The sequence below is a fragment of the Meles meles genome, chromosome 10, assembly GCF_922984935.1.
Source record: "Meles meles chromosome 10, mMelMel3.1 paternal haplotype, whole genome shotgun sequence".
Taxonomy (NCBI): Eukaryota; Metazoa; Chordata; class Mammalia; order Carnivora; family Mustelidae; genus Meles; species Meles meles.
Window position 1 is genome coordinate 92,599,410 of NC_060075.1, and position 144,179 is coordinate 92,743,588.

Below are 144,179 nucleotides of genomic sequence, written 5' to 3' on the forward strand. Positions count from 1 at the left end.
GTGGTAGGGAAAGGGAATTATCAGTTACAGCTTCAAGTAACTTCAGTGGTTGAGTAATTAGCACAGTCTATAGTCAATTTCATCAGTCTTCCTTTTGTGAATTCCCTCAGAAAAGAGGACAAGCAGAATCCTGAAAGGACTCAGCTGTAATGGATGTTGTAGTATACTACCTAGAACCATGAAGGCACTCATTCTCCATGCTGCTGAAGTATAGGCCAGTGACAGTTTATAATTGGCTCTCTCTGTATGAATTGCTTTTGGCTGAAGGGAGCTGCCTTACCCAATGTTCTATTCCCTTTGCATAAGTAGTCTACACACATTTTGTAGACGTGGGCATTAAAAGGCCTGGTTTCTTTACTTCAGTTTGGGACATGTCTGAAGGATACCCCCAGCTCCAGGGCTCCCCATGATATCCACTGAGGTCTCTAACAAGCTGGACCACTTCCTCTGTCTTGTCTTGCTCTTTCTCAGGTATAGACTACAAGGTATAAGCTCCTGCACATGAATCCCCATCTCAGAGTCTATTTCCCAAGAAAATCCAGGAAGGCCAAGACAAGATTTACTATGAAGGAAAGATATTCCATGCTCAGAGATTGGGAGAACAAATATTGTTAAAATGGCCATACTACCCAAAGCAATCTATAGATTTAATGCAATCCCTATCAAAATACCAACAGCATTTTCACAGAACTAGAAAACATAATCCTAAAATTTGTATGGAACCACAGAAGACCCTGAATAGCCAAAATAATTTTAGAACAAAACTGGAGGTATCACAATCTCAGATTTCAAGATATATTACAAAGCTGTAGTAATCAAAACAGTATAGTACTGACACAAAAACAGACACATTGAACAACAGAACAGAATAGAGAGTGTAGAAATAAACCTACAATTATATGGTCAATCTATGACAATGGAGGCAAGAATAAACACCAAGAAAAAGACAGTCTCTTCAATCAATGGTGCTGGGAAAACTGGACAGCTACATGTAAAAGAATGAAACTGGACCACTTTCTTATACCACATACAAAAATTAATTCAAATTGGATTAAGGACCTCAACATGAGACCTAAAACCATAAAAATTCTAGAAGAGAGAACAGGTGGTAATAATCTCTGACAGTTGCCATAACCACATTCTTCTAGACATATATTTAGAGGCAAGGGAAACAAAAGAAAAAACAAAGAAACAAACAAAACCTATTGGAACTACATCAAAATAAAAAGTTTCTAAATAGCAAAGGAAGCAATCAGCAAACAAAAAGACAACCTACTGAATGGGAGAAGATACTTGCAAATGATATATCCTTTAAGGGGTTATTATCCAAAATATATAACAAACTGATACAACTCAACACCAAAAGAACCCAAACAGTCCACTTAAATATGGACAGAAGACATGAACAGATATTTCTCCAAAGAAGACATACAGATCACACAATAGACACATAAACATAAAACATAAATAGATGTTCAACATCACTAATCATCAGGAAAATGAAAATCAAAACCACAGTGAGGTATCATCCACACCTATAAGAATGGCTAAAATAAAAAACATAAGAAACAAATGTTGGTGAGTATGAAGAGAAAAAAGAACCCTTGTGACTGTTGGTGGGGATGCAAACAGATACAGTCCCTGTGGAGGACAGTATGGGGGTTCCAAAAAAGTTAAAAATAAAATTACCATATGATCTAGTAATTCCACTAGTGGATATTAAGAATATGAAAACACTAATTTAAAAAGATATATACACCCCTATGTTTATTGTAGCATTATTTTCAATAGCCAAATTATAAAAGGAACCCAAATATCCATTGATAGATGGATACAGAAGATTATGCATGTGTATATTTATATGTGTGTATATATATATATGTATATATATACACATATATATTGAGTTGTATATATTTACACACACACACACACACACACACCAGAATATTACTCTGCCATAAAAAGAATGAAATCTTGCCATTTGTAACAACATGGATGAAGCTAAAGGGTATATTGCTAAGGGAAATAAGTCATTCAGGGAAAGACAAATACCATGCGATCTCACTTATGTGTGGAATTTAAAAAACAAAACGGACAAAGAAAAAAGAGAAACAAAAAGGGGACTTTTAATATAGAGGACAAACTGGTTAACAGAGGGGGAATGGTTGGATGCATAGGTGAAAGAGGTAATGGGGATTAAAGCGTACTCTTATTTTGGTGAGCACTGAGTAATGTACAGAATTGTTGAATGATTACATCGTACACCTGAAACTAATATGACACTGTACATTATTGGAATTAAAAAATAAAAAAGAAGAAAATATGGGACAATACATATGAATAAAAAGATCTACTGTGGAACTTGAGAAACATCCTAAAATTTATATTAATGTGCAGAATCCAAGAATAATCAAGAAATTCTTAAACAGAAACAAAGCTGGGAAATGGGTGGTGGTGTTGAGGGGGACTGCACTATCAGATGTCAAAGCTTACTATAAAAATGTTGGAAATAAAACAGATAATTTTGCTACAAATAAAATCCAAGTGGTTTAATGATTTAAATGTAGAAGACAAAGCTATAAAACTTTCAGATGACAACATGGAGAATATCTTTGTGAATCAGGGTAGGGAAGAATTTCCTAAATAAGATACAGAGAAGCATAAACCACAAGGAAAAGATTAATAAGTTTGACTATATTAAAAATAAGAACTTCTGGTCCATAAAAGTGACATAAACAAAATGAAAAAGTAATTCACAAACTAGAAAAATATAGTTGAATTCAAAGAACCTCAAAAAATTAGTATCCAGGATATGCATATATGTATATATACATATATATACATAATGTATAAATATATAATATTATATATAATATAGAGATATATCTCTATATATAATATATAAGTATGTCATTATATTTGTATAAATATACCTGTCCATATAACTATATCTATACATATTATATATAATATGTATTTATAAATTCATATATAAACTACATATAAATAGATGTGTATGCATATATAAACTCTACATATGCATATACGTATATATGTGTACATATATAAAAGTTCTACATATATACATATATATGTATGTGTAGACTCTATAAATATATATTGCATAACATTTATACATTTAGATATATATACTCTACATATTTATGTATACATCTTCATTAAAATATCATCTTAAAAATATTTGTAATATATTATTTAACTATTAAGCAAAATGTGGCTCCATTTCAACAAGATTTTAAGAACCATTCTTAAAAAATTAAAATTAATTGGGGCACCTGGGTGGCTCAGCGAGTTAAAGCCTCTCCCTTCGGCTCAGGTCATGATCCCAGGGTCCTGGGATCAAGCCCTGCATCAGGCTCTCTGCTCAGAGGGGAGCCTGCTTCCCTTCCTCTTTCTCTGCCTGCCTCCCTGCCTGCCTCTCTCTACTTGTGATCTCTGTCAAATAAATAAAAAAAAAATTTTAAAAAATTAAAATTAATCAAAATTATTTCAATTAAAAGTTTTGAAGTCCTTAAAATTAATTGAAAATTAAAATTCTTTCACTGTGCTTAAGGATCACACACACATATGTGTGTACATGTAATGTGTGTATAATAGCTGTGAAAATCTATTTTACATGTTTATACATACATTATAAATATTAGAATATGTTTTTAAAATTCAGCCCACAAAAAATTCCTGGTTCAGTGGATTTCATGTATGGTATAAATGACCCAGGAAACAGCAACTAGATATGAAATATTTGGCCATACCCCCTCTCACTTCCCATGTCATGTATGTCCTGCCTCTCCTCTCACACTCAGTACTGGAAAGTTGTCACTAATATTTAGCATCTTTTCTAGCAAGGTACCAACTCTCTATCCCAATTCTTTTCTACAGAGTGTTCCAGGAAGCCACTATCAATTAATTCTTCAGATTTGGCAAGATGAATGAAACTAGATTGTCATCTCTACTCTAGAGCAAGCAACATGAAAAAACAGACATTTTTCATTTTGTCTTTCAGAAAAAATAATAGAGACAAAGCATTTTTCTCTCATCCTTGTGCACCATTATTTTCAATCTTAAGCACCAAACCAGGAATTGGAAGGACTCTGGATGAATACTGGAATGCACTGGCATCTTCGAATGCTAGAAGGTTTGTTTTTATAAAAGCTAGTCTTATTTTAGTCCTAGTCACTTTAGTCACTGTAACCAAAATTATGTAAACTTTCTAAATAGACTAAATATTCTAAAAATACAGTGAAATACCAGCCTCCACACCAACCAAGTCACAATATGGGTGTCTGACCTAAACCCACAAAATGAGGATGATGGGAAGGTCATTTATCAAACTGCAGTGACCATCACATGCTTCCACCACTATGTTAAAAACAAAGACAAACAAATGGCTGTTACTCAAAATTATCCCATTATCTTTGGAAAGCATTTCATCCCTGCATACACTCAAGGGTTATCATATTAGACCTACAACTTAAGTTCCATAGTTAAATCAACATGTCTTTTGAACATCTCCACATACTTTGAAAAAATGGGGGAATTATTTCTAACTTTGTTACTATGTTTTCAGAATCTCCCTTGAAGAAAATGTGTTCCATGGAAAAAGAATTTGTCCAATATATTCGTTACTGCTTATAGTGCAGTCTTGCATATTCTGAAGCCTTAATGAACTGATTTGACCATTAGGAGGAGTTGTGAAGATAAGTATGTCAAACATGATGATGCAGGCACAGGTTGTCCACAATTGCTTCCCATCTGCAAATACAAGTTTCTCAAGGCCTCTTTCTCTAAGCATTAATGCCACACCCATGAGTTTATAAACATATCCACTCAGCTGCCGCATTCTGGCTGCTGTCTTTATTTCTCCTATCCTCCTGTAGTCTTGGCTACTGGAGGCCCCATGACTGATGCCTTGAAATTATTGAAGCATATTCAGTAAAATAAAAACGTTTTGTTTTTTGTTGTCACTTGATATTGGAAAAAGCAGCAATGCAAGCTGCTGACTTATACCTGCTATACTGTATTTACCTGACAATATTCCAGTTTAGATAACATAATGTATAAGTTATCTGCAATCTACAATATGGAGAAGTTGGTTAACATCTGAGCTTCCCTAATCCTGAATTCACACTTTATGGTGGGTTAGTTAGACTTTGAGAGACCCTATCAGGTGTCCACTGTCTGGAATAGAATATATAAAATACTTTAAATTGTAGTCTAAATCTCCATTACTGCATTTGCTGATTAGAAATGAGTTTCTCTTGGTGAAATGAGGGATGGATGTTTAATCATCATGGAAATTAGTGTGGGCCTCTTTGTCCTTTCACAAATAGAGTATAAGAATCTGGTGAGCCCAATAAACTAACGCTTCCATAGCAAACAAAGCTTTAGGGCTATAACTACATTTTCCACCAAAGCCTCACACTTCCACCACAATAACTTAATGGAGGATTTTGTCATCTTTACAGATTGAAAAAGAAGCGATCTTGTTGCCAAAATTTTTTTCTGCATCTACTTGAAAAAACCTGTAAAGCAAGGTGCTCTCAGAGTGTGGTAAGTACAGGAGTAGAAATTTTAGGCTGCGTAGAAGAACAGCTAAACTGTTTTGGTGACTTAATAAATGCATACAAGGAAAATTCAGTTCAAGATGTTTTCCTTGTAACAAATCACTATGAAGTTTGGAGTAAGGGGTCATAGTTCACTCCCATTTCTAGCTGTTCAAGTCTCCTCATAGTTATCAAAGAATTAGAAATTGTCTTGTGACAGTTCTCAATAGTTCTTATATGACTATAAAAATAAAAAATCAATCATATATATTGATGCCATGGATGTGGTGGAAATAAAAAGAGTTACTATCTCTTTGGAAATCAACTAAAAATATCTATTAAAATAAAAAAACTGCATACACTTCAGTCCAATAGTCTAACTTTTGGGACTCTACCTGATGGGTCTTACTATCAGAATATATAAAGGAAAAAACTTACTGTGGCATTGTTTAAAGTGGCAAAAAAATAAAATGTAAGCCAAATGAATGCCAACTAAATGGAAAACACTTAAATAAAATATGCATGGAATATTATGCAACATTAGCAACTCATATTAAGGAATAATTAAGCTATGTGAACTGACATAGGATTTGGGCATATTACAAAATGTGCTGAATGGATTTTTCAATTTTTTTAAGGGAGGCTTGGATGGCTATGTATTTCTCCCTTAGGACTACCTTTGTTGTGTCCTATAGGTTTTGGACCTAAGTGTCTTCATTCTCATTGGTTTCCATGAATTGTTTAAGTTCTTCTTTGATCTCCTGGTTGATCCAAACATTCTTAAACAAGGTGGTCTTTAGATTCCAGGTGTTTGAATTCCTTCCGACCTTTTTCTTGTGGTTGAGCTCCAGTTTCAAAGCACTGTGATCTGAGAATATGCAAGGAATAATCTCAATCTTTTGGGTCGGTTGTGTCCTGATTTGTGACCCAGTATGCGGTCTATTCTGGAGAAAGTTCCATGTGCACTTGAGAAGAATGAGTATGTTGTTGTTTTAGGGTGGAATGTTCTGTATACATCTATGAGGTCCATCTGGTCCAATGTGTCATTCAATGCTCTTGTTTCTTTATTGATTTTCTGCTTGGATGATCTGTCTATTACTGAGAGTGGCATGTTAAGATCCCCTACTATTAATGTGTTTATATCGATATGACTCTTTATTTTGATTAACAGTTGGCTTATGCAGTTGGCTGCTCCCATATTGGGGGATTACATATTTACAGTTGTTAGATAGAGAATACATCAGCTATTTTTACACCTTAAAGAACTGGAGAATCAACAACAAATTAAGTCAACCCCATGTACAAGAAGGGAAATAATTAAGATTAGAGCAGAGATCAATGAGATAGAAACTAGAGATAGAATAGAACGCATCAATGAAACTAGAAGCTGCTTTTTTGAAAGAATCGGTAAGATCAATAAGCCATTGGCCAAACTAATCCAAAAGAAAATAGAGAAGACCCAAATTGATAAAATTATGAATGAAAGGAGAGAGATCACGACTAACACCAAGGAAATAGAAACAATCATCAGAAATTATTATCAATTTGGTTTTAATTTGAATCTCCCTGATGGCTAGTGATGATGAGAATTTTTTCATGTGTCTGATAGCCATTTGTATGTCTTCATTGGAGGAGTGTCTGTTCATATCTTCTGCCCATTCCTTGATATGATTATCTGTTTTGTGTGTGTTGAGTTTGAGTTCTTTATAGATCCTGGATATCAACCTTCTGTCTGTACTGTCATTTGCAAATATCTTCTCCCATTCCGTGGGTTGCCTTTTTGTTTTGTTGACTGTTTCCTTTGCTGTGCAGAAGCTTTTGATCTTGATGAAGTCCCAAAAGTTCATTTTCACTTTTGTTTCCTTTGCCTTTGGAGACATATCTTGAAAGAAGTTGCTGTGGCTGATATCGAAGAGGTTACTGCCTATGTTCTCCTCTAGGATTCTGATGATATCACCCTACACCAGTTAGAATGGCCAAATTAGCAAGACAGGAAACAATTTGTGTTGGAGAGGATGTGGAGAAAGGGGAACCCTCTTACACTGTTGGTGGGAATGCAAGTCAGTGCAGCCACTTTGGAGAACAGTGTGGAGATTCCTCAAGAAATTAAAAATAGAGCTTCCCTATGACCCTGCAATTGCACTACTGGGTATTTACCCCATAGATACAGATGTAGTGAAAAGAAGGGCCATGTGTACCCCAATGTTTATAGCAGCAATGGCCACAGTCGCCAAACTGTGGAAAGAACCAAGATGCCCTTCAACGGATGAATGGATAAGGAAGATGTGGTCCATATACACGATGGAGTATTATGCCTCCATCAGAAAGGATGAATACCCAACTTTTGTAGCAACATGTTGGGACTGGATGAGATTATGCTGAGTGAAATAAGTCAAGCAGAGAGAGTCAAGTATCATATGGTTTCACTTATTTGTGAAGCATAACAAAGAACATGGAGGACATGGGGAGATGGAGAGGAGAAGGGAGTTGAGGGAAATTGGAAGGGGAGATGAACCATGAGAGACTATGGACTCTGAAAAACAACCTGAGGGTTTTGAAGGGGCAGGGGTTGGGAGGTTGGGGATCCAGGTGGTGGGTAATGGGGAGGGCACGTATTGCACGGAGCACTGGGTGTGGTGCAAAAACAATGAATACCATTACACTGAAAAGAAATTAAAAAAAAAAGTGAAAAAAATAGTAAAAAAAAAAAGAAATTATTACTAACAGCTATATGCCAATAAGTTAAGCAACCTAGATGAAATGCATGCATTCCTGGAAACCTATAAACTTCCAAAACTGAATCAGGAAGAAACTGACAACATGAATAGACCAATATCTAGTAACAAGATTGAAGCAGTGATCAAAAACCTCCCCCAAAACAAGAGCCTGGGACCTGATGGATTCCCTGGGGAATTCTACCAAACTTTCAAAGAAGAAATAAATAATACCTATTCTCCTGAAGATGTTTCAAAAAATTGAAGCAGAAGGAAAACTTCCAGACTCTTTTTATGAAGCCAGCATTAGCCTTATCCCCAAACCAGGCAAAGACTCCACCAAAAAGGAGAATTTCAGACCAATATCCCTGATGAATATGGATGCTAAGATTCTCAACAAGATTCTAGCTAATAGGATCCAAAAGTACATTAGAAAGATTATCCACCATGACTAGGTGGGATTTATCCCCGGGTTGCATGGGTGGGTTCAACATTCGCAAATCAATCAATGTGATAGAACAAATCAATAAGAGAAGAGAGAAGAACCATGTGGTCCTCTCAATTGATGCAGAAAAAGCATTTGACAATATATAGCATCTGTTCCTGATTAAAACGCTTCAAAGTATAGGGATAGAGGGAATATTCCTCAACTTCATAAAATCTATCTATGAAAAACCCACAGTGAATATCACTGGAGAAAAGCTGACAGCCTTCCCTTTGAGATCAGGAACACAACAAGGATGCCCACTCTCATTATTCTTGTTCAACATAGTGTTAGAAGTCCTAGCAACAGCAATCAGACAACAAAGAGAAATAAAAGGTTTTCAAACCTACAATGATGAAGTCAAACTCTCTCTTCACAGACGACATGATACTTTATATGGAAAACCCAAAGGATTCCACCCCCAAACTACTAGAACTCATACAGCAATTCAGTAATGTGGCGGGATACAAAATCAATGTACAGAAATCAATTGCTTTCTTATACACTAACAATGAAAATACACAAAGGGAAATTAGAGAATCAATTCCATTTACTATAGCACCAAGGACCATAAGATACCTGGGAATAAACCTACCAAAGAGGTAAAGGATCTGTACTCAAGGAACTACAGAACACTCATGAAAGAAATTGAAGAAGACACAAAAAGATGGAAGACCATTCTATGCTCATGGATCAGAATAAACATTGTTAAAATTTCTATACTGATAGAGCAATCTATACTTTTAATGCCATTCCAATCAAAATCCCACCAGCATTTTTCAAAGAGCTGGAGCAAACAATGCTAAAATTGGAATTGGAAGAGACCCCAAATTACTAAGGAATGTTGAAAAAGAAAAACAAAACTGGGGGCATCATGTTGCCTGATTTCAAGCTTTACTACAAAGCCATGATCACCAAGACAGCATGGTACTCGCACAAAAACAGACACATAGACCAGTGGAACAGAGTAGAGAGCCCAGATATGGACCCTCAACTCTATGGTCAAATAACCTTTGACAAAGAAGGAAAAAATATACAGTGGAAAAAAGACAGTCTCTTCAATAAATGGTGCTGGGAAAATTGGAGACCTTTGTGTAGAAGAATGAAACTCTAAAAGACCTCAACGTGAGGCAGGAATCCATCAGAATCCTAGAGGAGAACATAGGCAGTAACTTCTTCAATATCAGCCACAGCAGCTTCTTTCAAGATATGCCTCCAAAGGCAAAGGAAACAAAAGCAAAAATGAACTTTTTGGACTTCATCAAGATAAAAAGCTTCTGCACAGCAAAGGAAACAGTCAACTAAACAAAGAGGCAACCCAAGGAATGGGAGAAGATATTCAGAAATGACAGTACAGACAAAGGGCTGATATCCAATATCTAAAGGAAATCCTCAAACAACACACACGAAACAGATATTCATGTCGAAAAATGGGCAGAAGACATGAACAGACACTTCTCCAATGAAGACATACAAATAGCTAAGAGATACAGGAAATAATGTTCATCATCACTAGGCATCAGGCAGATTCACATCAAAACCACATTGAGATATCACCTTACACCAGTTAGAAAGGTCAAAATTAACAAGAGAGTAAACAACATGTGTTAGAGAAGATGTGGAGAAAGGGAAACTCTCTTACACTATTGGTGGAAATGCAGGTTGGTGCAGCCACTTTGGAAAACAGGGTGGAGATTCCTTAAGAAATTAAAAATAGAGCTTCCCCATGAACCTGCAATTGCACTACTGGGTATTTACCCCACAGATACAGATGTAGTGAAAAGAAGAGCAGTTGTACCCCAATGTTCATAGCGGCAATGGCCACAGTTGCCAAACTGTGGAAAGAACCAAGATGCCCTTCAGCAGACGAATGGATAAGGAAGATGTGGTCTATATATACTATGGAGTATTATGCCTCCATCAGAAAGGATGAATATCCAACTTTTGTATCAACATGGTTGGGACTGGAAGAGATTATGCTGACTGAAATAAGTCAAGCAGAGAGAGCCAATTATCATATGGTTTCACTCATTTGTGGAGCATAAGGTATAACACAGATGGAGAGAAGGGAATTGGGGAAATTGGGAGGGGGAGATGAACCATGAGAGACTGTGGACTCTGAAGAACTAACTGAGGGGTTTGGAGGGGAGAGGAGTGGGAGGTTGGGTGGGTGTTATGGAGGGCACGTATTGCATGGAGCACTGGGGGTGGTGCATAAACAATGGATTCTGGAACACGAAAAGAAATTTAAAAAAATAAATAAAAATTAAAAAAACCCAACAAACAAAATGTGCCGAATGAGGAAAATGACCTGTAAGGAAGAATATTTAATATTCCACTTTTGTAAAGTAAACATTGACAAAAAGGTGTAGGGAAAGTGCAGGTACATTAAATTACAAAAAGATCCAGAATGTGGGTATAGAAAGGGCATTGAGAACAAAGGAGAGAGTGGGGAAGTGAGGTAAGCAGAAAATCAAAGTCAAGAAAAGTCTACTAATGAAGAATCCATAATTCTTCATATATATAACATTCATATAACATACATATATGTATGCTTATAAAAATTAGAACAAGATGGATCTCTATCTACTGACTTATGAGGATGTCCATTATGTATTAAACAGAAAAAAGAAAGAATTTAGTAATGGGTACCTTCTGATTCTGTTTCAGCATAACGGAAATAAACCATACTTCTATACAGATAAAGCTAGGGCTATATGTGTTTGCTTGAGAAAAAATAAGGGTGTGGAAAGATGTGCAATACGATCTTTAGGAGCTGACCTTAGGATGGGTTAAAAGTATTTGGCTGCTAGGATGGGTGATTGTAGATTTGCCCACTTTTGACATGCGTTATGTTGTTTCACTTACTACTACACAAAAGTATTACTTTTGCAATTTGAAAAGAAAACATGCAAATTATAGATTATGGATATTTGAACAATTTTCAAACTCATTTTTGGAGAAAATGGTTCTTAAATATTTTTAAATAAATTTTTACTTAAATAATTTATTTTAAACCATTAAACCTTCATTAAATTCACCAGTGTACTGAATCCTTATTGGACCTATTCTTGTTGACTTTGAGGGGGGTTCTCTGCATCTCCTGGATTTTGATGCTTGTTCCCTTTGCCATATTAGGGAAATTCTCTCCAATGATTCTCTCCAATAGACCTTCTGCTCCCCTCTCTGTTTCTTCTTCTTCTGGAATCCCAATTATTCTAATGTTGTTTCATCTTATGGTGTCACTTATCTCTCAAATTCTCCCCTCATGGTCCAGTAGCTGTTTGTCCCTCTTTTGCTCGGCTTCCTTATTCTCTGTCATTTGGTCTTCTATATCACTAATTCTTTCTTCTGCCTCATTTATCCTAGCAGTGAGAGCCTCCATTTTTGATTGCACCTCATTAATAGCTTTTTTGATTTCAACTTGGTTAGATTTTAGTTCTTTAATTTCTCCAGAAAGGGCTTTAATATCTCCAGAGAGGGTTTCTCTAATATCTTCCATGCCTTTTTTGAGCCCGGCTAGAATGTTCAGAATCGTCATTCTGAACTCTTGATCTGACATATTACCCATGTCTGTGTTGATTAGGTCCCTAGCCTTCGGCACTGTCTCTTGTTCTTTTGTTTGTGGTGATTTTTTCCGCCTTGTCATTTTGTCCATATAAGAGGATATGAAGGAGCAAATAAACTACTAAAAGGGTCGCAAAGACTCCAGAAAAATGCGCTGTAACCAAATCAGAAGAGACCCCTAATTGTGGGGGGGAGAAAGGGGATAAAAACAGGTTCTGAAAAAAAAAAAAGAAAAAATTTAAAAAATAAAACAAATAAAGAAAAAAATATAAAAAAGAAAGAAAAAATATATATATTTAGATGAACTAGTCAAAAAACGTTAAAAAAGAAAAGGGTAAAAATTTTTTAAAAAATTTAGCAGAAGAAGAAAAAAGAAAAAAGAAAAGAAATTGAAAAAAGAAAAAAAAAAATGAAGTAGCCGCAAGACTAAAGAATCATGGGGAGAAAGCCATGAGTTCCGTGCTTTGCTTTCTCCTCCTCTGGAATTGCTCTGCTGTCTTAGGAATTGAACCTGCTTTCTCCTTGATAGATGAACTTCATCCTGGCTGGATATTTTGTTGATCTTCTGGGGGAGGGGCCTGTTGTAGTGACTCTCAAGTGTCTTTGCCCGAGGCAGGATTGCACCACCCTTACCGGCAGCCGGACTAAGTAATCGGCTCGGGTTCGCTTTTGGGAGCTTCTGTTCCCTGAACGCTTTCCGTAGAGTTCCGGAGGACGGGAATGAAAATGGCGGCCTCCCAGTCTCCGGCCTGGAGGAGCCGAGAGCCTGGGGCCCCACTCCTCAGTGTGCCCCCAGAGGACAGCACCCAATCACTCCCGTATCCCCAGCCTCTAGCTGCGCTCCGAGCTCACCCAGCCCGCGACCAGTTCAAGGTAACCCCGAGCTGAGAGTTCAGTCCTCGGCTCTGTCTCTGCAGCCACCTTCTCCGTTCTAATACCTGCGAGCTCTCCGACACTCCGACACCCCCGATCCTTCTGTGACCCTGCGGGGCCTGGGGCCACGCTGACCCCGCGTGGGCTTCACCCTGGTTTAGCCTCTGGAGCAATGTCCCTCAGTGGAACAGACTTTTTAAAAGTCCTGATTTTGTGCTCCTTTCCTCCGCCACTTGCCGGGAGCCGGCCCCTCCCCCCGCGTTCTATCTTCCCGTCGTTTTAGATTCACTTCTCCGCCAGTCCTACCTTTCAGAATGTGGTTGATTTTCTGTTTCTAGAGTTGCTGTTCTTCTTCTCTTCGCTCTCCCATTGGATTTGTAGGTGTTTGCAATGTTTAGATAAGCTATCGAGCTGATCTCCTGCTACCTGATGTAGTCTCAGGCTGCTACTTTTCTGCCATCTTGACTCCTCCCCCTGAATCCTTATTGGAAACCCTACATTCCTTATCTTGGTCAAAGAGTTAAAGTGAATTTAAATATCATAATGAAATTCTTAAGAAAGAACTTAAAGCTCTCAAAGTAAATCAGGTTCGTTGTCATTTAATCTAGTTCACTGACATTTTTGCATAGGAGTAACAGTTCTGCCTTTTGAGAGCTATCAAAAAATAGCATTTTATGGGGTTGTTACTATATGGCAGGCACTATGCTTTTTTTCTTTTTCTTTATCTGTAATTCTCATACTGTAAAATTTACCCACTAGTCCCCAAGAAACAGATGCCAAGATGGGAATAAGCATGCATTACATTGACAAATGTTGTTGTTTTTGATTTTAGCTCTTGTAATAGAAATTTAGTTGTTTCCCACTGATATCTTTTACTTAGAGTTACATGAACAACGCTATTCAGCAGGTGGGATCTATAGAGCAGATTTATGTTAAACAGCATGCCCATGGAAACTCAGAGCTGGTTTGATCTTTCAAATGCTGCCTGTAACCACATGGGACCTATTGTCTCCAGGATACTGAGTCTCCCTTCAGTGATGGTTGGTCGTGCATGTGGTTACTCATAGGCTATGAGGCATGAAATATATTTCCTGGTTATTTCCTCAGTTTAAGGTGATCAATATCACCAAACCTTTTGAAGACTTTTGCAGGCTTATCTTTGGGTAGTTGGATGACAGAGAATGTAAATAAATAGAAAATAGAGATGAAAAGTCATGCACACCCTATTTAGTAAACATGTAAGTTTAATCTGAGTTTGATGGAGGTTGAGGGAAAAAATTTATTGAAAAATGACATCAATAGTAAGCTGAGTGAGATTACTATAGAAGAGTTAAGTATATTGAATTTTCTCTAGTTTGCTTCCTATGTAGTGATGACATTTTAGCAAACACCCATTTTTGTGGTTTAGGAGTATAGCATAAAATGCTGAAGAAACAAAGATGTATGAATGATGTTCAATCCACTGTCTTTATGACTCTGATTTCTGTTAAATTAGTAGAACAATTCTACTGAAAACTAGTATCATTAATCATGATGTGACTTCTAAGAAATTCATTTGATGGAAAGTGGGATGAAAAGGAAGTTAAAACTTCTATGAGGGTTTTCTTTCATGTCTTTTTTTTTTTTTTTTTTTTTTTTGTCTTTTGATTTTGGCAGGGTTAGAGAGAAGTTAGGGAAAATAAGTGGTAGAGAAATGGAACTGTGTGATTTAGGAATAAATAACTGAGTGTCCCCAGTGAGACCCAGAGGTTGGGGTTGGAGGGTGGGTGTGAAGGGATGTGAACAGAAAGCGAGTCCATTTTTACTTTTCTTATTTTTGCTTTTTTCATCTAGGGTTACATTTGAGGCTATATTTATCTCTCTAGAAGATTATCAGTAGAATACAGAAACAAAGAATACAGAAACTAGGTTTTATTTCAGCCCTCTTGCGTGTTTGTTTGTGTAAACTGGCAAACTATAAGCTCTAATGAGCTTAGAAATGACATACCAGCTTCAATCTCATGATAGCATCAGTGTTTATCTATCTCTCCCACAATTAAAATCAGATGTCTGACCGCAAGCAAGGAGTGAGGCTTTGCTTACCTTAATAATGACTGCTTGTAAGCCTGCTGTTTGGCCACGTAAGTGTTACTGGTCCTCTGAATCAAACTGGCAGGGAGAAAGAAAAGTGTCAGTGTCAGAATCCACTTCAGGCATTAAAGCTGACTCCACAATTTACAAAAACATTTATATAAACAAATTCCAACCTCAAATATTTTTCTCCTACTTCAAGTCCATCAGATTGCAAGTTAATTACTAATTATAGTTGACTGCATAACTCAATGGACCAAACATGTGTAATCACTTGCTTAAAGGGCAAAGGATTTGGGAAATTTCACCTAGATGTTTTTATTCATGTCGTGCAAAATTATGTATATTACCATTATTCAACATTTAATCATAGCCATTTTCGAAATAGTTTGAAATGTCAAGTCGAATCTAAATTTTCTGAATTTTTAAGTGTTTAATTCTACTGGGAGTAACAAAACAGGAAGAAATTATACAGAACTAATTTTGTAGACCATTGGGAGGATAATGTAAATTGCAACCATATTTCCAACAGGATCAAAATCAGAAGTTAATTTTATTTCTCAAGTAAACAAAACTCTTTTTATTGAAATGCCAATCTGTTCACAGACTCACAAACTCACTGTATGCTGGAAAAAGGCTTAAAGAATTAACACAAACAGTTAAAAGTAAATAGTTGACAAAATACAAAATGAATGCATTCTAGATAAGGGATTCCATTCAATCACACATTTAATTGAAATACTTTGGATTCCCAAACATAAGCTTAATTTTTCCCTCTGAAGTTTGGTTAACTTTGATTTAATAAGTACTGCATGCCTCACTCTACGCAGATAGATATCATAAGGTAAACTTAGTATTTGTTTTAATTCTGTAACACACTCTATCTTATAATATCTTTTGTCTTTATGTGTCAAGCAAGAGAACTATTTGCAGACCTTAATTCTTGGTTAGGTGGATGGAAGCATTTCTCCAGAGATGTCTGATTTATAGTAACAAACCTATGATCAATTTGATAAATATTCATGAAAAGACCTCAAGACATTTACCCATGTGGAAGAAAACACAATGCATTATAGGAAGAAGAGGAAGAGAAGAAATAAAATGAAAGTATCTTAGGGGTACCTGGGTAACTTAGGTTAAGCATCTGACTTGGGCTCAGGTCATGATCTTGGGGACCTGGGATCGTGAGATGGGGCCCTGCCCTGGGCCCCCCACTCAGCAGCACTCCCTCTCTCTCTCTGCCTCTCCCCTCACTCGTGTTTTCTCTCTTCCCCTCTCAAACAAATAAATAAAATCTTAAAAAAAAAAAACACAACAATTTAGGGATGCCTGGGTGGCTGATTTGGTTAAGTGTCTGCCTTCACCTCAGGTCACGATCCCAAGGTCCTGGGATTGAGCCCTGTATCAGGGTTCTGATCTCAGCAGGGAGTCTGCTTCCCCCTCTCTTTCTGCCCCTCCCCCTGCTTGTGCGCGTGCGCACGCTCTCTCACTCTCTCTCTCTCTCTCTCTATGTCAAATATAAAATCTTAAAAAAAATTAAAAAAATTGAAACTAACTTACATGGAAAGAATTACTTTATTAGAGCAGTTTGTGTCTCAACCTATTTGAAGGAGGACACAGTTTAGAATGATCATATATGAAGCAGCCTTCTTTCTAAAGTTAGTGAACCCAGCTCAGTTTTCAGCAGGATCCTAATATTTGTAAAAACAGAGCTTAGTTCTTTTTTTCCTCCCTTTATTACATAATGGGAGGGAAAAAATTTCTCCCTTTATTACAAGTGTAGACTTATAAATGGCATGACTTCATTTTCAGTGATTGAGGTCTATACTTAAATTCATCAGTTCATTATTAATTATATTTTGTCAAGATAAAGAAAAGTTTAGTATGACTCCAAAAGTAAACAGTTTGTTTAATGTGACTCACCGAGAGTTTAAAATTAAACTATAACAGAAGCTTCTGTTTTATTAATGAAATGATTAATAGAGAAATAATAGTTTTTACATTTTCTTTTTGCATCAAAGATCTCTTTTGGAATCAAAATCTGATGAAATGTCTAGACTTTCCCAGGAAAAAAATATATATTCAAACTGTATTTTGGATTCAATTTCTCCGCAAGCTTGTCCTTTGACAGCAAAGTCTAACCTTTGAAGTAAAAGCTGGGGCCAAGTTTGTACACGTATGTGCTAAGGATCCTGTCATAATTATGTTTATTATTACAAAACTGAGCCACAATCTGGCTCAGACTCCTAGCAGCCATAGGAGTCATGGAGACTCTCATCAGAAAAAAGAAACATAGGTCTTAGGGAAAATAAAGCTTTGCCTAGCAATGAATTATAAATAATTTCACCTGAAATTATTTTGTAAACTTTACTTGAACAACTGTGCATAATCTCAAATGCAATCATAAATTTCATGTAATTTCTTATTTCAGCCAATTAGGCAAATAAGAGGACATAACATTACATGTAGTCTGTTGGTTGTCTGAATCATAGGAGAATATGCATTCAATTCACCTGGTAGTTAATTAATTCTATCCTTAGACTATGTTCATTAACATTTTACCACTCATTTAAAGTTGGCCTTTAATAGGTACAGTTCAGGTAGCAGCCCTCTAGAAATCTCTAATACATTCAGCCTTATGAAAGACAGGAAAAGAAGAAATAACACATGTATAAGAAGAGTCCCTGAAGAAGAAAACCAAAACAATAAATAAAACAATAAAACAAGAGAGGTATTTTAAAAATCTATAACAAAAAAAAACTTTCCTAAAATTAAGAATATATATAGAAAGTGCACACTGTGTACCTGGGAAAAGAGAATGAGAACAGTGAAAAAAGTCTAATGAAATTATTGAAATTATTGGTCATTAAAGAAAGTGACATCTGGGAAAAAAAGTCTGTCATTTATAACTGAAAGAAAATAAAATTGTGAAGAATTTTCAGTAGAAACACTGTATGCTTTCTAGGGTAAATCAAAAAATAAAATCAAAGCCAAGTGTTCTATGTTCAGATAAGCTGCTTTTCAAGTATAAAGTCAAATTCTTTTTAACATCCCATGAGTTACTTCTGGGATATCTATTAGAAAATAACCTTCAGACAATTAAAATGACTGGGAATATGTCAATGTAAGTACTATTGGGAAGTATTAGCATATAGTTAATTATAGCACTATGGATAAATGATGGTAATATGGGAAGACATAATATGTAATAATCATATGTACCAATCCTAAAGCTGACATTTCCCCTAAGAGTACGGAATGAATAAGATGAAAGGACAGGGTTAGAAGGTAGACTTCTTTGAATATATCTTGTTCTATAGAATTGACTTCGAAACCATATAACCATTTTATATAATAAAAAATTAAACCCCTAAAAACTGAATTCAAATGAGACAAGTGAATCTAAATATGTATTTAATGCTTTCATAACCACCCAGAAACTAATCCAAATAACTTTTAAAAAGGAGCTTTTGATTGCACATCCGTAATAATATAAGCCTTAAGGGCAAAAAAAAAAAAAAAAAAAAGACTAGAAAAAAATCATGAAGTTTTCAGTAATCATAGCATAGGTGGTAGCAATGGTTTTGTACTTCAAGAAATGTATTCATGAAGTATAATTCTGCAATATTATAATATCCAGTGTCCTTCACAAGCAAGATTCTTGGCAAGGGAGAAAGGAAAATCTGATGTTAGAAAGAAGAGATTAAGAGCTTTTAGTCCTGAATTTGAAGTACCAATATAAACTCACATTTTCTGCTTGAAAGACACTATTGCTTATTTTTTCAACTGAAAAGTCCTAGAAACACTGATGCACCTAGAAGCAATAAGTACCCGTAGCACCCAGAATTTGGTGTTGAAATCTAATCTCCCTCTGAAAGGAACAAGAGCTCCTTGGAGAAATGGTTAATTCTAGGTCCAGATCCAGGACAATAATTATATGAGATTATCTTGGAAATTCTTGTCATATCAAATAATGAGGAGACTATCAAAAATTAGTAATTCTGTGTCAAAGACTTGAAAACCAACTAGCACAGACTGCCAAAGATGAAGCAGTATGAAGATCAATGAGGAAAAAACCTTCAAAAACTTGAAATTCAAAAAAAAAAAAAAAAGAAAAAAAAGAAATTCATCAAGTAAGTTTAAATCCATGGGTTCACAATGATACTTAAAAAAAAAATTGGTCAGCTATTGGAAGATGCTAGTGAAGCAGCTCATTATTTTGAAAATCTGTAAACAAAGAACCACTGGGTAGTCAAACTGTAGGTAACAATAAGATTTTCTTTATTGTGATATGTCAGCAAATAAATGAAAAAGAAATGATAGAATTGGAGTATCATCTGTTTGTAGCCCCAAATGAACTAATGCATCTAGGCATTAAGCATCAATTATTGCTAATATCAAAAAGAGAAAGATAACCAGATATTAGATATCTCCTGATAGAGCAAGGAGGTTTTTTTTTTTTTTTTTTTTTTTTTTTTCAAAAAATCAAATCTGATCCAAGCTGGTGCAGCCACTCAGGAAAACAGTATGGAGGTTGCTCAAAAAGTTGAAAATAGGGGCGCCTGGCTTGCTCAGTGGGTTAAGCTTCTGCCCTCGGCTCAGGTCATGATCTCAGGGTCCTGGGATCGAGCCCCACATCAGGCTCCCTCCTCAGCGGGGAGCCTGCTTCTCCCTCTCCCTCCACCTGCTGCTCTGCCTACTTCTACACTCTCTCACTCTGTCAAATAAATAAATAAAAATATATTTTTTTCCATTTTATTTATTTTTTCAGCGTAACAGTATTCATTGTTTTTGCACAACACCCAGTGCTCCATGCAAAACATGCCCTCCCCATTACCCACCACCTGTTCCCCCAACCTCCCACCCCTGACCCTTCAAAACCGTCAGGTTGTTTTTCAGAGTCCATAGTCTCTTATGGTTCGCCTCCCCTTCCAAATTTTTTTTTTTTTTAATAAACATATAATGTGTGTAAACCTGGCGATTCACAGACCTGTACCCCTGGGAATAAAAATATTTTTAAAAAAAGTTGAAAATAAAGCTACCCTATGACCCAGCAATCACACTACTGGGTATTTATCCTAAAGATACAAATGTAGTGATCTGAAGTGATCATGCACCCGAATGTTTATAGCAGCAATGTCCACAATAGCCAAACTATGGAAAGAACCCAGATGTCCAACAACAGCTGAATGGATAAAGAAAATGTGGTATATATGTGTATATATATATGTATATGTATATATATAAAATAGATATATTTATATAAAATATATTTAATATATTTATTTAATTTTATTATTAAATAATATTATATATAATAAATTTAATATTAATATTTAATATATTATATAGTAATATTTCTATATATAATATAATATATTTATATATTATATTATGTAATATGATATATATAAAAGAATACTATGCAGCCATAAAAAAACAAAATCTTGCCATTTCCAATGACGTGGATGGAACTAGAGGATATTATGCTAAGTGAAATAAGTCAATCAGAGAAAGACAATTATCATATGATCTCTCTAGTATGAGGAATTTGAGAGGCATAGCAGGGGGTCATGGGGGGAGGGAGGGAAACAAATGAAATGAAACAAGATGGGAGCGGGGACTGAGACATCCATAAGAGACTCTTAATCTCAGGAAACAAACTGAGGATTGCTGGGGGGAGGGGAGTAGGGATAGGGTGGTTGGATTATGGACATTGGGGAGGGTGTGTGCTATGGTGAGTGCTGTGAAATGTTTAAGCCTGATGATTCACAGACCTGTACCCCTGGGGCTAATAATACATTATATGTTTTTTTTTTAAGATTTTATTTATTTATTGGACAGAGAGGGATCACAAGTAGGCAGAGAGGCAGACAGGGAGAGAGGGGGAAGCAGGCTCCCCGCTGAGCAGAAAGCCCAATGCAGGGCTCAATCCCAGGATCCTGGGATCATGACCTGAGCCGAAGGCAGAGGCTTTAACCCACTAAGCCACCCACGCACCCCAATAAGCTATATGTTAATAAAAAAATATTAAACCTGAATCTGGTCAGTCCTCCACATCCAATTACTAAATTGCTGACAAGTCAGAGGAAAAAGTAATGTGTTAAACTGTCCTATGAAGATATAATCTGGACAAACAATCCTACAGGAGAAACAATTGAGTTTCTTCAGCATATAAATTAAAAAGAGGGAAAGAAAGATTGAGGGAAAACCAATAGGTGAAAAGAGACTTAAAAAGAATCTATGGATAAAGAAGATGTGGTCCATATACACGATGGAGTATTATGCCTCCATCAGAAAGGATGAATACCCAACTTTTGTAGCAACATGGATGGGACTGGAAGAGATTATGCTGAGCGAAATAAGTCAAGCAGAGAGAGTCAAGTATCATATGGTTTCACTTATTTGTGGAGCATAACAAATGACATGGAGGACATGGGGAGATGGAGAGGAGAAGGGAGTTGAGGGAAATTGGAAGGGGAGATGAACCATGAGAGACTATGGACTCTGAAAAACAACCTGAGGGTTTTGAAGGGGTGGGGGGTGGGAGGTTGGGGAACCAGGTGGAGGGTAATAGAGAGGGCACGTATTGCATGGAGCACTGGGTGTGGTGCAAAAACAATGAGTACTGTTACGCTGAAAATAAATAAATTAAAAAAAATTTTTAAAAAAGAATATATTAACTAGTCATTACATGTAGGCCTTGTTTGGATCCTAATTCAAACTAGAAAACTTGGTGACAGTAAAGATATTGTTGGAAATGTAAACACTGACCAAATATTTGACGATATTCAGAATTATTCATTTTTAAAGATACTATCACAATACTGTGGTTATGTAGAAAGAAAGAGTCTTCTTCTTTTAGAGTTTCATGGTGAAATGTTTGTTTATAAAATGAAATTTGCTACAGAATCATCTGGGAAGGCGAATGTGGGTAATGGTATATATGAAATCATTTTGTTGAAGCTGTGTAATGGCACATACAGAATTTGTTAGAGTATTCTGTTTTATTAAAAAAATAAGATATTTAAAATAAAAACGTACATTTGGTAGCTTTGCCTGCATGGCTTTACTATGTTCTGAGGGCCCTTGAGAGACTTGAAATTGTCTGCATTAGGAGATAAAGATTTTCTTCCTTAGGAACACTGTGTTTGTGAAAAGCAGTCCAGTGAGAGTTAAAGAGAGCTAGCAGCTGATACATCTGGGGACCATTAGCTATATTAAGGACAAGCCAACATGAAAAGGTAACCGGAAGAAGCAGCTGAGTCCTCTCTGGTCAAGCCTTGAGGTCATCTGAATTAAGGGATTGCGGTTCCCAGTCTAGCAAGGGACATGTATCATTTCAGCGCTCTGTTTTAAGTCCCAGCACAAGAGTTCCTTTGGTTTGGAATTGGATCAAAACAGAGTTAAAGACTTCTCTATTCTCAATAAGCAAGTTTAAATGTCTTGTATCACAACACCTTTTCGGAAAGAATAGCCAGAATTTACATTTATAATAACAAAAATTCCAGGTCTTTTGGATTTTTCTGTTGCAAAATCTTCCCCTAGCCATAAACATGTTAAACAGTTCTTTTGACTGTCATATCAGCCAAAAGATACCTACAGTATTTATTATGTGGTGGTACTGTAAAAAGCATAAGAATTCCTATAAAGGCATGGTAGAATTACAGGGTTCTTATAGCTTCAGGAAAACAGGACTTTTAAAATCGAACTAAAATAGTCTAAAATCTGACTCTGCCATTTCTCAGCTTGTTGGGTTAGAACATGTCTACACTTCAGTTCTCTCACTTGCCAAACAGGACTATAATGAGGCTTACAGATAATACAGAGTATATATTCACTATATTGAAGAACTGCCATTTGCACACTTATTTTCTTATGAGCAGCAGCTTCTGCTACTTGCCTTTGAATAAAGGCATGTTTGAATATCAGACATCTTTTGCCTTATGTAAACACCACTATTAGGCACTCACCTAGCCTACCAGCTCAATCTCTTTTGAAGAAAAACCTCAAATAGGTCAATAGTTAGTGCAGACTAATTTTTCTTTTATAATAGAACAATTTTTATTAAAAGTTAAAGATTGTTTGTGTAACAGTGTGTCAGAAAGACTCAAGTACTGGTTTTAATCTAATACTAATTTACCTAAAATTAGAGAGGTACAAAAGAAAGTGTAGTAGATTATGCTATTAGAGAAAACACAATTCTGCCTCAGTCCTAATAAACACAGAATACTGAATACGCTACGCTTTAGCCATCTACAGTTAGAGCTAGGAGATGGTCTCTCTTATGGGCCCCTTGTCTTTTACACTTAAAAACAACACTGAAGTGGCGCCTGTGTGGCTCAGTGGATTAAAGCCTCTGCCTTCAGCTCAGGTCACAATCCCAGAGTTCTGGGACCAAGCCCTGCATCGAGAGTTCTGGGACCAAGCCCTGCATCGGGCTCTCTGCTCAGCAGGGAGCCTGCTTCCTTTCCTCTCTCTCTGCCTGCCTCTCTGCCTACTTGTGATCTCTATCTATCAAATGAATAAATAAAATCTTAAAAAAAAAAAACCAGCACTGAATATTTTAAACTTTTAGGCCATTTTGATGTAATATTTATGCACATAACCTCATGTCATGCTTATAACCAGCCATAACTATATTGCAAATTTCATTCTGAATATATGATAAAATGAGCCCATTGCACTTATGGTAAAAGCTAAGGGCAACAAGAGTTTTCCACCAACTCATCTGGCATTTGATAGAGGACAGAAGTTTCCAAAGCAAGAGAGCCGGTAGTTCAGGCAATAGTAAGAAAGACCGTGAAGCCACCATATAACACTGTGGACCTCCTTTCGTTTCTACTAGTCATATCTTTGACTAGGAGCTGGGACATTGGGAAATATTATACTTTCTAATGTATTCAGCATATTTATTATAGATTCAATCTAAGTCCATTGCAGAAAAATTAGAAATGGTAAAGAAAACCAAACTTGCCTAAACCCCTACCATTCATTATTAGATACTGATGAATCTCTATGTAGATTTTGTATGAATATATAAATATATTTTTGTAAAAATTTGACCAACCAGTTGTGTTCCATAACTTATTTTTTCCCCTTGATATTCTTTCGTAAATATTTTGTATACATTTAATAAAGATGTATGTTCAGAAATGTGGTAAAGCAGTATTCTATGATGTGGAAGAATTGTACTTAGCCAATTTTCTGTTGCATATATGTTTTTGTTGTTTTTTTCTCTTATTAATATGTCTTGAATATATATCTTTATTCTAAGGAAATATAATGTACGAAAATTCCCACAAGTGAAATCTAGTGTGTTTTAAATTCCACTTCCTAATATCCCAGCTTGTGTTCCTTACAAAGTAGTAGTACTTTCCATGGTGGACTTTCTTATCTCCATAACAGACTTTCCCATGTTAGCAACATAGCATATTAAGCGGGAAGGTTGATGGAAATAGGTATTTTTTTTTTTTTGTCTATAATTCCTCTTGAATGGGTTTCCTGTTAAATGAGAAAATATTTCTTCAAATCTATGGTGCGGCCACTGGTGACCAAGCCAGGGAACATATAAGGACATTGAGAGGAGATGCATATGGCCTGGAGCTGTAGCTTCAAGGTGCATCTGAAACCATCTCTGTGATTAAAAAAGAGTCTGTTTGACCAGACATTTTAGCAAGCTTTTCAGAATCCAAAAGTTCAACTCAGTTAGAACTTCATTTTTACAAAGCCAGTGAGTCCTTTAGCCTTCTTAAATTGTGTATATTAAATTTGATTTATCAAACATTGTAATGGTTGCTTTGTACATTGTACATCTTTGGTTCTTATTCATAAGCTTCTAACTTTCTATTTCTACTCCACCAAAGTCACTCATTTCCCATGAAGAAAACCAGAATAAAATGTCTTGTTTCAATTTCAGAATCAGGTTTCATTTCTGGTTTCAGTGATTATGCATAAGAAATACATTTTGGGTGACTGAAGCTCTGTAATTTTTAGTGACTAACTATAAAGAAAATATTTACAAAGAAAAGTTTTAGTGAATGTCTAAGTTGCCTATATACACTGGTATCTCCCAGAATTTATTCTATGTGTGTTCTCATTTTATAATATATTGTTGGCGCTTGCTACCTTGGGCACCAAATTCAGGAACAACCCACACGTCAAAGGAGTCAGATTGTGGCCAAAATTAGGATGAGGCTAAATTCTCAACAGGCCACTCATGTGAGCATTTCTGCTCGTGGTTTGGATTCATCTGCATTTGACAAAAGACAGGTAGTGCTAACACTCACAAGTGAGGAGGTAAAGTAAGAATCCCAGAGTATAGAAGAATATTACGATACTGGAAAATCAGGACAGTGCAGAAATTTAGAAACACACACAAACAAGGTTGATACCAATGTAAGTGCAATCTGGATCTGGTATCAGAACAACTGCCTAGATAAATAGTATCCTTTTTTGAAAAATGCTTCAAGTCTGTCCTGTCTTGTTATATCAACGTGAATGCTCAGGGAAAGTTTGACCAACCATTTGCTGACCATTTGTTAGTTGTATTAAAATTGATTACATATGTCCCTTTGACAATTGCTGCTGGGGCATAGCAGGAAACAGGGAAGCTTAACTAAAACAAAACAAAACAAAAAACATCACAAAACATCAGTACTCCTGCAAAGGTCAGACTCCTTTTCAATCCTGGTAGCACACTGGGCAGCACACTGGTGAGCAGCTGAGGACATAGTCCGCTTGGCTCTGGGAGTCTCCAGGTCTCCAGGGGGAACCCCTGGTAGGAGTTTCATCAGGAGGAGGAGTCTCAACAAATCAGGTGGGTACCTGAGCAGCCCTTTCAGCAGAGAGCCACTGGTCACACTGTTGCTGCTGCTGGCCTCACTCTAGCTTGGTAGGAAAGCAGTGACTTGTGTTAAAGAAAAGGTCAGAAGAGATTTGATCGATCACCTGGGTGGGTGTGCTTAAAGGAGGGAAGCTCTCTCAATACAGGCAGGGCCACAGGTGCCTGAGCTGAGGGCCTCAGGATCAAGCATATGTTGAATCCATCAGTAGAAGGGACCCCCACTGGGGGAAATCCCAGTTAGCTATGGGACTGGAAGCTGCAGCCCCTGTAATCATCCTAGAATTTGCTACTAGTGTAGAGAATGACTGTTTTGTTATTGATAACACAACATCATGTTGGCCCAACGGTGGTAGTTAAGGGCCTAAAGAGGCAGAAGTAGCAACAGGGTAAAAGAATGGGTGAAGGATTTTGAAACTGACAAATAATCCAGGCAGGTCCCCTACAATATGAAATGACCTGGTATACCAAACCCCATCAGGACACTGACTGTATTCAGTCCTGATGCCAATTATAGATCTGGAAAATTCCCTGGGGCCTCCTGGGAGGGAGTTTTATTGCCAAGGTAACCACCTGCTGGAATGCCAAACTCGTACTGCACTACAGGTCAGTCCAGGATGACCCAAGTGAAGAAGAGGGGTGGAAGCATACCACAGGGCTTTATAGAGACCAAAATCCAAGCTGCCTCATAGGTTGGGAATAGATCTTGCATTAGCATCACTGTGGTGGTGGTGAGAGAGCACTATTACATAGTAGGAGTGGACTGAATACAGTCCAGAGGAAGCCTCTATTAGGACAAGCCCCTGGGAGCCACAACTTGTCCAAGCAGAAGAGGCGAAGTGAAGCCCAGTAGTCAACCCTGAATTGTAGGGAGATGGAGGGAGTTAAAGAAAGATCTACATTTGACAATGAAAAAGTGAGGATAATCCGCCATATGACTTTTCCCCATAACAGTGGTTATACCCCAGTGGGATCGTAGAGCCACCCAAGGACATTTTGGAAATTTTAGGAGGATTTTTCCCCTTTTGTCACACTGATCAGGAAACACTGGACATTCAGTGAGAGGGGTCAGATATATGAGGTGTCCCGAAACCAGATAATTGTACCACCTCCTTCACAACTTCCACTCTGTCTTCCTGGATATTTACATAGATGAAAAAAATCTACCTTGAGCCTACCTTCCTTTACACTGACACAAAATATTTCTGTGCAGTTTGAATATACATTAAATCTTACAGTAATAACTATAAATGGAGAGAAGATTGCATTTGATTTCCCTGGAATGATTCCACAAGCTGTTCATTATCTCAAAAAACCACATCGCTGACAGCAACGCTGTGCATGACTTTGAGGCCACCTACACAACACAACTGGATGGTCAGAGTCTGTAGTCTTCACATCCATGATGATTCTGCACATAGTTACAAATATCTGGATTCTGAATTACGCATTATGGTGCCATCTCACCTCAGTCATTGTCAATTAAAAGTAATTAAATCAAAAGCAAACAAGTAGGCAAAATAAAGCCAAAAGTTAATTCTGAGAAGAGATGAATAAAATTGATAAACTCCTAGCAGGACTGGTGAAAACCAGAAAAGGCTCAAATTACCAATATCAGAAATGGAAAAGGAAACATCATTAGAAATCATGCAGGCGTTAAGAAGGTAATAAGTGGCTATTATTTAGAAACTTATATCAGTTAACTTCAAATTTCATTTTTTAAAAAGCTCAGATTTCTAGAGTAATTCAAATGACCAAAGTGTCACATAAAGAAAAAGAAGACACAAATATTTCTGTATCCACTAAAATTTGAAATTAAAACCCTTACCACAGTATAAAATAACATACATTTTACTCAAGGTCTCCCAGAGAATAGAAAAGAACCCCTCCCAACTTCTGTAAAGAGCCGGGCATTTCTTTGACCTCTGTAACCAATCGAGGATTTGTCATTTTCTAAAAAGGAAAACTAAGCTCTCTCTTCAAGTTGGAAAAAATTCTAAACAAAATAATTGCAAACATAGTCAAGTTCTGTATACCATGGATAATGTATCATAACCAAGAAGAAATTATTTTGAAAATATAATGTTTGGTTAACATTTGGTAGTCAAGCAATGTAATTTAGCAATTAACAGAAAAGAGGAAAATCATATGGTCATCTCAGTAGAGAGAGAAAAAACATACAACTCAACACCTTTTTAAGATAATGACTTACAGTACACAAGAAAGGTCTTCTTTATCTGATAATCTCAAAACAACAGCAACAACCACCACTCTCAAATAGTACAAATACAAACCAAAAAAAGAATTTTATCAAATTTAGAGGCACAATGTTGAAAGCTTTCATCATAAGATTGTGAATGAGATATGGGTGCCTGCTATCACCATTTACAATATCAGGCAATCATCACAAACCCTAATGTCTGTATGTTCATGGCAATAGGGAGGGGTGGGGTCTACGGAATTTGAGAAAGTATCTTCTGCCAAAAGTCATTCAAATTCAATTACAAAGCAAAACCAAACAAAACCAAGACAAAACAAAACAAAAATCACTGAGCCAGCCAAATAAAATATCTGCAGGCCAGATTTAGTCTGCAGTCTTCAAATTGGTGAACTTGGTTGGGGTTGTTTTGGGCCCAGCTGATGGGATAATAAACTTCACGTCCTAAGTAAAAACAGTCATCAAGTATATTACTAGCTGAAGGTGACCTGGTGTTTTAATAGATGTCAAAGCCTCAAGCTAAACTTTGTGTAGTTTGGAGGAGAGAGCTGAAAAGGCAAGTCACACAATAGTCAGGGAGAATAAACAATACTAGGGGTATAATATGGAAAGAGAGGCTTACACTGTGGGACTTTAGGAGGAGCGATATAACAGCAAAACCACTCGGTCATGAATTATTTCAAGAAAACCCCAGGACACCTTTGCTTGAATTTGTTACATCGTACAAATGTGAAAGAGAGATTAAAAAATGCATTAGTGAAATAACTGTTCTTACTTGCTAAATCCTCTTCTATGCTTTGTTATTAGAAGTACTTCGCATATAAGAGCCACTGGTGAAGTTTTTAAATTATAAGTGTTTCTCCAGATATGTGCCATCTTAACTGCCCAACAATGAATAGGAAAGGTTTTCCATGCCCTTAGACTGGCCGGGGCCCGGAGTTGCAAATGCAGGAAGGCAGAAGGCAGGCAGGCCATTTTGCTCTGAAAGAGCCAATTCTTGTGTGGTCCATTTTGCACATGTGTTAAGAACTAGCTTGACCCAGAACTGCCTCCTTCATTTCTGCAGGGAGAAGTTTATGGAATCTTTGGTGTAGTGATTTTCTAAATCTAAACTGACCTTGGCTTTTGTGTTTCCTTGGATAACTTTCTCTCAGCTTTGCAAAGCAGACGAGCTCTTTGCCTCCTTCCCAGAATGAGGTGGAGATTGGAGAAGAAAACTAAAAATTTAAACCTGATCCCTCTCTGGTGCCTTTGCTACTTGGTGGGGGTTTCCCAGGTTAGGCAGCTCCAAGTTAGACAGCTCCAAGAGCTCACCCGGAGTCCTTGAAGGAAATCTTAGCCCCGACACAAGACTCATGATGTCAGTGAGCCTGACAGAATGGACTGCCTGCACAGTGGTCAGTCTGGCTGTCACCCACATGCCCAGTGCCAGGCCTGGCACCTGGATATGCCTATTTTCAGAAATGCCAGGGTTTGGGGAGTCCTTGGCTGTTTGTACTTATGATCACAACTCTATATTTTAGATGATGTGGCTTGGGTTCTTCTTTGTATTTGTCTTTAGGCTTTCTTGCCCTTCACATAATTAGGAACACTGGCTGCTACCAAGAGCTTAAGCAGGTGATACCAGGAACAAAGGGAAAGAATTAAACACTATTTCATACAAATTCCAACTTACCTTTAGACTCAATATTTGTAAACCACCTCCAATCATTTCTAATTCATCAAGGAGCAAAGCTTCTTCCTGAAAAAAAAAAAAAAAAGGGATGACCAAAGGAAAGAAAATTTTTCTTTTACTGTAAGTTGTTCAAGAACAGTGCCTGGCAGTGTCACTTGGGTTAGAGTTTCTGACTCAGGTTGGTTTTGAGGATTTTATCACATTCACTATTTCAATTAACTGGCAGGAACCATGCCTGGATGTCAAGAGGTCATATGCATGTTCTATTTATTAAAACATGACTCAAAACTTCAGCTTTCTTGTTGCTGTTTGTTATGAATGGTGTTACTTATATCGGACCACCCTAACTGGTATGTATCTTCAAATATAGCTTTGGTTTCCATGAAAAATTGAAGTTTCATTGTTGAAATTTAAATTTCTTACACTTGGGAATATCTAAATCAGTAAGGGAGAGAAGTAATAGATATGAAGTTAGAGAAAGTCCAGAGACTCTAATTTACTTTTTAATTAATATACACTGTGCATAAATAGAGCTTAACTGGTAGGCACTTAGTTAATGGCTCTCCACTGACTTTAGTGGTGGGGATTTTGACTTTGGAGTTAAAGTATTTCATAAAGAATTTTTTGGAAGATAAAAGTAGCCCAAAACAGGGGTGCCTGGGTGCCTCAGTTGTTGAGTGTCTGACTCTTGATTTGGCTCAGGTCATGATCTCAGGGTCTTGAGATCAAGCCCTGCAAGTCCCATGTCATGCTCCATACTCAGTGGGGAGTCTGCTTGAGGATTCTCTCTCTCTATCCCCATCTGCCTCTGCCCCTGCTCATATGCTTGTGCTCTCTCCCTCTCAAATAAATAAATCTTTTTTTAAAATTTTAGCTTATTTTATTTTTTTTCAGTGTTCCAAAATTCATTGTTTATGTACCACACCCAGTGCTCCAAGCATTACGTGCCCTCCTTAATACCCACCACCAGGCTCACTCATCCCCCCACCCTCCTCCCTCCGAAACCCTCAGTTTCGATACTCTGAGAAACTCTGTTTCTCAGAGTCCACAATCTCTCGTTGTACATCTCCCCTTCTGATTTCCCCCAAATCACTTCTTCTCTCCATCTCCCAATGTCCTCCGTGTTATTCCTTATGCTCCACAAGTAAGTGAAACCATATAATTGACTCTTTGCTTGACATATTTCACTCACCATAATCTATTCCAGTCTCTTCCATATTTATACAAAAGTTGGGTATTCATCCTTTCTGATGGAGGCATAATACTCCATAGTATATATGGACCATATCTTCTTTAGCCATTCATCCGTTGAAGAGCAGCTTGGCTCTTTCCACAGTTTGGCAACTGTGGCCATTGTTGTTATGAACATTGGGGTACAGATGGCCCTTCTTTTCACTACATCTGTATCTTTGGGGTAAATACCCAGTAGTGCAATTGCAGGGTCATAGAGTAACTCTATTTTTAATTTCTTAAGGAATCGCCACCCTGTTTTCCAAAGTGGCTGCACCAACTTGCATTCCTACCAATAGTATAAGAGGGTGGGGCGCCTGGGTGGCTCAGTGGGTTAAGCCTCTGCCTTCAGCTCAGGTCATGATCTCAGGGTCCTGGGATCGAGCCCCGTATCGGGCTCTCTGCTTGGCAGGGAGCCTGCTTCCTCCCCTCTCTGGCTGCTGCTCTGCCTACTTGTAATCTCTCTCTCTCTCTCTCTCTCTGTAAAAAAGAAAAAAAAATAGTATAAGAGGGTTCCCCTTTCTCCACATCTTCTCCAACACTCATTGTTTACTGTCTTGTTGATTATGGCCATTCTAACTGGTGTAAGGTGGTATCTCAATGTGTTTTTTATTTGAATCTGCCCAATGGCTAAAGATGATGAACATTTTTTCATGTATCTGTTAGCTATTTGTATGTCTTCATTGGAGACATATCTTCTGCCATTTTTTGACAAGATTATCTGTTTTGTGTGTGTTGAGTTTGAGAAGTTCTTTATAGATCTTGGATATCAGCCCTTTGAGTGTATTGTCATTTGCAAATATCTTCTCCTATTGTGTGGGTTGCCTCTTTGTTTTGTTGACTGTTTCCTTTGCTGTGCAGAAACTTTTGATCTCGATGAAGTTCCAAAAGTGCATTTTCACTTGTGTTTCCTTCGCCTTTGGGGACATATCTTGAAAGAAGTTGCTGTGGCTGATGTCAAAGAGTTTACTGCCTATGTTCTCCTCTAGGATTTTGATAGATTCCTGCCTCACGTTGAGGTCTTTTAACCATTTCAAGTTTATCTTTGTGTATGGCGTAAGAGAATGGTAGAATTTCATTCTTCTATACATAATTGTCCAATTTCCCCAACACCATCTATTGAAGATACATTTTTCTACTGTATATTTTTTCCTGCTCTGTCAAAGATTATTTGACCATAGAGTTGAGGGTCCATATCTGGGCTCTTTACTCTGTTCCACTGGTCTATGTATCTGTTTTTGTGCCAGTAAAAAAAGACCCATTTGGGACCTAAAGATACATCCAGACTGAAAGTGAGTGGATGGAGAAACATCTTTCTTGCCAAAGAGCCTCAAAAGAAATCTGGGTTAGCAATTCTTGTATCAGATAAATTAGATTTTAAACTAAAGACTATAGTGAGAGATAAAGAAGGACACTACATCATTCTTAAGGGCTCTATTCATCAAGAAGATCTAACAATTGTAAATATTTATGCCCCCAATATGGGAGCAGCCAACTACATAAGACAACTGTTAATCAAGATAGAGAGTCATATCAATATGAATACATTAACTGTAGGGGATCTGAACATGCCATAGGTCCAAACCTATGGGATATGGCAAAGGTGGTCCTAAGGGGGAAATACATAGCCATCCAAGCCTCAATAAAAAAAAAAATCTGAAAAATCCCAAATACACCAGCTCTCTTCACACCTTAAAGAACTGGAGAATCAAAAACAATTTAAGCCAACCCTACACACAAGAAGGGAAATAATCAAGATTATTTCATTGATCAAGAGATCAATGAAATAGAAACCAGAGATCTAGTAAAACACATCAATGAAACTGGAAGCTGTTTTTTTTGAAATAATCAGTAAGATCAATAAACCACTGGCCAAACTAATCCAAAAGAAAAGGGAGAGGAACCAAATTAATAAAATTATGAAGGAAAGGGGAGAGATCACGACTAACACCAAGGAAATGGAAACAATCATCAGAAATTATAATCAACAGTTATATGCCAATAAATTAAGCAACCTGGACAAAATGGATGCATTCCTGGAAACCTATAAACTTCCACAACTGAATCAGGAAAAACTGACAACCTGAATAGACCAATATCTAGCAACAAGTTTGAAGCAGTGATCAAAAACCTCCCAAAAAACAAGAGCCCAGAACCTGACAGATTCCTTTGAGAATTCTACCAAACATTCAAAGAAGAAATAATACCTTTTCTCCTGAAGCTGTTTCAAAAAATAGAAACAGAAGGAAAACTTCCAGATTCTATGAAGCCAGCATTACCCTGATCCCCAAACCAGGGAAAACCCCACCAAAAAGAATTTCAGACCAATATCCCTAATGAATATGGATGCCAAGATTCTCAACAAGATCCTAGCTAATAGGATCCAACAGTACATTAAAAAGATTATCCACAATGACCAGGTGGGATCTATCCCTGGGATGGGATTTGCAAATTTGCAAATCAATGTGATAGAACAAATCAGTAAGTGAAGAGACAAGAACCACATGGTCCTATCAGTTGACACAGAAAAGGCATTTTACAAAATACAGCATCCATTCCTGATTAAAACTCTTCAAAATACAGGGATAGAGAGAACATTCCTCAACTTCATAAAATTGATCTATGAAAAGCCCACAGCAAATATCATTCTCAGTGGGGAAAAGCTGACAGCCTTCCCTTTGAGATCAAGAACATGAGAGGATGTCCACTCTCTCCACTGTTGTTCAACATAGTACTAGAAGTCCTAGCAAAAGTAATCAAATAAATAAATCTTTAAAAAAAAGGTAGAGAGACTATGGACTCTGAAAAACAACCAGAGGGTTTTGAAGGGGTGGGGGTGGGGGGGTGGGAGGTTGAGGAACCAGTTGGTGGGTAATACTGCATAGAGCACTGGGTGTGGTGCAAAAACAATGAACACTGTTATGCTGAAAATAAACAAATAAAAATTAAAAAAAAAAAAAAGGTAGCCCAAAACATCAGCTAAAAAATTATGGGCCACATTTTAAAAATTCACTTATAATATGTATTTTATTAAATAGAAAAACAGAGACTTGAAAAATATCACTGGTTTTAAATTATCAAGGATTCCATGGGAAAACAAAACAAAACAAAATATGATACACCACAGGTTCTAGCAGGCATCACCCACCAGGAAGTATGAATATTGGAATAAAAGGCAGATTTCAGTAGAGAAGACCACCTGACTGTCTTCCAGGTATAATAGCAAGACCATCATGTTAGAAACATGAAAAATACTTCCTTAGCAATAGAGTTGATCACAGTTCCATTGAGGAAATATTTTGCAGTTGAATGTGTTCATTAGCATAGCACCACTTTGGGGGAACTCCCTTCCACATTTTTGTCTATGTGTTTACAAGGAGGCTGACCCCAGCTCCAATCACACAGATCTGGAAAAGTAGATCCAATCCAAAGATTTTAACCAAATATATCAGAAAAGGGGTCCATTTGTTTAAATTGTTAGAAGAGTAGATTTAAAAAGTTCTCAACATAAGAAAAACATTTGTGACTATGTGTGGTGATGGATGTTAACTAGACTTATTGTGGCAATCATTCTGCAGTATATACCAATATGCAATTTTTATATTGTAGGCCTGAAATGGATACAGTGCTGTCTATCAATTATATCTCAGAAAAAAATAACCAAAATTGATAGATAAACAAAAAGAAAAAGAAAAAGAAAGGGGGTGCATTGGTTTCATTGGAGTTGTGAAGGTGGTAGAATGAAGACTTGAGTTACTCGTGTATCTTACTACCAGACAGAAAGAATCTTTCAGAGAATGGCAATAATGAAAAAAACTTCAAAGATAAGAGATGAGTACAGCTAGTTTTCTGGTCATATTGTGATAGCATCTAGATCTAGCTATACCTGAAGCAGCTCTCTGTACTTTTCATTTAGTGGAAAACTTTCAAGTCCATTTTTTTCCATTTCTCTTCTTCAGGTTTCATCCATAAAAGTAATGTTTTCCTTAAAAGTCATGTCAAAAATAATTTTTAAACTTTACTAACATGATCCATGTCTCCATTAGGTATGTTCAATGCTCTACTTTTTAAAACAAAATCTCAAACATACTTTTATACAAACAAATTAAATGAGAGCCTGGTCTAGCCATCTTTAAGAATAAAGAGGTGAACTTGCATGTAAAAATAGAGATTTTCTGAATTAAAAGCAATAACATAGGCACTAAGAATGCCATTTGCCTTGTAGTCAGTCCTGTATTTTTAGCCCCTCCCATACAGAGTTAGGTCAAGGTAACTGAAAGCTCCACTCTCTCATCTTCACCCATCCACAATTCTAGCATTTATTTGATTTCTGATTATAAAGTCACTGACTGCCAGTCTAGTAGGCACTTGAGAGAGCCTCAGACACTCCCTTTCCCAGGGTTATCCACGGTCCCTGGATGGAGGCTTTTTACTTGCAACACATGAATCACAGACATTCCTTCCTTAGCTATTTCAACTTCCTTTGAAGATTTTATCATCCTTACAACTTCATTGGTTTATACTCAGCACTTGGCTACCAGACATGGGAGTTGGTGGGTATCTATTTCTTGCATCACACAACAGTATGTGATTTATTTAATCCAAAGCCCTTCCAGGTGAAATTAGGAGTTTAGTAGACAAATTCAACTTATAGGACTTGCCCATAAAAACTGTCCTCAAAGAACCAGCTTCTTACAATTGGGTTATTGTGTCTAAATATGTCATCCTCTGGTTCCCTTCTCTCCTTGAGAATCTTGGCATTTGAATCCAATTCTAGTAAGACTGGTGAGTTCTTCACATTACAAACATTTCTGAAAAATACGTAAGATGAGCTACAGATTGACATTTCTAGACAAAGACACTAAAAATTAATGGAAACAAGGTGGTCACACTGAGCAGAAGTGCAGAATAGTTCAACACAGCTTTCCTGGATCCTGGAAACACTAGTTAATACAGTGCCCATGCAGAGTGGAGTCTATTAGCAATAATCGCGCCTCGGATAAACCTCATTGGCTACGATACTGCCACTGCGCAAAGCTGCAGAGTGGAGTCTAGACAGATCCGAGAGTTTTACTTTGTAGGTCTACTTCAAACTGTAGTTTTATAATAAGTTTTGGCATCCGAGAATTAGTCCTCTTATCTTATAGTTCCTCTTTAAGAAAGACTTGGCTCTCTTAAGTCCTTTGCATTTCCTTACAGACTTTAGATTCAGCTTGTCAAATTAAAAAAAAAAATCCACAAGAGTTTAGATTAAGATTGATTGAATCTTCCAATCCATTCAATTTTATAACACAATTTAGATTTAGTTTTTATTATTATTTTTTTATTTGTTTATTTACAGCATAACAGTGTTCATTGTTTTGGCATCACACCCAGTGCTCCATGCAATACGTGCCCTCCCTATTACCCACCACCCGGTTCCTCAACCTCCCCCCCCCCCCTTCAAAACCCTCTGGTTGTTTTTCAGAGTCCATAGTCTCTCATGGTTCATCTCCCCTTCCAGTTTCCCTCAACTCCCTCTCCTCTCCATCTCCCCATGTCCTCCATGTTATTTGTTATGCTCCACAAATAAGTGAGACCATATGATACTTGACTCTCTCTGCTTGACTTATTTCGATTTAGTTTTTGTTCAATTTTTTTTAGTGCTTACAGTTTTTGTATAGACGTTTAGCACAACTTTGGTTAGATTTAGTCTAAGTATATGATATTGTGATGCTATTATACAAGCATTTGCTAAATTTTATTTCCTATCACTTTCCACTATACAGAAAAGAACTGATTGTAAAATATTGATTTCCTATATGGCAACCTTGCATAGCACTCTTTAAGTCTTGTGATGTATCTGTGAATTACTTAAAAATTTCTTCATATATAACCATATTATCTTCATATAGTAGAAGTTTACTTTTATTTTTTCATTTCCAAACTTTGAGTCTTTCATGTCTTTTTTGTTGACTTACTGTTTTACCATGAACTCCAGCAATTGTTGAATAGCAGTAATAACATCCCTGTTTTATTCCCAGTTTCCAAGGGTCTAATTTCATTATTTCATCACTATATATGTTTGCTGAAGTTTTTTTTTGGTGTTTATTCATTATTAGATTTTTAAGTGTCTGTTCCAGTCTGGTTTTCTAGGGGTATTTGTATTTTTAAAAATCATAAATGAATGTTAAATTTCATTATGTACACTTTCTGCATCTGTCAAAATTTTCATGATCTTTGTTCTAGGGGCCAGAAATCACTCAAGTGCTAAGGGTAAAAAATTTAAAAAGTTCTGCAAAGGGGCAGGGCTCAGTTTTGTCAAGGAAATGTCATATTGTTAGTACTAATACAGTTATCAGTAAGCATTTATAAATCAAAGCAAAGGTAATTTTCAAACACAAAAGATCTGGATATAGTTGTTGAGAAGGAAAATTACAAAATGCAAAGGCAATGGCATTTTAAAACATGTTATGAGAGCCTTAGTATTATTATAACTATTAAGTACTTACTACATGAATTATCTGACATATTCTCAAAACAACCCTATCATTTCCACTTAAGAGAGAGGAAACTGAAGCTCATAGTGGTTAAATAATTTCCGAATGTTACACAGCTAATATAAACTACTGATGGAAGTCCAACTGGCTCCAAACCCAACTCTTAAGTTTCTTTTGGAGGAAGCAACATTATATAGTGGGTAAGGACTTATACAGGGTTTGGTTTTGATAAATACTGTTTTTAAGTGACAGTCTTATAGCTGGAAATAATCAACAAGAAGAAATTGTACTCTGAACTATTTTATAGAAATTATTCATGTGAAGAACTATAAAATCTGAAATTCTTTTTATTCTGGATACTCTCACATAAGTGTCTCAAAATGAAAGAACTTAATTGTGTGCCTTTGGGATTGTGGGCAGAGCAAAGGGCTGAATGCTTGCACGTCTTGTGGTGAAATGAATTCTTCAGTTCTCATTCCTTCCTACGTGAAAACTCTAACTGTGCTCTCAGTATTCCTTAAAATATTGTCCTTTTGGACACTGCTAACTACTCCAATACTTTGCTGATGCCCTGTGATAACACCACATTCTTCTATTTTTCTTCTGCACTCTGTTCCTTCTAACTTCTTTGTGGGCTGCTCCATCCATCTCTTAAATGTTGATGTCCACATTCACTTCCTGGAAATCTTGTATTCTGGGACCTCATACCTTATCTATCTAGTAGCTCAAACCAGGAAATAAAAGTGATGAAATTTACACATCATTATATGTGTGTGTGTGTGTGTGTGTGTGTGTGTGTGTGTGTGTGTTTGGTCCAAATTGTTATTTATTCTAAAACTGGAAGCTAATGTGCCTACATTTTCACCAGAATGTTTTAATGAGATAAGGAAAGGGAACAGTTACTGATGTAAACAATGACACAGTTACCTTTTTAAAAAAAATGTTAAAACCCTTTTTACTAACCACACCCAAGAATACTTACAGGTTATGCAAAAGCATTTTTAGTCTCTACGTGGTATTTGTTTTTCTCATCTACTACAACAGCAACAGATGTCTGATAATATAGGTATTATATATTACAATTATAGTACTAATATTATATTGTAATACATATATAATCAGTATATATTTTATATATAATATTGATACATACTGATATATTATGTGCTGATATTATATGTTATACTAGATATGATCAGTACATATTATATATATAATCAGTATTATTATGAGAATTTTTTTCTCATCAAGCTTAATTATTTTACTTAATTTTTTAATTTTTAAAATTTTTATTTATTTTTTCTTTTCAGTGTACCAGAATTCATTGTTTATGCACCATACCCAGTACTCCAGGCAATATGTGCCCTCCATAATACCCACCACCAGGCTCACCCAACCTCCCATCCTCCTCCCCTCCAAAACTCTCAGTTTGTTCCTCAGAGTCCACAGTCTCTCATGGTTCATCTCCCCCTCCAATTCGCCCAACTCCCTTCTCCTCTCCATCTCCCCATGTCCTCCATGTTATTCCTTATGACCAACAAATAAGAGAAACTATATGATAATTGACTCTCTCTGGTTGACTTATTTCATTCAGCATAATCTCTTCCAGTTCTGTCCATGTTGATACAAAAGTTGGGTATTCATCCTTTCTGATGGAGGCATAATACGCCATAGTATATATGGACCATATTTTCCTTATCCATTCATCCGTTGAGGGCATCTTGGTTCTTTCCACAGTTTGGCGGCTGTGGTCATTGCTGCTATGAACATTGGGGTACAAATGGCCCTTCTTTTCACTACATCTGTATCTTTGGGGTAAATACCCAGTAGTGCAATTGCAGGGTCATAGGGTAGCTCTATTTTTAATTTCTTGAGGAATCTCCACCCTGTTTTCCAAACTTGTGTTTCCCACCCTGTTTTCCAACTTGCATTCCCACCAATAGTGTAAGAGGGTACCCCTTTCTCCACATTCTCTCCAACACATGTTGTTTACTCTCTTGTTCATTTTGGCCATTCTAACTGGTGTAAGGTGGTATCTCAATGTGTTTTTGATTTGAATCTGCCTGATGGCTAATGATGATGAACATTTTTCATGGGTCTGTTAGCCATTTGTATGTCTTCATTGGAGAAGTGTCTGTTCATGTCTTCTGCCCATTCTTTGACATGATTATCTGTTTTGTGTGTGTTGAGTTTGAGGAGTTCTTTATAGATCTTGCATATTAGCTCTTTGTACTGTCATTTGTGAATATCTTCTCCTATTCTGTGGGTTGCCTCTTTGTTTTGTTGACTTAATTTTTTTTAATTTTTAATTTTTAAAATTTCTTTTCAGTGTACTAGAATTCATTGTTTATGCACCACATCCAGTGCTCCATGCAACACGTGCCCTCCATAATACCCACCACCAGGCTCACCCAACTTCCTACCCCCCACCCCTTCAAAACCCTCAGATTGTTTTTCAGAGTCCATAGTCACTCATGGTTCATCTCCCCCTCCAATTTCCCCCAACTCCCTTCTCCTCTCCATCTCCCCAAGTCCTCTGTGTTATTTCTTATGCTCCACAAATAAGTGAAACCATATTTCATTTCTTTTTAAAAAAAATTTTTATTTATTTATTTGAGAGAGAGAGAGAGGGAGTGAGAAAGCACTCTCAGAGGGAGAAGCAGCCTCCCTGCTGAGCAGGGAGCCTGATGCCAGATTCGATCCTGGTCCTCCAGGATCATGACCTGAGCCAAAGGCAGTGGCTTAACCAACTTGAGCCACCCAGGTACCCAAGACTTCATTTCTTTAGAGAATTTTTAAGTCCACAAAAAAATTGAGGATTTCCCATATACCTCTATCTCCACAAATGCACAGCTTCCCCCATTGTCAGCATCCCCTGCCACAGTGGTCCATCTACCAGGGTGGTACATCTCTTACAATTGATGAACCTACACTGACCCTTCATAATCATCCAGAGTCCACACTCTGGTGTTTTACATTCTATCGATTTGGGCAAATGTAAAATGACATAAATTCATCACTATTGTACCTTATAGAATATTTTCACTTCCCTAAAAATCTGTGCTCTGCCTATTTATCCTCCAACCCCTCAACCCCTGACAGCTTGTGATCTTTCTTACTCTAGTTTTGCCTTTTCCAGCATGCCATATAGTTGGATTCATATAGTACATAGCCTTTTCAGATTGGCTTCTTTTACTTGGTAATACACACTTAACGTTTCCTCCATGTCTTTTCATGGTTTGATAGCTCATTTGTTTTTAGACCTGAATCATATTCCATTGTCTGGATGGACCACAGATTATCCACTGACCTACTAAAGACATCTTGACTGTTTACAGCTTTTGGCAATTGTGAATAAAAGTACTATAAACATTCATGTGCAGGTAAAAACCTGTGCGGATATATTTTTAACTCCTTTGGATAAATACCAAGGAGCATGATTGTTGGATCCCACTGTAAGAGTATACTTAGTTTTGTAAGAAACCACCAAACTATCTTCCAAAGTGCTTGTTCCATTTTGCATTCCCATCAGCAATAAATAAAATTTCCTCTAGCTTTATAACCTTATTAACATCTGCTGTTTTCAGTGTTCTGGATTTTGGCCATGCCAATAGGTATACAGTAGTATCTCCTTGTTGCTTTAATTTACATTTCCCTGATGACATATGATATGGAGAATCTTTTCATGTTTTTATTTCCCATCTCTAGATTTTCTTTGAGAAGGCGCCTGTGGCCCATTTTTTAAAATTGGGTTGTTTGTTCTTTAGTATTGACTTTTAAGAGTTCTTTGTATATTTTGGATAATGTCTTTATCAGAATGTATCTTTGGCAAATATGTTCTTTAAGTCTATGACTAGTCTTCAGTATTATTTTTTAATTCTTTATTACATAGAATTCAAAAATTGTAGAAAATACAGACAAGAAATACAAACAGAAAAAAATTTAAATCCATGGAAAATAACATTATACACATATTTATGGACAATTAAATATGACTTAAAACATTAAAACCCATATGGAAATGATAAACAGCAAACTGAGAATGGTTAACTCTGAGGAGAGAGACAGAGAAATGGTCAGTGAAGAGTACATAGGGTTTGAAAATTCAGATTTTAAAATATGGTAAAATTTTATAGCAAGAATGTTGGATTATGTTCTTCTCCATTCTTTTCTATGTACTTAAAATAGTTCAAAATTTAAGGAGGAAAAACTGAAATCAGAATAAGTTCTACTGTTTTGATACTGATGACAGTGAATCCATTACTTCTGTCTAATCTTTTTTCAGGGTCAATTTGTTTATAAGATTCCTTTCTAGTCTAACATTCTGAGAACACTTTTATGATAGTATGTTTCCTTATTTTTTTTTGGTATATCCTAATTGACAAAATATGGAACTTCAAAAGGTTTGCTTTAAGCCATATATTCAAATTAGTTATTTTATAAGAGGAAGACAAACACATTGTTACTGCAATAATTATTGTTTTGAGACAAGGGCCCTAATTGAATTTGGACTCTTCTGTTAACTTAGTAAATGAACTCACAGTCAGTAGCTTAAATCAATCCTAAATATAGATGTGTTACCCCATGCCCAGATTGGGTCAACACTAAAGGTAGGTATGTATGAAAGAATTTTTCCCACTTCTCTCAGAAACCTAGATTTCCATTTGGCTCATAAATCAGGGTTTTGCATATGTAGTACACTTCACCCCAAGCTAAGATTTCTAGAAACTGTTTCCAAAATGATTTAGCAAATTATGACCACTATGTTTCTAAATGGCCCTTGGGGTGAACTAAAGAGAAAACATGGGCATCTCGACTCTTCCTGATTGAGGCCTCCAGCCATAACCCAGGGCAACTGGAGCAATGAGCTGGGCCAGAACTTTCCTTCCCAACACTGACCCAAACTAGAACCACCTACAGCAATTGAGCTCTTTAAAATATTCCTGTAAGTGAAAGTTTACATAATGAAGCTGGGATGTGAAACGTTCTTACAGGCCCCCAGATGTGAGGGTCTGAAGAACTTCTGACTCTGCTCAGTTTCTCAATGGATAAGCCAGTCTCAGGGCATCCTGATTAGTCTAGTCAGAACTTGTTTCCATGGAGACATGAAGAAGGAAATTGTAAGAGTCTTTTAATTACCTAAATGAAGAGAATCATTGAGGGCACTTGAGCTGATAAAAGGAAAATGAGGGAAAGGAGAGAGACAATGGTGTGAGAGTTAGAATAAATCATTGGATGCCTTTTCTGTCTCCAACTCTCTGTTTCATCATTCTCTATCTCACACTTGCTCCAGTATGGATCTGAGATGGTTCATATGTTGATCTCTAATTGTTTGCTCATCACCTCAGCAGGAACAGATCCTTTTGAGGTCTGTATTTGTTTGCCCTTTGTTCCCTCTATCATCTCATCCTCCATTTCTTAAGCTCTCTAAACCTTAAAATGTTGACTCTTTTAGAAGTTTGGAGTGCTATGGAAGTTTACAGATTGAGGGTAGGAGAAACTGCCTTAAAACCTTTGAACTGGGGTTGGAAATAAGGAAGAGTGAAAGCTATGACTTTAGGTACCCTGAGCTAAATACTGAAATGCTTGGGTTATAATGAGGTTCAGGGCTCAGGACCTAAAGTAGACCATGTTGACCTAAGAGAGAAATCCAATATTTGAAAGTATCACCCAACAATTCTGGGGAAAGGGAATTTTAAACATATAGGACATATGTCCACCTACCACCTGTTGATAATTCAGCAGGAAGAACTGTCTGTGACTCAAGACTTTGTACAGTCCTGTCTGAACTATCCCTATTGGGAAGTTCCCTCTTTTCAAAAGTCCAAGATAGCCATAAGTCTTCTTTAAAAAGAGGTTGGATTCTTTTATTTTATTTTACTTATTTGACACAGAGAGATCACAAGTAGGCAGAGAGGCAGGCAGAGAGAGAGGGGGAAAGCAGGCTCCCCGCTGAGCAGAGAGCCTGATCTGGGGCTCGATCCCAGGACCTTGAGATCATGACCTGAGCCAAAGGCAGAGGCTTAACCCACTGAGCCACCCAGGCTCCCCAAGAGGTTGGATTCTTGACATCAGGAAGGACAGTGGAGGGTTGCTGGGTGGCTCCATCAGTTGAGTGTCTGACTCTTAGTTTTGGCTCGGGTCATGATCTCATGGGTCCTGGAATGGAGGCCTGCACTGGGCCCTGTGCTCAGCTGGGAGTCTGCCTAAAAATTCTCTCCTTCTGCCCCTCTCCCCACTCACACATTTGCATGCCAGTGTGCATGCACTTTCTCAAATAAATAAATTAATCCTTAAAGAAAAAAAAAGAAAGTCAATGGAATTTGGAAGGGGAAAAATGTTTATGCGTTTTATGTTTTTAGTACTCTATACCTGCACAAGGGTGATACTATAAAGAACAAGCTCTGAGTATTCATCTGAGATAAGAGAGAGATGAAAGTCAATCCTGATGCCATAGAGGGTCTGTCATCCTGCCTCCAGACATCCTACTGTTTTCACCCTGCTGGTTCACTCAACCTCATGGTTCTATGGGCTTCTCTATGTGGACTGTCTATGTCCTGAATGTTTAACGGCATTTATGTTTAAAAAACAAAAATCAAAAAACTGAGGATTTTTCTCTCCCTTGAAAAAACTAGTACTTTTAAAATTCTTTCTTGGGAGTCTATATCTCTCTTCCCAAAAGTAGATAGTGTAAAAAATTAGTGTCAAACCTGTATTATTGGTATCTTTAAGAAGTACTACGGGATAACTGAATGCAGCCTGATTCTGCAGAAATAATTCAATACTTCCTTCACTGCCACCTTTGTCTCTGCTGGTTCCTTCCTTCCTTTCCTTTCCTATCCCTTCCTTTTCTTTCCCTCCCCTTCTTCTTTGCTTTCAGATATTCGTCCCCACCCAGCTTTTAGAGATTTCAGTAGTGACAGCTGGTCTCCAACTCTGGCTTATCTTCTTGATCTTGCCCTCTCTTCTCTGACTAGTCCTGGTGTGTGTTCTCTATCCCAGCACTTACTCCTGGAAGACTCTTACTTTTGAGTTGCTGGTGTTTTGTGGCAGTACATTAGTATAATTATAGCAAGGGCAGGAAAGGGAAGAGTTGTGTAATTGTTTTATTCTTGCTGATCTTTCCCCCAGGAGAAATAAATCTAGGAAAATGAATAGGGAGGTGCAATGGAAAAGGTCAGCCCAGAATGCTATGCTTCTGAGAAGAGAGAGGACAGCAGGACTGGTCCAGAAAATCTGGCCATGAATTAGCTGTGAAGGGCCAATAGCCCTTACCCTCCCCAGCCCTCCTCCTTGAGCTGGTACTTCTGGCAACTGAGAGAGTCAAAGGGATCCATTTAGTCACTGGGCAGCCCTGATAACTCCCATTCCATCACAGGACACTCCATCAGCTCAGACCTGGAAAGCCTGGACAGATTAATAGCTTCTTCACCTTTCTTTGGGGGTGGCAACACATAGCTATTCTTGGGTTGTTGATTAATTCTGATGTCAAATAAGTTAGTATAAACTTTCTAGCTCATATACAAATTGGTCCCTGATCCTTTTGTGTCCATACCTCTGCCAAATAACACCTGGATACACTGTTCTTCTCATCTCTGTAATTGTTCAGATCTTTAAACAAGTATCATGTCTAAAAACACTAATAATAGTCAAATGTATAGCACTTACTATGGGCCAGGAGCTGCTCTAAGGATTTTACATAGATTAACTCCTTTAATACTCACAAGGACCCTAAGAGGAAGGTAAATTTATCCTCATTTTACAGATGAGAAATCTGAGCAGAGAGGTTAAATACACTTCCTAGTCTCTTGCCAATAACCAGTGGTGAAGCTGGGAGTGAAATGGAGAGTCCATCTCTGGAATCTAGATTTTCAATCACTAAATCATTAAATTGTATTTATATAGTCATCAATGCCCAGCACAAAGTGTTAGACAAGTGAGTGCTTAATAACAAAATCTGAGTTTATTATTCTAATTTGGGGGTATTAATACTGGGATCCATAGCAAGTGCTGATAAGTATTTTATTTCATACATTTTTGACCATATTATAAAACTAGGACTTAGAGGGTTCAAGAGCCTTGACCCCATTGGGTAGGGCCAAGATTCAAAGTCATCTTATTCCACATCCAGAACTCTGCCTACTCTGCCAAGTGATCTTTCTGCTAGGCCCATGAAAGTGCAGAAATCCTTGTCCTCCTGTGTGCAAGGACTGTTCTCTGAGGCACTCACACAGTGGATCAGAGAAACAGCTCAGCGAACTCTTTGCATAATGAGGGATAAACACAGAGAAAGACTGGTGGTACCCATGGAATTGAGGAGGCCACTGGCCCTGCCTGAGCCTCACATAATAGCTTGACTTTCAAAGTGGGAAAGTTTGAGTTCTGTTCCTGCCTCACCAATAACACTGTGCTCTTGAATACTCCCTTCTGAGTAAGAGAAGGCAGAGAGAAAAATCACGGCTGGCTCTTCAGCCTCCAATCACGTTTTCTAAGAACAGGGAACTAGACTACCTGGTCCCCTCAGGAAGGCTTGAGCACAGAAATTGAGACACTCCTTTCCCCTCTCAGGATCCTCCTGAAGACCATCCAGGTAAATGGTCACGTTCAATGACTAGTTTTGCTTTTTTACCTAATGACAAACAAATCTCACCAGTGCTAGAGTTAAGACACATTAAAACAAACAAACAAAAAACAAGCAGCAAACCACTTTAAATACAATGACACAGTTGAAGGTCCTCAACAGATAGAGCAGAGAGAATTTTAGTTTCAGAACAAACGCACATGGGTTCTAAGCTACCTCTTTCCACAATTTTTGCCAAGTGATGTCTGACCAAGTAATTACTCCCACTTGGTCAGTGAAAGTAAAACTTGCCTTGTGTGCCTCATGTGGCTTTGAAGATGACAGGAGGTGAGGCATTTAGTCAGCATTATTGTTTTATCCTTCCATGCAAACTCAGCTTTCCCTTCTCCTTGGCACTCTATTCTCAGTCAGCTTTAGTAAAAGACTCCCTTGTTTTCTTCACTGTGTTCTCTTTAGGAAACAAAAGGTTAATTTGGAATTTTTGTAAAATAGAGGAAAAAATAACTTTGGAGATTGTATGAGGTGGCTTTCAAATCCAGGCACAGGACTACAGTATAAGTTTCTGTTTAGAGAGGAGTTTTTCATAAGCTGTTTCTCCACAGACGGCACTTTGGTCATTTTACAGTAACTGAACTTCTTTCTCTCTGTGGGGAGATGAATACATCCCTGCTCTTCCAGCCAAGCAGTTACATGGCTATTCTTCCCGCTGATTTCAGGGAAGGAAACTCGCCTCACAGCTGTTTTCTTTTCAGTCTCACCTCCCTAAAGTCCCATCCCATGAAGTCTAATAACAAAGAGGGGTTAATTGTTAGTTGTGGAATGTTAATTGCAGAAGAGCTAGAAAGCACACAAGCAAAAGGTTAATCACCCAAATTAAACCAATGGAATAATACTCTGTTATAGTGTTATAGTCTTGGTGAGTATCAGATAGCTTTCTATATAAGTAGTTCATTATATATATATATATATATATATATATATATATATATAATTAGAATTAGAATTTCTGAGATCCAAAGTGTGATATGTCTTTGTGAGATAGATACACAGACATACACATAAACACATTGGGGTGTCTTGTGTGCTTTACAAATAAGAAAGCCACATGACCTATCTTAACTTAGTCTTTTTCTTTTCACTTAAGAAATCATTACAGGGGCATCTGGGTGGCTCAGTGGGTTAAGCCTCTGCCTTCTGCTCAGGTCATGATCTCAGGGTCCTGGAATTAAGTTCCACATCTGGCTCTCTGCTCAGCAGGGAGCCTGCCCCCCCCACCCCGCCTGCCTCTCTCCCTACTTGTGATCTCTCTCTCTGTCAAATAAATAAATTAAATCTCAAAAAAAAAATAAGTCAAGCAGAGAGAGTCAAGTATCATATGGTTTCACTTATTTGTGGAGCATAACAAAGAACATGGAGGACATGGGGAGATGGAGAGGAGAACGGAGTTGAGGGAAATTGGAAGGGAAGATGAACCATGGGAGACTATGGACTCTGAAAAACAACCTGAGGGTTTTGAAGGGGCGGGGGATGGGAGGTTGGAGAACCAGGTGGTGGGTAATAGGGAGGGCACGTATTGCATGGAGCACTGGGTGTGGTGCAAAAACAATGAATACTGTTACGCTGAAAATAAATAAATAAATTAAAAAAAAAAGAACACATTACATATTTCCTAGCCCAGGTGTCTGTAAAACAGGAGAATGGATGAATAAACTGTGCTGCATTTATACAATGGAGTAGTATAATGGAGTAGTACTCAGCAAGGAAAAGGAACAAACCACCCATACACAAAATAACATGGATGGCTTTCACAGAGTGAAAGAAGTTTCCTCCAAGAGTATATATATTGTGGGGCGCCTGGGTGGCTCAGTGGGCCTTTGCCTTCGGCTCAGGTCATGATCCCAGGGTCCTGGGATCGAGCCCCACATCGGGCTCTCTGCTCCACAGGGAGCCTGCTTCCTCCTCTCTCTCTGTCTGCCTCTCTGCCTAGTTGTGATTTCTCTCTGTCAAATAAATAAAATATTTTAAAAAGTATATATATTATATGAATGAACATTCATATGACCAGGGAAAGCTCATCTGTGATGGAAAAAAGTCAGAAAAGTGGTTTCCTTGGCAAAATGGGGCAGGGAGAGAAGAAGGGGCAAGAATGAATTTTGGGATGGATATAATGCTCTATGTCTTGATAGAAGTTTGGGTTACACAGTTGTTTGCATGTGTCAAAACTCATCTAATGGCCCAATGAAGATTTCTATATTTCATTGTATGCAGATTTTTACCTAAGGAAAAAAGCCAACAAATACTGAACTTTGGTTAATAATATGCATGCTAAAGTACTTAAGGGAAGGGAACTGATGTCTGCATTTTACTTTGAATTTTTTTAAAAAGATCAATGCATACAGAGGTGGATAAATATGTGAAAATGCATAGATGTTAATTAATAAAATGTTAATAAAATTTTAATAAAATGTTAATTACTGTGTTTAGGTGATACTTGTGTGGGTGCTCTCTGTACAATTTGCTCAATTTTCTGTAGGTTTGTAATTTTTTAATATTAAAATTTCAGCAAGAGAAAGAACATATGACATGTTCCCATGTCAAATATACTTCCACAATATTTTAAAGGACTGATTAAATTGACATATATAGACTGGAATATAATTCAATCACTGTTAAACATTTAGATTGTTTACATTTTTATAGTATAAGCTGTATTACAAAAATTATACTTGGATATTTGAACACCTGTCTTATTAGATACTTAGGATTAATGAGCATAATTGATAAGTCAATTAAGAATTAAGGACTAAGGTTGCTTTTTCATCCAGAAGATTTGGGACAATTTTCTCTCCTACTAGAGATGGATTCTATTTCCTTGTAAGATTTCCATTTCCATAATGATTTGGTTCATTGTTCATCTTTGTTAATCAGTTCAATATCTGGAATGGACTATTCTTATAATTTATTTTCTGGTTCTCTCCATCAGCACTTTAAGATCAAGGGAAAAACAGAAGGGAGAATTTTCAATGCCCAATTTGAACTCACAACTTGAATTGCAGAGATCCAAACTGTGATGTGTCTTCAATCTATTTTCATGATTTTATTTGTGCTTAATCATAGACTGAAAGTAAAATCAGTTTCCAAGGATTCTATCTAGTCTTTCTCTCTGTGTACATCCAATGAATATACACAGCCTACAAGAATATGGGAGGTATTTACCCTTCCATGACACTACTATGCTTTGAAAAATTATAATTTGGAGTTTTATGTTCTAGCACCTTTGGATTATTAGCAAGCTGTATAAAAAAACCAACAAATGTCAAGGTTGAATCACTCATATTTAAATGATGATTAGAAGCCCATAAAATCTGTGCAGCAATTCTGTATGCCAGAAGGGGCAGCACATAAACAAAACACTCACTTGGCTGATCTTCTCATCTTGCTCATTGTGGTGTGGATTATAGTCCTGTTTTATCCTTTCTCTTGGCTCTTTCAGCAATAGATGAAACCACTAAAGCCACTCAGCAGACAAACACGCCAGATCAGGGGCCAGAGGACAATTTCCCTTTCCCAGCAGAAGCTCAGGGCCCTTCCCTGGACTTTCCAGATGACCTTTATAGCAGCAGCTGACTTCTTGAATAGTTTTTATTTTGGTGGCCTAGAGCAAAATAACAATGCTATGTTGCCTAGTGAAAAGCTTGAGATTCAAATTTTAGGTCTCTCTTATAGTTTTCATTTGAATACAAGAGACTTTAAAAAGGCAGTAACAGTGAATATATATGTGTATTTACTCCTTACGGCAGTTTAACCAATTGGTGAGCAACAGGTGCATTCTACAATTTCCAAAACTGATTAAGTGTCAAACAAGTTCTTGACAGTATTCCAGTCAGTATCAGCTTTTAAATGGGTCATGCCATCTCATCCATTTAAAACTCAAGTTAATTGATTCTTTACAGAAGTTGATAGTGTTGACCTACTATTGGAATTTCATTTTCTGATTTCCTTTATATTGCACTTTTGTGTTTCCTACCTCCTTCCTGCAATGTTTCTCTGGACTGGCTTCTTTCATTTATTGCAGAACTTATAAATAGATGCTACCCAAATTTCAGTCTGGTTTTACCTTCTATGTCTACTTTTTCCAATAACATTGGGAAAAAAAAATCAGTTCCACATTTTTTGGATGGGTTCCTAAAGGTGGAATTAAAATTTAAAATTATGGTAATATGTATTTAAGTTGGTATAATTTGTTTCTACCACCTGCAGGTAGTAGCAATTTCCTTACAAAGTCGTTAAACAAGTCCCTCCCATGCCCAATGTTGGATAAACTGATGGGTGAAAAATGCTATTTCATCTAATCAGTCATATGGATGTTCAAGTTCTTTGCCCATTTTAAAATAGAAATGTTTAACTTTTTCCTTATTTATTTATTTATGTCTATTCTCTTTACAGTACAAATAAACCTTTGTCTATCATGAATATTACAAGTATTTTTCCAGCTTCATTTACATTTTCATTTTCACTGTGTTGTTTTTGCATGTGAAGAACATTTAATTTGGTCAATTCAACTGAGTGTCAATTTCCTATTAGTAAATGATGAGGATAGGGCCATGATGAGTAAGAAATTTGATGACAGGGATGAAGGCATAAAATAAATATTGTGAGTATGAAAAGAAAGTGTTAATTGGAGAAATGTGAAAGAAATGTCAAGACAGTATTGAGAACCCAGATGAGTATGGAGACACTGAATTGGGCACTAATCTGTATGGATTATTTTTAATCAGGTAGAGCCAGTGGTCTAGATGTAAAATTACTAATTGCAGACATTTGGGTTGATCTAGGCTTGAGTTTTTGGAGGAAAAGAGAAGTATCAGTAGGTGAAGTTAAGTGAAAATGTTAGCAAGATAATTTATATAGTAGGTTATAAAGGTAATAAAAGTTACAAGGTGTATATACAGAAAACTGTATTATCTTAGTGAAAGACATATCAAGAGTTAAGCATATGGACGTATTCTGGGACTAGAAGAATTGTCATCACAAAAATGTTAATCTTACTGAACAAAATGTACTAAGATTTCATTAGAATTCTGGTAGAGTTTCTTATTGGAATTGGATTAAGTTATCTTAAATTTTATATGGAAAAAAAATTCAAGAATATCCATGACAGTTATAAAAAAAAAGTAACAGAAAGGGGGAGATATGTTTCTGAGACTATTAGAATTTAGCACAAAGATATTAGGAAAACAAATATGATATTGACATAGTTACAGACTGACTTATTACTGAGGGGGCCAGAACACAGCATCCAGAGTTAGAACCCAGCATACATAGTATAGTATATATGATATCTTAAATATTTGACTAAAGTCATTTTAGGAAATGACAAAAGGTGGGAAATTTAATACATAGTAGTATCACTACTAGCGATCAAAATGGAGAACACTGGATCCCACTCTTAACCATTAAAAGAAATCTTCTGGGCATAATACATACATAAATGTAGTAGTAGTTGTAATAATAATAATGATAATGATAATAATAATTTTATGATACAATCTTTGACACTATGTATATAATCTAAGGCAAGGGAGATTTTAACCAATATTGGAAACCCTGAAGGTATTAAAAATATGTAAATATTTGAGCTTTCAATACTAAAATGTTATAACTTTATTGTTCAAGAAAAATTGTTTAAGAAAAATGTAATGACATTTCAGTGATTAACATCTATAATTTAAAAAATGAGCTCTAAGAAGTGAAAAGAAAAAATAACTCAAAAGAAGAGAATAAAATATGTAAATAGGCAATTTAAAGAAGTTCAGATGGCTGAGAAACGTGAAAATATTAAATTACAGAGTAATATGAAAATGAATATTAAAATAATAACAAACCACTTTTCTCCAAACAGACTGCAAAAAAATAAAAAATTGAAACCTTTATCCTTGATGATTAGCATAGATGTGGAGAAATGTATGCTCTCAAATACTGATGATGGTGGAAAGAATTGTTATGAATTTTTTAGAAACAAATCACTGAATAATACTAAAATTAGTACAGGTGACCTTTGAACAATACAGGTCTGAACAATATGAGCCCACTTATATTGCACGGTTTTTTAAAAATAAAAACATTATAGTACTGTAAGTGTATTTTCTCTTCCTCATGATGTTATTGAAACATTTTCTTTTCTCTACCTTAATTATAAAGAATACTGCGTATAATACACATAACACACAATACATGTGTAATCAACTCTTTGTGTTATTGGTAATGTTCTGGTCAATAGCAGGCTATTCAGAGCTGAATTTTGGGAGAAGTCAAAAGTTATATGCAGATTCTTCACTATGCAGGGAATTGAAACACTTAACCTCCGAGTTGTTCAAAGCTCATATATACATATATACAGCTATAAATATAGAAACTCCATCTATATATATAGGTAGTGTATTTGTAAAGTTAAAGTTGTAATTTCCTGTATAAATTATACATTTATATTTGTTCATATTTATGTATTTCTGAATATAAGATACATAAAAAAAACACATGCAAAGCAAAACTATTTACATGTACATTGCATGGTGGGCACACTGATTTGCTACTCAAAAGCCTTGCCACTACCTTTCTAGTGTGTATTCTGGTTTCCAGAGTCTGGAAAATTAAAAACTACATTTTTTTTCATTTTCATATTTCCTTACCAAATCTAGATCTTGAATATGATTTACGTTTGGCCAATCAACTGTACTCATATAAAAGAAAGCAGAAGTGAATCTTACACAATGGCATTGATTTTCTCTGTCTTTAGGTTTCGACAGTTTGCATATTATATATCTAGGTGTTTTAGTTTGTGTATTTTTGGTATTTACTCTGCTTGTTTTTTTCTGAAGTTCTTGAATTTGTATTTTGGTAGATGTCATTATTTTGGAAAATTCTTGGTTGTTGTCTCTTCTAATATTTCTTCTACACATGTTAGATCATTTGATATTTTTGCACACCTCTTGCGTACTCTGTTGTGATCTTTTGATACTTGTTTGTCTCTTTGTGTTTTCTTTCCTTGGCTATTGTTGAGCCTATTGAAGACATTCTTTATCCCTTTTATCAAGTTATGTTTTCGGATACATAATGTACAAATATGTAATTCTATGCCATCAGTAACTGAAAAGGATGAAGACCATGGTATACATAAGTCTAGTTTTTAAATTATTGAAATTTAGATGCTATAAATTCAAATTAGAATGTTATAACTCTATAGGATTTTAAGTGCAATGGTCATAATAACCAGAAGGAAAATAGGAAATACTTATAGAAAACATACCAAAAAGTTGAAAAGAGAATTAAAACTTTTTACTATAAAATTTATAGAATGTAATGAAAACATTGCTGAGAGGGAAATTTAAGGAGGGCATGTGATGTAATGAGCCCTGAATATTATATAAGACTGATGAATCACTGACCTCTACCTCTGAAACCAGTAATACATGATACATTAATTGAATAAATTTAACACTATATAAAAAATAAGAATAAAAAACCTCAAATCACAACCTAAATTTACAACTAAGAAATTAGAAAAAAAATAACAAACTAAGCCCAAGTATAACAAAACGAAGGAGATGATAAAGATCTGAGCAGAGATAAATAAAATAGAAAATAGGAAAATAATAGAAAAAAATCAATGAAACTATAAGTTGTTTCTTCAAAAAGATAAAAAAATTGACAAACTAGCTAGATAGTCTAAGAAAAGAAGAAAACTCAAAATCATACTAAAATCATAAATGAAAGTGGTAATATTACTACAGAAATAAAAAGCATTACAAGAAGTTACCATGAACAATCATACTCCAACAATGTGTCAAAGTGGATAACCTATATGAAATGGACATTTTTCAAGAAATACAAATCCTGCCAAGACTGAATCACACAAAAATAGAATATCTAAATTGGCCTATAACTCTTTAGGACACTGAGTCAATAATTAAAAAATCTTCCAATGAAGAAAAATTCTGTCCTTGATGACTTCATTGGTGAAAATTCTACCATTTAAAACAGAATTAACATCAATCCTTCTTAAACTTCTCCCAGAAACTGTAGAGGAGAGAACTCTTCCTAACTTATTCTGTAAGGCCAGCATTACCTTGATTCCAAAGCCAAGCAAAGATGTCACAAGAAAAGGAAACTATATAGCAATATACCTTATGAATACTGATGCCACATCGTCAACAAAACATGAGCAATCTGAATTCAATAGCATATTAAAAGGATTATAAACCATGAATAAATATATTATAGGCAAATGAAAAGATGTCAAACATCACTAATAATTAAGGAAATGCATATAACCACAATGAAACACCATCTCATACCTATTAGGATGGCTACTATCAAACAAAACAAAAGAAAAACAAAACCAAACCAGATCTGGTGCGAATGTGGAGAAACGAACCCTTGTACATTGTTGGTGGAAATGTAAAATGGAAAAAAAAGTATGGTTTTCTTCAAGAAAATTAAACTTAAAATTACTGCATAGTCTGGAATTCCAATTCTGATACACGCAAAAGAACTGAAAGCAGGAACTCAGGTATTTATTTGTACACCTACGTTCACAGCAGCATCATTTGCAATAGCTAAAATGGGAAGCAACATGAGTGTACAACAACAAATGAGTGGATAAAGAAAACACCACATATGCATACAATAGAATGTTATTCAGCTCGAAAAAGGGAAGAAATTTTGACATGCTACAACATGTCAATGTACCTCAATGTACCTTGAGGACAATAAGCTGAGTAAAATAAACAAGAAACAAAAAGACAAATGCTGTATTGGTCCACTAATGTGAGATCCTAAAGTAAGCAAAAATCACAGAATCTGAAAGCAGAATGGTGGTTTCTGGGGGAGGGGGTGGGGAGTAGAGAATGGAAAGTTAAAGTTTAATGGGCAGAGAATTTCTGTCTTGAAAGATGAAGAGTTCTAGAGATGGATGGTGGTGATGGTTGCACAACAGTATAAATTGTACTTATTAACAATGAACTACACATCTTAAAATCAGATGGTAAATTTTATATTATGAATATTTTATCACAAAAAATTGAAAAAAGTTTCACTAAGAAATGCATATTTCAGTTGCAAAGAAAAGTTTGGTTGTATTTTCTCTGAGAATAATATGGAGAGTGGAGGGATTGAGGAGACCTTAATCCCATAAAGCCAAGCCCCCATTCTGAATGGAATCATTACCTAGCCCTCTAGGTCTTGATTTCTCTAACTTTAAACTCTGCATAACAGAGTTATTTAGAAGACTAAATTAGAAAGTGAATGAACATTCCAAATACAGTGTCTACCTAAAGAGGGTAAAGTAGCACTTAATAACTAGTAAAATTTTTATTTCATGTCTTTAAATAAAATGCTTACTTCTTTCTTCTTCTTCTTCTTCTTCTTCTTACTATTATTTTGTTTTGCTTGAGGAATATCCAAACACAGAGAATAATTTTCCATAAATAGTGATTGGCTTAAAACGTTTGGCACAATTTTAACTGTCATCTCTTAACTGTCATCTTCTGTAGTCCTCAGCAAGGAACAGATTACATAACTTCTGAAAGAAAAATATCCCTTTAGACAACTCATTTTGAGCTACCTCACACTATAAATTCCTTCAACACAAAAATGTACCAGTTAATCTTCAAAACAGCACTGTTGTGAGATTAAAGGGTTAAGTGTTTCATAGGATATGGTTGACCTGAGTTTGTTATTAATGGCTGGTCACATGGCTTTTGGCAGGCCAAGTGGTAACACTGGCTTCCAGGAGAGAGGATGTTTTGGAAAATGATAATGTATGTGACTATCTGTTCCAGTCCACCCTGTGTTGGCAGAGCCTCCCATCCTACTGTCTGCTTCCTTTGGTTTGGTTTAACCTATTTTTTAGTATCACCAGTTCAAGTTCTTTCCTGGACTCTGGGAAGGGAGTTTCACTCTTTGCTTAGGATCATATGAGATTTTATTGCAAAACCTCAAACCATATTAAATTTGATTGTTCTGAAATATGCCATTGACTTTGAGTTCTGACTTTGAGATCTGCTTAAATATTGCCTCTTGGTTGAAAATTTTCCTTAAAGGAAATAGACAGTTTTTCAGCCCCAAAATGACAGACCCAAGTGGATACGTATTCATGAAGAGGCTGCTGTTTATAGAGTAACTTTTGTAATTCTATGATTTCTGTTAGTCAGAGACGTGGTCTTTGGGCACAATGTTTCCTATAGTCACCAGAATATAATCTGGCACTGTAGGATAGAAACTGTAGTATTTATAAGGCCTCTTAATAGTTTCCATTTCCTAGGGGCACCTGGCTGGCTTAGATGGTAGAGCATTTGACCCCTTGATCTCAGAGTTGTGAGTTCAAGCCTCATGTTGGGTGTAGAGATTAATTTCCATTTCCTTGTTGCCAAGGCTCATAGAAGATATGAAGAGGAATCTGTGAGAGCAATATCGGACTAATCATCTGTCCAGTTTTTCCTCCCCAACTTAATGACAAGGAGTACTGCTACCATCAGTATGAAGGAATGAGAAGGGCATGATTATACCCCAGCATAAGCCCTGTCACCTGGAGTTAACAATCAGGGACCAGAAAAAATTTCTTTCCCTCAAGTGTCATCTAGCATCATTATTAGGAGTTTATATGTTTAGTAATGACAAGGCATCTCCTATCCTTAGTCACCTTGAAATGATGTAAGCATATATGCAGCCTTGTCTAGTATGACAAAGCTTGTGGGGGATTGAGCATGACAGGCCTAAGTAGGGACTATCATATTTGGGCAAGTTCTTTTTTTATGTCCAAGGAACCTAATGTTCTTTAACTATGATGGTCCCTATTATCCAAGCTTTTTAAAAGGATTTGGAATAATAAATATGTGATATGTGTGAGGGTGTGGGGTATCTCAGCCTCAGTCAGAGACTGAAATATATATGTGGTTGTTCCTGATGAATCTATGGGATAGGACCACAAGAAACCCATTGAAACAGGACCATCGTACCTTAAAAGAAGATTCTTAAAGAAAGATTCAAACAACTCGTAGCCTTTGTGTCAGTCTTCTTTGTGGAGAGGTCATGAAAGACCAGAGGCCCCAAATCTCCCCCTTGGCTGAAAACAAATCCAAGGGCCACATAGCATGACCACTTATGGGTCCCCTCCATCTGTTGTTTTCCTTTTCTAATCAGAACACGGCAGGTTTTGTGCAAAGATACCAACAGCCGCAGCAAGAAACAAACCAAATGAAGACCAGAGCATCTCCCTGAGCGTCGGTTCCTCCCCAGAAGCTGGGCCTTCACGGATGGAACTAAAACAGGCTTCCCAGTTTCTGACGACTTAGTCTCCTAGCAGCCTTCCTCGACTTGTGCACACAATTCAGACATGTCGAAAGAAGCCCCCTCGGGCCATCTGGGTCCCTGTGCGTTTCCCATCTGAGATGTTTTCTCTCCCTCTGGACGCTCTTGCTAACATCCAGTTGTAAAGGAACTCCTTGCTTCATAACTGAGTTGAAAGGAGGCACCTGGAAAAATCGGGCATGGTAAGAACGAGCATCAAGGTGTTTCAGGTCACATGACCTGGGATGACATTCCCTACATTCAGACTTTTGTGTCGCTCCATCGTCAAGATGCCTCAAGGGAAGGGACCCAGTGGATGGCCCAGAGCGAGAAGGACAGACGAAAATGGAGCACACCTGGGGCGCCTGGATGGCTCCGTGGATGAAGCCGCTGCCTTCGGCTCAGGTCATGATCTCAGGGTCCTGGGATCGAGTCCCGCGTCGGGCTCTCTGCTCCGCAGGGAGCCTGCTTCCTCCTCTCTCTCTGCCGGCCTCTCTGCCTACTTGTGATCTCTCTGTCAGATAAATAAATAAAATCTTTAAAAAAAAAAAAAAAGAAAGATTCAAGAATATTAAGCATATCCAGTATGGCAACCTCAGATACTACTTTTTCAAAATTACTTAGAATCACTTGAGATATGTTTTTACCTAGTTCACACATTGAATCATGTCTAAGAACCTCACTGAGCTCAGGAGAGAAAAAAAAAAACCAAAAAACTATATCCACTGTGTGCACTGTATCCACCAGTCAAGTACCGTGGTGTAGTTAAGTGTAGATAAGATGCAGAGTATTTGTGCATGTACCAGAGGCACTCAGGATTCTCCAAATTACCTGCCAAAGAATTTGCATAGTACTAGGTTTGTGTTAGATAGATAAGAATATTAGTTAGTGAAATGTGGGTTTTCACTGTTTAATCTTATCCAATTTTCACCCATTGGCTAAAACCTTGGAGTAAATTTTACTATATGTAAAATACATGTAACATAATAACTTGAACATAGCTCATGGTATTAATATGTCATTTCCCATTAATTAGTATGTGTTTAATAGATTAACTAAGAGTATTTAACTCTGCTATGGAACACAAGAAAAACAAATGGGATGTATAAAACTTAAAAGCCACGATAAGTATATAGATAATAAGTGAGTAGTTTTCAGACATAGGAGAAACTCATAAAATGTGTTGAATATAGATAATAAGTAATCAAATTGCTTTTATAACCCAAGAAGTACACATAAAATGCATAGTAGCATGTTAGGCTAATTGGTGAACTACAGCTGTGACCAGTATTTGTCCTTGTATCTTTTTGCTAGAGCAACTGTATGTATGGTTAGCTTTGGGTGCCTTCCATCTGCTTAGCCCCTTTGCTCAACCTTATTTCTGGTCCTCATTACTCCAAGATCAACAAAGAATGCTAACTCAGCTAAGGGAGGAGTAAGGCATAGAAATACTGCATAAACTAGGATCAAAGTAGTGTTGTCTTTCTGCCCTGCTTGGAACTTATACTTAATTGGTTAACCTACCACTTCTTTTTCCTCTTTTTATGTGTCTTAAACAATTAATAAACTGAATGATCCAAGTGATTTAATTTAGTCTATGAGCCTCTTTGTGGTAGCTTGATGATGAATTGTATTTGGAGACTACTGTTGGCATTAAGTCAATTTTCTACATGAACAACTGAGGTTCTTAATATGCTTATGTATTTATAAAGAGAGATTTAACTAGTAGTTTAGAGAATAAATTACAAGTAATAAAAATCACAATCATTCTGAGGCGAGACATTTGGAGCTGAAAGGAACCAATGTATGTGGATTTATAAGGTAGGGCCAGATGTGCTTGCTTTAGTATTCATTGTGGGTTTGTGCTGGTAGAGCAGGGAGTTAATTCTTTAGAGTTCTTTCTGGTTTTAGAAAAGGTAAGTAATTCAAATACTCTGAGTCCATCTCATATTCACTCATTCCCCTTCAGTCCAAGGCAAGCATTATTTAGATGTACCTAATAGCATATTATGGCAATTGAACAGCTTATTTAGAACAGGCAGCAAAGATTAAAATCAATACATTTTTAAAATGAGGTCATTCTCCGATTGACTTATTTCACTAAGCATGATACGCTCTAGTTCCATCCACGTCGTCGCAAATGGCAAGATTTCATTTCTTTTGATGGCTGCATAGTATTCCATTGTGTATATATACCACCTCTTCTTTATCCATTCATCTGTTGATGGACATCTAGGTTCTTTCCATAGTCTGGCTATTGTAGACATTGCTGCTATAAACATTCGGGTACACGTGCCCCTTCGGATCACTATGTTTGTATCTTTAGGGTAAATACCCAGTAGTGCAATTGCTGGGTCATAGGGTAGTTCTATTTTCAACATTTTGAGGAACCTCCATGCTGTTTTCCAGAGTGGTTGCACCAGCTTGCATTCCCACCAACAGTGGAGGAGGGTTCCCCTTTCTCCACATCCTCTCCAGCATCTGTCATTTCCTGACTTGTTAATTTTAGCCATTCTGACTGGTGTGAGGTGATATCTCATTGTGGTTTTGATTTGTATTTCCCTGATGCCGAGTGACGTGGAGCACTTTTTCATGTGTCTGTTGGCCATCTGGATGTCTTCTTTGCAGAAATGTCTGTTCATGTCCTCTGCCCATTTCTTGATTGGATTGTTTGTTCTTTGGGTGTTGAGTTTGCTAAGTTCCTTATAGATTTTGGATACTAGCCCTTTATCTGATATGTCGTTTGCAAATATCTTCTCCCATTCTGTCAGCTGTCTTTTGGTTTTGTTAACTGTTTCCTTTGCTGTGCAAAAGCTTTTGATCTTGATGAAATCCCAATAATGAGGTCATTACATCTGCTTGAATTTGTTATATTTACAAGACCCTCTTTGATATTCTTACTTGTAATCAATAAAGTAATTCATTTTTGATCTTTTTAAGTTAAGGTAAAATCCAATATTAAAATTAACCATTTTATGGCCAATGACACATGAAAAATTTTCAACATCACTAGCCATCAGGGAAATAAAAATCAAAATCACAATGAGATACTACCTTACCCCAGTTAGAATAACTAAAATTAACAATACAGGAAACAACAAATGTTGGTGAAGATGTGGAGAAAGGGGAACCCTCTTACACTGCTGGTGGGAATGCAAGCTGGTAGAGTCACCCTGGAAAACAGTATGGAGTTTCCTCAAGACATTAAAAATAGAGCTACCCTATAACCCAGCAATTGCACCACTAGGTATTTATCCCAAAGATACAGATGTGAAAAGAAGGGGCACATGTACCCCCATGTTCATAGCAACAATGTCTACAATAGCCAAACTATGGAAGGAGCCGAGATGTCCTTACATGGATGAATGGATAAAGAAGATGTGGTTCATATATACAATGGAATATTACTCAGCCAGCCAAAAGGATGAATACCCACCATTTGCATTGACATGGATAGAACTGGAGGGATTATGCTAAGTGAAGTAAGTCGAACAGAGAAAGAAAATTATCATATGGTTTCACTCATATGTGGAACATAAGAAATAGCGCAGAGGACCACAGGGGAAGGAAGTGGGAAAACTGAATGGGAAGAAATCAAAGAAGGAAAAAAAACCCCACAAGACTCTGAAAAAAAAACAAAAACAAAAACTGAGGGTTACAGAAGAGAGGGGCTGGAGGATGGGGTAACTGGATTATGGGCATTAAGGAAGGCACATGTTGGGATGGAGCACTGGGTGTTATACACAACTAATGCACATTGAACACTACATCAAAACCAAGGATATATTGGCTAACTGAACACAATAAAAAATAGTTATACAATAAAAAAAATTAACTACTTTAAAGTGTACAATTCATTGACATTTAGTATAGCCACAAAGTTGTACAGACAGCACACCTCTGTCTAGTTCCACCACCCCAAAAGAAAATCTCATACCCATAAGGCAGTCACTTCCCCAGCTTTCCTTCCCCTAGTCCTTGGCAACTGCCAATATATTTCTGCCTCTATGAATTTACCTATTCTGGATATTTTATATAAGTGGAATCATATAATATGTAACCTTTGTGTCTGATATGTTCATTTAGCATGTTTTTGAGGGTCATATACATTGTAGCACATATCTATACTTCATTCCTTCTTATGGCTGAATAATATACCACAATTTATATACAACAATGTATTTACCCATTCATCCATTGCTGGATATTTGGCTTTTTCCCACATTTTGGATATCGTGAATAGTGTTGCTATGAATATTCATGTGCAAGTATATGTTTGAGTACTTATTTTCCATTTGAGAGGATAAATAGTTAGGAGAGGAATTGTTTCTTTTTCAAGAAACATTAAACTGCTTTCCAGAGATTGCACCATTTCCATTCCTACCAACAATGTACAAGTGTTTCATTTTCATTTTCTCTAGCTCCCTGCCAACACATTTTTCTCTTTTCATCCTAGTGGGTGTGAAGAGGTATTTCACTGTGGTTTTGACTTGCATTTCCCTAATAACTAATGATGTAGAATACTTCATGTGCTTGTTGCCCATTTGTGTATCTTTTCTGAAGATATGTCATTTTAAGTCATTTGCATATTTTAAAATTGGGTTGCTAATCTTTTTGTTGTTGAGATGTTGTTGATATATACTCTGGATACTAGAGCCTTATGAGATACTTATCAGATATATGATTTGTAAATATTTTCTCTTATTCTCTAAGTTGACATTTTACTTTCTTAATGATGTTCTTTGGTGCACAAAAGTTTTTAATTTTCATAAAGTCCAATTTATCTATTTTTTCTTCTGTTGTTTATGCTATTGGTGTTATCTTCAAGGATCCACTGCCAAATACAAGGCACTTTTTGTTGTTCTACACTTTTTTAAAATTAAGTTTTTAATTTTAATTCCAGTGTAGTTAACATACAGCATTATATTAGTTTCTGGTATACAATATAGTGATTCAACAATTCCATACATTATTCAGTGCTATCATAAGTGTTACTCTTAATGCCCTTCATCTATTTCACCCATCTTCCATACCCCTCCTTTCCTGTAAGGATAGTTTTAATTAAGAGACTGTTTTATGGTTTATCTCTTCTTTTTTCTCTACTCATTTGTTTTGTTTCTAAAATTCCACATATGAGTGAGATTGTATGGTATTTGTCTTTCTCTGACTGACTTATTTTGCTTGGCATGATACTCTCTCTAGTTCCATCCATGATGTTGTAAATGGCAAGATTTCATTCTTTTTTATGGTTGAATAGTATTCCACTTATACGCACATGTGTGTATGTATATATAATGTAGTGTGTATAATATATATAATAAATATATAATATATATATTTTTATTTTTATCCATTCATCTATTAATGGACACTGGGGCTGTTTCCATGATTTTGGTATTTAAACAAAGCTGCAATAAACATAGGGGTGAATGTGTCCCTTTGAATTAGTGTCTTTGTATTTTTTAGGTAAATATCCAGTAGTGTGATTACTGGATCATGAGTAGTTCCATTTTTAACTTTTAGATGAACCTCCATACTGTTTTCCACAGTGGCTTCACCAGTTTGCATTCCCACCAACATTGCATGAGTGTTCCCTTTTTCCACATCCTCTCCAATATTTGTTGTTTTGTGCGCTTTTTATTTTAGCCATTCTGACAAGGTGTGAGGTGATATCTCATTGTAGTTTTGATTTGAATTTCCTTGATGATGAGTGATGTCGAGCATCGTTTCATGTGTCTGTTGGCCATCTAGATGTCTTTGGAGAAATTTCTGTTTACATCACAATTAGATTGTTTGTTGGGTCTTGAGTCATAGTTCCTTATATATCTTGCATACTAACCCCTTTTCAAAGATGTCTTTTGCAAATATCTTATCCCATTCAGTAGGCTGTCTCTTAGTTTTGCTGATGATTCCTTTGCTGTGCAGAAGCTGTTTATGTTGATGTAGTCCCAATAGTTTAGTCTTGGTTTTATTTCTCTTGCCTCAAAAGATATCTATCTATATCTATCTATAGATATAGAGATAGATAGATATCGATATATCTATAGATATCTATCTATCTCTATATCTATCTATATCTATAGATAGATAGATATCTTTATATCTATCTATCTATAGATATCTATCTATCTCTATATCTATCTATATCTATAGATAGATAGATAGATATCTTTTAGATAGATATATCTATATCTATATATAGATAGATATAGCAACTTTTTTCCATATACATATTAGCAACTTTTTTCCATATACATATATGGAAAAAAGTTGCTGCAACTGATGTTGGAGAAATTATTTTCTGTCCTCTCCTCTAGGATTTTTATAGTTTCAGGTCTCACATTTCTTGCCCAGTTTTTCTGGTTAGAACTTCTAGTACAACATCGGATAACAGTGGTAAAAGCAGGCATCCTTATCATGTTCGTGATCTTGGGAGAAATTATTCAGTCTTTCCCCACTGGGTACAATGTCAACTGTGTGTTTTTCATAAATGCCCTTGTCATAGTGAGAATTTACCCTTCTATCCCTAGTTCTCTAAATGTTTTTCTTTCTTTTTATCATGAAAAGGTGTTGAATTGTGTCAAATACTTTTCCTTCATTGATTAAGATGATCATATAATTTCCCCCTTTGTTATATTAATGTAATATATATTACACCGGTTGGTTTTCCTATATTGAAATACTTTTGCATTCCTAGGAATCCTACTTTGTCTTTTTCAAAGTGCTTTTGGATTCAGTTCATTAGTATATTTAGGGAACTATATTTAATTTTGGTGTCTATATTCATAAGAATGCTTGGTCTGCAGTTTCTGTTTTGTTAATATCTTTGGCTTTGCTATTACAATAATGTTGGTCTCACAGAACAAGACAGGAAGTATTCCTTTCTCTTCTAGTTTTTGGAACAATTTGAGAAGGACCGTGTTAATTCTTTAAGTGTTTTGTAAAATTCATCAGTGAAGCCATCTGATACTATGCTTTTCTTTGTTGGAAAGTCTGATTACTCATTCAATCTTTCTATGTGTTTTGGTATGTTCATATTTTCTATATCTTCTCTCTTATGTCAGTTTTTCTAATTGTAGCATTCTGCCCATTATTCCTGTCCATTATTGAAAGTGGGATACAAAGTCTCCAAAGAATACTGTAGAACTATTTCTGCCTTAAATTCTGCTATTTGTTTTTACATATTTTGAGGTTCTATTGCTTGATGCATATATGTTCATAGTTATTATGTCTTCTTGATGATTTGGCCTTTTTCTTACTAGATAATATCCTTACTTGTGTTTGCAACAATTTTTGACTTAAAATTCAACATAGTATTTGAAGTCCTAGCAACAGCATCAGACAACAAAGAGAAATAAAAGGTATCCAGGTTGGCAATGAAGAAGTCAAACTCTCTCTCTTCGCAAATGACATGATACTTTATATGGAAAACCCAAAAGACTCCACCCCCAAACTACTAGAACTCATACAGCAATTCAGTAATGTGGCAGGATACAAAGTAAATGTACAGAAATCAGTTGATTTCTTATACACCAACAATGAAAACACAGAAAGGGAAATTAGAGAATCGATTACATTTATTATAGCACCAAGAACCATAAGATGCCTGGGAATAAACCTAACTAAAGAGGTAAAAGATCTGTACTCGAGGAACTACAGAACACTCATGAAAGAAATTGAGGAAGGCACAAAAAGATGGAAGACCATTCCATGCTCATGGATTAGAAGAATAAACACTGTTAAAATGTCTATACTGCCTAGAGCAATCTATACTTTTAATGCCATTCCAATCAAAATTCCACATTCCAATCAAAATCCAAAATTTTGAAGAGCTGGAGCAAACAATCCTAAAATTTGTATGGAATCAGAAGGGACCCCGAATTGCTAAGGAAATATTGAAAAACAAAGACAAAACTGGCAGCATCATGTTGCCTGATTTCAAGCTTTACTACAAAGCTGTGATCAGCAAGACAGCACAGTCCTGGCATAAAAACAGACACATAGACCAGTGGAACAGAGTAGAAACCCCTGATATGGACCCTCAACTCTATGGTCAAGTAATCTTTGACAAAGCAGGAAAAAATATATAGTGGAAAAAAGACAGTCTCTTCAATAAATGGTGCTGGGAAAACTGGACAGCTATATGTAGAAGAATGAAACTCGACCATTCTCTTACACCATACACAAAGATAAACTCGAAATGGATAAAAGACCTCAACATGAGGCAGGAATCCATCAGAATCCTAGAGGAGAACATAGGCAGTAACGTCTCCGATATCAGCCACAGCAACTTCTTTCAAGATATGCCTCCAAAGGCAAAGGAAACAAAAGTGAAAATGAACTTTTGGGACTTCATCAAGATCAAAAGCTTCTGCACAGCAAAGGAAACAGTCAACAAAACAAAGAGGCAACCCATAGAATGGGAGAAGATATTCAGAAATGACAGTACAGACAAAAGGCTGATACCCAGGATCTATAAAGAACTCAAACTCAACACACACAAAACAGATAATCATATCAAGAAATGGGCAGAAGACATGAACAGACTCTTCTCCAATGAAGACATACAAATGGCTATCAGACACATGAAAAAATGTTCATCATCACTAACCATCAGGGAGATTGAAATTAAAACCACATTGAGATATCACCTTTCACCAGTTAGAATGGCCAAAATTAGCAAGACAGGAAACAACGTGTGTTGGAGAGGATGTGGAGAAAGGGGAACCCTATTACATTGTTGGTGGGAATGCAAGTTGGTGCAGCCACTTTGGAGAACAGTGTGGAGATTCCTTAAGAAATTAAACATAGAGCTTCCCTATGACCCTGCAATTGCACTACTGGGTATTTACCCCAAAGATACAGATGATGTGAAAAGAAGGGCCATCTGTACCCCAGTGTTCATAGCAGCAATGGCCACGGTTGCCAAACTGTGGAAAAGAGCCAAGATGCCCTTCAATGGATGAATGGATAAGGAAGATGTGGTCCATATATACTATGGAGTATTACGCCTCCATAAAGAAAGGATGAATACCCAACTTTTGTATCAACATGGATGGACTGGAAGAGATTATACTGAGTGAAATAAGTCAAGCAGAGAAAGTCAATTATCATGCAGAGATGCAAGAGAGGGGGAAGCAGGCTCCCTGCTGAACAGAGAGCCCAATGCGATGTGGGGCTTGATCCCAGGACCCTGAAATCATGACCTGAGCCAAAGGCAGAAGCTTAACTCACTGAGGCACCCAGGCGCTCCAAGAGATGATTTTTTAATCCTCTCTGCCAACCTCTGTGTTTTAATTGATTGATTAAATCTATTTAGACTTAAAATGACTCCAGATAAAGTCTTACTTCCGCCATTTTGCCATTTTTGTTCTACATGTCTGTTTTTCAATCTAAAGGTTGTTTTATTGTAAAACCATAAATACAACATTGACATGAAATCATTTACGTAACTGATCCTCTCTCTTTTTTGTGACTCAAATCCTCAAACACTGACTTATTTCATGCTAATTTTTTTAGTATAAATTTTGATTATCTCTTCATTTCCTTTTTTGCATATTTTTAAGTTATATTCTTCATGGTTATCTTGGAGATTACAACTAACATCTAGAAGTAACATATATTTAAGATAAATGCCTCTGTTTGGAAATATTGTTCTTTTTTGGCCCTCAGGACCCATTGCCTTTGGATCCATTTACTTTCATTCTTCTAAGGCAATCATTTCTTTTTTTTTTAAGATTTTATTTTTTTATTTGAGAGAGAGAGATAGTGAGAGAGAACATGAGAGGCGAGAAGGTCAGAGGGAGAAGCGGACTCCCAGCGGAGATGGGAGCCCCATATGGGACTCGATCCCGGGACTCCAAGATCATGACCTGAGCTGAAGGCAGTTGCTTAACCAACCGAACCACCCAGGCGCCCCATAAGGCAATCATTTCTTAATTGGACATTTCATTCATAATAATACATTATTAGGAATTAAGTTAGACATTAAAAGAGATCTGTCTCCAATGCCTTAAATGCACAAGGTTTACATTTATATTTTTCTTATGTAATGAGAAGTCTAGCAAGGTTTCCAAATGTTTGCCGGTATGATTCAGTGATTCAAAGATATCAGAATCAAAGGCTCTGCTCTTTCGGTCTTTCCCTCATGGTCTAAGAGGGTTTCTATAGTTCCAGTCACAATGTATTTATTCCATGAAAGGACAAGGAAAAGGAATCAAATTAAAAATCATTCCATATACCTAAATTAGCCCTCTTAAAGAAATTTCATAAGTTACACCCAACAACTTCCTTTACAGATCATTCGTTATGCATATCTATATAAGAGATTTGGAAATGTAGTTTTTCTTTTAATTGAGAGTATTGCTCCCCCTAATAACTCAGGGTTTCTTTTGCTAAAAAAGAAGGGAGAGAATGGATATCAGCAAGGCAACTGGCATATAATTAGTTGTTAACATTTCTAGGAGAGGTATTATGTGCCAGATGTTGTTCTAAATGCCTTATATATATTAGCCCATTTAGTCATCACGGCAATTCTAGAGGATAAGTGCTTTTATTATCTGCATTGTACAGATGAGAAAATGGATTCAACAACAGAATGATAACTTTTTTAATGTCTGACTTTTAAAATATTAGAGCCAGAATTAAAACTTGATTATCCTCCAGATGTCATTTTTAAGCCCCTCTGCTATGTTGCTTTGCATTAAACAGAAAACAAATTCAAAATGTATACATACATCTTTTTTCCTTTTCCTTTCATAATCATCTGTTAATGTTTAGATGCCACCTAAGTTCAATATGATTAAAACTTGCCTTTATAGCTGGTTCCTTAACTGGCTTCCTACACCTGCAGCTTCCATTGCTATTGTCCTTATTATCAAGGATTGCTGCTCATTCTGTTGCAAGCAACAGAAAAGCCATTTTAATGAAAAAAGGTGCAGGAAGTCATGGTTCATTAGATCTTCATTGGCTGTCTCATTTACAGTTTATCTCTAATGTCTATCCTAATATTTGATCACTGCAATGGCTTCCCACTGGGTACCCTCACCTCCATTCCTGATACTTATGTTTAGAACAGTCTAATACATACAGATTAATTGGTGAGCAGTGGGAAGATGTTGAATGCCAGTCTGAAAGTGAAAGCCACCAACTTTCTTAACACACTTTGCAAATCGATCACATGAAATGTCTCTTTATGCCCAGTCAAAATTCCTTGGGTTGAAATTCAATTGCTCTCAACTAGATTCAACATATTTACAAGTTTATTTTCAGGTACTTCTCTATCTCCAATATGTTCACAGTAACCTAGCCATTCCTATCAAGAGCAAAAATGTACAAAGGAATAATAACATTCTCCTCTGTCTGACAACTTCCCCTTCTTACCAAGTTATTTATTGACCCTCTCAGGTCTTACCACTTCAGCTCATTGCAAAATAAATAACTGTGACAGAAAAGCTAGAGATATTTGCAAATGTCTTACCAAATAAAGGGTAGTATCCAAAGTTTATAAAGAACTTATCAAACTTAACACCCAAATAACAAGTCATTCAATTAAGAAATGGTCAGAAAGTGTGCCTGGGTGGCTCAGTCAGTAAAGCATCTGCCTTTGGATCAGTTCATGATCTCTGGGTCCTGGAATCAAGGCCATGTCGGGCTCTCTGCTCAGCAGGGAGTCTGGTTCATCCTCTCCCTCTGCCTCTCCACCCCACTCATGCTCTGTATCTGTTTCTCTCTCTCTCAAAAAATAAATAAAATCATTAAAAGGAAAAAAAAAAGAAATTGGCAGAAGATATGAACAGACATTTCTCCAAAGAAGACATACATATGTCAACAAAAAATGCTCCACATTACTCAGCCTCAGGGAAATACAAATCAAAACCACCATGAATACCACCTCCACTGATCAGAATGGCTAAAATAAACAAGTCAGGATATGACAGTTTTTGCTGAGGATGCAGAGAAAGGGAAACCCTCTTATGCTATTGGGAATGCAAGCTCATGTAGTTCAGTCTGGAAAACCGTATGGAGGTTCCTCAAAAAGCTGAAAAAAGAGCTACCCTATAACCCAGGAATTGCATTACTAGATTTTTTTACCCCAAAGACACAAATGTAGTGATCTGAAGGGACAACTGCTCCCCAATATTTATAGCAGTAATGTCTACAATAGCCAGACTATGGAAAGAGCTCAGGTATCCATCTACAGATGAATGGATAAAGAAGATATATACATAATGGAATACTACTCAGCCATTAAAAATGAAAGTTTGTCATTTGCAATGATGCAGATAGAACTAGAGGATGTTATGCTAAGTAGATCAGAAAAAGTTGAAGAGAAAAAGACAGCTATCATATGATCTCATTCATGTGTGGAATTTAAGAAACAAAACATAAGGTCATAGGGGAAGGGAGGGAAAAATAAGGCAAAATCAGAGAGGGAGAGAAACTATAAGAGACTCTTTAAAAAAAAGATTTTATTTATTTATTTGACAGAGAAAGAGCAGGAGAGCACAGGCAGGGGGAGAAGCAGAGGGAGAGAGAGAAGCAGAGCCCCCACTGAGCAGGGAGCCCCCTATGGGGCTCCATCCCAGGACCCTGACCTGAGCCAAAGGCAGTCGCTTAACTGACTGAGCTACCCACGTGCCCTCCATAGGAGACTCTTAATCATAAGAAACAAACTGAGTGTTGCTAGAGGGGAAGGGTGGGGGATGAGATAACTGGGTGATGGACATTAAGGAGGGCATGTGTTGTGATGAGCACTGGGTATTATACAAGACTGATGAATCACTGAACCCTACCTCTGAAACTAATAATATACTATATGTTAATTAATTGAATTTAAATTAAAAAAGGAAATAACTAGAAAATTAGAAACAGTCATTGGATGCTTTTAAGAAGTTTTTTTAGCAATAAAAGTAAAATGAAATCTCTCACAATAAAGGAGCTTTTACTTTCTCTATATCCTCACTAAGAAATACCAGTTTCATTAAGTACTATGTGTGTGTGTGTGTGTGTGTGTGTGTGTGTGTGTATAGTTTAAATTTAAAATGAACTATGTCAACTGTCTACTGTTGCATATTATTACAATTTATTTGCATATAATTCTGTAACTTGAACAGCACTTGGCAGTGAAGGCTTTTCTTGGCACCATGTAATTTTGATAAGGCAGTTCACCTAAGGCTTAACTCATAAGATTCCAACTGTCTGGAAGGACCTGGGCTGGCCATCCCTCTTTTACTTCCCTTCCTTTCCTTCCCTTCCCTTCCTTTCCTTTTCCTGTTCCCTTTCCCCTCCCCTTCCTTTCCTTTGCTTTCTTTTCCTTTCCTTTTCCTTCCCTGCCTTGCCCTGCCCTGTTCTGCCTTGCCTTGCCTCTCCTCTCCTCTCCTTTTCTTTCCTTTTACCATCCCTCTTTTTCCTCTTTCCCTTTTCCTTTCTTTTCTTTTCTTTTTTTTTTTTCTTTTCTGAGAGAGTGTGTACATGTACCTTTAGTGGGGAAGGGCAAAGGGAGAGGGAGAGAGAATTTTAACCAGGCTCCACACACAGCACAGAGCCTGAGGCAGAGCTCAATCTCACAAATCCTGAGATCATGACCTATGTGAAATCAAGAGTTGGGCACTTAACCGATTGAGACACCCAAGTGCCCCCCCTCTCTTTTTCTCTGTTTATAATCTCTTTTCCTCCAGTGCCTCTCTCTTTTAATGGGGTTTCTCTTTATTGCAGTGTATTTGACTTAAAAAATATATATATATATATATATATATATATATATCATAGCTGGCATTCAAGAAGGTAAAAATGAATGCTGCAAAGCTTAAGACCAATGCTCATAAATCATACCAAAAATTTTCTGCTACATTTGGCTGATCAAACAAGTCAAAAAGTCAACCTACATTCAGGGGAAGAAAGAGGCTACTCTTCTACTGGAAAGGTCTTGCAGCTACTTCAATTTTTTTTTTCTTTTTTCAATTTTTTTTCTTTTTTCAATTTTTTTTTCTTTTTTCTTTTTTCTTCTTCTGCTAAATTTTTTAAAACTTTTACCCTTTTCTTTTTTAACATTTTTTGACTAGTTCATCTAAATATATATATTTTTTCTTTCTTTTTTGTATTTTTTTATTTGTTTTATTTTTTAAATTTTTTTCTTTCTTTTTTTTTTTTTTCTTTTTTCTTTTCTTTTTTTTTCAGAAGCTGTTTTATCCCCTTTCTCCCCCCCACAATTTGGGGTCTCTTCTCATTTGGTTACAGCGCATTTTTCCGGGGTCTTTGCCACCCTTTTAGTAGTTTATTTGCTCCTTCATATCCTCTTATCTGGACAAAATGACAAGGCGGAAAAAATCACCACAAACAAAAGAACAAGAGACAGTACTGAAGGCTAGGGACCTAATCAACACAGACATGGGTAATATGTCAGATCAAGAGTTCAGAATGACGATTCTGAACATTCTAGCCGGGCTCGAAAAAGGCATGGAAGATATTAGAGAAACCCTCTCTGGAGATATTAAAGCCCTTTCTGGAGAAATTAAAGAACTAAAATCTAACCAAGTTGAAATCAAAAAAGCTATTAATGAGGTGCAATCAAAAATGGAGGCTCTCACTGCTAGGATCAATGAGGCAGAAGAAAGAATTAGTGATATAGAAGACCAAATGACAGAGAATAAGGAAGCCGAGCAAAAGAGGGACAAACAGCTACTGGACCATGAGGGGAGAATTCGAGAGATAAGTGACACCATAAGACGAAACAACATTAGAATAATTGGGATTCCAGAAGAAGAAGAAACAGAGAGGGGAGCAGAAGGTCTATTGGAGAGAATCATTGGAGAGAATTTCCCTAATATGGCAAAGGGAAAAAGCATCAAAATCCAGGAGATGCAGAGAACCCCCCTCAAAGTCAACAAGAATAGGTCCACACCCCGTCACCTAATAGTAAAATTTACAAGTCTTAGTGACAAAGAGAAAATCCTGAAAGCAGCCCGAGAAAAGAAGTCTGTAACATACAATGGTAAAAATATTAGATTGGCAGCAGACTTATCCACAGAGACCTGGCAGGCCAGAAAGAGCTGGCATGATATATTCAGAGCACTCAACGAGAAAAACATGCAGCCAAGAATACTCTATCCAGCTAGGCTATCATTGAAAATAGAAGGAGAGATCAAAAGCTTCCAGGACAAACAAAAACTGAAAGAATTTGCAAACACCAAACCAGCTCTACAGGAAATATTGAAAGGGGTCCTCTAAGCAAAGAGAGAGCCTAAAAGTAGTAGATCAGAAAGGTACAGAGACAATATACAGTAACAGTCACCTTACAGGCTAATAATGGCACTAAATTCATATCTCTCAATAGTTACCCTGAATGTTAATGGGCTAAATGCCCCAATCAAAAGACACAGGGTATCAGAATGGATAAAAAAACAAAACCCATCAGTATGTTGCCTACAAGAAACTCATTTTAGACGCGAAGACACCTCCAGATTTAAAGTGAGGGGGTGGAAAACAATTTACCATGCTAATGGGCATCAGAAGAAAGCTGGAGAGGAAGGACACAATACATAGTTCTTTATCAAACTCTTATTGAAAATATTTTATAATATAGTATTTTTAAAACTTCTAGTTCATCTGATTTTAGGTGATCTTTACATTGCAGAAAAGAATGAAAAGCTGAAAAAAAATTTCATTTATTTCAAACTTAATAAGAGCTCTCTTAACAAAAAAATTTAAACACTAATTCCTGAATTGTGCAGATTTCCCTCATTGGTTTTGTATCTACAGACACAGTATCCAAATTTTCTCACCATTTATATTGGCTGGATGCTCACACTGATCTGTATAGACCCTCACAATACTATTCTTTGACCCATACAACTATCTCTGTGGTCTCTAATATTTATATCAAGAAGTTATAAGTAAAATACTTCATAATTATCATGGCTTAAATCAGTGGTTTTCAAAGAATGGCACTCTTACCACGACCAGCAGCAGCAGCAGCAGCAGCAGCAGCAGCAGCAGCAGCAGCAGCAGCAGCATTTAGGGAGTTGCTGGAAATGCAATTTCTTTTATTTATTTATTTAAAAGATTTTATTTATTTATTTGACAGACAGAGATCACAAGTAGGCAGAGAGGCAGGCAGAGAGAAAGAGAGAGAGAGAAGCAAGCTCCCTGCTGAGCAGAGAGCCCGATGTGGGGCTCAATCCCAGGACCCTGGGATCATGACCCGAGCCGAAGGCAGAGGCTTTAACCCACTGAGCCACCCAGGTGCCCCTCTTTGTTTTTTTCTTAAAGATTTTATTTATTTATTTGACAGAGAGAGAGATCACAAGTAGGCAGAGAAGCAGGCAGAGAGAGGAGGAGGAAGCAGGCTCCCCGCTGAGCAGAGAGCCGGATGTGGGGCTCGATCCCAGGACCCTGGGATCATGACCTGAGCCGAAGACAGAGGCTTTAACCCACTGAGCCACCCAGCACCCCTGGAAATGCAATTTCTTGAATCCTACCCCTGCCCTACTGGGTCAGACACACAGCGATTTGTGTTTCAATAAGTCCTCAAGACAGTTCTAATACCACTAATATTTGAAACTGCTGGGCATTCTGCTACTTGCTAAATATGCCTATTACTCCAATTATGCTTTCTGGAATTGAAGAAATAACTAGGGGAAGAGTTCAGGGACCTACTGAACCCACTAAGAGAGAGAGTTGAGCTGAAACTCCATTGATCACCTGATCTCCATTAGGACAGGCTCTCACTGGTGGACCACAGTGACATTTTGAATCTCCTTGAATTGATATCAGTTCTAGAGGCAGTGTCCAGTAACCTTATGAAAATCTAATTATTTCTTTTTTCTCAAGGCACAGCCAACCCAGGACATGATGTCATATTGGGGTCTGAATATTAGTCCCTGCTGCTGGCTGATTGAGCACTCAGCAATGGCTGAAGCCAGGTCAGCCTTGGTGAGTGGAAGTCAGTGTCACTTCGAGGGATTATAGACTTCAATTTTTAAGTTATTACTATCTAGTAACTAATAAAAATTGTAATTTGTGGATACGTTGAACATAGGTTTCTCCCAATTGATTTCTTCTTCAGATTTCCTTCCCTTTTAAACCTGCCTCATGCAGCAAGTGTTTTTACTAAGATGGCTGCTGTCCAACATCTGGATATGAAAGGAAACTACAAAAATCCATCAAAACACATTTGTTTGATTCCTGTGGGTTTCTGGGTGGGGAATGAGTTTAAACTCTCTGTGAACCTAATGAGGATAAAATAAGCAAGGACAGAAGAATGAAACATTAGGCTGGGACTGCAGAAAACCAACAGAGAAACTGTTAGGTTTGTGCCCTCCTATGACAGCCATGCTGTTGGGTCTAAAGGAACTGGTATGCTACACATCCTACCTTTCACTGCAAACATAGGTATTTATTATGTCATAAATATCCTGTAAGCATCAATGAGATCTTTCTTTTTGCCTCTTTGGATAGAAAGAGCAACATAATTAACAGAACCAATCCCATTCATGGGGTGAATCTACAAAAATAAACTCTCTCTCTCCCTCTCAATCCATAGTCACTATTAAAGGAGTGCCTATGAGGCATGGGGCAGAATTTAACAGAAGCTAGACTTAGAAGCAATGCATAGAAATGTGATGAATTTACCAAAAAAAATTCCAGAATCTACTAGCAATAATGTAGATTATGGAATTTTGTTTTCTTTCCACACTGGATTTTCAATCTAGTTGCTCTGTTTCTAAGAACATGTATATAGGAATCATATATCTGAAGAAATGGGAGATTGGAAATAGAGAAATTCATTGCTGAATCCTTGGTAAAATATTTACCGAGTCCCTTCCCAAGGTTAAAAGTTAACTGATGTTTAGTAATATCTGATAACAAGTTCCAAGTCCACAGCAAAGAAACTCCTCGTATTTTTTATGTCATCTCTTTATGTGGCAATTTTATGAAACTATGATGCTATCACTTATAAAATGCAAAAAAGAAATAAAAAATTACCAACTATATGTTTTTAATTTTACATTCATTAAAAGAACTCTTTTGGACATATTTAGGCCAAGATTTTTATCAAACATAACTCTCATGCTTACATCATCAGAAAAACATTACCAAAATAAGTTTGGTGAGCTTCTTCCCCTGCAGAGTTCAACTCTTCTGAATCAGAGGTGTTGATGCCCATGTTTTCTCCCTTACCACCTTGTGGGCATCAGGAAATTGGGCTACAGCCCATATTAAAAAGAGGGTCCACACTTGTGTCCAGGCTTTTCTACCAGACCACTGACATCTGCTTTTCAACCATTCGATGCTGACATTAAAAAGTCAGCCAGAAGGAATCAGTGGTAGGTTTTCAAACAGCTAGGACTCACATTACTTTTCAAATGAGCATTTAGTATTTGTTTGGTATGGTGTTCAGAGCTGCAGCTGTCTAGTCATGCCATCAGTCATAACACCAAAGTCATTATACTTATTGTTGAGGTTTTCCTTTTGCTCTCCCAGGGCACCAAATTAAATAAAAAGTAGCATGCTTGATGAGTAAGGAAGGACTTCTAACCCATCAATGTCATACTTGATAGGTGCACCACTTCACTTTCCCACCCACAAACCCTAGAGGAGTCTCTTTCTGGTCAGAGAAATACCTTTCTTGTTTCATGTTCCTTTGAGAGGGGGATTCTATTCTGTTTTATCTCTCCCTCCAGCAGACTTTTGACTAGTAGTGTATTTGTGTAACTAACATGGCAAGGTGGATTGCTACACCCAAGTTCCCCCATGCGCAGGCAAGGACAATGATTTCCCAACTGCATCCTAGTCCTTAGTAACTATAAGTGATAAGATGCCATCGGCTAGATGGTTGGCATGGCTCAGGGCTACCAATTTTAGATATTAAATGTCAAAATGTGACGAAAACTGTGACTTTTAGAATATGTGAAAAAAGTAATTGTTTGATTTTTGATTTTAGGTTTTCTCAAAGGCAATGATCATGACTTACGTACCTCTGTATCCCTGGCACTTAATGGTGATATGTGTATTATCCAGAGATCAGTAATTATGTTTGTTGAATGAATAAAGTGTTCATCCATGGCCAGAAAAATGCTGATAATGCATATCAACAAAGCATGAACAGTTTTGCTCTTCTAATGATAGAAAACAATAAATACTTCAGTCAGATTTTTCCTTAAATAAGAATATTCCTTTCCTATAGCAGTCATGAATTAAAAGTAGAGCTTTGTACGTGCTGTAAATACTATCCTCAAAATTAAGTGGTGAAAGCACCACTATGAGCAGGAACCCATTCTTCTTACAGTGTCCCTCTGGCACTCTCCTGACAAGGCCTAACACTGTCCATCTGGTTAGGAGCAATGTTTGCAGGGTCCAGCCCAGTATCACAGAGCAGGGCAAGTGGGAGTAGATTTGGAGCTGGCATAGCAGAAAATTATGTTTTATTAACATATAAAAACAAGCTGGCTAAATATAATTTGTCAAAACATCTCATATATCATGTGAACTTTCAAATAAGTTGGAAAGGGGCAAACTTCTGCAGATGTTTTGTTACTGTTAACATGGGAAAAAATATAATAATGTACTTTTGGAAAACTATTAACCACAATGATGGCTCTCTAGACCTCTTATGTGGACATTCAATAGTTCCTTTTACTTTCATTCCTAGTGAACCAGTCATCTTTACATTCAAATAAACCAATATTTGTCATTGAGTGTGGGAAGAAGTTATTCAAGTTGATCGGACTCCCTGCCTCATCTTATCCTTGAATAATTTATCTCATTATTTTACCTTCTATGAATATAGATTTTAAATTACTCAAATTGCTATTTTCAAAGGAAACACTCAATTAGTGTAATCATTCAGGATGAAGTAAGAAGGTAAACCTACACCAGTGATTACTGTGGGCAGGACATTTTTAACATAAAAAACATAGTAACAGGGGATTGACTATGAAGAGGAATAAAAAGAACCATAAAAAATAAGCAGTGTAAGGAACAGCCACCGCTCTTAGGCTGTGGGAAACAAATCAAGAAAGAAACACTCTCAGAAGAGCATCCCACCCCACCCCCAAGCACTGACTAGACTTGCCAAGAAGCCACCCACTGGGGTCCAGCACACCACTGATGGAGAAGCTGCCCAAGTCCAGGAAGTGTCCTTGACAAGAAAGCTACCCTCAGCCGCTATAGCTCAGGATCAAGAAGGAAAGCATCAGTGTAAGGAGAAGAAGCCCCTTACAGAAGGACCCCTCCAGCATTCTCCTGAAAAGGCCTACCATTGTGCCAATGGGCTAGGAGAAATGTTGACAGGGTGTAGCCCCAGTATCACCAAGCACGTCAAGAAGAATGGATTTGGAACTGAAATACAATAAATTGACAGCTGGCATAATTAGCTTACCCTTTTTGTTCTTCTACGCAGGTTACAAAAACTACCTTTAGAGCCATTCAAAGCCCAGTACATAAAGACTGACTGGAGGAAGAGAAGGGGAGAAAGTACAGCTTTATAGATCATGGTTATTCTAAGTCTATAGTATCTAATTTCACCTGGGCATTAGATGTCCAGCAATGTGGTCATCTTCGTGACCATTTCATCTCATCCCCATTCCCTGAAAATAGCCGTTTAATGACTCTTAATCTCACAAAACAAACTGGGGGTTGCTGGGGGGAGGTGGGATTGGGAGAGGGGGAGCGGGCTATGGACATTGGGGAGGGGAGGCGAACCATAAGAGACTATGGACTCTGAAAAACAACCTGAGGGTTTTGAAGGGTCAGGGGTGGGAGGTTGGGGGAACAGGTGGTGGGTGATGGGGAGGGCACGTTTTGTATGGAGCACTGGGTGTTGTGCAAAAAGAATGAATACTGTTACGCTGAAAAAAAATAAATAAATAAAAAGGGAAAAAAAAAATAAAATGATTTCTTCATGTCTCTACTCTCCGGTCTTGCCCATTTTTAAAAATAAATGATTTTGTTGCTTATTTTAACGAGAATTAAAGAAACCTTTAGAACAAAATTCGCTCATCTTGGTATGCTTACTACAAATGGGTGCATTTTTGCAAACCTTGCTCCTAAGCTCCTGTCATAGAGAAACAAATGTATCCTTCCTTTATAATGCTTTTCTACCACCTAGTTCTCTAGACCCCACCCCCTCCCATATCTTTATGCCCGAGGTTTTATCAGTTTTATTCTTGTTTACTTTCCCTTTACTGGACTATTCCTAAAATTGTGGTCTTTCCAATACACACCTCACATTCACTTGGCATATTTAGTTAAAAACAGATTCCAGTGCTCCCCTTCAAACCTACTAAATCAGCAACTCTGTGAGGCAGAACTCAGAAATCACTTTTATCTGAGTGTCCTTGACAATATATTTGCACATGCTAAATTTTGAGAACCAGGGCTATACTATCTTTCTGTTTGTTTGTTTACATACATGTTTACTACTTCTCACTCATTAAAAATATCCCCTGCCTCTTCTCTCCCGATTTTAATTTCTTCTTTCTTTTCCTTTTCACAACAAAGTTCCTTTAAGAGTATTGTCTATAGTGGCTAGCAGAGTAGACTGGAATCATCGTCCAGCCTTCATTTCTGAGATGCTAGGAATATCCTCCCAGGTCATCATGACATTTTTGTGATAAATTCAAAAGATTTTTTTTTTTTTTAAATTTCAGCTGTTCTGTAACTAGATTTCTTCAGTGTTTGACACTGATCTTTCCTTTACATTGGCCTTTATTTTTTTCTTTATTTTTTCCTACTTCTTTATCTTTTGCCTTAATCCTATGCCTAAACTCTGACTTATCTGCATATCTCTTAAATACTGGTATATCTATGGTTCTACAACTGACAGCTTCCTTCTTTTCCTACACACTTCCTAAGTAATCTCTTGAAACTCTATATCTGTGTCTACCACTTATGTAATAATGTCAGCTAAGATCTCTCTCCTAAACTTCATATCCCTGTTAAATTCAACTAAATCCCGGATAGCTTTACCTAGATGTTCCATTTTAAACTCAGTGAGTTCCAGTTTTAGGCCTCACTTTCTTCATTCAAGCCCCAGTGTTTCTTCCTCCACCTTTGTGAATAATACTACAATCCCGCCAGATGTTAGAGTAATCATGAATTCTTTCTTCTCCCTCAGCTCATGCCTGTTAGTCATACAAACTATGAATCTCTCTCTTATAACTAATTTTTTGCATTGCCACAATTTTATTTTTGATGACATCATGTGTGTTATGCAGAAATCTACTACATTTTCTTGCCTCCCAAGCTTGCTCCTTTTCTAATACACTTTCCACACTGTCAACAGTTTTCTTCTAAATATCAAATGTTATTATTTCACATCCTTGCTTAAAAACTGTTTCCATGTACTGTGCCAACAAGAAAGACGAGATAAAATTTTGTAAAACATACAATTTAAGATATAATTAAAAATATCAAATACCTAAAAAAATTAGTCTCAATGATGTGCAATATCTGTATAGAGAAAAATATTATTTAGAGAAAAACAGATAAGACCTAAAGAAATGGAAGGTATATAGGTAGGAAAGTTCAATACTTTAAAAATTAGTCACTTCTCCCAAAATCGATCCATACATTCACACAAACCAAATCAATATCCCAAGGTTGTTTTCTAAAATTTTACAAACTGTTTCTAAAATTTACAACATGCAAAGATTCAAGAATAGTCAAAACAATCTTAAAGAACATGCTGAGATAATTTTTTCTACCTTTATTCAAAACTTTTAAAACTAGAACAAGACAGTGGGATGTTAGTTGAAGAAGAGGTACAACAAATATTGTTTGGTGATAAAACCATTTTCACTCTCCATTCTTGATATTGGTAATTTCTGCCTTTCTCTTCTTTTTTTCTTGATCACTCTTGACAAAGCTTATCAACTTTATTAGTCTTTTTAAGAAACATATTTTTGATTTATTTCCTTTTTTCTAGTTTACATTTATTTTCTAACTAATTAAAAGGGAGTTCAATTTGTTTTTCATTTTCTATATTCTTGAAATATTTACTTAGCTTGTTTTCAGCCTTCTTTTCTAATTTATATATTTAAAGCTATATATTTTCCTCTAAACTCAGCTTTATCTATATGTCAAAAATTTTATTTTCATTAACATTTAGTTCCAAATACTGATTACTTCTTTTATTCAAGATTATTTAGAAATATGTTATTAAATTTCTAAATATTTAGGTAACTTTATATTCTGTAGTTACCTTTTGTTATTGATTCCTAGAGTACTTACAGTGTGGTAAGGGAACTTCCTCTGAATGATTTAAATCCTTCATAATTTGTTGGAAATTGTTTTATGGCCCATCACAAGACCAATTTTGGTAACTGTTCCATATGCCCTGAAAAGAATGTGCATACTGTCATTGCTGGGTGCAGCTTTCTGCATATGTCAATTAATCAGTATGGTTAATCATGTTCTCAGATATTTATATGCTTACTAATTCTTTTAAGATGGGTCTAACAGCTACTGAGAGAGGCATGTTTAAGTTCACCACTGTACCTATGAATTTGTCTTTTCTCCTTTAAATTTTTGCCAATTTTTGCCCTAAAGTGATTAGGTAAGAGATACGTACAAATTTTTAATTGTTTTCTTTCTGATAGATTTACATGTTTAGTAAAATCAAATATTTCTTGTTGACTCTATTAATATTTTTTGCCCTAAAGTCCACTTTATCTGGTATTAGTAGAGCTATATATAGAATATCTTTTTTTATCCTGCTACAATCTTTTTATATCCTTACATTTAAAACTTGTATCTTTTAAGGTGCATACAGTTTTGTGTTGTTTTCTTATTCAGTCTGAAAATCTTTGTTTTTTAATTTGAATATTTAGTACAATCATAATGCAATTATTGATAACATTGCTTTAATATCTACCAACTATTTGTTTTCTATTTATATGATCTGTTTTATGTTCCTCTAATCAAATATTTTATTGTTCTAATTTTCCCTCTCTTAACTAGTAAGACATGTAAATACATGAATAGATGTATATAGTTTATGTAGCTTGCTATATCTAGATTTATTTACATATAGATATATAGCTATACATTTATAAAGAGATAGGTATATTTACATTATATATTTATATCCATATATTCTCTATTTATCTATACATATACTATATATACATATAGTTACCCCAGAAATTATAATAGGCATCCTTTGAAACTTTAATTTATTATCATCTCATATAATAGTTTTATTCTACTTAACAATGAGAAAACTTACGATTTTTTAAACTTCTTTTAACACCCTCTGATATTTTGTTATTATTATACATTTAATTTTATATATGTAAAAATCCCAAAATATTGCTAATTTTTATTATAAATATTTTATGTTTATAAATGAATATTCCAATACCAGTGATATATTTCCTTCTCAAATTTTTGGGGTTTTGTCAGGGATCATTTTATTTCTGTCTGAAGAATCCCCTGTAGTGTTTACCTTAATATTTACTGATGGCAAATCCTGTTTTTGTCCACTTGAAAACTATTTAATTTGCAATTATAAAGTATATTTTCATTTATCAGGGATTTCCAAAGCAGTTATTTTCTTTCACCATTAAATATGTCATTACATTGTCTTCTGGCTTCCATCATTTCGTTAAGGAATCAGCTGTCCATCATATTGTTACCATTTAAAAAGTAATATATCTTTCATTTCTTTGTTTACTTCAATAGTTTTTTTCTTTCATTATCAGCCATTTGACTCTGATGTGTCAAATTGTGGCCCTCACTGTATTTACCTTGCTTGGGCTTTATACATGTCTTGAATATATATTACTATCTTTGGTCAGATTTATAAAATTCTTGAAAGATTTCTTTTGAAATATTCCTTCTTCCCTATCCTTTGTCTTTTTCTCTTCTGGAACTCCAATTTCTTATATGATTGGCCTTCCTTAAAACATCTTTTAAGAGATGTGTTTCCAGAAAAAGGAAATGTATCCTAAAGGAAGAACTTCAAAGCAAGAATCAGTGGTAAATAATAGAGGTGACAAACACTGAGGTAAATGTAAACAAGAATTTATTATATGGAATATTACTATAATTATTACTTACAACCTATTTGAAGAGTATAAAAATAAGTCAAAAGTAAAATAAGTAAATGTTAGATCTGGCATTTAAGTGTTCTAAGAATTTGTGCTTTTTGAGTGAGGGATAAAAATATTAACATTCAACCTTTCAAAGTAACGTGCATGCTTAAAATGTAAGACTATTTTAGAAGAGAACTAGAACAAAAGCTTTCTAAGTATTATTGGGTTGTTAAATAAAACAATCTACTAAAAGCTTGAAAGAAGGAAAAAATGGAGTACAGAGTAAAAACAGATAACAATCACAAAATAAGATGGCAAAAATAAATGATGAATACATCAGTTTAATTGAATTTGACAGTTAAATAAAAACTAAGGTTGGATTAAATAAAATGCAGCAACATTCTACTTATAAAAAAGACACACTTAAAATATGAGTATGCAGAAAGATAAGTAAATGGATGGTGATTACACTGTTGGTGGGAATGCAAGTTGGTGCAGCCACTTTGGAAAACAGGGTGGAGACTCCTTAAGAAATTAAAAATAGAGCTTCCCTATGACCCTGCAATTGCATTATTGGGTATTTACCCTGAAGATACAGATGTTGTGAAAAGAAGGGCCATCTATACCCCAATATTCATAGCATCAATGGTCATAGTCACCAAACTGTGGAAAGAACCAAGATGCCCTTCAACGGGTGAATGGACAAAGAAGATATGGTCCATATATACTATGGCCTATTATGCTTCCATCAGAAAGGATGAATATCTAAATTTTCTACCAACATGGACGGGGCTGGAAGAGATTATGCTGAGTGAAATAAGTCAAGCAGAGAGAGTCAATTATCATGTTTTCACTTATTTGTGGAGCATAAGGAATAACACGGAGGACATGGGGAGATGGAAAGAAGAAGTGAGTTTGGTGAAATTGATGGGGGAGATGAACCATAAGCGACTGTGGACTCTGAGAAACAAACAGGGTTTTGGAGGGGAGGGGGTCGGGGGTTGGGTGAACCTGGTGGAGGGTATTATGGAGGGCATGTATTGCATGGAGCACTGGGTGTGGTGCATAAACAACGAATTCTGGAACACTGAAAAGAATTAAAGAAAAAGGATTTTACTGTAATAAAAAAATCATGGATGAATAAATTAAACATCAAGATCATTTCTTCAAAAAAAAAATTCTACTGCAGGAGTCAGAAGAATTTTCCTGTAAAAGGCCAGATAAGAAATACTTTTGGCTGTATATCACAACTACTAAACTTTGGGACTGTAATAAGAAAGCAGCCATAGACATTATGTAAACAAACGAGCACGCATGGGTTCTAATAAAACTTCATTTACAAAAACATGTGGCAGGACATATTTGGTTCACAGGCCAGAGTTTGCTGACCTTTGGTCTATTGAAAGGTCATCATCATCATTGGCCTCATAGATATATGTAAGAATATTTTAAGATACAAAGAAATAAATTAAAATATCATGGTTTTATAAGAAAAATCAATCTCAGAAGCTAGAATAGGCATTCCACAAAAATAGAGGAAAAGAAACTGGATGGAAATGATAGATAGCCTGAGTTTTTACTTTCTTATCCATCATTAACCCATCTTTTCTTTTCCTTTTCCCTAGGTCCCATCTCATACCAATTCTACACAAAGTAAAAATCAAGACAAAGGCTTAAGACAGTGATTTCATATAGCACAGTTTATAAGAATAGAATCCCCAAAATGTGTAGGATGGAATGTAAATGATCTTACAGTTAACAATTCTGGGGCAGTGTTTATACAGTCACCTTTATGATAGCATAGCTTGTGAGAAAAGAGGTTCCCAAAACTAAATGCCTCCACTAGCATTCACAGATAATTATTTAGGAAAAGATTAGAGAACACCAATACCATTTATACTTAACATTATAATAATAAACTATGAATGGCATGTAAGTTACTTAGTGCCTTCTAATTATAATTCTTACCACGAGGTGGCACTCATCCTAAGCTGTATTTACCCAAGAAGATGACTTAGGAGTTGCAAACTGATATGGCCTGTCTCTGGCCCACAAAATGTGTTTTGATTGGCACATGATGTTTTAAAAAATTTGTATTATTGGTCTATGTTTAAGATGAGAGAATTCCACATTCAAAAACTATATTTCTTGCTTCTTCACCTGCCAACAGTCAGCTGACTACCAGATGCTTGCAGAGTAGACTAAGAATCATGAGGCCTTGTTTTTCTCATCTTGTCTGCTTTAATCATTTATAGTCCCATCTGGCCCCCATAGGTGTTTAACAGTGTTATCTTTGCATTACAGTTGCACTAGAAGGTCTCAAGAAATGACTATTTACTCAACAAAACAAAGCAAAACCTAAGAAAAATATAATACTGAAATGTATTTCAGAAATAATAGATGTAAAATTAAAAGAGAAGAAATAAGACAGAAATTAAGATCTGGTTAGTACCTTATGGACTTAATGAAAAGTAGAGGAGGCTTAGAGCAAGGTAAGCAGCAAGACAACATAAAAAGGTAAAAAAAAAAAAAAAAGAATAACATCCTGCAAATCAGGTGACTGGGTCCAATACTGGGTTAAGCATTTGATGTAGATTCATGCATTACATTCTCAAAATCATTCTGTGAAGTGTGTTGTTTCCCTTCCATTATAAAGATAAGAAATGTGTAGCCCAGAGTTACATAACTTCTCCAAACTCAAACATAGTAAGTGGTAGAAGTGGGTTTGAGCCCAGTAAGTCTGAGCCAAAGCCCAAGCTCTTAGCTTCTACTCTAAGGCCCTTGCTGCAGAGAAATTATGTGGTAATTTGTTTGGTATGTACTTTGATTTGTTTTGCTATTCACACTAAATCTTGGTGAGCCCTAAAACTACTTATCCTGATTTCCCTGTTGAGTGAAGAGATCATTCCTAAAGGCACACAGTAGATGAGTTCTCCTCTTGTTTTCTCCATTTTCAAGGAGGGAGGTAAAGGCTCTCTTTCAGATAATGCCACGGTCCATTTGGGTGCAAACATTCTTCTTCTCTCTCAAGGATTCTCCTTCCTGTGAGAACTCCAAAACTCCCAAGGACCAGAAAACCTGCTCCCTCAGTGGCAGAGGCCATTTTTTTTTTTACAACTGCTGCCACATGGTGTCGCTATTGAAACGCAGGGAACACAGCCACTCAGGTAGGGTCCCTGCTGCCCCAGGTTGTTGCTGAGTCCCAGGGAGGTGCTGTGGCTGGTGACCACTGCAGAGAAAAGCCCTGGTGAACTATAAGCCCCACTGTCCTCCATCACTTATCTGCAGAGAGAAGAAAGCTCCCTTTAGTGTCTTTTTTCAACTACGATAACTCTGTGCCACTGTAGGCCTGAGTACCCCCAACTTCAGTCTTACTTGTAAGAGATTATTTGAATACACACGTAAAGACATTTTTACAAGATCCATGCTTAATTTCCAGGGTGGTTGAATCTGGAGAGATTTTTAGTCACAGCCATGTAATTGCCCAGAATTACCACTCTACCCTCCTACCTTCTTTACTAACCCCTAATGTCAAAGAACTTACTCTCCATTCTTGTCCCAATGACCATCCCCTTTTTAATCCAAGGAAGAACAATATTCCTTTATGGCAACACCTGACCTGTTACAAAAGCATGGTTTATTTGGATTCAGTGACTTTAATGCCTGTAAATCTCTCTATTGCTCACAGAATTACTCTGCATAGATTAAATCACCTTGGTTTCAGAGATTTGATGTGGACTGACCATGTGAAGCATCCTCAGCAATTCAATGCCAAGTGGATGATCCCCAAATCATTTCTTGGTAAAAAATAACTGATGTGATTATTATTTGCCATCTAAGAGCTAGGAGAGCAAGCAATGGAACAACAAAAAATATTTAAATAATGTTTCTAATTTAGTAAAATATTTTTCTCTTATAATTATACTGTATCCCAGTGTTCTTTTCCATGAAAATATTTCCGTATCTTTAAGTACAGGTCTGAGATAAAGAGTAAATATGAAGAAAGTGCCAAGCATGGACTCGAGGATCATCAAATGATTAGACCAGAAGTGACCTTGGTAAATTGTCCATTTTGTTCTGGACATTTAGTAATATAGACAAATACTCAACTCTCAATTAATCTAAACAGAGAGAAATTCACAAATAACCCAAAGTCAAAGTTGAAATAAACTATGTACCATTTTCTACTGCTTCCCAGCTCCCTTCCACTGACTTAGAAGCAGACTATCCCAAAGGTTTGGCTCAAGTTTTCCTAAAGCCACCATCCCTGCTCTGGTCATCTGGTGAAAGGAGAAGGAACTCTAGTTAATAGCAATGGCAATAAGTAATAAATAATTAATGCCTAAATTCTGAGTCCTGCTTCATTATTCCCTTATATAGGAGTTTTAGTACTCAATCCCATTGTAACTGTACTTGTATCCTAATATCTAAGGTCCTCCAGGAAGTAGAATTGCATATCCCCTCTTATCAATCAGCTCTAGAGGTAATTAGCCAAGGAAATCATTAAAAAAATTAGTACATTGATTAATTTCCTTAGGAATTAAGAAAAGTAATTTCCTAAGAAGTCATTTATCGTTAAAATGGAGGGTATTAAGTAACTAGTACTTTTTACATCAGTGATACAACTCCTCCCAAAGCAAAAGGGGAAAGTTTAGAATTCTAGAAAGGTCTTATAGGCCATGAAGTTCAAACTTTGACTTTTTCACTTACAGATAAGGAAACTCATTGCAATCAACATTAATTTTCTCATCTGTTGAATGAAGGGATCCAAATTATTTGACCTCAATTACTAGGTTAGTTACTAGAGTGGAAAAAACACAACAACTAAAATTCCTATCTAAGGCACTTTCTATTACCACATGCTACATTAGAACTAATCAGTCATTGTCTTCTAAAACCACTTTTACCCCCGAAGTCATGATATTCCACATTAGAATTCCAGGATACAGCTTTTAGAACACTGGGCTGGAGCTGAGAAGGAAAGTTGCTGGCATTGTGGCTATTCTTTTGTGGTTTACAGGCAATCCAAACAACAGTTGTGTGCTGTTATATTTCAGTTTTCAAAGACTGGTGGGATCCCATGTTATGGTATGCTTAAAATAAAAACAGAAAGACCTCCTTTCTGAGGCTGTGGGATGACATGCAGTTTTGTGCCACTTCATCAGAACTTGGGTCTTTTGACCAGAGCGTTTATTACAAAGTGCAGTAAAGCACAACACAACCACAAGAGAAACATTAGAGCTCTTTCTCCCTTGTGAATTAGTCTGAGGAGATTTTCCTTCAGAAATCATGTGTCTGCTTCCGTGCTCACTATGCCCTGAGCTCTGTCTCATTGACTTAATTTCCCATAGGCTTCTGCAAAGAAAAAAACCCACTGAGTTGGGAACCAGGGAAGCACCTACTGGATAGCCTCTTCTATTGAATATCCACCCTCACCCTTCTCTGGAATGCAACTATATTATCAAGTTATCTTTAGGGGCAAGTATTGGGTTGGCAGAGATATACACAGATTTATTCCCAGTGAGTTTTAAGTGTGGGACAGGATATGCAAAGGAAGACCTCTTTTGGTGACTGGGAAAAAACTGAGCGAGTCTAATATTTTGGAGTTAGAAAAACTGAAATAAAGGAATTTACTGTATGTGGAGTTAACTCACATACACACAGAAAGCTTCTGCTTTCCAATCTGTTCCTGTCTCAATTTATTGGTTTCATGATGCCTTACCTCACATCTCTGTTCTTTTTCTGTGATCCTGAGACAGTTAAGGATTGAAAAGGATTTCAATCTGCCTTTTTTATTTTTAACCTTTATTTTCCCCTTATTCTTAAAAAAAAAAAAAAGGAAAAAAGAAACGTTTCACTTGGCTGGAACTTCTATTACATAGTTGCCTGAGGCCGGGTTGGAGCTGGAAAGTTGCAAAATAAATCAAAGCAAGCTGTGCTCTTGTATTTCTAAATTATTAAACATTTACATTTAATTGGTCAAACAGTGTCTTTTTCCTAAATGTATACACCCTTGATTGAGCAGCAGAGTTTGATGTCAGTAATTTGGAGGATACCTCATTCTATCAGAAGGCATGTTTTGGGACCAATCTGGCTAAACTTTGCTGATGGGATAGAAAACTCAAGTACAGGGGTGGACTTTTTAAAAAACTTATACCCGTAGAGCATATAAACAATGTAAACCAGCAAAGCAAAGAAAATGATGTGTTTATGATGCTAATTACCGAACTTCATCAGCTCAGACCAAGACATATTAAAAAGTTGCTTAGACTGGCAATGTACCTAGTTCAATTGTTAATCTTTAGCCTTATTTTCCCAGAAAGATCAGAGTAGCAACCCTGAAGGAAGAGGCCAGAAAATCTGAATAGTGTTATAAAGTGATCCAAGAATAAAAGAATGCTTAAGGTAATTTCTACTCTTACATTTTTTGGGTTGAAAAAAGTTCATGAAGCTTTCAGAGATAACAGATCTATAACCAAAAGAGAAATGAACTATAGTGTACTCTAATTTCTATGTGAGTTGTAGGTACCATGGAAAATGTTAATAATCTGCTCTGGAAGAAAAATCATTTAGATTAGCTACTTCCTTGTTGCCATTTTCCAAAAACTTTTTTGTGAATATTCTACAATTTGCATACTTTGCAGATTGGGAAATATAGTGGTTATCCACAATAGTTAATGAGAACAACCCAAGATTTCCATTTTTTCCATAGTGTTTCAAAACCTCTAGGCTAAGTCATCCTCTCTTTGACGTATCTTTAAACATTACACCTAGTATCAGATTATTCCATCACATAGCATTTTGTTAAAATATACTGAAACAAGTATATAATATGATATTTCCTGTGGTACAATATTCCCACCTTGCAAATGTCCCCACTAGAGACCACTCATAATCACATTATGCCTGAGTGGTGATTGAGGGAATGTCTAATAGATTAACTTTCCCATTCTCCTGCATAGTCAGCTCTTCCCAGGCTCCCATTAATGGTTGCTTTTAAACAGATTTCTCTTGAATGGTAAGATAAAAGGGCCAGAAATCAGACAAGTTGTAAATCGATAACCACTGTGCTGCTTTATGTCCCAGTATTAATCTGGGGCATTGATGAAGAGAGAGTTACATGGGATAGAAGTAATTCTTTGGGTCTTTATCTTTTGTCCTGAAGCCCCAAAACCAGTCTGTCCAATTTGTTCTGAAGAACATGTTCAGGCCTCAGAAATCACAGTTTCCAATATCCCGCACTCTTAGCACCACCTCCTGACCTTCTTCTTCTCAAAGGATTTCCTTGTCTTTACCCCCTCCCCCCCAACCTCCCACCGAGACCTCCCTCTCTTCAGTTCCTCATCTCGCCTCACCCACGTATGTGTGTTCCCTCACTAGTAGCTTTCCAACTTGGTCTGAACCTCATGATTGATCCTCTCTACCTTCTCACTAGTCCCTCAGTTTACCTACAATTTATCTTTCTGTTACCCATTCTACATACTCCCTGACCCTGGACAAAGGACAAGAAATAATCCACTTTTTCTCCTACTCTACTGAGGATACTGAGCTCTAAATTGAACAACACTGCAGACTGATAAAACCAGACTTCTGGGCTCTGACTTCACAAGCCACTGTGCCTCCTGTCTGCCCTTCTATCAGCTAATGTAAGTTTCCCTTCTGTTTCATACAATGACTCTTCTTAATGTAAACCATGACTTTCCTTCTGCCATTAAATTCACAAGCTATCTTTTTGTCCTCACACATCTTCTCAATGTCACCTTCTACTCAGAGAATGCTCAAAGCATTCAGTGATTTGAGTGCTTTTTAATTTTTTTTCTCATTCTGAATTTTCCATCCTATCTACAAATTTATTTACCACCAGTCCATTTTTACCTTCTTTCCTCTGGTCTAACTTCTCCCTACTCATCCTTTCAGTTGTTTTTGTTGGGGTGCATAATAATGTTGTCACCAAATTTAACTTACTAGATCCCTCTACTTTCTATAACACTGATAATGTTATTCTTTTTAAAATGTTCTCCAAGACACACTACTTTGTTGTTTTCCAAGATATACTATTTGTTTTCTAAGACACACTATTTTCTTACTTCTATCCCCATTGCTATGAGTGAATCTCTTTCTTTAATGTATTCTTAATCTTGGATTATTTTTCAGTTCCCTGCCAAAATCATAGAAAAATGTATCTAAAATTAATGCATCTTCTGTATTTTAAACTATCATCAGTATAGTTTGACTTCCAAATCTTTATTTTCAACTCAACTTTCTCCCCTTCTTAAAATTTTCACTAGCTGGCTGGACCCAATTATTATTTTTTGAGAAAACCTAAATCCAGTATTTTCTAAAAGTAATCTCTTTTCACTGCATTCTTTCCTCAAGCACTTCTACATAACCCAATATGCACTGGCTCTACAAGCAGCCACCCTAAATCACGCTTAAAGTCTGATGTATCTTTTAGCTCCCCACTCCCTCACTGTTTATACCACACTCTTAACTTACTCATGGATTACATCTCAAATATCCTAGTACTGGAAGTCTCTTCTTCAGCCACAGTTTTATTGCCAGGCATCAGGCTGCCATCATAACCCACGTGGAGATGCAAGAAATGCCTACATACTCTCTGCTACATATTTTATCCATTCATTTTCATTCTCCACAAAGTTTCAAATCACTCTTCTTAGATGAAGACTAATTACATCATTTTCTTGTTTAACACCCTTCAGTGACTGCCTACAGAATAATGCCTAGGCAACTTACTGTGGTACTTCTTCACCATCTAACCCTTGCCTACCCCTGTAGCTATGAATGTCAGAAACCCTGACCTCAAACTTGCTGCTACTGTAGTGACATGGAATGGATGGTATTTTCCACGTTCTTAAAACTGTTTCTGTCTTTGCTGCTTTCACTCACATGGTATATTTTTCCTTTTTTTAAAAATTTTATTTATTTATTTGACAGACAGAGATCACAGGTAGGCAGAGAGACAGACAGAGAAGAGAGTAAGGGAAGCAGGCTCCCTGCTGAGCAGAGAGCCCGATGTGGGACTTGATCCCAGGACTCTGGGATCATGACCTGAGCTGAAGGCAGAGGCTTTAACCCACTGAGCCACCCAGGCATCCCTCCTTTTTTTTTTTTTTTTAAATGGAAGCTTTGTAAGGAGTATACCCAGTAGAAACTGTATTGTGAACGATTTCCATAAACAGTGGGAGTTAGAGGTAAATACCCTCTGATAATCTTTTCCCTTTTTGTCCTCCAGGATCCAATTACATACCCACCCTCTATTATTATTTTTCTATAAAGTGAAGCTATTCAGCACAAGTTTGTCCATCATTCTTATGAGAATAATTTCCTGTAGTGGATATATATATATATAGTGGCACATAATTTTGGCATACAATGAATCTAATACTGATTGAGAAGTTATAATCCTCTTCTGAGATGTCTGCTCAAGTCCAGATCCTTCAGGACCTGTGGGAAGATGCTAAAAATCACAAGGAGCAAGGAGAGAAAAGAAACTGACAGACTCCCCAAGACAAATGTCCTTGCTATAGCTGAAGACAGCATATGTCACTAGTTCCCTCCCTATCTCCTAATGCTGGCCCACTTTCTCATTACTATGCTGTGAATTTTAACACTATTGGATGGATCCTGAAATAAGGACATAATGCCAAAAAATGGCAATGAGAGAGTTTGAAGTTGTTTGTAAAATCTTGGTCTAAAATGTATTCCTTTGAGATTTGAGTGTTGTGAAGAGCTGTTGTCACTTTAGGCTCATTTGTGTAGGTTATTGTCTTTTTAAAGGCAGGAAACAGCAAGCAGCAACCTTTGTTTTTATTAAGCTTCTCTTATGTCTCATAGGAACCATAACTGCAGAAAATCTAACATCTTTCGCCTAAAATTTCCTACCTCATTCCCTATATCATTGCCATTTGTGCCTGCCTTACACCTTCTCAGCCTCACTCTTGATTTCAGCCATGTTATGACAAAGAACTCCGTGAACATTTTGTCTAAAGACATACTAACAAGACTAACACCTCAGGTGCATATGTTCCCTGCTCAGGGCTTCTCACTGTAGCAGCACAGGACATAAAAGACTGCTCTGGACGAATTTGCAGTCTACAAGTCCAGGAGTATTAGCAACCTGTTGAGGAACCCTCAACCAATGCGGGTCAGGAAATGACAGATTACAAATGTTCTATGTTACTCCTCAGGAGAATAATCCTGAGAGGCATCTATACACTCCTTAGGGATCCAGCCCTAGCAACTCATGGACATGGTTTATGACATTTGAGCACATAGCAGTAGTGCATGTGCCTGACAAAAAAAAGAGTGATAGGGACTCCTACTAAGAATCAGGTTGGTGCCATGTTGGCAAAACTGGAACAGTGGGAAAAAACCACGTAAAAGAAAACTATTAGCCACCCCATCTGTCAGTACACTGCATCCCTTCCTTATAATCAAAAGAGAAAAACTGCAGTGAAACACGTTATGTCCACAGAAATGCAAATAAAGATGAGCACACAACCAGTAATCACCATATATCTGTGGGAAAACTACTAAGTAATAGAGTTAATACAGAAAATCAAATTAAACTTTAGAAAATATATAAAGGGAGCCAGCTTTCCCCCCAGAGGTTCAGAAAGATTTTGTATCCACCAAATACTCAAATAGAGATCTACACAATTTAAAAACTGATTAGTTTAGGGGCGCCTGGGTGGCTCAGTGGGTTAAAGCCTCTGCCTTCGGCTCAGGTCATGATCTCAGGGTCCTGGGATCGAGCCCCACATCGGGCTTTCTGCTCAGCAGGGAGCCTGCTTCCCCCTCTCTCTCTGCCTGCCTCTCTGCCTACTTGTGATCTCTGTCTGTCAAATAAATAAATAAAATCTTTAAAAACTGATTAGTTTAAAAGAATATTCTAGAGATCGGATAAACAGAAAAATGAACAAAGACAAATTAGTGAGCTAAGAATCAAACTAAGGAATTCTCCCTAAATGAATTCCAAAGGAATCAATTGACAGAAAGCATAGAAGAAAGGATAAGAGACATAGCAGGCACATCTCTAGAAATTCCAGAGGCAGTTCCAGAGGAAGACGGCCCAGGGAACAAAGGGTGGTACTTAATATAAATTAAAAAAGAATAGAAAAATGTGTGAGAACTGAAAAGCTTAGTGTAAGACTGAATGAGACTGTTTCAGTGCCATGCAGAGTAGATTAAAAATAAATCTAAAATGTAGAAGAGAAGAAAATATAAAATACTAGTTATAAAATAATAAGTATTAATTTTCCTTGATGATGAAAGGATTGTGGCTACTAGAAGACTGTCCTTATACTTTAGAGAAGTATGCTGAATAATTAAAGGTGAAATCCCAGATGGCCAGACTGACTTTCAAATGGTTAAGCAAAAGAGCATACACACATGTAGAGAGGGGGATACCAAACAAATGTAGGTAAACCCTCATGTAGGTGACAAGTACATGGGTATTCCTTATACTATTCTTTTGACTTTCCTATTTGTTTGAACAGTTTTTTTTTTTTTTTTTTTACTATAAAGTTGGGGAAAAGTTCTCAGGATCTTGTTGACTGTCAATTAACCAAAAATTACCTCCAAACGACCAGGTGTCAGATTGAAATCAGACATCTCACTGGTAACACTCAATACAAAGGGATAATGGAATGGTATCTTCTAAGTTCTGAAAAATATACCTTTTGACTTTCCCAGCCAGCCAATCTATTATTCAAATATGAAGGCAAACTGTATTTGAGTAATATTAAAGCTAATGAATGGAAGATGAAGTCAAATTAAGTATTAAATACATGGAGTCAGTAAACTATTCATCTAATCTCCCCCCGCCCAATCCCCTAAATATAATATTAAAGAGAAAAAAACTGCCAAATACAAAGAAAACATGGGAAGGGGGACAGAAACAGAGGAGAAATTTCCAATCAATTTCTAGAAAACAACATGTATAGATTTAATGAGACTGAGGAAGCTCCAATCACAGAGCTGGATAGTGCATGCAGAGTGACAGCTTACTTGCTAGGACTGAGAGGGGCTTAGGATTAGGAGAATCCAAGTACAGACAAAAGTAATAAGAAGGTAAAGGGCAAAACTGAATTTCTGTAGACACTACAAAAGTTGTGTGCAGTTAACTCCTCCACCCTCCTTCCTGTGCTATATATTGAGCTAAGCTCCTCCCATTTCCCCACCTTAGGCAAGAGATGGGCAATTTTTCCTTTGCAGAATTTAGTAGTCCTTGGGATATGCCACTACCAGTGATTTTTGTAGAACAAGAAAAACAGCCAATGAGTGAGAAGTCATCAAGCTAAACCACATATGGCTTTTGATCGACTTCTCAGAGTCTCACTATGAAATATTCATGGGAATGAAATTGTATGAGGCATTTGAGAAAGGGCTCCAATACAAAAGAAAGAGAGCACAATAGGGGGGGAAACAACCTTGGAGTTCTTTAAAGGTTTTCTTCAAAGCATTATTTTTAATTACTATCCTCAGAGCCATTAGAGCAGATAGTCTATAAAACAAGAAGAGAATGCTATGGAAAATGAACAACTGGAAAACACAACTCTTGGAATGATTTAAAGGACAATCCAAGGATTGAAAGATAAAAATTAGGGAAATCTCTCAAAAAGCATGACCAAAACTCAATGATGAGTGGGGAAATGTGATAAAAAGATAATCAATCCAAGAGACTTAATATCTTATTAATAACAAGTTCATAAAAAGAGAAAAATGAAAGGGATAACATTTTTTAAGATTTTATTTATTTATTTGTCAGAGAGAGAGAGAGTATGAGAGAGAAGACAAGCAGGGGGAGTGGCAGGCAGAGGGAGAAGCAGACTCCCTCCTGAGCAGATAGCCCCATATGGGACTTGATTCAGGATCCTGAAATCATGACCTGAGCGAAAGGTAGACATTTAACCAACTGAGCCACCCAGGTGTCCTGAAAGGGATAAAATTTTAACACAGTAATGCAACCAAATTTCCCAAGGAAATTTTCCCTAATCAAAATGACCCACAAAGTGTCTAGCATGACAAGTGGCCTTTTATTTACTTAATATTTTATATTCAATTAATATGTTAGTAGATATAGGGGCGCCTGGGTGGCTCAGTGGGTTAAGCTGCTGCCTTCGGCTCAGGTCATGATCTCAGGGTCCTGGGATCGAGTCCCACATCGGGCTCTCTGCTCGGCAGGGAGCCTGCTTCCCTCTCTCTCTCTGCCTGCCTCTCTGCCTACTTGTGATCTCTCTCTCTGGCTGTCAAATAAATAAATAAATAAAATCTTTAAAAAAAATATGTTAGTAGATATAAAGAAACATATTAAGTAAATTTGTTAGAACTTATGAAATAAGTAAATTTGAATCACTTTTTAACAAATGTGTCTTCTAAAATTGAAAATTATAATATTACAGTTTTTTTTCCATTTTATTTATTTTTTCAGCATAACAGTATTCATTCTTTTTGCACAACACCCAGTGCTCCATGCAAAACGTGCCCTCCCCATTACCCACCACCTGTTCCCTCAACCTCCCACCCTTGACCCTTCAAAACCCTCAGGTTGCCCCAACCTCCCACCCCTGACCCTTCAAAACCCTCAGGTTGTTCCATGCTCCTGGATTGGAAGAATAAATATTGTGAAAATGTCTATGCTACCTAAAGCAATCTACACATTTAATGCAATCCCTATCAAAATACCATCCATTTTTTTCAAAGAAATGGAACAAATAATCCTAAAATTTATATGGAACCAGAAAAGACCTCGAATAGCCAAAGGAATATTGAAGAACAAAGCCAAAGTTGGTGGCATCACAATTCCGGACTTCAAGCTCTATTACAAAGCTGTCATCATCAAGACAGCATGGTACTGGCACAAAAACAGACACATAGATCAGTGGAACAGAATAGAGAGCCCAGAAATCGACCCTCAACTCTATGGTCAACTAATCTTTGACAAAGCAGGAAAGAATGTCCAATGGAAAAAAGACAGCCTCTTCAATAAATGGTGCTGGGATAATATTACAGTTTTTGAACATCGAAAAATTTCAGAAAACTAATATTTCATAGTTAACAAACTAAAACCTCTAGGCCACATCCAATTTGCAGTCATTTTCATACAGCCTGGAGCTAAGAAGGATTTTTACATTTTTAGACAGAAAGAAAACAAAATAATGAAGAATATATGACAGAAACCATATGTGGCCCACAAAACCTAAGATGTTTGCTACCTTTTTGCTAACCACCTACACTAAGCATAATAATGAAAGTTATATTCTGTCCCTCCATAATGCTAGTCCTCCTCCAGAACATGAAAGAGATTCTACAACACTCCATCACTAAGGAACTGAGAAATAGGGGTATCTTAGATTCATGCAATGTCTAAACAGCTTCTGCCAAGTGGTACCTTACATCACAGGAGTCCTCATACAAAGGGTTTCATGCTGGGTTTGTTAGTTACATGAGAAACCACCTAGGGTTGTCCAATGTCCAGGAGTAGTATAGATGTCAGTGAGGAACTAGAGAGAACACACTTAACTAAAGACATTCACATTAAAAACACAAAAAATGTGCTGTGCTGACCAATCAATAGATCCTATTTATATAGACTAGTCTGATTTGTACTAAAGTCATTGCTATATGGATAACTGTCATATTCTAGAATTTCTGATGCTTCTGTAACTTTATTTTATAATTTTCATAGATAGCTAAGAACAAAATTTTTACTTATACTGAGGCAACCTTCTCTCTTCTCTCTTTGTGAATTTCTTGGCTTAATATACTTCAGGTCAAAGATTTTCATGAAATCCAGTAGAAAAAATTTTTACTTATACTGAGGCAACCTTCTCTCTTCTCTCTTTGTGAATTTCTTGGTTTAATATACTTCAGGTCAAAGATTTTCATGAGATCCAGTAGAAAAAAAATCTTAATGCAAAAGGAAATGTGGCTTTGGGCTGAGCTTATAATGACCTAATGCAATAGACCAATTCCCCAGATGACCTCCAATAATCCCTGCCTCCTGGTAGTCCTATTACATATAATGCCCTCTCCTGGAATGAGGGCTGGATCTCTGACTTGTGTCTAGTGAGTAGAATACTTTTATTGATTAGGTTTCAAAAATGATGACTTCTGTCTTGCTAGCATACTCTCTTGCTGGCTTTAACAACTTTGGCCAAGAGCCAGCAGTGAACAAAGAGGCCTTTAGTACAATAGTCAGTGAGGAACTGAACTCCATGGGCAACCACCAAAATAACCTGAAGGGGCCTGCCCCACATGAATGTGGAGATAGCTGCAGAAAAGACCATGGTTATAGCCTTGTGAAAATCCCTGAGCCAGAGGACCCAGATAATCTAGGCCCAGATTCCTCCTGATCAATAGAGACTATAAGATAATCAGCACGTTCTGTTTTAAGTCTTTAAGATTTGGTGTGATTTTTTACACAGCAATAGATGACTAAAATACATTATCACAGGAAGAAAATGTTTTCCATGTTGTTCCAGGGTCAGTTTGTGTTTCTGCTAGCATCTCAAAACAGTGAATATTCTACAGAACTTAGGAGGAACTGTGCCTATACCAAGTCTTTAGTTCAGCTAAATTCTGCATCCAGACATTTCTTCCTCTTTGATTTACTCATTTTTCTTATTACTATAACCCACATATCTAAGATTAAAAAAAAATAAGTCACCTTTATTCTCAGTAGAAATTCATTTGTCTTTTTGAGAAATGAATTAGTACTTTGCCAGATCCCCTTACCAAATAACAGATCCTGTGATAACTAGAAATATTTACTTTAGAATACTTGGCTCTTTTTTAAATAAATAAGTAGATAGTATTATCAAGTAATGTTCATTCAAAACATTTTAATATTGAAAAATATTCAGTAATTTTTATTTTTCATCTGAAAGAGAGACAATATTATTATTATTATTATTTTAAATATTTTTACTTATCTGACAGACAGAAATCACAACTAGGCAGAGAGGCAGGCAGAGAGAGGAGGAAGCAGGCTCCCTGCGGAGCAGAGAGCCCGATGCGGAGCTCAATCCCAGGACCCTGGGATCATGACCTGAGCCGAAGGCAGAGGCTTTAACCCACTGAGTCACCCAGGCGCCCCGAGACAATATTATTTTATTCTTTTCTTCTGTTTCGGAAGATGAAAGCCCACAGTATGAGACTTTTTTTTTTTTTAAGATTTTATTTATTTATTTGACAGAGAGAAATCACAACTAGGCAGAGAGGCAGGCAGAGAGAGAGAGAGAGAGAGAGAGGGAAGCAGGCTCCCTGCTGAGCAGAGAGCCCCATGCGGGACTCGATCCCAGGACCCTGAGATCATGACCTGAGCGGAAGGCAGCGGCTTAACCCACTGAGCCACCCAGGCGCCCCTAGTATGAGACTTTTCACATGTTTTTGCTTTTTAGATCATATTTATGTCAGCTTCATATCCTTTAAAATATCTTGCCTTATTTGATGAGCTCGAAGTTGATGAAAATTTTTATTTAATGATATGATTCTGCAATTTACTGCAAAATTATGTGCGTGGTGGAGGGAGAAGAAGAATGGCTCAGGGGCTACATTAGAAAACACTAGCCATGAGTTGATGGTTGTTGAAGCTGCTGGTGGATACATTCTACTATTCTTTCTACTTTTGTACACATGTGTAATTTTCCATATGTACAACAAACTTCTATATAAATATTTCATCTCCCCCAAGGATCCTACTGTAGTATTATGTGAATTTTTTTTTCTATAAAGCCACATGCTTCTTACAAGTTTCTTGCTACACCAACCAGCAACAAGAACATGTTGAACATTTTCTATTTCTAATGGGACTGTTCATTCTGAAGGAGATATGTTGTAGAGACAGTTTTAATAATAACAATTTTAATAATGAGTAAACTTTATTGGAGACTAACAATGAAACAAGTATTATGCTATATGCATTACATGAACTATTTCACTTGAATCCACACAGGGATAGTTTTATCCCTGGGGTGAGAGGTTACTAGGAACTTACCTGCATAATTTACCTGAATAAATTACCAGTAAAATGTATACATGAGAAAATTATCTTACAGGTTGAGTAAAAGTCAGAATCTCTATGAAAGCCAGTATACATTCTTAAGGACTATAAGCCACACTGTGGCATTATTTTCTCCTATTGTAATGCTTCTCTAGGAAGTTCTTTGATGTCCTACCAAGTTTAGTATCTTCTGTTTAAATACTTGATAAATTGTGCATCAAAATACTTACTGACACAGATTCTGGTAGGCATTTATAATTTCTCTTTGAAGGGCAAATAACATAAATGCGTCAGTAATTATGTTTCACTGAGATCCTGCTTAGGGTGGTATTAGAAAATTATAAAGCTGAATGGTTTGATTTCACATTGGTTAAAATTATAGTCAACACAAGAAACCACTAGGTTTCAAAATAGTTAAAAAGAGAACTCTGAAACAATATGAAGATAGTAGATAGGAGGATCTGTAAAATTCAAAGAGTGGGCAAGGTACTGAGAGAAGCTGGAAAATATTTAAGCCCCATTATTCTGTATTCTGACATAAAATTTTGACTTTGCTCTTCCAAGAAATTTTCCTATGGTTTGCTTCTGCATAACAAAAGACCAGAAGACAATGATGTTTGTTTTTGTGGGACACTGTATTGTCATTGTTCGTTTGCTATAGTTAAACTTACTCATTCCCCTTGTGGAATTCAACCCACTGCCTGTGATGTCACTGATGTTGCTATAATCAACGCAACCACCAATATAAAAGCAGTGTAGATTCTCTAGGAGTTAAAATAAGCATTGTTAAACTTTTTTTTTCTTTCTTGCAAATATTATGGCAGATTTGTTTTTAAAATACAACATAAGGTCTCCAACTTTCATCTCCATTTAGTTACTGAGTTAGCTGTCCTAATAAATTATCTGGGTTTGGGTCTTGGCCAGCTGTATACTCTAGGGCCATGGGAAAGCCTCTTTGCTTTTCCTGGTCTGCTTCTCAGTCAGTAAAATGGAAACCCAGGCCTTGATCTAAAGATAGTTATATGGTATATGGCATAAGAATCATAGCAAGTGCTCAAAAAAAGATCAGTTTCTCCCTTCATATAAGACGCAAGTTAACTTTCCTTTTCTCTCTATAGAAACTTTTCTTTTAAACAAATAATAACTGTTTCATAAGGAATAACTTATGATTTTCATTTAGTTGAAAGATGCTGCTTAGGCAATTCAGTATAATTATATTATTATTACAGAAGATGAGATAGACGGGAACCTTTATGGGTATTAATCTGATAAATCATCATCCTCAAACTTAGAAAAGATTTAAAGTATCAACTAGACATTCCTTACTTAAAAAAATGTGTCTAGTCAATGGGAGAGTTATTTCTAAATACATATTATTTGTAAGTTGAGTGCTCTATTATTTTTTTTCTCAGGGATATTTCCCTATATCTGCTCAATGTTTCCAGGCTTCTCTGATCATGAGATCTCCTCAATTAAAAACCAATGTTCAGATCCCTGCCCCTGGAGAGGCTGATACACTGGAGCTAGGGCAGAAATCGTGTATATTTAACTGTTGTCCCAGGTGGTTCTTAGGCAAATACAGGACAGAGTGTATCAGTTGATCTCCTCATTTTGCTGACTGGGGGAAAATGTGTATGTGCAAGCCAACCATTAAAATTACATTTTCCCAAGTCATAGCATGCTTAAACTCAATCACTCATTCTTCAGAGTTAACAGTGGGTTAGCAGCCTGCAGGGCTGAAAAGTTAATTACAATGAAGATTGAGAAGATGATTTTGCCTCACAGTCTTTTTGAGCCAGGGTTAGATTTCAGAGTTAATATATATGTTTTCCAAGCAGTTCCCCTCCTCAGTGCTTTCTTGATGGTACACCGAGGATCTCTCTTCCTCCTTCCTACCCACCTTTTTTCCTTCCATCTTTCCTTCCATCCATTTACCCAACCATCCACCAAATATCAAAGTAGAAATAAAGACTAAAAGAAGTTGCCTTAGTCTGTCTGGGCTGCTGTACAAAATACCATAGACTGGGTGGCTTATAAACAAGAGAAACTTATTTTTCTGAAGGCCAGGAAGTCCAAGATCAAGTCTCCAACAGATTTGATCCTGGTGAGGGTCTGCTTCCTGATAGGCAGCCATCTTTTCACTGTAAACTCATATGATATAAGGGGCTAGGGAGTTCTGTGGAGTCTCTTTTGTAAGGGTACTACTCCCATTGATGAGGGCTCCACCCTCAGGGTGTAAATCCCTCCCAAACTCTTTACCATCACATTGGGCATTAGTTTCAATATGAATTTTGTGGGGAGATAAATGAAATTCAGTCTGTACCAGAAGCCTTTGGCTTCAGTGTCAGTAAGTTTGAAAGATATGCTTGCCAAGTTCAGATCAACATAGAAGGAAAAGAGCAGAAGACAGGAAAACAAAAAGGGATGAGGAAGGACTGGCATGCTGAGAGAAACAGTATATTCTCTGTCAAGTAATTTTGTTCCTCCCCTCCATTCAGTATCACATTTATGCACCAATTACAGTCTGATTGCCCTTTATCAAAATAATATTTGTGTGTAAATGCCATATTTGTGTCTTGCCAAAATGCTAGAAAGCCCTAAAGGACACGGAATCCTCCATCACTATATTTGCTAAGCTACTTAGTAGAGGACCTGGCACATAAAAGATGGTCTCATGTTTTTGCGAACTTTAAAGGGCTACATAAAGTTGTTCACATCATTAAATGCGAAATAAAATGTTAATGATTATCTGTGCCTACCTGGCTTCCAGCTTCCACAATCCCTTCTCTCCTCCTGACCCCAATATTATGGCACCAGAATAAATTCTCACCTTGGCCACAATGCCTTCTCTTTTTGCTAATAGTCTGGTTTGGCAGTAAGTAATCTTTTTTTTTTTTTGATATCAAATTTATTTATTTTTTTCAGCGTAACAGTATTCATTGTTTTTGCACAACACCCAGTGCTCCATGCAATACGTGCCCTCCCTATTACCCACCACCTGGTTCCCCCAACCTCCCACCCCCGCCCCTTCAAAACCCTCAGGTTGTTTTTCAGAGTCCATAGTCTCTTATGATTCGCCTTCCCTTCCAATTTTTTTTTTTTATAAACATATAATGTATTTTTATACCCAGGGGTACAGGTCTGTGAATCACCAGGTTTACACACTTCACAGCGCTCACGATAGCACATACCCTCCCAAATGTCCATAACCCCCTACCCCTCTCCCAACCCCACCTCTCCCCAGCAACCCCCAGTTTGTTTTGTGAGATTGAGTCATTTATGGTTTGTCTCCCTCCCAATCCCATCTTGTTTCATTTATTCTTCTCCTATCCCCCTAACCCCCATGTTGCATCTCCATGTCCTCATATCAGGAAGATCATATGATAGTTGTCTCTCTCAGATTGACTTATTTCATTGAGCATGATACCCTCTAGTTCCATCCACGTCTTCGCAAATGGCAAGATTTCATTTCTTTTGATGGCTGCATAGTATTCCATTGTGTATATATACCACCTCTTCTTTATCCATTCATCTGTTGATGGACATCTAGGTTCTTTCCATAGTTTGGCTATCGTGGACACTGCTGCTATAAACATTCGGGTACACGTGCCCCTTCGGATCACATATTTGTATCTTTAGGGTAAATACCCAGTAGTGCAATTGCTGGGTCATAGGGTAGTTCTATTTTCAACATTTTGAGGAACCTCCATGCTGTTTTCCAGAGTGGTTGCACCAGCTTGCATTCCCACCAACAGTGGAGGAGGGTTCCCCTTTCTCCACATCCTCGCCAGCATCTGTCATTTCCTGACTTGTTAATCTTAGCCATTCTGACTGGTGTGAGGTGATATCTCATTGTGGTTTTGATTTGTATTTCCCTGATGCCGAGTGACGTGGAGCACTTTTTCATGTGTCTGTTGGCCATCTGGATGTCTTCTTTGCAGAAATGTCTGTTCATGTCCTCTGCCCATTTCTTGATTGGATTGTTTGTTCTTTGGGTGTTGAGTTTGCTAAGTTCCTTATAGATTTTGGATACTAGCCCTTTATCTGATATGTCGTTTGCAAATATCTTCTCCCATTCTGTCAGTTGTCTTTTGGTTTTGTTAACTGTTTCCTTTGCTGTGCAAAAGCTTTTGATCTTGATGAAATCCCAATATTTCATTTTTGCCCTGGCTTCCCTTGCCTTTGCCGATGTTCCTAGGAAGATGTTGCTGCAGCTGAGGTCGAAGAGGTTGCTGCTTGTGTTCTCCTCAAGGATTTTGATGGATTCCTTTCTCACATTGAGGTCCTTCATCTATTTTAAGTCTATTTTCGTGTGTGGTGTAAGGAAGTGGTCCAATTTCATTTTTCTGCATGTGGCTGTCCAATTTTCCCAGCACCATTTATTGAAGAGGCTGTCTTTTTTCCACTGGACATTCTTTCCTGCTTTGTCGAAGATTAGTTGAGCATAGAGTTGAGGGTCTATTTCTGGGCTCTCTATTCTGTTCCACTGATCTATGTGTCTGTTTTTGTGCCAGTACCATGCTGTCTTGATGATGACAGCTTTGTAATAGAGCTTGAAGTCCGGAATTGTGATGCCACCAACTTTGGCTTTCTTTTTCAATATTCCTTTGGCTATTCGAGGTCTTTTCTGGTTCCATATAAATTTTAGGATTATTTGTTCCATTTCTTTGAAAAAAATGGATGGTATTTTGATAGGGATTGCATTAAATGTGTAGATTGCTTTAGGTAGCATAGACATTTTCACAATATTTATTCTTCCAATCCAGGAGCATGGAACATTTTTCCATTTCTTTGTGTCTTCCTCAATTTCTTTCATGAGTACTTTATAGTTTTCTGCGTATAGATTCTTAGCCTCGTTGGTTAGGTTTATTCCTAGGTATCTTATAGTTTTGGGTGCAATTGTAAATGGGATTGACTCCTTAATTTCTCCTTCTTCTGTCTTGTTGTTGGTGTACAGAAATGCAACTGATTTCTGTGCATTGATTTTATATCCTGACACATTACTGAATTCCTGTACAAGTTCTAGCAGTTTTGGAGTGGAGTCTTTTGGGTTTTCCACATATAGTATCATATCATCTGCGAAGAGTGATAGTTTGACTTCTTCTTTGCCAATTTGGATGCCTTTAATTTCTTTTTGTTGTCTGATTGCTGAGGCTAGGACTTCTAGTACTATGTTGAATAGCAGCGGTGATAATGGACATCCCTGCCATGTTCCTGACCTTAGTGGAAAAGCTTTCAGTTTTTCTCCGTTGAGAATAATATTTGCAGTGGGTTTTTCATAGACGGCTTTGAGAATATTGAGGTATGTGTCCTCTATCCCTACACTTTGAAGAGTTTCGATCAGGAAGGGATGCTGTACTTTGTCAAATGCTTTTTCAGCATCTATTGAGAGTATCATATGGTTCTTGTTCTTCTTTTATTAATGTGTTCTATCACATTGATTGATTTGCGGATGTTGAACCAACCCTGCAGCCCTGGGATAAATCCCACTTGATCGTGGTGAATAATCCTTTTAATGTACTGTTGAATCCTATTGGCTAGTATTTTGGCGAGAATTTTTGCATCTGTGTTCATCAAGGATATTAGTCTAGTTCTCTTTTCTGGTGGGATCCTTGTCTGGTATTGGGATCAAGGTGATGCTGGCCTCATAAAATGAGTTTGGAAGTTTTCCTTCCATTTCTATTTTTTGGAACAGTTTCAGGAGAATAGGAATTAGTTCTTCTTTAAATGTTTGGTAGAATTCCCCTGGGAAGCCATCTGGCCCTGAGCTTTTGTTTGTTTGGAGATTTTTGATGACTGTTTTTTCAATCTACTTACTAGTGATGGGCCTGTTCAGGTTTTCTATTTCTCCCTGATTCAGTTGTGGTAGTTTATATGTCTCTAGGAATGCATCCATTTCTTCCAGATTGTCAAATTTGTGGGCGTAGAGTTGCTCATAGTATGTTCTTATAATTGTCTGTATTTCTTTGGTGTTAGTTGTGATCTCTCCTCTTTCATTCATGATTTTATTGATTTGGGTCCTTTCTCTTTTCTTTTTGATAAGTCTGGCCAGGTTTATCAATCTTATTGATTCTTTCAAAGAACCAGCTCCTAGTTTCATTGATTTTTTCTATTGTTTTTTTGGTTTCTATTTCATTGATTTCTGCTCTGATCTTTATGATTTCTCTTCTCCTGCTGGGTTTAGGGTTTCTTTCTTCTTCTTTCTCCAGCTCCTTTAGGTGTAGGGTTAGGTTGTGTACTTGAGACCTTTCTTGTTTCTTGAGAAAGACCTGTACCGCTATATATTTTCCTCTCAGGACTGCCTTTGCTGTGTCCCATAGATTTTGAACCATTGTGTTTTCATTATCATTTGTTTCCATGAATTTTTTCAATTCTTCTTTAATTTCCTGGTTGACCCATTCATTCTTTAGAAGGATGCTGTTTAGGCTCCATGTACTTGGGTTCTTTCCAGCTTTCCTCTTGTGATTGAGTTCTAGCTTCAGAGCATTGTGGTCTGAAAATATGCAGGGAATGATCCTAATCTTTTGATACCAGTTGAGACCTGATTTGTGACCCAGCATGTGATCTATTCTGGAGAATGTTCCATGTGCACTAGAGAAAAATGTGTATTCTGATGCTTTGGGATGAAATGTTCTGAATATATCTGTGATGTCCATCTGGTCCAATGTGTCATTTAAGGCCTTTATTATCTTGTTGATCTTTTGCTTGGATGATCTGTCCATTTCAGTGAGGGGAGTGTTCAAGTCCCCTACTATTATTGTATTATTATTGATGTGTTTTTTTTTTTATTTTGTTATTAATTGGTTTATATAGTTGGCTGCTCCCACGTTAGGGGTATAGATATTTAAAATTGTTAGACCTTCTTGTTGGACAGACCGTTTGAGTATGATATAGTGTATTTTCTCATCTCTTATTATAGTCTTGGGCTTAAAATCTAATCGATCTGATATAAGGCTTGCCACCCCAGCTTTCTTCTGATGCCCATTAGCATGGTAAGTTGTTTTCCACCCCCTCACTTTAAATCTGGAGGTGTCTTTGCGTCTAAAATGAGTTGCTTGTAGGCAACATACTGATGGGTTTTGTTTTTTTATCCATTCTGATACCCTGTTTCTTTTGGTTGGGGCATTTAGCCCATTAACATTCAGGGTAACTATTGAGAGATATGAATTTAGTGCCATTATTAGCCTGTAAGGTGACTGTTACTGTATATTGTCTCTGTACCTTTCTGATCTACTCCTTTTAGGCTCTCTCTTTGCTTAGAGGACCCCTTTCAATATTTCCTGTAGAGCTGGTTTGGTGTTTGCAAATTCTTTCAGTTTTTGTTTCTCCTGGAAGCTTTTGATCTCTCCTTCTATTTTCAATGATTGCCTAGCTGGATAGAGTATTCTTGGCTGCTTGTTTTTCTCGTTTAGTGCTCTGAATATATCATGCCAGCTCTTTCTGGCCTGCCAGGTTTCTGTGGATAAGTCTGCTGCCAATCTAATATTTTTACCATTGTATGTTACAGACTTCTTTTCCCGGGCTGCTTTCAGGATTTTCTCTTTGTCACTAAGACTGGTAAATTTTACTGTTAGGTGACGGGGTGTGGACCTATTCTTGTTGACTTTGAGGGGGGTTCTCTGCATCACCTGGATTTTGATGCTTTTTCCCTTTGCCATATTAGGGAAATTCTCTCCGATAATTCTCTCCAATAGACCTTCTGCTCCCCTCTCTCTTTCTTCTTCTTCTGGAATCCCAATTATTCTAATGTTGTTTCGTCTTATGCTGTTACTTATCTCTCGAATTCTCCCCTTGTGGTCCAGTAGCTGTTTGTCTCTCTTTTGCTCAGCTTCTTTATTCTCTGTCATTTGGTCTTCTATATCACTAATTCTTTCTTCTGCCTCATTTATCCTAGCAGTGAGAGCCTCCATTTTTGATTGCACCTCATTAATAGCTTTTTTGATTTCAACTTGGTTAGATTTTAGTTCTTTAATTTCTCCAGAAAGGGCTTTTATATCTCCAGAGAGGATTTCTCTAATATCTTCCATATGCCTTTTTTGAGCCCGGCTAGAACGTTCAGAATCGTCATTCTGAACTCTTGATCTGACATATTACCAATGTCTGTGTTGATTAGGTCCCTAGCCTTCGGTACTGCCTCTTGTTCTTTTGTTTGTGGTGATTTTTTTTCAGCCTTGTCATTTTGTCCAGATAAGAGGATATGAAGGATCAAATAAAATACTAAAAGGGTGGCAAAGATCCCAGAAAAATGCGCTGTATCCAAATCAGAAGAGACCCCAAATTGTGGGGGGAAGAAAGGGGATAAAAAGAGGTTCAGAAAAAAAAAAGAAAAAAATTTAAAAAATAAAACAAATAAAGACAATATATAAAAAAGAAAGAAAAAAATATATATATTTAGATAAACTAGTCAAAAAACGTTAAAAAAAGGGTAAAAGTTTTAAAAAATTTAGCAGAAGAAGAAAAAAGAGAGAAAAAAAATTGAAAAAAGAAAAAAAATTGAATTAACCGCAAGACTAAAGAATCATGGGGAGAAAGCCATGAGTTCCGTGCTTTGCTTTCTCCTCCTTTGGAATTCCACTGCTGTCTTAGTAATTGAACCTGCTTTCTTTGATAGATGAACTTCGTCCTGGCTGGATATTTTGTTGATCTTCTGGGGGAGCGGCCTGTTGTAGTGACTCTCAAGTGTCTTTGCCGGAGGCGGAATTGCACTGCCCTTACCGGCGGCCGGACTAAGTAATCCGCTTGGGTTCGCTTTTGGAAGCTTATGTTCCCTGAACGCTTTCTGTAGCGTTCCGGAGGATGGGAATGAAAATGGTGGCCTCCTAGTCTCCGGCCCGGAGGAGCCGAGAGCCCGGGCCCCACTCCTCAGTGCGCCCCTAGAGGACAGCACCCAATCACTCCCGTATCCCCAGCCTCTAGCCGCGCTCCGAGCTCACCCAGCCCGCGACCAGTTCAAGGTAACCCCGAGCTGAGAGTTCAGTCCTCGGTTCTGTCTCTGTAGCCGGCTTCTCTGTTCTAATACCTGCGAGCTCTGCGACACTCCGACACCCCCGATCCTTCTGTGACCTGCGGGACCTGGGGTCACGCTGACCCCGCATGGGCTTCACCTCGGTTTAGCCTCTGGAGCAATGTCCCTCAGTGGAACAGACTTTTAAAAGTCCTGATTTTGTGCTCCGTTGCTCCGCCGCTTGCCGGGAGTCGACCCCTCCCCCCGTGGTCTATCTTCCCTTCGTTTTAGATTCACTTCTCGGCCAGTCCTACCTTTCAGAAAGTGGTTGATTTTCTGTTTCTAGAATTGCTGTTCTTCTTCTCTTCGATCTCCTGTTGGGTTTGTAGGTGTTTGCAATGTTTAGATAAGCTATTGAGCTGATCTCCTGCTACCTGATGTAGTCTCAGCCTGCTACTTCTCTGCCATCTTGACTCCAAAGCCAGTAAGTAATCTTTGATCTCACTTTTGTTCTGACCTTTTGTCCTAATTCTTAGGACTAGACTTCTGTCTTATATTTGTTCTCAAGAACATTTCTATGTAACTCGACCACTACTTCTCTAGTACCTCTAGGACTGGACTTAGTCTTTGTCACAGGTTGAGCTATGGTCCCCTATAAAGATATGTTGAAGTCATAACCCCCAAACCTCAAATATGTCACCTCCAAATGTAACCTTATATGGAAATAGGGTTGTTGCAGATATAATTAGTTATGATGAGGTATTACTGAAGTAGGATGGGCCCCTAATCCAAAATGATTAGTGCCCTGATAAGGAAAGAAAGATGTCTGAAGACAGATATATAAGGAGAGTGACAGGTAATGACAGAGGCCAGGACTGAAGTGACACCGTTGTGAGCCAAGGAGCACCAAGTATTGTGGCAGCCACGAGAACTATGAAAAGGCAAAGAAAGATATTCCCTAAAGCTGGCAGACTGAGCAAAGTCCTACTGACAATTTGATTTCAGATTCCTAACCTCCAGAACTGTGACATAATATATATTTCTGTTGTTTTAAGCCACTCAGCTTGTGGTACTTGGATGGGGAGCCCTAAGAAACTAATACAGTCTTGTTGCTAGTTTCTTTGTAGACATTACAGACAAGTGCTGAGCATCAGCAGTCATTATGCCTACCCCATATATAAACATCAGAACACCTACAACTAAGGAAATCTGGTGAGAAACCTATATTTTTAGGAGTACTCCTTAGATATCTGCTGGTCAAATTATCTTTTCTACAACTTCCACAATGATTCTGTTCTTCAAGTATGTCACCAATTCCATGGAGGTGTTGGTCCAATTCTAAGTCCTACAAAATATTAAAATAATGTTCTGATACATGAATAAAAAAATAAGAAAGAGAGAAGGTCCTTATTTGAAGACTGACTGAAGGATACCATTCTCACTATAAAAGCTGACCACAGGAGCACCTGGGTGGCTCAGTTTGTTAAGCATCCAACTCTTGATTTTATCTCAGGTCACAATCTTTTAGTGATGAGATGCAGCACTGTGTTGGGCTACATGCTGAGCATGGAGCCTGCTTAAGATTCTCTCTCTCCCTCTACCCCTGCTCACACTCTAAATAATTAATTAACTAATTAATTAATTAAAATAAAAGCGGACCACATTCTACTCTATACATTCTAAAGCTGAAACACTGCTCAGAAACTTTGAAAAGTGGAAGCTTAAGAAACACAGATGCATGTATATTAAACTTCAGGCAGATAGACTAGTAGAATATCAACTCCCATCAACAAATTTTCTTAGGTGAATTATAGGTAAATTGTGGATGTACTACTAGTTATGTTTGAGAAAAGATATATGGGTAGGGAGAATTGATTGAAAAAGGGAGGATGATGATATTGTGATAGGTGGATATTTGAAACTCTGAGAAATGTTAAAAAGTTGGAGGTTAAAACAAAATGGAATAGAGAACTAGAAAGTATCTAGCATATAATGATCAAGATTTATTGGAAAAGGTGGTCAGTCAAAGCATATGTGTGACCTCTCTCCTCTCCAATGGCATTTAAAAGTACCCCAAAAGAGGGGTGTGTGTGTGTGTGTGTGTGTGTGTGTGTGTGTGTGTGTGTAGCAAGGGAGAGAGAGCATAGCCTGCATTATTAGTATAAGAAGTTGATAAGGAATGCCAGCCCCAGATAACAGGCATTGGCTAAGAGCTGCCCTTAATATAGAAGTCTCAAGAATATATATCACACACAATGCTAATCAGACCAGATTGGAACAAACAAAAAAACAGAAATGCTCTTGGGTTCCAAAAACGTACTATAGTTATGAAGGGCAAAGGGTGGAGGGAACATTTGAAAGACTGAGAGGAACTCAGACCAACTGCCTTGGCATGGTGAAGATAAAATTCAGGGACCATTTGGTATGGTCAGATGCAGTAGAGGTTTTCCTGAGTAGTAGGTAATTGGGGCAGCAGTTCTGGAGAAGTGCCCCAAGTATCTCTAGTTGACCCACTGGCAAGTGCCTTGTTGAAGTCAGATCCCAGAAAACATTTACTAAACATTTACTAAGAACAGCAGGCCATGGACAATGCAGCAATGACTTTGAGGTATCGTGTTCCCAGGTGACTAGGGTATATGGCTAATATATTGAAGAGCTTCTTGTTAAGTTAAGCATGGGACTGAGTAAATGTGTAGTAACACCATAAAATACGCCATCACCAGTGGTAGAACATGGACTATCTTCTTCAAAAGACAAGGCTGCTCTACACTAGTAAAGAGGTCTGTGGATACTGGGCCTAGATCTGGCAAGGTAGCTTCACCAAACAGGAAATAGGAGGTTTGAAAAGGGCAAGCAATAACAGATGCATCAATGCTCCAGGTCTCTTTCCTTCTTGTCTAGGCAGTGCTGGAGAACTAAGAGAATGCCTAAGATAGCATCAAAATGAGAAATGAGAATCCATAAAGAAACCACTCACATGAGAAAACCAGACCAGGATAGAAAACTAATTTAAGAATGAGTAATGAAGGTAGTATCTCAATGTAGTTTTGATTTGAATTTCCCTGATGGCTAATGATGTTGAGCATTTTTCATATGCCTGTTAGCCATTTGTTTGTCTTCTTTGGAGAAATGTCTGTTCATGTCTTCTGCCCATTTTTTGACTTGATTATTTGTTTTTTGGGTGTTGAATTTAAGAAGTTCTTTGTAGATCTTAGATACCAGCCACTCATCTGTCGTGTCATTTGCAAGTATCTTCTCTCATTTTGTGGGCTGCATTTTAGTTTTGTTGACTGTTTCCTTTGCTGTGCAGAAGTTTTTACCTTGATGAAGTCCCAAAAGTTCATTTTAGCTTTTGGTTACCTTGCCTTTGGAGATGTATCCTGAAAAAAAGCTGCTGTGGCTAATATTGAAGAGGTTACTGCCTATGTTATCCTCTAGGATTTTGATGGATTTCTGTCTCCCATTGAATTCTTTGAAAAATTTAGAGTTTTATTTATACATAATTTATCTTTGTGTATGGTGTAAGAGAATGATTGAGTTTCATTCTTCTGTATATAGGTCAATTTTCCTAGCACCATCTATTTCCATTGGAACTTTTTTCCTGCTTTGTCAAAGATTAGTTGACCATAGAGTTGAACACCTTACACTGTTTAGAATGGCAAAAACTGACAAGGAAACAACAAATGTTGGAGAGGATGTGGAAAGGAGAGCCCTCTTACACTGTTGGTGGGAATGAAAGTTGGTACAGCCACTTTGGAAAACAGTATGAAGGTTCCTCAAAAAGTTAAAAATAGAGCTACCCTATGACTCAGCATTTGTATTTACTCCAAAGTGAAAAGAAGGGGCACATGTACCCCAATGTTCATAGCAGCAATGTCCACAATAGCCAAACTGTGGAAGGAGTGGAGATGCCTTTCAACAGATGAATAGATAAAGATGTAGTCCATATACACAATGGAATATTACTCAGCCATCAGAAAGGATGAATACCCAACTTCTGCATCAACATGGATGGAACTTCAGGAGATTATGCTAAGTGAAATAGGTCAAGCAGAGAAAAACAATTATCATATAGTTTCACTTATATGTGGAACATAAGGAATAGCATAGAGGACAATAGGGGAAGGAAGGGAAAAATGAAGGGTGGGAAATCAGAGAGGGAGATGAAACATGAGAGACTATGGGAAACAAACTGAGGGTTTCAGAGGGGAGGAAAGTGGGGGGATGGGTTAGCTTGGTGATGGGTATTAAGGAGGGCACATATTACACAAAGCGCTGGGTGTTATATGCAAACAATGAATCATGGAACACTACATCAAAAACTAATGTTGTACTATATGGTGACTAACATAACATAATAAGAAAAAGAAAACAAAACAAAAGGAATAAGTAATGATAAAAAGTAGCCTACATCACTACAAACAGAGGGTGCCTGTGTGGCTCAGTGGGTTAAAGCCTCTGCCTTCGGCTTGGGTCATGATCCCAGGGTCCTAGGATGGAGCCTGGCATCGAGCTCTCTGCTCAGCAGGGAGCCTGCTTTCTCCCCCTCTCACTCTCTGCCTGCTTCTCTGCCAACTTGTGATTTCTGTCTGTCAAAAAAAAAAAAAAAAAGAAATACTACAAACAAATGCTATGCTCATAAACTGAACAATTTAAATGCTATAGACCTATTCCTTGGAAAAGCAAATTACCACAAGTCAGCCAGAATGAAATAGTTTGAATAGTCCTATAACTATTAAAGAAATAGAATGTATATCTTAAAAGAAATATCCAGATACAGATGATTTCTCTGGAGAATTATAAAGCTACACTAAATAAGACACTGTGTTATTTGTATAAAGACAGACATATAGATCAATGGAGTAGAATAAGGGTTCCAAAAATAGACCCACATACATAGAGCCAACTGATTTCAACAAAGATATCAGAACAATTCAATATGGAAAGGATAATTCTTTCAATAAATGGTGTTGGAATATTTGTATATCCACAAATAGAAGACCCTCAATCTATAAAATTTCTAGAGAAAAACATAGGAGAAAATCTTACTGACCTAAGGTTAGTCAAAGATTTCTTCAACATGAATACAAAATACACAAACAATTAAAAAAATAGGTAAATTAGACCTTATCAGCTAAGAAACTTTGTCTCTTCAAAAGGCAATCTTAAGAAAAGTGAAAAGGCAAACAGCAGACTTGAAGAAATTATTTGCAATACCTATATTTGACAAAGAATTTCCTTCCAGAATATGTACTGAACTCTTATAACTCAATAATAAACCAACCAACACAACTAAAAATTGAGTAAAATATTTAAGAAGATACTTTAGAAAATAAGGTCTAGGGGTGGCTAATGATCACCTAAAAAGAAGTTCAATGTCTTTAGCCACTGGGAAAATGCAAATAAACCCACAATGAGAAATCACTATATGCATATTATCATGGCTCAAATAAAAATACCTGACTATCAAGTGTGGAAAATATACAATTAGTATAAATTCTTGTACATTGAGAAACTGGAACTTTCTCAGATTGCTGGTGAGAATATAAACCATACAGTCATTTTCAAAGTTTGGAAATCTTTTATAAAGTTCTACATACAGTGACTATATAGCCCAGCAACCCACTCTAGGTATTTGCCCACAGAGAATAAAAATCTGTGTTCCTGCAGAAACCTGCACAGATGTTTATAGCAATTTTAATAAACATCCAAATGGGAAACATAAATAACCAAACAAGCCTTTATATATCTATATAATATAATACTGCATAATAAATAAAAAGGGACAAACTATGGATACATGAAACAATGTGGATTCATGTTAAAAGCATTATGCTATGAAAGAAGCCAAATAAAAAGTAGTACATGCAGTATCATTCCATTTTCAAGAAATTCTAAAAGAGAAAATTACAGTAATAGAAAGCAATTCAGCAGTTGCCTGGAGCTAGGGGATGGAGAAAGGGCATAAGGGAACTTTGGGGGTGACAGAAATGTTCCATATTATGATGATGACTATATTTGTCAAAGTAATCAGATCTGCACTTAAAAGTTGTAAATTTTTTTAAAAAGGTGTAGATTTTATGTACACTAGACCTCAATAAAATAATCTCCCAACACAAAACTAGTGAGTAAAAGAAGCAAATAGGAAAATAAGCAGTTCACCTACATTGCCTTCAAAAATAGACAAAAATTAGTTTTGCTAAAGGATAAAACATACATAGGAAAAAAAGCAGTAAGAGTCGGGAAATAAGGAGTTAATATAAATTCCTGTACATTGATTATCACTAAAAACAAGGGAAGGAGAATAATCTAGGAGGGTAACATAAATAGAATCTAGGGATGATGATACACTTTTTTTTGGGTCTTGGTATAGGTAAAGATGTGGACATTTTTCTGTATTATTTTTAACAACTTAATGATAGGCAATGAGGAAAAGAAATACAATCTACAGCTTCCAAATTAACAAAGGGGAAAAAAGATTATGGAAACTTTATCGATTTGAGGCAGGGGAAGATAAAATATAAAAAGACACAGTTGATATTGAAAACAAGATAAACATCTCTCTCGATCAGAAATTGAAAAAAAAAATTGCAGTGGTCAGCAGGGCTGAATCTACAGGTCTGCTGAGCTCTGGGTGTGGAAGCAGAGTCTGGGAGTTTCAGCTATGTAAGGTAACATACCGGAAAAAGATCCATCCAAGACAAGAAATTAGAGAGCTAGACACGTGATTCAATGCCAGGGACTGGAGTGGAGTTGCCTTGGTCATGAAAGTGCAATGAGAAGGGGAAAAAAAAACAACAAATCAAAACAACCAACAAACCATGGCTGACCAACATACCATGTGGCTACTGCTTTTAAGAAGCTATGGCCTACACTCTGGAAAACAGTATGGAGGTCCTCAAAAAGTTGAAAATAGAGCTACCCTACAACCCAGCAATCACACTACTGGGTATTTACCCTAAAGATACAAATGTAGTGATCCAAAAGGCATGTGCATCAGATTATTTATAGCAGCAATGTCCACAATAGCCAAATTATGGAATGAACCTAGATGTCCATCAACAGATGAATGGATAAATAAGATGTGATATACATACATATATACATGTATATATAAGATGTAAGATTATATATATATATATATATATATAAAATATATAATATATATAATTCAGCCATCAAAAACCCCCCAAATCTTGCCATTTGCAGTGATGTGGATGGAACTAGAGGGTATTATGCTAAGCAAAATAAGTCAATCAGAGGAAGACAATTATTATATGATCTCTCTAATATAAGGAATTTGAAAGGCAGGGTAGGGAGTCATGGGGTGGAAGGGAGGGGAAAAATGAAACAAGATAGGACAGGGGAGGGAGACAAACCATAAGAAACTCTTAAACTCTTAATCTCAGGAAGCAAACTGAGGATTGCTGGGGGGTGGTGAGGGTAGGGACAGGGTGGCTGGGTGATGCACATTGGGAAAGGTATTGCTATGGTGAGTGCTGTGAATTGTGTAAGCCTGATGATTCACAGACCTGTACCTCTGAGGCAAATAATACATTATATGTTAATAAAATTTTAAAAAAAACTTTAAAAAATCATACTGAGAAGAAGAAAAAAAGAAGCTATGGCCTAAGGAAACAGGAAGACACTTCTAAACAGCCTCATAAACAAGAATGGAAACCAACCACTCACTGTCTCAGATCTTGATCAGCTTTATGTCCATGTCACAGAAAAACATGAGCATTAATCCCTCTTTGTACTATACAGATTTGGTTATAGACTGGGAAGCCATATGATTCTACTGGAGTCAATGACACACCTGAGACAAAAAGACTGAGAGACTGAAAGAGAGAGAGAAACCTTGCCACTCCAAATGAAGTTGCAAACTAAATTCTAAAACACAGAAAATAGCTAAGAACAGACAACAAAATCACTAATCAGAATGTTTTGACAAAACCTTTAAAATCAGTGCGTTTTGAATACCCACTGAAAATAAAAAGGAACAAAGTTCTGACACAAGCTATGATATGGATAGACCTCTAAGGTGTTATGCTATGTAAAATAAACCAGATACAAAAGGACATATGATTCCATGTAGGTATCCAGAATCCTCCCACCATGGGAGGAGTAATGGGGAGTTGCTGCTTAATGGTTATGGAGTTTCTGTTTGGACTAATGAAAAAGTTTTGGAAATAGCCGTGATGGTTACGTAATACTGTGAATGTAATTAATGACACTGAATTGTACTCTTAGAACTCATGAAAATTGTAAATTTTATGTTATATATCTTATCATGAAAAAAATATATAAGGCAAAAATGGAACTACAGGGAAAGAGTATACATCCACAATTATAGTGGAGAATGCTTACATGTACCTATCATAAAATGATAAGAGATAGTGAACAAAAATTAGAACAGATACAGTACACTTAAATAACAGAATTAACTGCTTGATTTGATATACTTACATAAATGTGTATATAAAGATTACTCCCCAAAACCACATAAAATATATTATTTTAATGGGTACATGGAATATTTAGAAAAGCTGCAATACATTGCTGGTATCTGCCAAAGAATCATTAGCATGTAAATTATGACCTTTAGCTGTAATACAATAAAATTAAAAATAAATTTAAGATTGTTTAAAAGGAAAATTTCCTTTAACATTCCACATTTGAAACCTAAAAATGTAAAGAGGATATCATAATAGAATAATCATAAATGAACACCTGTGAAAGTACTATATTAAAGTTTATGAGATGCAGTTAAATGGAGTTTAGAGGTAAATGTATACAATTAAATGAATATATTTTAAAAAATGAGATGATTTAAAATTAATTAGTTCAACATTCAAATAAAAACACTAGAGGGTATTATGCTTAGCGAAATAAGTCAATCGGAGAAAGACAACTATCATATGATCTCCCTGATATGAGAAAGTAGAGATGCAATGTGGGCGATTTGGGGGGTAGGAAAAGAATAAATGAAACAAATTTGAAGAAAAGGAAGAGAAACATGTTATAAAGCAATAGTATTTGAGATTGTCTAGTATTAGCTCAGGGATAGATAAATCAAGCAAATAAAACAGAAGTGAGCAGTAGACTCAAAATAGCCCTTTTCTCACATATATATGGAAAACATGAATGACAAATATGTGCAAATGGATTGACCATTCCAAAAAAAGGGGGGGGTCCAGCTGATTATGAATATAGAAAGAAATTACACTACTACCAAACAGAATACAGAGAATAAATCCCCATTGAAAAAATACCTAACTGCAAAAGGAAAACCAATGTTTTAGGAAAAAAGATAACATATTTATGACAGTATTGATATTGATAATTTTTATTTACATTGCAAGACTTGTGATAAAAAGTAAAGACTATAAGATAAAATGACAGTCTACTGACATCTCCTAGCTCTTATTGTAGTGAAGCTTTTGAACAGCTGGCCTTTGAAGTTGCCAAGAAAGAGGAGCAGAGAGATGACAGAAGTTAACTGCTTTTAGCTGGTTTGGAAGTAACACGTACTTCCACTTCCACTCCATTAGTCATGATTAGTCCCAACTTCACTGCAAGGGAGCATGGGAAATGCAGGCGTGCACTTGGAACCTGGGTTGTAAGGGTGACTGATACCTGGCTCCTCTACAGGTTATTGATCTATGGTCTCTATATTTCATTTAATCAAACACTTATTAATTTTCTATTGTTGATGTACCAAATTACCAAAAACTCAATGCCTCAGAACACCCCAAATTTACTGCATTGCACTTCTGGAGGTCAGAAGACCCAAGTGGATCTCATTGGTCTAAAAACAAAGATATTGGCATATAGGGCCATATTCCACTGGAGTCTCTATGGGAGAATCAATTTTACTTGTCTTTTTCATCTTCTACAGACTGCCAATATTCCTTGAACCATGGCCTTGACCACCAACAGATAACTCTAATCTCTGCTTCTATCATCACATCTGCCACTCAGACTCTCATGTATACCTCTTTCATTTATAAGGACCTTCATGATTAATTGGACATACCCAGGTAATATAAGATAATCTCCCCATCTTGGTGTCCTTCACTTAATCATATCTGCAAAATCCCTTTTGCCAGGTAAGGTCACATATTCACAAGTTGTGAGCATTAGGATGTGGACATTTTTGTAGAGCCATTATTCTGCCTACCACACATGGTATGATCCCATTTTTGTAAAAAAAAAAAAAAACACACACACACACACACACACACAAAAACCCAAAAGCCCAAAACCAAACACACACACACACACACACACACACACACACAAACATAACTGGAAATCTATATGTGCCCATAAATGAAATTCTCTATGTGTAAGCAGGATGTTAAATTTAAAGATATGAGGTTATATTCTAAAAGGCTTACTAAACAATATTCAGAATTTGAAATTGGGTAAGTAAAACTGGTTAAAGTTGAGAGAAGATTTTGCAAAAAATAGTTCTTTAGAACAGACTATACCTGTCTGTGGAAGGGTGTAGATTATTTTAGAGGATACTAACCTCAAGAAGGAGTCCTGTAAGAGCACTCAGAGGGCATGTTATGAGTTCTCTGGGAGTTGTGTGGTTGGGCGTCACAGAAAACTAATACCTGGCAAAGCCATCAGAACTCTAATGGAGAGGAGTTGTAGCTATCACCTTGGGGTTGCAGAACTAAACATACACCACTGTGGTGCAAAGGATGCAAGAGTATTTCCTGTGGATCACAAAAAACAGGAGAGAGAGCAAGCCTGGGACCTTTAAAAGTCCTACTCATGAGGCTGACCTTGAGATAGGACCCTGGAAGAACATCAGAATGGAGAGCACACTAACAGAGACTGAGGAGTACAGAAATGCAAAGATAAGATAGCATTATTACTAGCCTTACAGGAATAGCAACTCTATATGTGTAAATAGGATGTTAAATTTGGATATAAAATAGATGTGTATTCCAAATTACTTACTAAATTATATACAGAATTTGAAATAGAGGAAGTAAAATTGTCAGTGAATGAAGAACATGTAAAGAACACCCATGCCCAGGAGTGACAAGAGTATGATGGTGGAATAGGAAGCCCCAGTCCCCTGTTTCCCCGTAGAGACACCAACACAATGATGTATTTGCTAAATTGCCTTTGTGAGAACTCAAGAAACCAGTTAAGATTTTGCAGCACTCGATGAAAGCAAAGTCAAGAAGAGCCACAAGGAATCTGGTAAGAAAGTTTGTTACATTGACCTGCCACATCTCTTCCCTTGCTGCAGCACAGAATAAGCATATTGGTAGAAAACTTCCAACTGATGGCTCTTCCCTAGGGAAGAGTAGAGAAGAGTGGAACATCTATCAAACACATTGACCTTTCAAGAGGGCTTTTCCAAGGACAGTTTTTGTCACTTAACTCAGTTCTGAAAGGAACCAATAAAGTTGGGATGACTTGGGGCCACCTAGAGCAAAGGCTAGGATGGTGGCTTGTTGCAACACCAGAAAGGCTACATTACCACAGACAGAAGCAGGGAAAGCAAAATATTACAAGCTCCTGAAAAAGAAACAGGTTCAAGCTTCTTTAACATAGAAATTACATGCACAATCCCAGAGAAGTCACATATGCCTAAGACAGTTAAGATGCTCCAGAATCTCTAGTCAGCTTGGTTGTTGAAGATCTTCCCCTGTACAAAGTCAGTCCATAAAGACTGGGAGAGGATGCTCTTTTTTCAAATGCCCCAATTTCAATAAAATCACAAGACATGCAAAGAAACACGAAATATGGCAAAATCAAAGTAATAAAACAAATTTCCAGAAACCAACCTTAAAGAATTGGATATCTAGAATTCCCCTGGGAAGCCAGGTGGCCCTGGACTCTTCTTTGTGGGGAGATTTTTGATTATTGCTTCAATTTCCTTCCTGGTTATGGGTCTGTTCAACTTTTTTGTTTCTTCCTGATTCAATTTTCATAGTTTATACATTCCTAAGAATGCATCCATTTCTTCCAGATTGCCTAATTTGTTGATATATAGTTGCTCAAAATATGTTCATATTTATTTATTACTTATTATTTAAAAAAAATTTTATTAAGTTCAATTAGCCAACATACATTACATCATTAGTTTTTGATATAGTGTTCAATGATTCATTAGTTGTGAATAACACCCAGTGCTCATCACATCATATGTCCTCCTTAATACCCGTCACCCAGTTACCCCATCTCCCTTTTGTAACCCTCAGTTTGTTTCCTGGAATCCAGAGTTTCTTATGGTTTATCTCCCTCTCTGATTTCTTCCCATTCAGTTTTCCCTCCCTTCCCCTATGATCCTCTATGCTATTGCTTATATTTCACATGAGTGAAACAATACAATTGTCTTTCTCTGCTTGATTGATTTCACTTAGCATAATCCCTCCAGTTCCATCCATGTCGATGCAAATGGTAGGAATTCATCCTTTCTGATGGCTGAGTAATATTCCACTGTATAGATGAACTACATCTTCTTTATCCATTCATCTGTTGAAGGGAATCTTGGTTCCTTCCACAGTTTGGCTATTGTGGACATTGCTGCAATGAACATTAGGGTGCATGTGCCCCTTTTCACTGCATCTGTATCTTTCAGGTAAATACTTATGTTCTTATAATTGTATTTCTTTAATGTTGGTTGTGATCTCTCCTCTTTCATTCATGATTTTATTAATTTGAGTCTTTCCCTTTTCTTTTTGATAAGTCTGGCTAGGGGTTTATAGATCTTAATTCTTTCTAAGAACCAGCTCCTAGTTTAGTTGATCTGTTCTACTGTTATTTTGGTTTCTATTTCATTGGTTTCTAGTCTAATCTTTATTAATTCTCTTCTCCTGCTGGGTTTAGACTTTATTTGTTGTTCTTTCTCCAGCTCCTTTAGGTGGAAGGTTAGGTTGTGTATTTGAGACCTTTCTTGTTTCCTGAGAAAGGCTTGTATTGTTATATACTTTTCCTCTTAGGACTGCCTTTGCTACACCCCATAGATTTTGAACAGCTGTGTTTTCATATTCTTTTGTTTCCATGAATATTCTTTATAAGTTATTCTTTAATTTCCTGGTTGACCCATTCATTCTTTAGTGGGATGTTCTTTAACCTCCATGTGTTTGTGTTCTTCCACATTTACTTTTGTGATTGAGTTCAAGTTTCAAAGCATTGTGGTTTGAAAATATGCAGGGAATGATCCAAATCTTTTGGTACTGGTTGAGACTTGATTTGTGACCCAGGGTGTGATCTCTTTTGGAGGATGTTCCATGTGTACTCAAGAAGACTGAATTCTGTTGCTTTAGGATGTAATGCTCTGAATATATCTGTGACGTCCATCTGGTCCAAGATGTCATTCAAAGTCCTTGTTTCCTTGTTGATCTACCACTTAGATGATCTGTCAGTTGCAGTGAGGGGGGTGTTAAAATACCCTCACATTATTGTATTACTATTGATGTGTTTCTTTACTTTTGTTAGTAGTTAATGTAATTGACTGCCCTCAAGTTTGGAGCATAAATATTTACAGTTGTTAAAAATTCTTGTTGGATAGACCCTTTTAAGTATGATATAGTGGCCCTTTTCATCTCTTATTACAAATGTCTTTGGTTTAAAATCTAATTTGTGTGATATAAGATTGTTACCCCAGCTTTCTTTTGATGTCCATTAACATGATAAATGGTTCTCCACCACCTCACTTTTCTTTTAATTGTGTTACGTCAGTCACCACGCAATACATATTAGTTTTTGATGTAGTGTTCCAAGATTCATTGTTTACATATAACACCTGCTGCTCCATGCAATATGTGCCTTCCTTCATACCCACCACCAGGCTCACCCATCCCCCACCCCCACTCTTCTAAAACCCTCAGTTTGTTTCTTGCAGTCTATAGTATCTCATGGTTCATCTCCCCCTCCAAATTACCCATCTTCACTTTTCCTTTCCTTCTCCCAATATCCTCGTTATTCTTTATGTTCCACAAGTAAGTGAAACTACATGATGATTGACTTTCTCTGCTTGACTTATTTCACTCAGCATAATCTCCAGTCCCATCCATGTTGATGCAAAAGTTGGGTATTCATCCTTCCTGATGGCTGAGTAATATTCCATTGTATATATGGACTACATCTTCTTCATCCATTTATCTGTTGAAGGGCATCTTGGCTCTCTCCACAGATTGGTTATTGTGGACATTGCTGCTATGAACATTGGGGTACATACGGTCCTTGTTTTCACTACATCTGTACCTTTGGGGAAAATACCCAGTAGTGCAATTGCCAGGTCCTAAGGTAGTTCTATTATTAATTTTTTGAGGAATATCCACACTCACTCCCTTACCTTCAATCTGGAGGTGTCTTTGGATATCAAATGAGTCTCTTGTAGACAGCACATCAATGGGTCTTGTTGTTTTATTTTTTAATCCAATCTGATACCCTGTGTCTTTTGATTGGGGTTTTTAGCCCTTTTACATTCAGAGCAAGTATTGACAGATATGAATTTAGTGTCATTGTGTTAACTGTAAGGTCACTGTTTCTGTACATTGTCTCTGCTCCTTTCTGGTATATGTTACTTGTGGGCTCTTTCTTCACTTAATGGATTCCCTTTAATATTTCTTGCAGGGCTGGTTTAGTGATCACAAATTCTTTAACTTTTTGTTTGTCCTGGAAGCTTTTTTTCTCTCCTTCCATTTTGAATGACAACCCTGCTGGATAAAGTATTCTTGGCTGCATATTTTTTTCTAATTTAGCACCCTGAATATATCATGCTAGTCCTTTCTGGACTGCCAGGTCTCTCTGGATAGGTTTTCCTGCCAGTCTAATGTTTCTACCCTTGTCCCGAGCAGCTTTCAGGATTTTCTCTTTGTTTCTGAGACTTGTAAGTTTTACTATTAGATGATGGGTTGTGGACCCATTTTTATTGATTTTGGGGGGGTTCTCTGTGCCTCCTGGATTTTTATGCTTATTTCCTTCCCCAAATTGGGGAAGTTCTATGCTATAATTTGCTCCAATATACCATCTGCCCCCCTCTCTTTTTCCTCATCTTCTGGGATTTCAATTATTCTAATATTGTTTCATCTTATGGTGTCACTTATCTTTCACATTCTCCCCTCATGATCCAGTAGTTGTTTATCTCTTTTTCTCAGCTTCTTTATTCTCCAGCATTTGGTCTTGTATATCACTAAATCTCTCTTCTTTTTTTTTTAAAATTTATTTATTTTTATTTGTTTATTTACAGCATAACAGTGTTCATTGTTTTGGCATCACACCCAGTGCTCCATGCAGTATGTGCCCTTCCTATTACCCACCACCTGGTTCCTCAACCTCCCACCCCCCCACCCCCCCGCCGCCCCTTCATAACCCTCTGGTTGTTTTTCAGAGTCCATAGTCTCTCATGGTTTTCTCCCCTTCCAGTTTCCCTCAACTCCCTCTCCTCTCCATCTCCCCATGTCCTCCATGTTATTTGTTATGCTCCACAAATAAGTGAGACCATATGATACTTGACTCTCTCTGCTTGACTTATTTCGCTCAGCATAATTTCTTCCAGTCCCGTCCATGTTGCTACAAAAGTTGGGTATTCGTCCTTTCTGATGGAGGCATAATACTCCATTGTGTATATGGACCACATCTTCCTTATCCATTCATCCGTTGAAGGGCATCTTGGTTCTTTCCACAGTTTGGCGACCGTAGCCATTGCTGCAATAAACATTGGGGTACAGATGGCCCTTCTTTTCACTACATCTGTATCTTTGGGGTAAATACCCAGCAGTGCAATTGCAGGGTCATAGGGAAGCTCTATTTTTAATCTCTTCAGGAATCTCCACACTGTTCTCCAAAGTGGCTGCACTAACTTGCATTCCCACCAACAGTGTAAGAGGGTTCCCCTTTCTCCACATCCTCTCCAACACACGTTGTTTCCTGTCTTGCTAATTTTGGCCATTCTAACTGGTGTTAGGTGGTATCTCAATGTTGATTTAAACTAAATCTCTCTTCTGCTTCATTTATCCTAGCAGTAAGAGCTTCCATTTTTTATTGTACCTCATTAATAACTTTTTTGATTTCAACATGGTTAGATTTTAGTTCTTTTATTTCTCCAGAAAGGGATTTTATTTCTGCAGAAAGGGATTCTCTAGTATCTTCTATGCTTTTTTCAAGCCCAGCTAGCAGTTTTATAATCATCATTCTAAAATCTAGTTCTGACATCTTACTAATGTCCATATTGATTAGGTCCCCAGCCATCAGTACTACCTCTTGTTCTTTTTTTGGGGGGGGAGTGAGTATTTCCACCTTGTCATTTTTTCCAGAGAAGAATAGATGAATGAGTGAACAAAATACTAAAAGGGTAACAATGACTCCAGAAAAATATATACTTCCAGAAAGTGGTCACTTTTCTGCTCATAGAATTGTTGCTATTCTTTAAGTTTGTAGATGTTTAGAATGGCTTGATAACTATCTAGCTAAATTCCTGGGACCAGACAAAATTTAGGTCTCCTACTCCTCCACCATTTGATCCTCCTGCTGTTGGTCTATTTTTATTGATTTTGAACGGGGTTCTCTGCACCTCCTGGATTTTGATACCTGTTTCTTTCCTCAAATTAGGGAAGTTCTCTGCTACAACTTGCTCTAGTATACCTTCTGTCCTTCTCTCTCTTTTTCTTTTGGGATCCCAATTAGTCAACATGGTTTTGCTTTATGATATCTCTTATCTCTCGAATTTTCCCCTCATGATCCAGTAGTTCCTTACCTCTTTTTCTTAGCTTCTTTGTTCTCATCATTTTCTCTTCTATATCACTAATTCTCTCTTCTGTCTCATTTATCGGAGCAGTTAGAGCCTCCATTTTTTTATTGCACCTCATTAATAGCCATTTTATCTCAACTTGGCTAGATTTTAGTTCTTTTATTTCTCCAGAAAGGGATTCTCTAGTATCTTCTATGCTTTTGAAGAAGAATTAATACCAATTCTTCTGAGGCTGCTTTAAATAATAGAAATGGAAAATCTGAAAACTATTTCTATGAAGCCAGCAATACTTTGATCCCAAACCAGACAAAGATGACAACTAAAGGGAGAATTATAGACCAATATCTGATGAACAATGATGCCAAAATTTTCATCAAGAAACTAGCCAATAGGATCAACAGTACACTGAAAGGATTAAGTTAAAAATAGAACTACCCTATGACCCAGAAACGGAACTACTAAGGATTTACTGTAAAGACACAAAAGTAATGATTCAAATGGGCACCTGCACCCCAATGTTTATGGCAGCAATGTCCATAATAGCTAAATTATGGAAAGAGCTGAGATTTCCATCAATGGATGAATGAATAAAGAAGATATGTTATACACACATACACACACACACAAACACAGAATGGAATACTACTCAGCCATTAAAAATGAAATCGTGCTGTTTGTAACAGTGTGGATGGAAATAGAGTGTATTATGCTAAGCAAAATAAGTCAATTAGAGAAAGGCAATGATCATATCATTTCACTCATATGTTGAATTTAAGAAACAAAACAGAGGAGCATAGGGGAAGGGAGGGAAAAATAAAAGAAGACAAAAATCAGAGAGGGAGACAAACCATAAGAGACTCTCAGCCATATGAAACAAACTGAGGGTTGCTGGAGGGAAGGGCTGAGGGGGGATGGGGTAACTGGATGATGGATATGAGGGAGGGCACATGATATAATGAGCACTGGGTATTATATAAGACTGATGAGTCACTAAGCTCTACTTCCGAAACTATTAATACAGTATATGTCAATTAACTGAATATAAGTTAAAAAGAAAAGAAAATTTTAAAAGAAAAAAAATAAATGGGATCTATGAATTACATGACAATGACAATGACATTAAAAAATAGCCATTTTAAAGCTGCTTGATGAGTTAAAAGAGAATACTTATGGAAAAGTAAATGAAATCAGGAAAATAATGCATGAGTAAAATGAGAATATCAACAAAGAGATACAACCTATTAAGAAAGGGATCAAAGAGAAATTCTGAAGCTGAAGTATACAAAAACTTCACTAGTAGGATTCAACAACAGTCTTGATCAAGCAGAAGAAAGAAGCAATAAACACAAAGACAGATCATTTGAAATTACAAGTGAGAATTTTAAAAGAAAAAAGAATGAAAAGATGTGGTAGGAGCCAAAGGACTTACAGGACAAGGTCAAAAGAAGTAATATATGCATTATGGGAGTCACAAAAAGGACAGGGAAAGGGACAAAAGGTCTATTTGAAGAAATAAAGTCCAAAAAATGTCCTAAATTTGAGAAAGGAAATGGATATACAAGGTCCAGAAATAAAAAGAACTCCAATTGGGATAAATACATAAAGGGTCATGCTGAGACACATGATAATCAAATTGTCAAAAGTGCCAAAGAGAGAATCTTGAAAGCAGCAAGAGAAAAGTGACTTATTATATATAAGGGAGCTCCCAGTGGATTGCTCAATAGAAATCTTTCAAGGACAATATAGTCAACATGATGAAAGAAGAAAATGGCCAAACAAGAACACTGTAACTGGCAAAGCTGTCTTTCAAAAATGAAAGAGAAATTAAGACTTTCCTAGACAACAAAAGGCTGAAGAGGTTCACTGCTAAAAGAACTGCCCTACAAGAAATGCCAAAGGTGTTTTTCAAATTGAAGCAAAAAGACACTGGACAGCAACATGAAAACATACAAAATTATATAGCTCTCTGGTAAAGATAAATATATAGACAAACATAGAATCCTCAAGTACTATAATGTCAGCTCATAAATCACTTTTAATTCTGGCATAGAATTTAAATGACAAAGGCATAAAAATAACTATAAACCTATATTAATGTATATACATTGTAAAAAGATATAAATTTGTGACATCAAAAACATAAAGTCGGGTGAATAGAGATGTAAATGGATAGAGTTTTTGTATGCAATGTAAGGTAAACTGTTATCAGTGTAAGATGGATTGTTATGGGTGGGGGAGATGGATGAAATAGGTAAAGAGGATTAATGGTAGGATAAAGAGTACTTTATCTTGATGAGTCCTGAGTAATGTACAGAATTACTGAATCACTATATTGTTCACCTGAAACCAATACCATACTGTATGTTAACTACACTGAAATTAAAATTAAGAAAAATAGAAAAGTAAAATAAAATGGATTGTTGTAACTTTAAGACACTTTATGGTAATCACAAATAAAGTACTATAGAAGATACATAAAAGGAAATGAGGAAGAATCAAAGTATGTAACTACAAAAAATCAATGAAACACAAAGGAATGTAGTAAGAGAGGAAGAGGGACAAAATAGGTACAAGATATATGGCGATAGTAAGTCCTACCCTATTATTAATTACTTTAAATGTAAATATCTTAAACCTCCCAATTAAAAGACATTGAGTTATTGAATGGGTTGAAAAAACACAAGATCCATCTATATGTCTACAATACTCACTTTAAAATCTAAGGGCATACATAGGCTTAAAGCAAAAAGATAAGAAAATGCATAATGTGCAAATAGTCAATAGGTGGGGTGGAAATAATTATAATATAAAACAGGTAAGTCAAAAACTGTTGCAAGAGATTAAGGACAATTTATAATGATTAAAGGGGCAATTCATCAGAAAGATATAAGAATTATAAATATATGCACTTAACATCAGAGCTCCCATATATAGGGAAAAAAGTTGTCAGAATTGATGAGAGAAATAGACAGTAATACAATTATAGTAGGAAATTTCAGCAGCCCTCTTTTAATAATGGCTAGAACAACCAGACAGAAAATCAGTATGGAAACAGAAATCTTGAACAACAATGTAGACCAACTTGAGAAGAATGTGTATTCTGCTGTGCTTGGGTGGAATGTTTTGTATATGCCTGTTAGGTGCAATTAGACCTAACAGGCATATACAAAACATTCCACCCAAGCACAGCAGAATACACATTCTTCTCAAGTGCACATGAAACATTCTTCATAGTAGATCAAATGTTGGGTCACAAAACAAGTTTTAACAAATCTAAGAAAACTTAAATCTTGCCAAAGATCTTTTCCAACCACAATGAGATGAAACTAGAAATCAATAACAAAAAGAAAAACTGTAGACCTAACAAACACATAAAACTTAACACACTCTTAAACAATCAATGGGTCAAAGATTAGTCACAATAGTTCTAGTAGTTTGGGGGTGGAGTCTTTGGGGTTTTCCATATAAAGAATCATGTCATCTGCGAAGAGAGAGAGTTTGACTTCTTCCTTGTCAATTTGGATACCTTTTATTTCTCTTTGTTGTCTGATTGCCGTTGCTAGGACTTCTAATACTATGTTGAACAAGAGTGGTGAGAGTGGGCATCCTTGTCATGTTCCTGATCTCAACGGGAAGGCTGCAAGCTTTTTCCCATTGAGGATGATATTTGCTGTGGGTCTTTCATAGATAGATTTTATGAAGTTCAGGAATGTTCCCTCTATCCCTATACTTTGAAGCGTTTTCATCAGGAACGGATGCTGGATTTTGTCAAATGCTTTTTCTACATCAATTGAGAGGACCATGTGGTTCTTCTCTATTCTCTTATTGATTTGTTCTATCACATTGATTGATTTGCGAATGTTGAACTAACCTTGTAACCCAGGGATGAATCCCACCTGGTCATGGTGGATAATCTTTTTAATGTGCTGCTGGATCCTGTTTGCTAGGATCTTGTTGAGAATCTTTGCATCCATATTCATCAGTGATATTGGTCTGAAATTCTCCTTTTTGGTAGGGTCTTTGCCTGGTTTGGGGATCAGGGTAATGCTGGCTTCATAAAAAGAGTCTGGAAGTTTTCCTTCTGCTTCAATTTTTTGGAACAGCTTCAGGAGAATTTCTTCTTTGAAAATTTGGTAGAATTCCCCAGGGAATCCGTCAGGTCCTGGGCTCTTGTTTTTTGGGAGGTTTTTGATCACTGCTTCAATCTCATTACTAGATATCGGTCTATTCAGGTTGTCAATTTCTTCCTGGTTCAATTTTGGGAGTTTATAGTTTTCTAGGAATGCATCCATTTCATCTAGGTTGCTTAGCTTATTGGCATATAACTGTTGGTAATAATTTCTGATGATTGTTTCTATTTCCTTGGTGTTAGTTGTGATCTCTTCCTTTTCATTCATAATTTTATTAATTTGGGCTTTCTCTCTTTACTTTTGGATTAGTGTGGCCAATGGTTTATTGATCTTATTGATTCTTTCAAAAAACCAGCTTCTAGTGTCATTGATACGTTCTAATGTATCTCTGGTTTCTACCTCATTGATCTCTGCTCTAATCTTGATTATTTCCCTTCTTGCATATGGAGTTGGTTTGATTTGTTGTTGATTCTCCAGTTCTTTAAGGTGTAGAGACAGCTGGTGTATTCTGGATTTTTCAATGTTTTTGAGGGAGGCTTGGATGGCTTCATCAAGATCAAAAGCTTCTGCACAGCAAAGGAAACAGTCAACAAAACAAAGAGGCAACCCACGGAATGGGAGAAGATATTTGCAAATGACAGTACAGACAAAAGGTTGATATCCAGGATCTATAAAGAACTCCTCAAACTCAACACACATAAAACAGATAATCATATCAAAAAATGGGCAGAAGATATGAACAGACACTTCTCCAATGAAGACATACAAATGGCTATCAGACACATGAAAAAATGTTCATCATTACTAGCCATCAGGGAGATTCAAATTAAAAATACATTGAGATACCACCTGACACCAGTTAGAATGGCCAAAATTAGCAAGACAGGAAACAGCGTGTGTTGGAGAGGATATGGAGAAAGGGGAACCCTCTTACACTGTTGGTGGGAATGCAAGTTGGTGCAGTCACTTTGGAGAACAGTGTGGAGATTCCTCAAGAAATTAAGAATAGAGCTTCCCTATGACCCTGTAATTGAACTGCTGGGTATTTACCCCAAAGATACAGATGTAGTGAAAAGAAGAGCCATCTGTACCCCAACGTTTATTGCAGCAATGGCCACGGTCACCAAACTGTGGAAAGAACCAAGATGCCCTTCAACGGATGAATGGATAAGGAAGATGTGGTACATATACACAATGGAGTATTATGCCTCCATCAGAAAGGATGAATACCCAACTTTTGTAGCAACATGGATGGGACTGGAAGAGATTATGCTGAGCGAAATAAGTCAAGCAGAGAGAGTCAAGTATCATATGGTCTCACTTATTTGTGGAGCATAACAAAGAACACGGTGGACATGGGAAGATGGAGAGGAGAGGGAGTTGAGGGAAACTGGAAGGGGAGAGGAACCATGAGAGACTACGGACTCTGAAAAACAACCAGAGGGTTTTGAAGGGGCGGGGGGGGGAGGGTGGGAGGTTGAGGAACCAGGTGCTGGGTAATAGGGAGGGCATGTACTCCATGGAGCACTGGGTGTTGTGCAAAAACAATGAACACTGTTACGCTGAAAATAAAGAAATAAAAATAAAAAAAGATTAGTCACAATATATTTAGACAAAAAAAAGAAAACAGCATACCAAAATTTATGGGATGCAGTGAAAACAGTATTAAGAGGGAAGTTTATGATAGTAAATAATTACATTAAAAATGAAGAAATAGAGAAGTAGCAGCCTGAGACTACATCAGGTAGCAGGAGATCAGCTGGATAGCTTATCTAAACATTGCAAACACCTACAAATCCAATGGGAGAGCGACGAGAAGAAGAACAGCAACTCTAGAAACAGAAAATCAACCACTTTCTGAAAGAACCTGTTTTTATCCCCTTTCTCCCCCCCACAATTAGGGGTCTCTTCTGATTTGGTTACAGCGCATTTTTCTGGGGTCTTTGCCACCCTTTTAGTAGTTTATTTGCTCCTTCATATCCTCTTATCTGGACAAAATGACAAGGCGGAAAAAATCACCACAAACAAAAGAACAAGAGACAGTACCAAAGGCTAGGGACCTAATCAACACAGACATTGGTAATATGACAGATCAAGAGTTCAGAATGACGATTCTGAACATTCTAGCCGGGCTCGAAAAAGGCATGGAAGATATTAGAGAAACCCTCTCTGGAGATATTAAAGCCCTTTCTGGAGAAATTAAAGAACTAAAATCTAACCAAGTTGAAATCAAAAAAGCTATTAATGAGGTGCAATCAAAAATGGAGGCTCTCACTGCTAGGATCAATGAGGCATTAGAAAGAATTAGTGATATAGAAGACCAAATGACAGAGAATAAAGAAGCCGAACAAAAGAGGGACAAACAGCTACTGGACCATGAGGGGAGAATTCGAGAGATAAGTGACACCATAAGACGAAACAACATTAGAATAATTGGGATTTCAGAAGAAGAAGAAAGAGAGAGGGGAGCAGAAGGTCTATTGGAGAGAATTATCGGAGAGAATTTCCCTAATATGGCAAAGGGAACAAGCATCAAAATCCAGGAGATGCAGAGAACCCCCCTCAAAGTCAACAAGAATAGGTCCACACCCCGTCACCTAACAGTAATATTTACCAGTCTTAGTGACAAAGAGAAAATCCTGAAAGCAGCCCGGGAAAAGAAGTCTGTAACATACAATGGTAAAAATATTAGATTGGCAGCAGACTTATCCACAGAGACCTGGCAGGCCAGGAAGAGCTGGCATGATATATTCAGAGCACTAAACGAGAAAAACAAGCAGCCAAGAATACTCTATCCAGCTAGGCTATCATTGAAAATAGAAGGAGAGATCAAAAGCTTCCAGGACAAACAAAAACTGAAAGAATTTGCAAACACCAAACCAGCTCTACAGGAAATATTGAAAGGGGTCCTCTAAGCAAAGAGAGAGCCTAAAAGGAGTAGATCAGAAAGGTACAGAGACAATATACAGTAACAGTCACCTTACAGGCTAATAATGGCACTAAATTCATATCTCTCAATAGTTACCCTGAATGTTAATGGGCTAAATGCCCCAATCAAAAGACACAGGGTATCAGAATGGATAAAAAAACAAAACCCATCAGTATGTTGCCTACAAAAAACTCATTTTAGACGCGAAGACACCTCCAGATTTAAAGTGAGGGGGTGGAAAACAATTTACCATGCTAATGGGCATCAGAAGAAAGCTGGGGTGGCAACCCTTATATCAGATCAATTAGATTTTAAGCCAAAGACTATAATAAGAGATGAGGAAGGACACTATATCCTACTCAAAGGGTCTGTCCAACAAGAAGATCTAACAATTTTAAATATCTATGCCCCTAACGTGGGAGCAGCCATCTATATCAACCAATTAATAACAAAATCAAAGAAACACATCAATAATAATACAATAATAGTAGGGGACTTGAACACTCCCCTCACTGAAATGGACAGATCATCCAAGCAAAAGATCAACAAGGAAATAAAGGCCTTAAATGACACACTGGACCAGATGGACATCACAGATCTATTCAGAACATTTCATCCCAAAGCAACAGAATACACATTCTTCTCTAGTGCACATGGAACCTTCTCCAGAATAGATCACATCCTGGGTCACAAATCAGGTCTCAACCGGTATCAAAAGATTAGGATTATTCCCTGCATATTTTCAGACCACAATGCTCTGAAGCTAGAACTCAATCACAAGAGGAAAGCTAGAATGAACCCAAATACATGGAGACTAAACAGCATCCTTCTAAAGAATGAATGGGTTAACCAGGAAATTAAAGAAGAATTGAAAAAATTCATGGAAACAAATGATAATGAAAACACAACAGTTCAAAATCTGTGGGACACAGCAAAGGCAGTCCTGAGAGGAAAATATATAGCGGTACAAGCCTTTCTCAAGAAACAAGAAAGGTCTCAAGTACACAACCTAACCCTACGCGTAAAGGAGCTGGAGAAAGAACAAGAAAGAAACCCTAAACCCAGCAGGAGAAGAGAAATCATAAAGATCAGAGCAGAAATCAACGAAATAGCAACCAAAAAAACAATAGAAAAAAATCAATGAAACTAGGAGCTGGTTCTTTGAAAGAATCAATAAGATTGATAAACCCCTGGCCAGAATCATCAAAAAGAAAAGAGAAAGGACCCAAATCAATAAAATCATGAATGAAAGAGGAGAGATCACAACTAACACCAAAGAAATACAGACAATTATAAGAACATACTATGAGCAACTCTACGCCAACAAATTGGACAATCTGGAAGAAATGGATGCATTCCTAGAGACATATAAACTACCACAACTGAACCAGGAAGAAATAGAAAACCTGAACAGGCCCATAACCAGTAAGGAGATTGAAACAGTCATCAAAAATCTCCAAACAAACAAAAGCCCAGGGCCAGACGGCTTCCCAGGGGAATTCTACCAAACATTTAAAGAAGAACTAATTCCTATTCTCCTGAAACTGTTCCAAAAAATAGAAATGGAAGGAAAACTTCCAAACTCATTTTATGAGGCCAGCATCACCTTGATCCCAAAACCAGACAAGGATCCCACCAAAAAAGAGAACTACAGACCAATATCCTTGATGAACACAGACGCAAAAATTCTCGCCAAAATACTAGCCAATAGGATTCAACAGTACATTAAAAGGATTATTCACCACGATCAAGTGGGATTTATTCCAGGGCTGCAGGGTTGGTTCAACATCCGCAAATCAATCAATGTGATAGAACACATGAATAAAAGAAAGAACAAGAACCATATGATACTCTCAATCGATGCTGAAAAAGCATTTGACAAAGTACAGCATCCCTTCCTGATCAAAACTCTTCAAAGTGTAGGGATAGAGGGCACATACCTCAATATTATCAAAGCCATCTATGAAAAACCCACCGCAAATATCATTCTCAATGGAGAAAAACTGAAAGCTTTTCCATTAAGGTCAGGAACACGGCAGGGATGTCCATTATCACCACTGCTATTCAACATAGTACTAGAAGTCCTAGCCTCAGCAATCAGACAACAAAAAGAAATTAAAGGCATCCAAATTGGTAAAGAAGAAGTCAAACTATCACTCTTTGCAGATGATATGATACTATATGTGGAAAACCCAAAAGACTCCACTCCAAAACTGCTAGAACTTGTACAGGAATTCAGTAAAGTGTCAGGATATAAAATCAATGCACAGAAATCAGTTGCATTTCTGTACACCAACAACAAGACTGAAGAAAGAGAAATTAAGGAGTCAATCCCATTTACAATTGTACCCAAAACTATAAGATACCTAGGAATAAACCTAACCAAAGAGACTAAGAATCTATACACAGAAAATTATAAAGTACTCATGAAAGAAATTGAGGAAGACACCAAAATATGGAAAAATGTTCCATGCTCCTGGATTGGAAGAATAAATATTGTGAAAATGTCTATGCTACCTAAAGCAATCTACACATTTAATGCAATCCCTATCAAAATACCATCCATTTTTTTCAAAGAAATGGAACAAATAATCCTCAAATTTATATGGAACCAGAAAAGACCTCGAATAGCCAAAGGAATATTGAAGAACAAAGCCAAAGTTGGTGGCATCACAATTCCGGACTTCAAGCTCTATTACAAAGCTGTCATCATCAAGACAGCATGGTACTGGCACAAAAACAGACACATAGATCAGTGGAACAGAATAGAGAGCCCAGAAATCGATCCTCAACTCTATGGTCAACTAATCTTCGACAAAGCAGGAAAGAATGTCCAATGGAAAAAAGACAGCCTCTTCAATAAATGGTGCTGGGAAAATTGGACAGCCACATGCAGAAAAATGAAATTGGACCACTTCCTTACACCACACACGAAAATAGACTCCAAATGGATGAAGGACCTCAATGTGAGAAAGGAATCCATCCAAATCCTTGAGGAGAATGCAGGCAGCAACCTCTTCGACCTCAGCCGTAGCAACATCTTCCTAGGAACAACGGCAAAGGCAAGGGAAGCAAGGGCAAAAATGAACTATTGGGATTTCATCAAGATCAAAAGCTTTTGCACAGCAAAGGAAACAGTTAACAAAACCAAAAGACAACTGACAGAATGGGAGAAGATATTTGCAAACGACACATCAGATAAAGGGCTAGTATCCAAAATCTATAAGGAACTTAGCGAACTCAACACCCAAAGAACAAACAATCCAATCAAGAAATGGGCAGAGGACATGAACAGACATTTCTGCAAAGAAGACATCCAGATGGCCAACAGACACATGAAAAAGTGCTCCACGTCACTCGGCATCAGGGAAATACAAATCAAAACCACAATGAGATATCACCTCACACCAGTCAGAATGGCTAAAATTAACAAGTCAGGAAATGACAGATGCTGGAGAGGATGTGGAGAAAGGGGAACCCTCCTCCACTGTTGGTGGGAATGCAAGCTGGTGCAACCACTCTGGAAAACAGCATGGAGGTTCCTCAAAATGTTGAAAATAGAACTACCCTATGACCCAGCAATTGCACTACTGGGTATTTACCCTAAAGATACAAACATAGTGATCCGAAGGGGTACGTGTACCCGAATGTTTATAGCAGCAATGTCTACAATAGCCAGACTATGGAAAGAACCTAGATGTCCATCAACAGATGAATGGATAAAGAAGAGGTGGTATATATACACAATGGAATACTATGCAGCCATCAAAAGAAATGAAATCATGCCATTTGCGACGACGTGGATGGAACTAGAGCGTATCATGCTTAGTGAAATAAGTCAATCGGAGAAAGACAACTATCATATGATCTCCCTGATATGAGGACATGGAGAAGCAACATGGGGGGGTAGGGGGATAGGAGAAGAATAAATGAAACAAGATGGGATTGGGAGGGAGACAAACCATAAATGACTCTTAATCTCACAAAACAAACTGGGGGTTGCTGGGGGGAGGTGGGATTGGGAGAGGGGGAGCGGGCTATGGACATTGGGGAGGGAAGGCGAACCATAAGAGACTATGGACTCTGAAAAACAACCTGAGGGTTTTGAAGGGTCAGGGGTGGGAGGTTGGGGCAACCTGAGGGTTTTGAAGGGTCAGGGGTGGGAGGTTGGGGGAACAGGTGGTGGGTAATGGGGAGGGCACGTTTTGCATGGAGCACTGGGTGTTGTGCAAAAAGAATGAATACTGTTATGCTGAAAAAATAAATAAAATGGGGAAAAAAAAAAAAGAAGGAAATCCCAATACACTCTATAACATAAATGAACCTTAAGGACAATATGCTAAGTGAATTCAATCAAAGAAGACAAAGAAGTATATAATACTTAGAAGAAATATCCCAAGTAGTCAAACTCATACAAACAGAAAGTAAAATGATGTTTGTCAAGGGTTGGAGGAAAGGGGATATGGGGAGCTGTTGTTCAATGGTACAGTTTGTTTTGCAAAATGAAAGAGCTCTAGAGAGCAACTGCACAACAATGTAAATACAGTTAACAGTATGGAATGGTACACTTAAAAATGTTTAAGATGGTAAATTTCATTTTTTTAACCACAATTAAAATACAAAACACCTAGGCCTAAATACCATGGAGCCTTCTTTTAAAATTCAATAAAAGTTAACACTTTCCTACCTGCCTACCTCCCACACTCATCTCTCTTTCTTCCCTATTTCCCATTCCTCTAGCTCCAATTAGGGGTCATATATCACTGCCAGTAAGAGGGAAAGAAGTACTAAAAAGAAGGGAGAAGAGGGGCACCTTTTTCTAGCAATAGGTGACCTATTACCCAGTCAAGGGAAGGAGGGATGGCTTGCATTTGGGAGACTGAAGTGCTAATCAACATATAGTGTTTAGCATTCTAATTTCTAAGATAGGATTATAATTTATAATTTAGAGTTAACTAGGAAGGAGCAGAAGAGTTAATAGATATGCCCAGTTTTAACCTATTGACAGAAAAAGAAACTTCCCACTAAGCCTGTTTAAAGATACAACAGGAAACAAAAATAAAGATGTTTTCAATGTATATCCAATGTTTTTTACCTGTCCAGTATACTGGTTTCAAATGCTAATGTATATCATGCTAATATACAGAGAAGGGGGACGGGGGGATGGGTGAACCTGGTGGTGGGTATTAAGGAGGGCATGTATTGCATGGAGCACTGGGTGTGGTGCATAAACAATGAATCTTGGAACACTGAAAAAATAAAATTAAATTTAAAAAATAATAAATAAGAATTAAAAAAGAATTCTATGGGCAATTTGCCCCTGATTTTCAAATTATGGTAAGTTATGGTCAACAAATCCAATAAAATCAATAAACTGTAAAAAAAGTTGGGAAGGCTGTACACTCAATGGATTAATAGACATCTTTAGGGAGCATTTGAAAGATTTTTAATCTTCACTCACTCTACATCTATAATATTTAGATTATTTGCAAGGATCATGTATTCATATATAACTTATGTAAGTGATATGGGATTTTTTAAAGTCAGAATTTGGAATTAACATATTATGCAGGTTTATTTCATACAGGTAATGAATCTGCCTAAATATGTCCCCTTTGTCATAACCAGACATTAGAGAACTTCATGGGAAAGACAAACTTTCTTTGAAATTATTGGTATCCAGCATTTAAAAATGAGGCCAGGTGTGAAGACTGTTTTCTAACTTGTTTTCTTTTTTTGTAGCAAAAAGAGGAAGAAGGAAGTAAAAAATAAAGGACAGAAGGAAGGAAGGGAGCATGAGTTAAGTCTAACCTTTTCCTATAAATTCTTAAACAGGAAAAAATAAAGCAAAACCCTTACTAACTCTATCAGTTTCCGCTAATAGTGAATTTCACCGAGTGAACATTAGCATTACAGTTCTGTCTGTATTATTACTTTTTTTTAAAGCCTCTTTATGAATAGCACAACTTTATGGAGAATTTTTACATCAACATGGTGCTTTCAAGAATTACTATCAGTGCCTTTACTTCTTTTTTAAACACAGAAAGGACATCAGCTTACTAACTCTTTTATAAAAAGACTAAGAGAACCTCCAGTAGGTCAAAAAAACAATCTGGAAAACTTCCTTTGAACATAATTAATGATAAATGGTAAACATTGCTTTCCTGGATATTCTGCCATTATTTTGGCCTTTCCTCACACGTTACCACTAGAATCTTATAGGAGCTGCTTCCTGCCAACATAAGCATTGTGTGAAAACTTTAGAAACATCACTGGGAAGAATAAACCAATGACCTCTGTATGACTTCTTAACAACTTTGCAAGACAGAGGCCTAATTTGACATGTGGATTTGGTGGTTTGCCCAGCCGTGGCTAACATCAGGTCCACAGGGAAGAGGGGTGTGCAGTGGCTTCATACCCCAGGGAACCAGCTCAGTCTCATGTGCCATGAGTCACAGTGGCAGAAGAGAGCCTCCTTCCTGGCTGTCTTGACTCACTGTGGAGCAGAAGAGGATGCTCATGGGGTTGTGGTCCCATTACGTGAGAGACCGCGGTGAGCTAAACAACTTCACCAAGATGCAACCAAATCCCTCAAATTAGGAGAGAACAGGATGAGAAAGACCAAATTCACTGATGGTTTGAGTTGGCAAGATTCTATGAAAGTCTAACATTAGCTCTGGGCTCATAAATCATGTTTTCCTGTCTTCTCAACTTCTAGTAATTAAATTGCTACAATTGAATTGTCTTTTGAACAAATTTTATAGGAATTTCCATTCTGTTTAAGAGTGAGTCAACATTTAAATTCTATCCTGGGTCAGACCTAATGCCCCAACTTGCCTCCAAGTCCATGTCTCTTTGGACAGTACAGATACTGCCCTTCCCAGTAGCCATCGATTATTGTGTTCTTCTCCAGTATTGGGGTATTGTTTTTTTTAAATTAAAATCTCCAATGCCAGGTTTTTAACTTTTTTACTTATATGGTAGTATCATTTTATGGGAACTAAACTGTACTGTATTCTCATGATTTGTTAAATTCCTAAATTACTAGAAGGATTGTCCCTTTAGATAAACTCTTCAGGCTGTTTTAGTTGCAAACTAAAAAATAATAAAGGGAATATAAGGAAAACATTAGACCAAAATGTGTTAATCCCTCTTTTCATCGTATGACCAAAGATAGCTTATCTCAGAATCTAAAATGATTTATCAGGTTAGATAATAAAGGGACCTATAGTTTCATGTATCATTCAATCAAGGCTACCCTCATGGCTGCTCACACGTTGTTACATCCTTTTCTTTTCCTATAATGCTTGGCCTTATTCACCTTCTGCTTACTTTCTTACTGCTTTATATTACATCCTTAAGATCCAAGTTACAATTAATCATATATATGTGTGTATATATAGTATATATACATATGTGTGTGTGTGTGTGTATTCATTTTAGAGAGAGGGAGAGAGACAGGAAGAGAGGTGGGGGGCAGAGGGAGAGAATCTTCAGGTAGACTTCCCACCGAGCAGGGAGTCTGATGCTGGACTCAGTTTCATGACCCAGAGATCATAACTTGAGCCAAAACCAAGAATCAGACAGTCAGCTGACTGAGCCACCCAGGGCTCCCCAAGCTACAATTAACCTCTTTAATTAAATATTGGCATAGGTGCCTCACTCTGCTAGGATTTCTATTCTGTATTCCCTTGTTATTATTTTTGAAGTATAATTAACATATAATGTATCAGTTTTAGGTGTACAACATACTGGTTTGACAATTCTATACATTACTCAGGGCTTAGAGAATCACTGTACGTGTTATTACAATATTACTGCTATATTCCTGATGCTGTACTTTTCATCAACATGACTTATTTTATAACTGGAAGTTTATACCTCTTAATCCCCTTTATCTACTCACCTCCCTTCTGGCAATCACCAGTTTGTTCTCTGAATTTAAGAGTCTATTTGTTTCTTTGTTCATTTGTTTTGTTTTTTTAGATTCCACATACAAATAAAATCATATGGTATTTGTTTTTCTCTAACTTATTTTACTTAGCATAAAACCTTCTAGGTCCATCCATGTTGCCACAAATGGCAAGATCTCATTCATTTTATGACATACAAGACATACAAATGGCCAATGAAAATGTGCTCAATATCAGTAATCATCAGGAAAATGCAAATCAAAACCACAAAGAGATATCAGTTCACATCTGCCAAAATGGCTAGAATCAAAAAGCCAAGAAATAACAAGTGTTGTGAGGATAGGGATGTACTGTTGGTGGGAATATACACTGGTGCCCCTTCTTGTAGAAAACAGTATGGAGATTGCTCAAAAAATTAAAACTAGAAATACTCTGAGATCTGATAATTCCACTCCTGGATCCTTACCCAAAGAAACACTAATATGAAAGATATATTCTGTATTCCCTTAATTCTTGCTCACTCTGATTTAAATCTTTACCACATGATTATTTTTAAAACATGGCTTTCTCTGGTCACTCATGACTCTTTACTTGGCACTTCTCTGATCTCTGAATTCACTGTGTCTAAGTTACCTTTTGGTCTCTTTTGCTTTCACCTACTCCTTAACTGATGATAGTCTCAGGATTCTGCCCTGGATTGTCCTCCTTCTCAATCTGTACTCTTCCTGAGTGATACCATCCTGAAGTGTCTCTCCTGAACTATGTAGGTTTATTTTATTTGTTTAAAGATTTATTTATTTGAGAGAAAAAGAGAGAGGGAGGAGAGGTCAGAGGGAGAGGGAGAATCTTAAGCAGACTCCCTGCTGAGTGCAAAACACCATACAGGGCTGGATCCCAGGATCCTGAGATCATGACCTGAGCCAAAATCAAGAGTCAGACACTCAACTGACTGAGCCACTCAGGTACCCCTGAACTCTCTCGGTTTATAAACTAGATGCCTACTAGACACAAAATTCCAAAAGAACCACACATATTTCAAACAAAATTTTCAAAAGGGAGTTTATAACACAAACCCTATTCAATCTAACTTTATTCCTGAATTCCTGATGAAGTTAATGGTGAAATTCTCCAACTAATCCTCCCTTCTCTATTCTTATTTTCCCAAGTGAATAGTCAAATCTGGTCCATTCTATTTAACAGCTTACACACCTATTCATTGCTTTCTTTTCAATCCATATGAATGTATATTACTGATTTCTATTATAAACATAACTACTGCAAGCCTGCCGGCTTTCATCGTATCTCATAGAGACTAACTAGTGGCAGCATAAAGGACAGATTAAATGGAAGCATTGTATTGCATGAGCATTGTAAAATGCTTATTGATTGTATCATCATTCAGCAAATATTCCTAAGCACCTGATCTGGGACAGAAGACAGGTGTAGCTAGCCAAATGGAAAGTCGGAGGAGGAGTGGCAGATAGTTTGGGCATATAGTGGTAGAATTTTCTGTATTAAGTTCTATTTTTACATTTACATTCTGCTGTAAATGTTTCATGTAATTTAGGTGTAAATTAGATAATTCTTCCATATTTAAAATAGCTATAGGTCTTTCCACTACCTCAAATCCATGGATGTTTGGGAAAGAGAAGAAAACTCTTTTAAACATTTTTCTTTGGAGTGGGGAGAGGTCATTGAATCGCTACTTTTTAAACTGAAGTGAAATTCACACATAACATAAAATTAACATTTTAAAGTAAACAATTCAGTGGTGTTTATTTATGCATTCCAAGCATTGTGCAACCACCATCTCTCTAAAATTCTAAAAATTTTTGTTACTCCAAAGGAAAACCTCTTATCCCTCAAGTACTTGCTCCCATTTTACTCCCCCTTCCCTGATAAGCATAAATGTACATTCTCTCTATGGATTTACCTATTCTGGATATTTCATATAAATGGCATTATATAATACATGATATTTTCTGTCTGATTTTTTTCATTTAGCACACTGTTTCCAAGGTTTACTCACATTGCAGCATGTTTCAGTACTTTATTTCTTTTTATGACTAAATAATATTCCATTGTACGTATATACCAAATTTTGCTTACCCATTCATTTACTGATGGGTGTTTTAACTGTTTCCACCTCTTGGTTATAGTGAATAGTGCTGCTATGAATATGTGTGTATGTATGTTTATTTGACTTTTTTTTTTAAATTTTGTGAATGCACCTATAAGTAGAAATGTTGGGTCATACCATGTATAACTTTTTGAAGAATGCCAAACTGTTTTTCACAAAAATTGCATCATTTTACATTCCTAGCAACAATGGACATGGGTTCCAATTTTTCCACATCCTTGCTAATACTTTTATTTTCCCTTTTTGTTAGGGGGGACTGTTTTTGTTTTATTTTGTTTGCCATTCTAGTGGATGTGAAGTGGTACTTCACTATGGTTTTGTTTTTCATTTCCCTAATAATTAATGAAGGATATTGAGTATCTTTTCATGTCTCATTGGCCAATTGTATATCTATTTTGAGTAAATGTCTATCAAGTCCTTTGTCTATTTTTTTATTTGATTATCTTTTGTGGCTGAGTCATGGGAGTTCTTCATAAAATCTGGATACTAGCCTCTTATCAGAAACATTATTTGCAAATGTTTTCTACAATTCCGCAGGCTGTTTTTTCACTTTCTTGATATTGTTCTCCGATGCACAAAAGTTTTTAATTTTGATGAAGTTCATCTTATCTATTGTTGTTGTTTTTCAAAATTTCGTTCTCAAAGCTAAGAATCCACTGTTAAGTCCAAGGACATAAAGATTTATCCCTATGTTTTCTTCTTAGAGTTTTATGGTTTTAGCTCTTATATTTAGGTTACTGGCTCTTTTTGAGATAATTTATATGTGTGTGTGTACATATATGTACATATATGTACATGTGTGTACATATATGTACACACACACTATATGTATCAGTGTGTTAGGGGTCAATTTCTATTCTTTAGCATATATATGCCCAGTTGTCCCAGAATGGTTTGTTGAAGAGACTATTCTTTACCCTATTGAATGGTGTTTGCCTCTTTGCTGAAAATCACTGTGCTACAGATGTTTGGGTCTATTTCTGGACTCTCAATTCTATTCTATTGATCTATATGTCTCTATTCCAGTATCATACTGTCTCGACTATTGTAGTCTTGTTGTAAGTGTTAAAACCCCAAAATAATGGGTTCCTCAAATTTATTCTTCTTTTTAAAGACTGATTTGTCTATTTGGGGCCCCTTGTAATTCTATATAAATTGGAAGATCAGCCTCCCCTTCCAAAAAAATGCTATTGATATTTTAGTAGAGATTGTACACAGTCTGTAGATGATTTTAAGAAGTCTGCCATCTTAATAATACTAAGTTTTCAATCTATGAACATGAGATGTCATTCCATTTAATTAGTTCTTAAATTTCTTTCAAAAATGTCTTATAGTTTCCAGTATAGAAGCCCTTCACCTCATTGGTTAAATTCATTCCTAGCTTTTTTTATGCTCGTGTAAATGGAACTGTTTTCTTAATTCCATTTTCTTATTGTTTATGCTAGTGAATAGAAACACCTGATCAGAAACATACCTGATTTTTTGAGTTGATGTTATGCCTGCAACTTTGCTAAAATCATTTATTAGCTCTAGTTATTAGCTCTACTTTTCTTCCTTTCTAATTTGGATACCTTTTATTTCTCATCTGTTCTTTTTCTACCCAGGGACCAGGGTCCCATACTGGGAACAAAGGTTCCCATCTTTAAGACCACTATAGAACCTGGAGGAGCCTGGCCAAAGGCAA

General features: G+C 36.9%; 1 pseudogene; it reads right to left on the reverse strand.

The window, feature by feature from the left end:
- Nucleotides 1-36,087: 36,087 nt before the first annotated feature.
- On the reverse strand, nucleotides 36,088-36,280 carry LOC123952350 (annotated as a pseudogene).
- Between the last annotated feature and the right edge of the window lie 107,899 nt (nucleotides 36,281-144,179).